This window comes from Fundulus heteroclitus, chromosome 15 (assembly GCF_011125445.2).
Source record: "Fundulus heteroclitus isolate FHET01 chromosome 15, MU-UCD_Fhet_4.1, whole genome shotgun sequence".
NCBI lineage: Eukaryota > Metazoa > Chordata > Actinopteri > Cyprinodontiformes > Fundulidae > Fundulus > Fundulus heteroclitus.
Genome location: NC_046375.1, coordinates 24,728,018 through 24,870,513, shown reverse-complemented (window position 1 = coordinate 24,870,513; position 142,496 = coordinate 24,728,018). Strand labels below are relative to the sequence as shown.

The window sequence follows — 142,496 nt, the reverse complement described above, 5'->3', positions numbered from 1 at the left end:
ACCAGAATATAGTTTGACAGAGGGAATGCCCACAAAGGTCAGGGTGTCTGGATCAATGCACTCCTGCACAGACATTGTATAACAGAGTTATTTGGACACCAGCGAAAAGGACGTGTTTGGAATAAACCATATACAGCAGCATTCAAGGAGCAGAAGCACACGCCACCTATGAAGCACAGAGGTAGAAGTGTCCCGGTATGTATGGGCATGCTTTGCTGCAGCAACACCCGACCTGCTGAGTGTCATTGAAACAACCACGAATCACAATGTGCAGCAGAGGGTGCCTTGATATCTTCAGACAATGAAGTCAAACAGGGTCCAGTTGTGGTGTTTACCTGTTAATTTAACGCCTTCTTCTCCACAGGTAAATGAAAAGATTAGACATCAAACATGTTTTGAAAGAGCTGATGGAGAGCCTAGTGTTTTTTTTTTACTTGACTGTATCCTACTAAACCTACTAAAATGAGCAAAGGTCGTGTAATTTCCTGGCATTCTGTTTATCTTTGCATTTGAAACATTTTTCAACCTTACCATCAGCAGATTTGAAAAATTCCAGCTCCTGCTCGCTCTTCATGGACCCAGCTCCTGTGCTTGCCATGTCTCCCTGCACAGTTGACATGTTTCCATAGTAACGTTGTGTGGACTCTTGGTGCATGGACTTGGCTGCAACAGCCTGCCACACACCAGGAGGGAGTGCTGCAATGCAAGATGCAAAGCACAGTGGAATGTGTGCAGCGGTTCTAACAATGACAGAGGTAGGGGCAAAAGGCCAAAAAAAAAAACATGCAATCTCTGTAGACCATCAGCCTCTGAAACACTTTTTCTACCTGACACGTGGTACAGATGACAAATAGGAAAGTACAATTGTTGGTGTTTTTTCTTTTCAACGTGGCCTCTGTATAAAACTACATTTGTGTCTTGGAGCCTGTGCTGCAACAAAAGGTTAGACTTGAGGGAAGAGAGCTTGAGCGTAACATCCCGATGGGGGACGCGCAGCGTGGACAGAAGCTGCTGAGGAGAGGGGGGTGACGTCAAGTGACGCTTGTGTACATAGCGCAAGACCGGAAGTAGTATGAAGAGGCGTTCTGAAAAATAAAACAACAGTAAAACTTGAACTCGTTATTCTCTTTTATTAATTATTATTATTAATTATTAATTATTATTATTATTATTATTATTATTATTATTATTATTATTATTATTATTATTATTACATAAAGTAACCTATAGTAGAAACAGTTTGACATAAGTAGAGGATAACTAAACAGCCTTTTTAAAGCCATGGACCTCAGATGTGAGCTGAGGCTACTGTTATATCAGGACACGGCAAAGTTTTCCAACGCTCTGAGAGAAACGGGCTGGAGAAGTTCTGTTTTCAGAGCTGAACCTACCAACAACAATGACCTGCTTTCACCGTGGCCAACAGTGACATCTGCTGGCCGCCGTCTGCCACAACCTCTTACTCCATCTTCTTTGGAAGGTGTGCATCCTTAGCCTTTGAAATGATTTGAGACTTCGTGGCTTGAAAACATCCACCAGTGTGACTGCAGGAAACTCACCGGTAGCTATTGCAAACACTTCATGGAGGATAATATAATATAATATAATATAATATAATATAATATAATATAATATAATATAATATAATATAATATAATATAATATAATATAATATAGGCTGGGGGTCTTTCCACATGGAGTTTGGCGTGCGTTCTCTCTTGGTACTCCGACTTCTTCCCACAGTCCGAAAACATGATTGTTCTGTTTATTGTTTGCATCTTCAGGAACCTGACAACCTGGAGCGACTGAAGTCATGTTTATTTTAAACGTGACTGTTACGCATCTCTAAATGTAGGGAGGTGACGTGTGTATTTAGTCCTGCGTTGCCCTGTGACGGACAGGCGACCTGACCAAGATGGACCCCGCCTCTCTTACTCAATGGCCCCTGGAGATGGGCACCAACACCCCCGTGACCCACTCTGCTCCGGCATGAATGGGTAATAATGTGACATATAATATATCTTTTTGTGTCTCGTGTGGACTATCGGGGCTTTTATGAGAGACTGTTTTTCTTTTAATTTGGTAGGTTTTGAGCGGAAGCCATCTTGAGTGTCTCGTGGGCTTGACGCAGGGAGGTACGCGTGCGTGAAGGAGGAGGAGGAGGAGAGGTGAGGGAGGCTGGAGGAGGAGGAGGTTGGCTCATTGTTAGAGAGTGGACGAGCTGCTGAGACCACCGTTGCTGCACGTGAACCTCCCGGGAGGACCTTCCGGTAAAGTTTATATCTTTTCCCCCGTTAATTTATTTCCTCCGTACATTTCTGGGTGTGGGGTGTTCCTCCGGAGCGACCCGTCCTCCCGGCCGCCGCCTCCGCCCCGCCGGCCGCTCTCAGCGGTGAACGATAACGCCGGTGAGCGGAGCCCCGTCCGCCTCCGCTCCGCTCACCATCAGCCAGGAGGACGGGAGCCCCCTCCGTCTCCTTTTGTTCGCTCCTCGCCGCTTCCCTCGGGTTGAATCCGCGTGTTGGGTGGGGAGAAGGGGAGCAACCCGCCTCCCGGTCCGGTCCGTCGGCTAATTCCCCATCAGAGAGGAGCTCTGAGGAGACACAGAGGAGCTGCTCCCGCTGATAACCAGATGGACAGACGCTACACTCATCTGCGTTAAATGACACACACGGACAAGGATGACCTGCTCCTTTGAAGTTTATTATTTGTGTTGAGTTGTAGCGGGTTGTGCACCGACGTGGTAATATGAGTTGTAATATAAAGGGGAAAAAATGGCGATATAAAATATCAGATCTGTTTCTGCAAAGACCTTAAAGCCACATATAATAAAAGCTGCTGGAGAATACACTCGAGCTGATCGTTATACAACAATATTAAAGGTTTAAATAACCAATTTTCCTTTTATTTGATTGTATGTGCTGTTCTGTTTGTTGCTGATTAATTACCATTAAAAAAATCAACCATGAAACCACCTACACATCATAATCTAAGCTATATTTCCTCATATTATAATCCAATTTGTAGTCCGGATTGACTATTTTTTATTTTAAATTCTGCACCTTTTACTAGTTTTGTGTTGATGTTTTTTCCTGTTTGCAGATCGGAGTCTGGTTTCCATCTGCCGCCACCTTTGGTTCTTCCTGTGTGAGTCTCCTCCTGAAGCGGCACGGCCTCCCTCAGGCTGGTGGGCACCCTGCCACCCACCGTGGAGGCTGACTGGACCCAAAGCAATGCCCCACGCTGCCGGCTTCAGCTGCGAGGATGCTGGTGGACCGTTTCTCTGTGATCTGAGTCGGTCAACTCGAGCCTCCTCACTCCTCTGACCTGGTGGATGAGCCCTACGGTAGCAGAGCGCAGCCCCTCATCCTAACCGGCCGTCTCCTGGGTGTCTTCCTCCCCCCTCGGCCCCGTGCAGACCGGGCGATGGATCTCCTGTGGGTGCTCTCCGTGTCGATGCTGGCCGCCTGCGTGGCCATCCCCATGGACGCGGCGGCGGGGAGCCACAGCCTGTTCACCTGCGAGCCCATCACCCTGCGCATGTGTCAGGGGCTGCCGTATAACTCCACCTTCATGCCCAACATCCTGAACCACTACGACCAGCAGACGGCCGCCCTCGCCATGGAGGTACAGTTGGAGAGCTTTCCCCCCCCCGGCGCCGCTTCGTTTGTGTGCGGGTGAAGGGTTTTAGTGTGCTTCATAACGGGAATGCAGGTTTTCCTTCAAAGAAATTCAGGAGAAAAATAGGTTTTAAGCACAAATAAAATGTGGGTTTTGCGGTGGCTGAAGGAATTCTAGAAATTGTACAAAAACAAAAATCCTCTGAAAATTGTTCTAGATGATCATTTGATTTACTTTTCTTGCAACGTCTGATTTAAACACAGGAGCGTCTGGCAATGATAAAATACGGAGGTGAATTTTCTACGCTGTAGGTTTTATACAGGAAAAAGAAACGACTCAGAAATAACGTTTTTCCAGTTGTTCTTCCAATATTTGAAAGATATTTGAAAAAAAGGTGTGATGGTTAATATTTCTCTTCCTGATGCACTTTGAGACGAGCTTCATTTCTGCCATTTAAGGCAGAAATGCATCGAATAAATGGACTTTTGTGTCTAAAAGTATTATTCATGCTCACTTTGACAAAGATGAAGTTAGCTAGGACAATCCATTTAATAGTTGATGGCTAAAAAAAAAAAAAAAGAATTAACAGTAAGCCGTTAATTTTTCTGTAATAAAAATGTCCCGTTTTAAATCTTTAACTATAAATTAGCTGATGCTTCAGTCGGTTGGCTAGGGATTGAAATTGGCTGATTTTCCCTTGATTGATGGATGGATCAAATATCGGTGAGAAAGAACCAGAAAAATAATTCTGCTCTATGAACTCTTAATTTTAGATGCAAGTCTTTCTTGTCTTGTAATTCCTACAGTTTCTGTTTGGCTCATAATTACTTTTATTTGAATTTTTTTAACCACAGAAACCCGCAGCACAATTTTCTCCTCAGAAGAAAAATTGACCCAGAACGTGAATCAGACCTCAAAGAAAAGAAGGAAACTGTTGCTGCTCAATAAGAGCCTGATCAGTGCATGTATTAATGCATCATATATGAAGATGTTGTGCATCTCAGTACGTGATAAACACCAATATTTGCTGCGTAAAACCAGAAAGATGGTAAAAGAGCGTTTTTTTAACAAGGTGCGACTAGCTAGCGTATGCAGGGACATTCCTACAGAGGGTTTCTACCATCTTTTAAACATGCGGCTATTTTATTTTATTTTTTTTCTCGGCACGGCGGTGACGCAGAGGTAGAACCGGCGACACCCACGCTCTCAATGCGGCCGTCCCGGGTTCGAGTCCCGGCCCGTGGACCGTTGCCGCATGCCTTCCCCTTCCTTCTCCACCCCACTTCCTGTCAGCCTGCCGTCAAATAACGGCCACAAAAATAAAGAAACTGTGGCTTTTTAAAGCGACGCGACATTTTTCTCCCCTTTCAGTCGTGTGACCATCTCTCTCTCTCTGCCTCCCAGACCTTCTGTGAAGCACGGTTTTGTTTCAGCTCAGCTTTCGGGCTTTTGCAGAGTGCTGAGCCCTCGTCAGACGGCAGCAGACTGCCCGTTCCTATCCGTGCAGGCGGCGTATTCCAGGTTAGATTAGGAGTACATAATCTAACTACCGCTGGTTATGTAAGGGCCTCAGCGTGTCTGCCGGGAGCGCGGCGGGGCGCGGATGTCTGAGGACGGCTCACCGCGGTTTCAGACGTGGTTTCAGACGCGTTCATTGACAGATTACATCTTCGGGTTGTCCTCGGTGACCCGAGCCGCTGTGCTGGCTGACGGGCTGCACATTTGGGATGTTTACAGATGTGCAGCGCTGGTTTACCCCAACATGGGGGGATTTTTTTCACATCAGCACCTGCTCACCAAATCTATTTTACATAACAGGCTTTAGAGGAACGACCCAGCTGCACCAGTAAAGCAGGGAGCAGAACATACTGTGTTTTGGTCCCAGCGATGGATTATAGTTTACATTTCTGTGTTTAGTGGATCCGTTGACATCTGCAGATCACGGCTCACTCATCCTCTTTAAAACACGCATTTTAAAGTCAGGAGACAAAAGCATCCACTTGTCAGATGGGTCGGTCCTCTAGGCTGTCGACCCATGGAGAAATTTGTCCAGATTTGAGGAAAAGGCTGCAGTTGGCCCTGCGTCCCATCCAGCCGTCGGCCCCACCCTGCTAACATGGCGATGGTGAGGCTGTGGGACACCCTGCTATCCATCTGTCCACTTAGCTGCACTCAGCAGGGGCTGCTGGGAGAAGCAGCATGGCGCTCAGAAGCCGGGGTTACGTAACCTCTGAACACGGCCCGCCCGCCAGGCCGGGTCAATGTGCAACCACATGTTCTCCATCACAGCCGGCGGGTCCACAGAGGTGGCTGTCTCTTGATGGTTGAGGTCCTCTCACGTTAAATCCTGGGACAATACATAGAAGTGTGTGGCTAACGCAGAAAAAAAAGTAAAGCGATTCAAGCGGTGTGAACGCTGTAAAAACTGTGTGAACGCGTTCTGGATGAAAGCCGAATCAACCAGAAAGACGCACTCCTGGTTCTGACAGCGGTCACTTTGATCGGTCACGGATCCACAGTTAGGTCTCTCTTAGCGCCCCGGGGTGCTCGTCAGCCAGAAACCCGACGGTTTCCACATCATGGACACGGCTCCTCTGTTGGGCTCTTGTCCTGCTGATAACTCGGCCCCTGGCTGAATTCACAGCTTAGAAGGCGCCATAGCAGCCAAGAGAGAGCCGACAGCGGGTTCTTAAAGGGGAATTAGGCCCGCTTAATAGCCCCGATCATAATGATGAATGCCCTGCACCGTGGAGAAGCCGGGAGTTGGACGGGAACCAACGCCTGCCGGTTCTGCTCTTTCTCTTCAACCCCGCCTGAAGTGCTGTCTCTTGAAGTTGTTGTTTTTCTCAAGCCCTCTTTTCATAGATCTTCCCCGGTTTTAGTTTTATGGGAAAGTAGGGCAGTTTGTCACGGTGCCGTCAGCGACAAAGCCACACAAACGTGTAGAACCAGTCCTTAACGGCGTTTATATTAATCCTTTTGTCGCAGGCTGGAGCAGAGAGAAAAATGTTCATTTCTGAACGAATCAAAGCTGAAACGTTTATGTTCCCGTCCGTCATCGCTGACCGCCGAATGACCTCGCCGCTCTAATGGGACAGGGGCCTCGAGGGTTTGGGAATCTTTTTTTTTTTGCTACAGCGATATTGTGCCACACTCTCATAAGTAAGAGCGTGGCAGATTTTAATGGCATCGCTGAAAGAAAAAAAAAAACCCTGAAATGGATTCAAATCCCCTTATTTAGACATGGATGCTCTGCGCAGCTCCCAAAGCAGCCTGGATTCATGGCAGGAACTCGGTTAAGCCGCTAGAAACCCTCTGCTCGCCGCTAACCTACACTTAGAGCAATACGCCGCCGCTGATCATTTCCTCCATTTGTGGCTTCAATAGAAACGCCAGAGTCCGCGTGTTTTAGGCGCAGTGGAGGACAGCGGTAGGTGCTGTTTGCCGTGTTAGAATCACCAACGTCTTATTTGGCTTTTACGTGAGGGACGCAGAAGAAGAACGACCCGTACCGTCAGGAGTAGAGTCCTCCTGCGTGGTCGGTCCCGGTCAAGGAACGCAGCAGGACGGGTCAGGGAGGAGGTAGGGGGAGAAATGTTGAAGCAAGGCTAGGTTATGAAAGGAAAACCAGAGCTTTGAACGTTTCCTCTGACAATAGCAAGGGAGTGGCACAGCCGCGAACCCGCTAAGACATGGCCGTCGACCTGAAGGGCTGGGAAAGAAGTATTAATGAGAGCTTTAGCCCAGAGGAGCAGGACAAGTCCGGCCTTTAAGCTCCAGCCACAAGAAAGAAGTCATCACTGAAGGAAAGATGTGCCACAGACCAGTGGACGAAGGTGCCGAAGGCTAAGGAGACCCGAAACCGAACGTTCTGGCATCCATACCAAACCCATGGGTGAACCAAAACTGCACATGACCATGAACACACCACGGTGGTGGCAGCATCACGCTGCGGGGATTGCTGTTTTCTGAGCAGGGACAGGGAAGCTGAGGGGAAGACAAATGGAGCTGACAGAGTCTCAGCTCGCAGCGCGACAGCGGCACTAATCGTTCAGCCAGAGCTACAGTGAGTGGCCTAGTCAAAGTCCAGCACCAAATCCAGTGAGAATATGCTGAAGGACCTGAAGCTGCTGCTAGCAGGCGTTTTTACGGGGCAGAGGTGTCCAAAAGACTCGCTGCTGCAGCGGTATTGGGGGGGGGGGGGGGGGGCGCTTCCCCCAACGATGGACAGAACGTTAGAAACTGGATTCAGATCTTCTTTTGGTGAGCGATTTTAAAAGCAGTGGCTGTACAAAATGCTAATGAGGGTCGGGGCCAACTGAAAATGCTAATCACGTCAGAGTGATAACTGGGCGGAGGCCGGGCCTCGCTGACGGGTCTCTGTAACGATGAATGGATAAAGAACGACAGCCACCGTGGCGAGAGCCGGCCCAGGACGCCGAGTGTTTCCATCAGATCAGCTTTGACGTGTATCCAGCGCTGGGTGTAAATAAAAGCCTCAGAAACAAGGACTAATGGGCAGTCCCGCTCTAATCTGGCTCTAATCTGGCCCGTCCCTGTTCTGCCCCCTTTTCCTTTCAGTCGGTTCAGCCGGCCTCCCGTCTCAGGTTGGCGGCCCGTCCAGATAAACGGCGTCAGGTTTCAGCCGCTGTGTGGCCTAACCCACATACTCCACCCTGCCAGCGTGTGAGCGCGTTTACAGAAGGAGCCGCAAGGCTTCAGCTCCGTCTCTGGTGAGACGGCGCGGAAAAAAGGTTCCCCGGAGAAGCGCGCCTGCTGTGGCTGTAGTGAAGACGTACCCGAGCGAGGCAGATACACACAACACGGAGACACAACGAGGCCTGATAAATCCTACCCAGCGTGACCCGCACTATAAAAGAGCCTCTTGTTTTATCTAATGTCCAACACCGTGTTTATTGGCAGCGCAGTGAATACGGAGCACATCCAGAGAGTGAGACGCCGGTGTGTGTGTGTGTGTGTGTGTGTGTGTGTGTGTGTGTGTGTGTGTGTGTGTGTGTGTGTGTGTGTGTGTGTGTGTGTGGATATCACACAGTGTCAAACACAAACACTCTCTTAGCAGCGAATGACACGGCTGCTTGGTCGACCCATCACTCCTCCCTCCCTCGCTTCGACCCCCCTCAGTCCTGCGCCTCCTTTGTCCTCCCCCCACCTCCCCCATTGGCAGGACTCTACCGTTGCCCAGGAAACAGTCTCAATTGTGCCGTTAACAAAGGAGGCAGGGGCTTCCCCCCCCCACCCCACCCCCCCGGCCTGCCAGGAGGTGGTCCCCTCCGCCCTGCACCCCTGACCTCCTCCAACCCTCCTCCTCCCAGTGGATGCATCTCTCGTCGCCATGGCAGCGGGCTTGGAAATGTGGAGCGCTGGAATGGCGGTAGAGGAGCAGTGGGAATACAGGGGAGGGAGGTACGGAGGGAGGAGACTGACGGGGAAAAAGAACATCACCGCAGACCAGTCGGCCACGTTGGGCTCTATTGTCGGCGGCTCACCGAGTCTCAGCAGCCGACTCTGAGCCTTCATTAGAAACCAATCACTGCAGCGTTGGTAACGCACACAGCCACCGATGGCTGCTCTTAATTAGACTTGGTTGAATTAACGATGAAAATCACAGTAAATGTCGCCGCGCTTCAGAGCAGGCTGCCTGCATCAGAAGTGTGCGGGGTGAAACCGAGGTCAGGAATGTTTTTATTTTTTATTTTCCCTTCACGTCTAGAAGATCTGAGGGTTTTACCACGCAGCGTTCAGAAGAAACGTGCAGCAGGAGGAAGGGGAAGAAATGATGCTAATTCCCTCTGCTCTGTGTGGTAATTTAAGAGGCGCATTAATTTTCACAGCTACGCTGATGACACAGCTTAATGTCGCCACCAGCAGCTGATTGGTTAACCGTATTTTAGGGTAGTAGGTCCACGAATAGAAGACCGTTTTCCCAGCTCATCAGGACTGAGTTTTTATGGGAAATAAATTCAGGGAGAGAAAAATACTTTAAAACTGTGAACGCGATTCTAGTTCTGGTCCTGGTTAGCGTATGAGTTACTTTGTGTTTTTGGTTTTCCAATGCCTTCTGTTTTTAGCTGACTTAAAGCAAAAAAAACAAAACCAGCTAAACACAATGAATAAAGACCGATTGTATAACCATTTATATTTATAAATAATATTCCTCGTCCCTTTCCTGACCTCAGTATGTAATATAACAGAGGCAACTTAAACCATTTGTTTTAGATGACCTCCACCAGTTTCATAAATTAGTCACACGAGTCCCAGGAAAACAAACCAGGCAGATGTCCAGCCTGAGGTTCAGGCGGAGTCCATTCAGCAAACATGGCGGCGTAACTTCTGCGGATAGATCACAGCGTCGGTCTGTGGCGATCAATAGAATAATGAACAATATGAGGGCAACATATTAACACTGGTGAATATTAGCTGATGGCTAATAACCCACTGGATCTTTTCCGTCATCACAATTACGGATGCACGATATTTATCGCCATTAACAGCGACATCGGCCAATATTAGTCCTTTTTAACATATTGGTATCGGTCTGATAAGCAAAACAGGGCATGTGTCCACGCGCTTCAGGATCTCCGTCACTGAAATCTAGAGCCAGCGTGTCCGTAAAGGAGAGTGAAAGTCCATGTGGCCAGATGTGAGAGCTGGACCTTTACTGGACCTTTAGTTGGTATTGTGGTGAGGAATAATTTTGCAAACCTGAAAAGGTGGCTGAGCGGCGGCGGTGGTTAGCTTCACTCGTCCCACCGATGGTCCGGTGAGATGCAAGTACTGAGCGAGCTTCTCATCACGAGGTTGACTGGGACTATTTTGTGTTGTTTAGCGGCAGCAAGTGTAACTGGGGAAGGTTAATAACTTTGTTTTTCTTCCGACACTGGATACATTTCATATTTAGAGCAATTTGTTTTTGTGAAAGAGTCCCACCCGGTGATACATTTATAGCAAAAGCTGTTATTTTTCATCTGAATGCATAAAACACAGTGATGATATGAAGCCTACGTCGCCTGTCCCTACAAACGATTCTATTGGTGAGCGGAGCGTGAATGTTTGGCCGAGCTCGGCAAGCAATGGTCCTTCTCTATTGCACACATTGATACTGTGTTATGTGCAGCATAGTGAAAACTGTAATGAGTTCTTGTTGCAGATGTGAACAGATGACTCTGATGGGTAGAGTCCAGCATTAAATGTTGTCCATCCCTCTGCAAACATGGACACATCACCTGTCACACTGTCCTGTATTGTCTGGCTGTGAAACGCATGCAGTATCTGCACATGAGGCTTATTTTTCTGCCCGTCCTGCAGACTCTGGATAAAATAGGGCTCAACATCTCAGAGACCTTGTGGCTTTTGTTTTTGTAGCCACTGCTTCAAGATTCCCGTGAGGTGTGCTAACTAACAGCGGTCTGACGGCGCCTTTCGTTAGCGCCGTCCTGCAGAGCGAAGTCCTTCAACACCGCCTCAGGTTGTGTTCATCGTGTTCGATTAAGATAAAAACTATTTCTCTAGCTATGATAATGCTACGTATAACAATAGTTTTTTGTTGTTGTGATCGTATGGATTGAATGAAATAAAGCTCCATTTAGTAGCAGTTTTTGCTTATTGTGCAGAATGTTATCTCTGTTGGCTCTTCTTCTCTTTAAAGAGAAGTTTTATTTTTATGGCAAGCTGTCAGATCAGGAAGCCAGCGTGCCTTTGGCTGCTTAACAGGCATGAAGCATAGCTTACCAATTATGGTTTCAAAACAGCGTTACAGAGACCATATGAGCACTTAATGACTGTGGCAGTGGGGTATATGCAGAAAACATCAGCTACCATAGGACAGAAAGGGGTATTCCCTTTTGGCCGAGGCTGAAGTGAAAATCTGCCTAAGAAGCTTTGAGCCGTTCACCGAGCCAGCGGCTGAAGCAGTTGTTTTCAAAGTGTGGGCCTCTTCTTTCGAAATGTCGGGCTGCTAGATCAGTTCTGTCCGCTTAAACCGCCTCCTAAAGATGGCTTGACTGCCGGATAAAAGCCTGTCGTTGATAGCGAAGAAATGCGGGAGGGTAAACAGGCCGAGGTATAAAAATAGCCTGAGCACAATGAATAGGAGCTGATCTGCAGTGAATCATGGCTCCCAGTAGCCTACATATTTACTGAACCGTCTCTGCTACCGCGTCTCTGTGCGGCACAGTGCAGGGCGGTGCATTGTTCTGAGTCCTGCATGGAAGTAGCCGCAGGATGCAAAACTACAGCGCAGAAATGGAGACGTTAGATCGGGTTTGAGCAGTCAGGCTGCGCCGTCTTGGCATCACTGCTAGAGGAATAGATGTCACAGGACTAAAGTAGAGACTAATCACACTTTTGGTCGTCTGAAATGAAATGCACCGTTTCTCTGCACCTATTTCTCCATAAAACCATAGTGGTTTTCTACTGTTTTACTCTACAGCCTAGAGAAATCTGGAATGGGATTATTGCCAGGTCTAGTATTGCCAGGTCTAGATAGATAAAATAGTTTGATTTCCAAACACAAGTGCCTCGCCTAATGAAGACACAGAGAAGGTGCGGCTGACTTCACCCAAATGTGAGGAGCAGAGTTCTGCTCCTCTCTATGACGTTAGTTTTTTTTTTTCAGATCAGCCAGTCAACTGGCTATCTTCCTCGAGTTTTCTGATCTTAAACTGATCATTGGTGGAAGAAGGCATTGTGGGTGGGAGGGCAGTCTTTAAAATGTTTTTATACTGTTTAATTTAAAGGTGCACAGTGCAAGTTATGAAGTTAAATGTTATTTCTTTTCTTTCCTGTACATGGCCTTGCACTTGCCTGGCGTGTAAAATTAGTTATCCTCTATTTACCGCAGTTGCCTCTATTAGTCAGTTGTCGAGTAATTCGGGTCGAATCCTCTGAGTGCGCGCGTCACAAGGACGTATACTCGTTCCCCTTTTTTCTCAGAAGACATCACTTCTCTAAACAAAAGACCCCATGCAGTCGCAGCGGCAGAAGCTTTTCCTCTTCTCCCATGTATGTGCACAACACTGATGTCATTTCAGTTTATCGCCAGAGGGGGCAGACTTCTGGGAAAATCCTGGAACTTGCACTACGCTCCTTTAACTAAGATTTGAGTGAAGGGATGAGGACAAACAGCTTGCTGAACTTTTGATATGAAGCCAAAGGAGGAGCTTTGCTGGTTATGTTAAGGATCATTGAAGTAAAGCCACTTTAATTTTAGTTTATTTGTTTCTAACTAGACAGCCAATAACAAAAAGCACAACGTAAGCTCATAGATTAGTCTGCATCGCGGCCTTCTAAAGTCGAAAAACCAACATTGTCCAATAAAGGCTGTTGGTGGCGACAGGTGGTTTGTTTCTTGAGCACACTTCGGACTTGATGGTTTGAAAAACAATATATGTTGTTCATTTCCAGCCAACTTATGGACAAAACAATACCTAAAACTATCTTACAACTCTGATAAAAACGGAAGTTAACATAATCAGATGTTACATGTTCAGAAAATTTATCAAAAGTTGGTAAAAAAAAATACATTTTACAACCTGCCGTCGTCACACCGGATATTTGGCAAACAAAAGCCAACTCCACCACGCCTTCCGGTGTGCTCTTAATCTTTAAGTTCATGGGAGGGACTAAAAATTACCAAAGTAAACCTAAACAATTCTAAATATAAAAATTACAGATTTTGGTTCCAAACTAACTTAAGTATATTCTGTCTAGAGAAAAAAACTAAATAAATAAAACTTGTGATTTGGCAACATTGGACATAAATGACCACAACAGTCTGTCTGACTGATGTTCGTACTGTGCAGAAATATTTTAAGTGTTAAACTTATTTTTGCTCGACGCTCTCACACAGAGTCTAGCAGCCACGTGTGATTGGCTGGAGGGGAGGCAGACATCTGGGGGTCTGTTCAGGTCCGATGTTGTCGTTGTAGAAAAGGGGATAAAAGTTGTAAAATCCTACATCATCGCATCTAAATTCTTTTATTCTTGGGTTGTGAGCTAGAAGATGAGAACAGAAAAGATGCTGCAGAGGTTGTTTTCCGGTCACAATCAAGATACCGAGGCGGTCTGAGGGCCACTTGTACTCGTTATTATTGGCTGTTCTTTTAAGCACGGCCCACATCTGGTCAGTAGGATTAAGAACCATCAAGAAGCTCAGTGTCAGCCTTGTTCATCCATGCCTAGCTCTGTTTGGATCACTGTCCTGTCGGGACACCAAACCGAGTCCAGGTTTCCACCGTCCAGCTGCTGATGTGAGAGGAAGTCAGTCCGCCTGCTTGCACCGTTTCCACTGGCAGCAGAGCCGCCCCGCAGCATGATGCTGCCACATGATGCTGTGGCTTATGATTTAAAAACCTCACAAACCACTTCTCCAAACTTGTCACTGTCTCCAAACGGACCGATCCTGGTCTCGGTCGGCCGTCCCACCTTTCCCCAGAGGGGGGTTAGGCCCGTCCGTGTGAGCAGCTGTGCCGTCCAGAGGGTTGAGATCACGCCTCGGCAACGCGTGTCGATGTCGAACCTGAATCGATGTGAGCAGTGACGCTGTCCTGCTGGTTCAGTTTCCTTTCCTCTGAGACGGGTTGACCCAAACCACCACCGCCTCACTGCCATGTCCACATGATGATGAGCGTTTATGGTGAGATCGTTGTGTAGTGGTCAAAAATGTTAGTTGTAATTTATGCCGGCACCACAATTCTCCATAATAGTATTGCAATCACATATTTGGTTGATATTGTGGAGCCAGAACAAGCTTCTTGATGGAAGAGAGACGTTGTTCCGCCCTGGCTGGAAAACATGATGGACGATTAGATGTGAAACACGAGCGCGGGGCTCATAGCGATGAGGGGTGGATGGAAACGCCAGACGGCGGGGACATTTTCTCACACCGTGGTCTGGGTGAATGCTCGATTCTGATTGGCTGCTGGGTGTCCGTTACAAAGTGTCATAGGACACCTGTAGAAAAGTCCAGGTTGTGCTAAATTATCTCAAACGTTAGACAGTAATGGTGAGATAATTGACGCTGGTTACCTCGGCAACACGTCACAACGAGACATTAAGTCGTTCTCTCAGCCGCTTCTTGTGGAAAAACGTACGTTTTTAACGGTGAAAAAAACCATTACAGTATTAATTGATTTAATATTTCGTTCTTTCGTAAGTGACCATGGTGTAAGCGGGATAATACCCAACAAGGTGTCCTTTATCGTAAATGAATGGACTCTGCGTCATCCATTAATTCCTGATAGTGGACACGTCGAGGGGCATCATCCCTTACTTAATCCCCGTCCTTCTAACGAGCCATTTACTGTCCCCATCCCCCCGTCTCTGGGCCCGTACAGCCCTTCCGTCTTTACATTTCGGGGGGAGGGTCCACGCTGTGCTCCTGTGATCGACTGGGCGTGGTCGGGGGGCCTTGATGCAACACAAACCCTTGTAGGTGGGGATGCAGATGATGGGAGTGTCTGCGTGTCTCGCCCTCATCCCGGTCCCCAGATGCCGACTGCTCTCCCTCCGCCTCCTGGCACATTTTGTCAGTGTGCGAGGGAAGCGAGGCGCTGCCCCGTGGGGCGGGCAGCCTGTAAATAATACACTTCCGCCGGCAGTCCTTGTTGTCAGCAAGTGTATGCATGTTGTCAGTGAGTGTCAGTCAGCCACAGCGTGGTCCTCTCTGCAACACAAAGGGCCTGTCTGCCGCAGCGCAGGGAGCCGTGGAGGTTAGAGGGAAGGAGGAGCAGGGGGAGAGATGGGGGGGATTATCAGGAAAGAGGCCAGAGTTGTTTTGATGGACTCATCTCCAGAAAACATCACTGTTCATGCTCCGCTGACCCCCTTGTTTGCTCCAAATCCTGGGCTTCGTCTTTTTAAAATGAGCTCCTTCCTGTCAAATGCCCTGACTTCTGCTTTTCTCCGTCTCGCCGCCCAGCCGTTCCATCCCATGGTGAACCTGCAGTGCTCTCCAGACCTCAGGATGTTCCTGTGCGCCGTCTACGCCCCGGTGTGCACCGAGTACGGTCGGATGACCTCGCCCTGCCGCCGCCTCTGCCTGCAGGCCAAGAGCGACTGCTACAAGCTGATGGACATGTTCGGCGTCAGCTGGCCCGAGGAGATGGACTGCAGCAGGTGGGAGCAGGACTGGGGCTCCTTCCCTGGACGTGTGTGGGAGGAGTAGAGTAGTCCCAGTGTAGAGCTGCTTGGCTGTAACAAAAGTCTTCCTACTCCTTAAACTTCTCCAGGTCCCCTTGGGATTTTAAGTGGTAGACGAACTAATTGAAGGGAAAACATGCATGATATTCAAAATTTTCAACAAGTAAATCTCTAGTCTTGCATTCATTTGTATTAAGCACCCCCCAAAGTACTATCAGATGCTTTGCAGAACCTTTTGGACCGTCTCTCCACCATCTTTACACATCTAAACACCAAAACCTTTTCCCCCTTCTTCTTTTTTATACTTTATTTTTACAAACGATTACAAAAACATAGAAACTGCAACAAAAAAGAAAAGAAATATAAAAAGTCCGCAATTTGCCTGGGGTCAAGCCTGCTGGGCCACACAGGTATATGTGCACAGAAGCAGATGGGCCTCTATTCCCTTTTCCTCTTTCCAAATGAACCCAGGCTCCGTTTAGACGGAGAGCTTCTGTGGTCAGTCGGTTTTCATGTCTGTCCATGTCTGGACTTTGACTGGACCGTTCAGGACGGACTTGATCTAAGCCCCCCCTCTCCTCCCTCTGTGGAACAGCCTCTATTCCAGGGCTTTCCTGTATTTATCTTCATCCTTCTTCTAGGACAACTGCTCTATGTTGTGCAGGTATTGGGAAAAATTTATTTTATGGTGATAAAAATGTTGATTTATGGTGATGGCGACAAACCTCAGAAAACTAAAAGTATTGTTATGGATTTTTACTTTCCCCATTGGTTCCGTGACAGCAGAACAAAATATAAATATCTTTAGAAATATAATTGAATGCTTAGCAATAAAATGTCCCTACCTAAAGCTGCGTGACTGCGGCCAATGGCTCTTGAAGTGCTTTTTGTCAAACAGTGATAGAGTATTGTGATAAATGTTTAAGTCCCAATAACAGACGTAGAAGTTGGGTTTTAATGTGAGAAAGACGAGGAAAGGTTGTAGGGGTGTGAATACTTTGGAAGTCATGTTGGCCGTGTGTGAACAGCTCAGCCGCGTTTTGTTTCCTCCCCAGGTTCCCGGACTGCGACGAGCCCTACCCCCGAGCCGTGGACCTCCTGTCCGGCTCAGACGCCACCGAGTCGCCCGCCTCCGTCCACAGGGACTACGGCTTCTGGTGTCCCCGCGAGCTGAAAATCGAGCCCGAGCTGGGGTACTCCTTCATGGGCGTCCGGGACTGCTCCCCTCCGTGCCCCAACATGTATTTCACCCGCGAGGAGCTGACGTTCGCCCGCTACTTCATCGGGGTGGTGTCCATCGTGTGCCTGTCCGCCACGCTCTTCACCTTCCTGACCTTCCTCATCGACGTGTCCCGCTTCCGCTACCCGGAGCGGCCCATCATCTTCTACGCCGTCTGCTACATGATGGTGTCCTTGGTCTTCTTCCTGGGCTTCCTGCTGGAGGACAGAGTTTCCTGTAACGCAGCCACGCCCGGCAGGTTCAGGGCCTCCACCGTGACTCAAGGCTCCCACAACAAGGTCAGATCTGGACGTCGTGCTCTGCCTTGCTCCCCCCCAACACGCTGATAAAAAAACAAACACCTGCTCTGTTTTTCTCAGGCCTGCACTCTTCTCTTCATGGTGCTGTACTTCTTCACCATGGCCGGCAGCGTGTGGTGGGTCATCCTGACCATCACCTGGTTCCTGGCAGCGGTTCCTAAGTGGGGCAGCGAGGCCATAGAGAAGAAGGCGCTTCTCTTCCACGCCTGCGCCTGGGGCGTCCCGGGCGTCCTGACCGTCTCGCTGCTCGCCATGAACAAGATCGAGGGAGACAGCGTGAGCGGCGTGTGCTTTGTGGGCCTTTACAACCTGACCGCTCTGCGCTGGTTCCTGCTGGCACCGCTGGGACTGGATGTGGTGGTGAGGAGGACGCTTTAGACCAGGGTTCCCACGGGTCCTTGAAAGTTTGTGAATCTGAAAAAATTAATTCAAGGCCCTTGAAAGTTCTTGAAAATTGCCAAAAAAACATCTTGTCCTTGAAAGTCCTTGAATTATTTTGTGGGGTTGAAAGTTCACACGGATGACGACTCGTGTCATTATTTTACTACCACACGATCTTTTAAAATTATGTTTATTCTGCAGACTTTTAATTTGCAAAAGTACGTTCGCTCTTCTTCGTTAGTTGGTAGGCTACGGTTTAGGCCTACGTGCGTCCAATAGGTTACATTCACACAGTGTTGCCAACTCAGCGACCTTGGCGCTATATTTAGCAACTTTTCAGGGTCAAAGTCAAAAACTAGCTTAATCAAAGATGAAAGTAAAACAAATTGATATAATTCTGAACATCTCAATGCTGCACTTTTTTCCATAAAATTCCATGAAACGGTAGGCTAATGTACATCTTATATGTAATGTAGTATGGCATAGCCATGTACTGTGGATATAAATGTAGGCTATGAATTTGATCAATATCAATGTAGGCTATAAATCCATAAGTCCACTTTCTTGCATTGCTTCTGACCCAACAACTTCTATGCCGTTTAGTCTTTTATTGAATTTGCATTGTATTAAAATATGATAACCTATTCAGCGGTCACAGTAGGTAAATGCCGCCACGTGTGGTCCTTGAATTTGAGGAAATTGGTCCTGGAAAGTTCTTGAAAGGCCCTTGAATTTGATGTTCACCAAGGTGTGGGAACCCTGTTAGACACACCTCTTTGTTTATGTGCTGTATTTTTTTGGACTGTAAGGTGCACTTAAAATCCTTAAATTTTCTCAAAAATTTAAGGTGCGCCTTATAATCCAGTACGCATTATATATGGTTACCATTGTGCTTACTGACTGATTTTATCTGGTACAATGCGCTCAAAATCTGTTAAAATGTGGATGTACGACTTTGGTTATCAATGAAGCCGCTCTGCTCAATGGATATTCGGAGCATTACGGTACACTGTGTCACTACCTGATTGGACCACTGAACTGTCTACAAGACTGCCTGACTGTAATGTCTAAACTAGAAGTCCAGTCATGTAAAGGCCCCAGGTACTCAGGCATAGTTCACTCTGAGGAGGTCCACACGTACAGCTTAATTTTTACAGCTTGTCTGCTGCATGAAGTCTTTACATCAAACTGTTTTATATGTGACACTGAGCTGCTCTATCACAGTTCATCTTTGTTCTCACCAACAGGTGGGAGCCTGCTAGAAAAGAAACGGCTCTAGGTGCTCAGCTAGCTAATCTCACATTTTACCATCCGTTCCACCGCTTTGTCCCACTGGCAGAAAGTCTGGGAATTGTAGGAATTTACCACAAGAAATGTAGGCAACAGTACGCTGGACTATGAAGGGTAAAACGTCTGCACAGAGTCAGCGTGGAGTCCACACAGCTCATAGTATGCGTACAGTACAGCAGAGTATGTGGGAGTCTTTAGGCAGAGAGACTAGCCCAGAGTACGTGCTAGCAACAATAAACCTAGTAATTTAATTCAATATAAAAGTTATGTTGATTTTGGCTTTATGTTAGAAACAGGGCAGTGTAGTCCAACTACTCTGTCCTCCTGACAGAGACGGATAGAGCTGTGTACGCGGAGGGGCGGAGTGATATTACACACTTGGGAAGAATATTTAGAGCGCCTTATAATCACCTTATATGTGACAAAGACACAGACACATTAATTCATGGTGCGCTTTATAATCCAGTGCCCCTTATGGTCCAAAAAATACGGTAAGCTTCACAGGTAGCCACAAGTTCTACTAATACAGTGACTTTGGTTTGAAGTAGGCAGCCTTTGTAAAGGGACGCCATGTGTTTTATGTAGCAGACCAACACAGAGCAGACATGTTGTGGTGTTTCGCCCTCCTGAGGCAGTGCTAGCTTACAGCTGTAAAGCGGTACATGGTAGAAGGTTCGCCTGCTGTAAGGAGGATTTAAACATGGCCGCCTCCCCTCTCCCAGGTGGGCGTCGTCCTGTTGCTGGCCGGCATCGCTGCGCTTAACCGCGTCCGCATGGAGATCCCGCTGGAGAAGGAGAACCAGGAGAAGCTGGTGAAATTCATGATTCGTATCGGCGTGTTCTCCGTCCTCTACCTGGTTCCTCTGCTGACCGTCATCGCCTGCTACCTTTACGAGAGCAGCTACCGCACCATCTGGGAGACAACCTGGGTGCAGGAGAAGTGCAGAGACTACCACATCCCCTGCCCGTATAAGGTGAGCTCCGCTAGCTGGGTTAAAACCACCTCACTGTCACCTAATAACTCAGGAAGTTGTTTCCTTCTCGCTCTCTTTTACACAGCAGCCTCTTTCTGTCCTGTTTTAAGGCATCTGGTCTCTGGCGGTAGTGGCTCATAGCATCTGTTCCCGAAGCAACAGCAATGAGCCGCTACCGCCAGCCACGACTTTAGCTTTTACTGGAGGTGTGGCGTTAAAATAAGTCCCCGTGTCACTCAGAGTGAAACTTGTTCCTGTCATCGCATCTCTTGTTTTTGAAACACTGCAGAGTTGAATAGCGGAGGACAGGAGGAACTTCCTGATTCATGGGCCAAGTATATTTTTTACCAGCCAAAATATTAATTCTGCTAAATATCTCCACATAACCCTGCTACATAATTAGCCTGAGCTAAGCGCTAGTTGTTAGCAAGCAGACATGACGTCGCTGCTGTTGTTCTTGCGTCACATGTGCGAGTGTCTGTGTAGGTGTGTGTTTGTTGAAAGCAGAGGAGCGTAAAGAAGCATCCACGGAAATGATGACTGAAAAACACGGCTTACTTGGTCATTTTCTTTTACTTTTATTGTCTTTTTACATTTACTCGCCATGTGGCAGCTAGCCCTCGCCAAACAGAAAATTTACTCGCATTTGGCGTCTGGCGAGTGTTAATCTCAGACCCTGCGTGTGAGGCTGAAGAAATGTTTCTACCAACGTTTCCACACAGCTCAGAAATCAGCGTTAGTTTGGAAAGTCCCAGAGACGGTTCAGTGTGACAAAGAAACTAATGGAAAGAGTTGTTTAATAGTCACAGATGTGTGCTTTAAAGAAGCTAATCATAGGAAAGAGAAGATTTTGTCCATCTTTTTCAGTTCTCATGACTTTTTCTTCTCAGGTGAGGCGGTGGATCTCTTTTTTTTTCTTTTTTTTTTGCATCGTGCATAAAAGTCAACTTGAAACGCATTAAACTAGTTAAGAGTTTCATCAGTCAGAGATCTTCTCAGGCTGTTGAGCTGCTGATGTGGATCCTGTGAGGAACTAATTGACTGAACTTGGAAATCATGATGGTTATTTCTGTTAGGAGCTGTGTGAGAGGACTGGGTGTAAAACGGGGTTTTACTAACATTTTAAAGCACAGATGAAAGGATCTAGAGCTGACTATTTAAGCTGGTTCACTTTTCTTTTGCAGCTAGCATTACTGAGTGAACAGTGGTCTCCAGAGGTGTCCTCCAGAGAATGCAGACCCCTAGTAAACTTTGTGATTTGCCAAACGCTGCCAGCATTTCCAGATCTAGCATGTTGCTGGAGATCAAAAGGCCGAACTAATCAAACAGAGCAACTGCGCTATAATATTGTCAGCCTTCCCGGTATCTACGGCGGGTAGATAACGACCAAAACTGCTCCAAAACGCCAAAGAGCTCAGGTAAGGTGCATTCAATGGCCAGAACAAAAAAAAGGATCTTTGAGTGTCTAATAGAGCAGCAGCCAGGTCTTGATCCAGCGATCAGTGACAGACAGCCTCTGCAGGAGCATGACTTAAACTGCTAAATACTGGCAACAACAGCTTCACACAGGTTAACAAGCCATTTCTGACTTCATTTCACCACTCTCGTCTCGATAATAACCAGCCTGTCGCTGTGGGGGGCAGGTTGCACAGATGCCCTTGAACAAAATGAAAAGAAAAGTCTTACTGTGGTGTTGGAGAGGAGGCTGGCGTGCGAGGTGCCAGCTGGGTGGAAGCGTGTTAGCTAGCAGAGACGTTGGTCTCCGGGGAGCTGCTGCAGCCTCCAGCATCGGCGCACCGGAGATAATAAAGCTGTTAATAATTTAAACTCAGCCCTTTGTCTGTTTTCTGCTCGCTTCCTTTCAGCCAGTATCACCTAACAAGCCCTCCCTGAGTGCCTGTTGTTGGATGCTTGATATTACAAAGGCTTGGTGAGCTTTTTCAAAAGAAATAACCAAGCTTTAGTGTGGAAGGCTGCCGTGTGGAGAGCGGTGCTGTAATCCTCACTGGGTCACTGTGGTCAAGCTGCAACACGTCGTAAATCGTCCCATCAGTAGGATGGGATGATTTATATCTGATGTGGGTGCACCCATAGACATCATATATGTAGACTCGTCGTTGGGCGAGTTCTGCCTATGCTGCAGATGAGTCAGAGCATCCGCCATGTTGAATGTGGCAAATCTGCTGTTAGACTCAGACACTTAAACAGTATGAGAGGGACTTTAATCTCAGAATATACTTTATATTCGTAATGTTTTTATTTTTGTAATATTACAAGTTTATTTTTGTATCCCTTTGGCTTCATTCTCCTGACTTTATTCTTGTAAATAATAAAAATAATAATTAAAAAAATATAATCTGACCCTATTACTCCAGGACTAAAATATTTCTGCAAACTGTGACTATTCTGGAAATGTTCCCCCTTAATTTCTCGTAATATGACGTTTTTCTCATAATATTACCACTTTTGGCTTCTTTTTTTTTTACTTTATTCTCCTTTCACTTTTTTCTCATATTATTAATTTTATCTCTAATACTTCCCCAAAAGGTCTGTTGCTAATCTGTGACTATAGGTTCACATGTGACACGGCTTAATGAAATAATGAAGACCACAATGTTATATTCATGCTATATTCATAACACATACACACACTCTCTCTCTCTCTCTCTCTCTCTCTGAGAGAGAGAGAGAGAGAGAGAGTAAACACAGGGAACATAGACATTCACTACTCTCTGCCACATACAATATGGCGGTGACGTCGACGTGCAAACCTGCGCCCAATGAGGCGTCTACGTTTATATGTCTATGGCTGCACCCTGTGGTTCTGGCCACATTAACATTTATAAATCCATGAAAGCTTTTTCACTAGTCTGGTTTGGATGTGTGCTGAGCTTCAGCCTGGCCCCCCTCCTGCCTCCCCACTGATGACGTTCCTCCAACCCAGTTGGTGCCGAGGAGTCCCTCCTCCTGCCTCCGCCGTCACCAGCCTTGTGTTCGTCTGGTTTCAGGTGGAGAGCACCAGCCGGCCCGACCTGGCCCTCTTCCTCATCAAATACCTGATGATGCTGATCGTGGGGATCCCCTCGGTGTTCTGGGTGGGCAGCAAGAAGACCTGCTTCGAGTGGGCCAGCTTCTTCCACGGCAAGAGACGCAAAGAGTACGTACCCACTGCAGGGTTTCCCGGGCCGTAGACGGGGGTCCTTAAGGGTTGGTGTGATTAGGCAGGACACAGGTCACCAGCCAGGCGTCACACGGGTGGGTTGGTGGGGGGGGACCAGCCTGGTCTGGTTGGGGTTCTGCTGCGTGTAGACGTGCTCCTCAGTGAGGCTTGTTGGTGAACACAGGCCCTTCTCTGCACCCCCTCCCTCCCCACTCAGAGCATTAACCCCCTGTCCCACCGCCTGCTCCACCCACTCCTCCATCCTCTCCTACCACACCCACCTCCCTACCACCTTCCCCCTCTCCCTCCCCACCCTCCTGCGTCTCTCCCTCCCCATTCTCCCCTCCTCCTCCTCGTCTTCCTCACTGGCCTCCTCCCTCCCCCGCTGCAGGGGGATGGTCAACGACAGCCGCCACGTGCTCCAGGAGCCCGACTTCGCCCAGCTGCTGTACAGGGACCCCAACACGCCCATCGTCAGGAAGTCCAGGGGCACGTCCACCCAGGGGACCTCCACCCACGCCTCCTCCACCCACCTGGCTATGCTGGACGAGCCCCCCAGCGCCAGCACCAGCCGGGCGGGGTCGGTACGCAGCGGGCGCTCCAAGATGAGCAGCTACCATGGCAGCCTGCAGCGCTCCAGAGACGGCAGGTGAGCATCCCACCCCGCACCCTCGTCTGCACAGCCAGTCCCTCCTCGAGCTCATCTCTGCTCTCCCCGGCAGACACACAGCGGCCAGCCTGCAGGCGGCAGAGGAGCGGCCCTACGGCACCACGCCCCGCCTCAGCACCAACCGGCTGGACAGCCTGTCCAGGCACGACTCCACCCTACGACTGGACAGCCAGTCACGGTACAGCAGCATCAGAGACCTGAGCGGCGCCACGCAGGCGGCTCTCGGCGTCCCCGGGAACGGGATCCTCAGGATGCTGGGGGATGATGGAGCTGCGGCCTAAAGTGACCCGCAGCGTGCTGGAACCGAGCGACGCGGCGGTGAGAGCAGGAAGGCAGGCAAAGCTCGGGTTCTACAACGTAAAGAATGTACGAGGAGAACCAGACCCGTGGAGATCTGTCCGGGGTCGGATTGGGACCTCGCCACCAGACCCTCCATGCAGTCGGACCGTCTGGATGGTTGCCTTAATGTGTCTCAGCTCTATCTGCCAGCCCAGCTGATCCAAAAAGTAACCCTTCCAGCTGATTGTTGCCAGGTTTACTGACAAATGGAGACTAAAACTTTACATCTGGACCTAAACTTCTGAGCCTGACAAAAACAAAATGTGAATTTTTTTTTTTACTTTTATAATCTGTGACTTTAAAAAGGGTGAAACATACGAGAAAGCAGCTCTGTCCTCCAGTGTGGACTTCCTGCCGCTCAAGATATTAAAGCAGGATTTTCCCCTCCAGCTCAGAGATCTGTCTCTTTCTCAGGCGTCTCCTGAGCTTCACTCTGATCTGTAGTCCAGCACTTAGACACAACCGCGTCTGCCAGGAAGCAGGAAGCGTGTGGGGATATGATCAATAAATAAATGTAATGATGCACACCTGGTCCATCACTAGAAACTATCAGAATTGACATTTTCCAACCTATAATGTAACACATCCTGTACAATTCAACGGAGAAAACCTAGTTTTTGTAGAAGCACCATGTTTTACATCAAAAGCAGCTCTGTCATCTTTCATAGGTTGGGATCTGGACACTGACCAGACCTTTAAATTCACTGGGATGCTGAAAAATCAAATCCATCCGTAATGTACCAGAAGACCTGCAGGTCTGGGGTCCAAACGGACTTTTCCTGCTACCAATTCTAACTATCCACGTCGATTTAAAAGCACTAGCTCCATCTGAGGAGTTCAGAGCTGCTACCACCATCTTTCCCTCTGGGTCTGCTGGTCCGGTTATATTTAGTTATCTGCCTTTAATCTGATCAGATCATTACTGCGTCTCAGTTCTGGACTTTTCTTTTGGATCCTGTCTCCCAACTACTGATGGTGATCTGGGTGCGCAGTGAGATCCTCTCTGGGTGCAAATGCAGAAAGGTCCAATTGATCTAGCAGAACCTTTCAGGCTGATCCGGCATCATTGATGGAAGGTGGGAATTCAAGGCCGCTAAATGCTGCGCTTCCATAAAACTGTAGGGGTGCGTGCTGACATGTGTCAGAGGATTCATTTATTTATGTAGATGAAAAACATCATTGTCTCACATCCTAAAAAGGAGACTTTACCAGGGAGGTGTGTGTTTCTGAGACCTATAGGTTGCTCTGGGCTCGTAGGAGCGAGGCTCGCTGAGCGCGGGGCCCGTCAGACCAACCAGACCACCTTGATCCTGTAAAGTGAAATCCTCAGTCTGTTTAAATGTGCCCTTACTTCCAGCTACTGTAAATGTTAGATTGACGTTTCCTCTAAAATGTTCATAGATGTAAACACTTTGGCTTTTTCATTTGTAATAAAAGCTTTTTTTAATAAAAAACAGCATCTGTGTTTTGCAGAAGAAATGACCACACAGTAGCACTCCAGGTGTGTATTCGTAACAGCCCTCCGCTTTATTGAAATACATCGGAGTCAGGTTAATATGAGTTCTCCACATCAGTGGCAGCCAGTTCCATACATTATTTTTGACCTTACACCTTAAATATTTTTGTGCAAAAAGGAATCTACATCACCTGTAGTGGGTTATCCTCAGTAAGACGCCCAAACCGTCCAAAATAAAAAAAAGCAAGTAAAACAACAAACCAAAAACAAAATGATTACATCTAGAACATGCAAAACTGTACAAATTATTACAAAGCAATCCTAGAAAAAAATAAAAGTAGTGTAATATGATATGACAAGAGCAAACAATAATATAGAAGGTACTGTAGATAAGACCTCACTGAAATGTAAAGGCGTTTGATTTGTTTTAGACTTTCGGCCACGGGATCAGCCGCCACCCTCCACCACGCCTGCACTCCTTCCCTCGCGCACGCCAAAGAAGTCGCTGATTGGAACATTTCCTGAGATTTCCTTCCTCGCTCCAGGACTTGTGGGATCAGTCGTTTTCAACAATATTGGCCAATGTTTAAGCCCCACCCAACGGGTCTGCTGCCTCGCCCTACAGGCGAGCCCCGGGGAGAACGGAGGAGAGCTTTAAAGGTGCAGGGGGTCTAAAACGGAGCTTTGAGCTTCAAATCACCACAGAAAATAAAATAAAAAACACAAACAACGCTTGGAATCGGGTACGGCGGGCGAATCTGCTGCGTCCGAACAGGAATGACCACTGAAGTACATAATGCTTGTTTCCCTTATATGGAGCGGATCCTGATGGGCTTTAACCTGGACTGTATGGCCACAGCGAGAGAGCAGAACCTGCAGATAAAACCTCCTGTCACCTCCACACTAGGCGCGAGCCGGCATCACAGAAACAAATAAAATGTTTCAAAATAGCTAAAACCTTCCACCGCACTGTCGGGTGTGTTGGCATTGAAAGTGGCAACACTCCACCAGCTGCTACACACTGCTGCTCAGCTGGCTGAAAGGAGGCAGCCATGCTCGTCTCTCGCTTCCAAGGAAGACAAGTTTGTCTGATTAGAAAAAAAACTAAAAAAAGAAACTAAAGGAACACCAGGGTGTTCCTTTAGTCATTTTACTGTAAGGCAAGCTACGACTGCAGACAGCCTGACTAACCAGGGAGGTTCGGCTCCAGTTACTCTACAAAGAGCAGAACGGCAGAAAAGAGCATTGGTGTTCCCGCTAGGGACGTTGGTGGATTATTTTATATTAGTTTAAGATTATTCATCCCAAAGAAAGCAGCTGCTGCAGTCAGAACAATGGCCGTTTCTCTGCAAATAAAAACAGTAAACCGTGGTAGACGGCGCCTTTCTACGGTTCTGTCAGATTCTGCTCCATGACTTGTTCCTCGTGAAAAACGTGGCTCTACGGGTAAAGACAGAGAAGACGGGAAGAACTGCTAACAGTTCCCAAATGAAGAGGAAAAAAAAAGCCGACCGGGGGAGCGAGCTCCGGCCCGGTGGGTTCTACAGACGGCGGGCAGCACTCGGCTCATTCATAAACAATCAGAGCCCCCACAGCCGGCCGGCCACTCTCATACATTCTCTTCTTGAGTGGGCTCTTGTCCATCGAGAGCTTTTAATGAACATGTTTAACAGGCAAAGGTCGCGACACAAAAAAAAAAAAAAAACGCGTCCCTCTTTTGTCCATTTTTGGTTAAACGGAGCTTATCCGTGTGCGGAGGGACCGGCCTTTTCCATCCTGGTACCACGGCCGATCAGACGGCCAGAGGAGGGGCGGGAACAAGGCGTCTGCTGCGTAAAAGCCCCGCCTCGGCGTGCGAGGGGGGCGTCGGCGCACGTGTCGGTAGCAGGGCGGTGAGAAATGCACATTTCCACTAGACGGTAGCGGCAGTCCGTGAAGAGCCGCTCCACTGCACGCAAACCAAGGGGGAAACACAAATGAAGCATCACAACACGTGTCATATAAAACAAACTCATAAAACTAACCGATTAAAAAAAAAAAGAAAGCAACAAAGTGGTTTAAAAATGGCTTTTTGTGAGAATACAAACTGAAATCACTCAAAACAAAGAGAAGAAAAATAATCAGGATTTCTTTGCCCGTGTAGTTCTCTATAGTATTTTCCTTATCATATATTACTCTCTACTTTGAACCTATGTACATCATGGCGATGGGAGTCAGTGAGCTGGTCAGTTTGGTTGTACAGCAAAGTGGAACGTCGGCGCTACGGCGGAGGGCGCCGTCCCGGCTGCCGCAGGAACCGAGGAGGGCGGGGGGGGTGGGAGGTGGGGGGGGGGTGACGAGAGCCGCCGCTCTCGGCTCTTTAGCTAACGCTCAAAATAGCAGAATTAGAGCAGAAAATAAAGTCACTGCACTTAGTGTCAGGAGAAAACTAAAACTCATTCCTTTTCTTCCTCCCACCTTTTTTTTTCATATCAGATTTTTTTTTTTTTACATTTTTTCATTTTTTACATTTTTTGCTGCACCCAAAGAAAAAGCGACTGTGGGAAACGCTTCGCCTCACGTCACGCCGAAGCAAAGCCAACCTTCCCGGTCTAAGATCGATAAATAAATTAAAATTGTCCCCTGAAGCCCAGCTGGTCCTATGTACAAGTACAAATCCTTTCCTCTCATGAACAATCCGCCTCCTTTTCTGTTGCATCGTAAAGTTTAGCGTCTCTACATGAATCTCTAAAGGGGAGGGGGGTGGCTGGCGGGGGGGTCAGTGTCTACGGGGTTTCCCTACAGCCTACGCCCGTCGTGAAGAGTCACACCAGCTGAACGGAGCGTCCCACATGTCCTCCGCCAGCAGGAGGCCCAGATGTGTAGCCGTGGAGTCCAGGAAGGGACACCGGGACGCAGAGCGGGACGCGCGTTTGTCTGGAGGGAGCGGCGGGTGGGAGGTGCAGTTCTCTGGGCAGAGGAGGGGAGGCTGCAGGGGGGGAATGGAGGAGTCCTGTGCTGGATGGGAGGGGGAGACGAGTGGGGGGGGAGGAGGGGGCGTTGGGAGGACTCATGTGTCCCAGCCCGTCCTGTCTGTGCTCTCCAGGGACAGGGACTTGGTCTTGTGTGGGGAGGCCGGACTTGGGGGGCTGCTGAAGGTGGAGCTGTTGGAGGCCGTGGAGTGACGGGGGGAGTCCGAGTCCTGGAGGAGAAGGAGAAGGAGAGAGGGAGTCAAAAAAACACATAGAGGGGTGAAAAGAACCCGACAGGAGGAGGTTCCCTAAAACGAGACGTCCCGGTTTGACAAGCTCTTGTGGTTTATGAAAGCGGAGATGGTGCCTGTCACGTGTCTACAGCACAGTGCCTTGCCAGGTGTTCACACCCCCGACCAACATTCTGCCCCGCCCACAAGCCCCAACGCTCCCTGGGAGTTCATGTGACTGACCGACACTAAGCAGAGCATGGCAGGGACACGCTGCCCCCCCGTAGCCTAACGCCCTGAAATAAAATCACATTCAGCGAGCAGTCGAGACGAAAATCAAACCCGTTGCTATGTGACGGAGACCCAACGCTGCACATCGCCCCGATGGCACCGCCCACACCGGGAGACGTCATGCGGTGGGGGTGCTTTTCTCCCTTCCAGCAGGACGGCGACGTTACCCAGGCAACCGGAGCAACAGGACGCTGCGAGTCAAAGCGTGTTCACGTGTTAGCCTGGTCCAGTTACACGCCCCGTGACCCGAACCCTGTACAAAAAACCCGCCCCGTGACCCCAGAACGGACGCTGACACAAACTCTGAGCATGTTCCGCCTCGACAAGAGCAACGCTTTGCACCGTTTTCATGTCGCTTTGCAGGGATGCTCTGCTTTGTGTCGGTCTCTCCTATAGGTGCCAAGGCACCGTGATGGTGGTCCGTCACAATGACCCGTTGATCTGCTGGGAGGGGGGCGTTCAGGCGGGGGGAAGCTGCCGTCCTCCACCTCCCCAGCAGATCAGCAGCTCAGCTGACCAGAGGTGAGCAGCTGAGGAGAAACAAACATGCAGGCTGAGCCGATGGAGGAGGAGAGCAAGGCTTTAACTTCACTATGATCACACGGTTCCGACTCGCAGGGAGACCAACACCGACGCGGTCTCTGGCCCTGCGGCCGTGAAGCTGTGGGGCCAAACGGGACCGTCCAGCAGAGTCTGGCTGCGTCAGAGTGATTCTCTTCCCACTCCAGAGGCGTCCTCAGGTCAGCGTACGCCGCTCGTCGTTTCCAGGCCAGCGATGCGGCGCTCCTTCTGCTCGGAGTCGCACAGAAACAGAACCCAGTCACCGCCCGACCGTGGCTACGACGCGGCACACCGCGGAGCGCCAAACAATGGCAGCGTGGCGCTCTGGCCCGTCTGGAGGGGAAACACCGCAGCAGCCGGAGTGCCAGACGGCCTTTTTGCGCCGTAATGTACCAGGAAAACGTGCAGCAGGATTCACCTGGAGCATGCAACCTCACTTCCAACCAGTCTGCACTCACTTCCTGTGAACTGATGTCTGGTGCGGTCAGTGAACACCGGGGAGATCCTGATGCAAGCCCGAGCTTTTCATTTGATCCTGGTTAGAAAGACGAGGGGGCCCAGCAGGGGGCGGCATGGAGGCAGACATGCTCTGTGATGCAGCAATGAGAAGCAGCGTCGCACCATTCAACCAGCGACCAAAGATCACAATGAAAGCCAGGAGACTCACAGAGTGACTGATGGTGCAGCTGATGTTCCAGTAAAAGATGCAACGAACCATCAGCTGCTGCTGAGGTGACGAGTCTGAGATGGTGCAGAGAAAGAGAGGGAGGGGAGGCGGCATATTTCCAGTGATAACACGTGTGTGTGAGTGTGTGTGTGATCGGCATGTCCAGCAACACGGTGCTCTCTCACGTGTTGTGTGTTTGGTGCAGTCGTTGCAGCTGAGCACATTACCTTCATCTTACTAAGCAGGGTCCTTAAAGCCCTTTTCAGATCGGGGGTCTTCTCCGACGGCGACACAGCCTGCCACTGCAGAGGAGAGTTCACACTCAGCACCCAGACAACATGCTGGGGTGGCGGGGAGGGGACAGGCATGGGGAGCGCACTGTACAGCCGGGTCGGGGTAGGGGTCGGGCGACAAATGTGGCGAAATGGGTGTCGGAAGCTGGGATGGGAGCCTCTAGAAAGGTTTGCGACCTCCGTGTGGGTCCTACTCACAGCGCCGGCCTAAAGCGTTCACAGCTCCTGAGCTTCTTCACATCTGTCATGTTGCATCCACAGCCGTCGGCCCACCTCACTGGGATTTTATGTGACCGAGAGAGAAGTAGCAGGAGGGGAGGCGACGTCCGGGTTCAAACAATAAATGAAACCAGGAAATCGTGGTCTGAGCTCCACGTCTCTGTTTCTAAACATGGCGGCGTTAGCATCATGCTAACACTGAGTCTCTACAGGCTGGCAGAGACAGCAGCGCGTCTACAGGGCACTGCCTGATGGGGGCGCTAAAGACAACGCTACGCCCCGCTCACATGGGTCTCTGGTCACATAAAATCCAGACAGGACGCGCTGGGGCTGCTGGCCGTGACAGAACGTGAAGGAGGTCCGGACAGGACTGGCTGGAGAGCAAAGGCTGATCACGTCTACGCAGCGGCCCCCACAGAGGCGTCTGAAGGAGCTCGGCTTGGTTCGTTCTTCAGATCAGCTTAGTTTAAGCAAACTGCTCAGAAGCTTTAAGTCGGGTCTTAATGGAACCAAAGTTGAATGGATCGGATGTGGAGAACCAACCCGGCATGCGGCTGAACGCCGTCGCAGCGAGTTACTGACCTCTCTGTCGAACTGGGAGAGAGGGGCGTCAACGCAGTCCATCCCCCCCCCAGAGGACAGGGAGCTCTCTGAGGGGGAGGTCATGGCCTGCCGCTTGGATCCGTAGCTCCCTCCGGACAGCTCCCTGCGCAGCGCGCTGCCGTTCTGAGACAGCGGGCCTGGACCCAGAGGACAGAGGACATGAGCTCAGAACCACAGAACCACGACCGGGGAAGCAGGAGCTACTGATACTCACGTATGCCCAGCCCGCTGCTGGCACTCATGGAGCGGCCCGGCTCGGCCCGGTTCTTTGTGATGGAGGGGATGCTGACCGAACCGCTGAATCCTGCTCGGGCCTCCTGAACTCGGACGTTCTGCTTTATATGCGGACACAGAGGAGGGCGGGGGGGAGAGGAGTGAGGGGCACAGCTTCAAACAGGTGAAAAGGGAGATGATAGGAGGTGATGGTCCCTGTGTGTGTGTACCATAGGGAGGTCTTTCAGGATCTGAATCCCGTCTCCTGGCCCCATGTGGGCGACGTGGTTGAAGTTGGTGGGGTTAGAGATCAACTTGTTCCTCATCTCTGGATCTCGCAGCATCTCCCTGGAAGCAGAGCAGCAGAGCGATGAGCGGGGCCACCATGGGGTCCGCCGCAGCGCCGAGCCACCCGCCGGGCACCCTACCTCCTCTGCTGCAGGCGCTCCTCCTCCGGTACCCGGAAGGAGAAGCGCCTCTTGTTGTTGACGCTGCGCACCATCTGCTTCCTGCTGTTGTCCGACGTCTCCGGGACCACCAGCTCATCGCCCTCTGAAACAGTCAAGCAAGAGAGACCCCCGGCCTTACAACCCGACACAGACATGAACACATCTCACTCAGCTCCACCCGCTTTCAGCTTAGGCTACGCTAAAGTATTCACACCCCTTAAACGTTCTTCATCATTTAGCCGCGTAACAACCAGAACCCTCAGTGTGCTGCAGGGTCTTATGTACCACTTGGTGCTGGTCTGACTGGCAGGTGGCAGAGACTGGATTAGAAGCAGAGTTTTCGCCACCGATTCTCAGTTGTATTTAGGTCTGGACTTTAACTAGGCCGCTCCAAAACATGAATATGCTTTGATCTAAACCATTCCCCTGTAGCTCTGGGTGCATGTTTAGTGCTGTTAAGTCTCTTGAGACATCTAACAGGTTTTCTTCCAGACTGGTCCCATACTCAGCTCCACCCATCATCCTTTTCACCTCCGACCAGCTTCCCTTCCTCTGCTGCGTCCCCAAAGCATGATCCTGCCACCTCCTCCATGTTGTGATCCAAGACCGGATGAGAAAACCTCTGAGGCCCTCCCAGAAAAGAAGAAAAAGGACTCACCTTTTTGGAATATTATTACTGGTTGGGCAGGATATTATTTAGTAGCACCCACTGTCCCGCGTTTTAGGGGCCCTGGTTTAAAGGGGGTGAATAACTTTCCAGCTACTCTAAACATCTTGGTCCCAGACGTTGGTTTCAGGTTTCCTCTGAGCTTTCCTCTCGTTGCTAACAGATCTGAATGAAGCTGCAGGTTTCTTACCGGCCGTCTTGTTTCTGAAGTAGATGAGGCGCACCGTCTCCAGGCCCAGCAGGTTCAAGGATCCGTCAACATTCAGAGGTCGCACCTACAGGAGAAGAGGAGAACTCTGTCATCCCGACATATTGCACACCTGGGAGAAAAGACAAGGCCTCGGGACGCTTCAGCAGACCACAGACCTTCTTCAGAGGGATGGTCTGGATCCAGTCCATGGTGTTCACGTCAAACACGTCCACGGCGTTCTCGCTGTACACCGACAGGTAGGGGGCGTTGTAGCCTGCGCAGAAGGAAGACAGCGTGCCGTCAGCTTAGGGGAAACAGCGCGGTCCCTGAACGTGCGGCGGACCCGGTGAAGCTCCGGCGCTCACAGGCAGCGTTGGGAGGAGCCGGCCACATGAGCTCCTGCTGGCGGGACCTGCGGCCCTGAGAGTCCACGTACACCCCGATGGAGCTGAAGCACAGCAGCAGCTCTTTGCTGGAGATCTCCACGGCACACAGGGCGCTCAGGCCCTGCTGGGGGATGAAGGCCAGGGTGTGGTCCTCGTGGTGCAGCAGGCTGACCGGGGACACGTCCCCGTGGACGCTGTGGAGGGCGTAGAAGTCGGTTAGGCGTGCGGATTCAACTAAGCGTGCTGCATTGAACCCAGAGTTAAAGGGAGAACCTGTAGCGTATGAAGCCGGACTGGTAGCCCACGTAGAGACGCTCGCTGAGCAGGCCCATCCACTGGACGGGCCCCGGGGCCTGCAGCTCCCGCAGCACACGGTGACGGGATTTCCCCTTGGTCACCTGCAGGAGGGAAGAGAGCTTTTCCTTTCAGCGCCACACCACTTCAGGCTGACAGGAAGCGTGACCGGGTCCTGCTCACCTCGTAGCAGATGATCTTACTCTTCATGGCCACGCAGAGGCAGGTGAGGGCGCCGCTGCGCACCGGGCCCGACACGATGCTCTGGCAGTTCTTGGTCTCGGCCAGCTTGCTGGACTCGGTCTCGCGGCCGTCCAGCGCCTGCATGGGGATGAGGCGGACGTGGCGGTTGCGGCCGGAGATGACGGCCAGCAGCTGCTCCTGCAGGATCAGGTCGATCTGGTAGAGCTTCTTGTTGTCGCCCACGCGGATTATCTCTAGGGACGCAAGCGAGAGCGCCGTTTTAACCCAGCAGCTCAGAGGTCAAGGCACCAGAACGAAAAAAATAACAACAACAAAACAACAGGTCTTACCGTCTTTGGTGACGTGGATGACATACAGGCCTTCCTCGTTGCCAAGGGCGACACGCTCATGATCTGAGGGCACATTAAACGGAGGAAGACGGATGTTTTAGGGCCAGGAAGGAGAAAATCAGACTGGAGGCCTACTCGTCTTTAATTGGTTGAGAACAGAAATGTCTCTGGGACCACTGTTTAACCTTAAATCTAAAGAAAACTACATTTATAATATTCACAAATTGTCCTATCGATGTGCACACAAAGTTGAAAATAAATGACGGATATCAAAGGAGTAAGTGATGTAAAATGTCTTGGGGTAACAATACAAAATAAGTTAAGTTGGAAACCATATATCAGATCAAAGTTATCTAAAACATTGGCAGTGTTATATAAATTTAAAGGTCTTTTAAATAAAAAAACATTATATCTCTTGTACTGTTCATTAGTTTTGCCTTACCTGATGTACTGTATTGAAGTGTGGGGAAACACCTATAAAACTAATTTAAACCCTTTGTTCATAATTCAAAAGAATTGTAAATAAAGCAGATTATAGAGAGCATACAAACTAAATTTGAATGTTTTTAAATGTACAAAAAGTTGAAGATTTGGTTTACTTTAACACTGCTCAATTTATGTACAAAGTAAAAACTAATTTGCTGCCAGCACATATTCAGGGTCTGTTTTTGATCAGGGACAGTGCTTCTGATCTCAGAGGGTATAAAATGTTCAGAAAACCAAAAGCAAGAACAAATGTAAAACATTGGATTTCTTTTGTTGGGGTTGATGTATGGAACAAATTAGATCAGGAGCTAAAAGACTGTGCAACATTAACAAGGTTTAAAAACATGAGCAGTAAGATCTTGGGTGCGTTACCTTTTTTTTTTTTTTTTTTTAAATGTTATTATTGTAGAATAATAATTTTCCTAAAATCATACGTTGGTATGTATTATAAACAGTAGCCATCTTTTTATCTTTTTTTTTCTTTTGCTTTGTAGCCCAGTGTAAATTAGATTTGGAGGGTGGGCATTATAAGCTTATTGCTTCTGCCAATACACTCTTTTTCAGACTGTTTTAATTGATGTTATTTGGACATATACTGTCTTTATTATATACTTGTGTGTCTGAAATAAATAAATAAATAAACTGTGCTCACATAAACATGGATGGAAAGATTTATCTTTGAGATTAGGGGCTGGGTTTGGGATTTGGCTGGCAGTGATAGTAATAACCGTGCCCTTGTCGGGGAAGATGAACGCGGGGCGCCCACCTATGATGGCAGCGGACTGGGTGGTCTTGATGAGGGGCAGCTGGCAGTCGTAGGCCTCCTTGGGGACGTAGACGAAGCGCTCCTTCAGCTTGTTCTTCTTGAGGATGCGGTGCAGCTCGTTGAGCAGGCACACCCACTTGTTCCTCTCCTGGTCGCTGTCGGCCAGGATCAGGATGGACGCCTTGTGGCTGCTGGAGGGGGAGAGCTGGGAGGTCGTCACCTGGGAGGAGAGAGGGGAGGTCAGAGGTTAGAGGGGGAAATGAAAAGCCTTCAAAGTCATTTTAAGAAGGAAGCAGCAGAGGCCTCACCCTGAAGATGCAGGGTATGTCTTTGCGGCTGGCGTGGATTACGTCTGACTCCAGAACCGAGCTGACTGAAAACTCCTCGTCCCTGCGTGGTAGGAAGGTGAAACATTCAGGTCAACGCTCCTTTCATTTGTACTCACAGAGTCGGTATACGCTGGATGGAAGATCTCATTAGGCCAACATCTAATACCTGACCGTGTCCTGCAACAATTGCTTGATGTAAAAACCATGTTTAAAAAAAAATAGATCCAGGTTAACCAGGTCAGTGATAGCGTGCTGCGCTCTCCCTGTAGGTCCTGATGCTCATCTCTGATTTTTTGCTGAATCGGACGTTTTGCAAGGTCGTTGCTAATTAAGCGCCACTGTCATCAGACTCCTGTCTGAACGGTTCAGACCCCAAAGTGACCCACATGCTCAGATAACAAGACAGTAGTTGTCACACAGCAGCACAGTGTTTATGGACGTAATGGTGGATGTATTTGTTTCTAGAAGTGCTAAATAGAGCTTTGTAAAAACAAAAAATGGATGCCAGCATCCCTGTGTGGTACCGCTTTACAATAACATTCCCCTGCAGATGGAAAATAGTTTGAAGATATGTTATTAATTAACCTGTAAACACTTTATAACTCATTCATAAATGTTTATTATCCATTAATTAAGGGAGAGCAAGAGATAAAACTGACCGGTTTGCGCTTACACGGTACTAACTTAGTCTGAAATGTTAAATATAAGCAACTATAGATTAAATATGCAGTTGGAAAGATCAGGCTCATTAATTGGCAACGCACCAGTCAGTTGTGTCTCTTTCGTGCCCTTAATTAATCCATAATAAACACTTATGTATGAGTTATAAAGCGCTTACAGATTATTAACTATAGCTATAAACTATTCATTAGCTATCTATAGGGGAGCCTAGTTATAAAGTGGTACCCTCTGTGTTATTATGAGGTTGTTGAGTAATTGGAGCCGACAACATTCAGACCACATCATAACTAGAAGAACAAAGGTAAGAAACAAACAGGAGAGCATTTAGGAATGGCTGATTGTGGAGAGTCAGGATAGTGATGTTAAGGACGGATGAAATCTGACATCAGAAGCTCTGAAAAATATTCGATACGTATCCAATTTAGACCACATATGTGATACTAAAGTGACACAAATATTTTTATTTATTTATTTTTTTGTGAAAAGTTCAGAATTGGGCCGTTAACACCGCCCTTAAAAAAGGCTGAATACGTGTCACACACGGTCATAAAGGTCAGATTTGCCTGCGGTGTGAAGGCAGCCATGGATCTGTCTCTGCAGACAACAGCAGAATTGTCAAAATACTCTAATTCTTCACAATATAATCAAATATGCCAACCCCTGCATGAAGGGGGTCCATTTCTGGGTTCATCATGTTTCGAGTTTAGTCTAAAGTGGCTGTTTTGTTTGGCAGAGCCACAAACTGAGACATACTCACGTTGCTTTGTACTTGTTAGCTAGCTGTGGGTGCTGGTGTTCTTCCTTACCTCATATCTAACACCTGGCTGACCACCACACTCGGTTGGGTAGCTTTGCCTTCACCCAGCTCATAGAGGAACAGCTTGAAGTCGCACACCACAGCCATGGCTCTCTGCCAGCCCTTCTTCACCCCAGTAGGTTTGGGAACCTGCAAAGACAAGCGTCAGCAAAAAGCTGTGGAGGGTGAAACGCTCGGCTCCCGTCACAGATCCTTCACGCTGGCCTGGCCTCAGGTCACTCACCCTCACGAAGCCCTCGAACGCTGTACCAATCCCCCTCTGAGGATCGATGCCCAGCGGCCCCTTGGTCTGATCCTGGGGCACAGGACACACGGCCGGGGCTTTGTCCGCGCACGTTACGTGGCAGGAGAAATTACACACTGGACACACAACAACATGGAGGCAAGTTGACCACTCGGCTTTAAGGAAGATCTTAGGATTGTTATCGCAGGAGTCCCTGCTTTCCTTACCCTCACACGTGCAGCCCTGGCGAATAAGCCCCACCATCAGGGAGGTGCACTGGTTGCACTTTGTGGGCGTGTTGAAGGACTTGACAACAAACTGATGTGCTTTGGGCTGCGGGAGACGAACGCGACAAACCCTGATTATCAAAGCTTTGGCCGGGAGAGAGCCGTGAGATATTCCATGAAGCCAACAAAAAAAAACGCTCTGACCTTTGGCGAGGAGCGTCCGATGCTCCCGTACCCTCCTGAACGCATGGTGGGGGTCTGAACCATACGGCCTGGGTGGTCGATCAGCTGCAGAGCGGAGCACAAACCGCTTGAACATGGTGACACAGGGCCGACTAAATAACCTTCTTCTATTATTGACCAACAAAGTGATGGTTAGCTGTGCCGCAGCACTGAGAACGCTCCAAGGACATGACGGGTTTCTCCAGCTTTAAGCCCCGCTGTTGTGCTGCAGGATTCCTCTGCATAACTAGATTACCTGTAATTCACAGCGGGTGACGGCGCCGAGCTGCACACAGCGCCGTTTATGAGACTGACAAACGTTCGTTCATGCCGGACATTCCTGTCCGTTTCCTCACCTCTATCGGCTCCATGTCACTAGCCATGGAAGGGGACCGGGAGTGGGACTTGAGGTGAGACCGGGGGTCGTCTTCCCGAGACGGAGTGTTGGAGGGGGTGAAGTTGTCCATGGAGTCCACCTGAGGGGGGCAGAATGAAGGTAGAAGAACGGTTTGGGAGGATGAGAAACGGAGGAGCAGGTGACAAAAAGGAGGGGAAAGTACAAGGAACGGGCAGAGGAGAAAGACGACGGGCAAAAGAGGGAACAGGAAGATAGCCAACCAGCAGGGCTCGGTAGAACCATGCTAACAGAGAAAGACGGTGAGCGGGTCCATTTTAGGTCAAACCCTCTTAAGGAAGCAGACTCCACGTGTTCTGGAGACCAGCACAGAACAGACAGTCCACCACAAACCATGCAGGTCCATCCAACAAGCAACACCGAATGACAGGTAGCCCACCACAGCAATGCAGGCTCTGGCTAAAGTATTCACACCCCTTAAAGCGCTCCGCGTCATGTTAGCTCCCAACCACAAACCTGAGCGCGTGTCACTGGGATTTCAGGAGATGGGCCGACACAACGTAGTGCATAGATGTGATGGAAAAGGAAAATGAAACACGGCGGATTGGTTTTTTAACATAAGCTAAATGGTTCTTCAGTGTCACCTGGGATCATGTTTGCTGTGTGCAAAACCTCGACTGGGACTTCTCATGGTGTCCGGTCAACATCTGAGTTATGGATGCAGCTTTTATTTAGGGCTATTATTCAAAAAGGAGCTAGCCTTAGCGTTAGCTCCTTTCACTTTACGGCTACGAGCCGCTCTGGGCGGTTCCGACACGTAGGTTTGTGGTTGCAGTGTGCCAAAAATGGTCAAAAGTGAGAAGGACATGAATACGTTAGCCAGGTCCTGGGAAACAGGGAGACATGGAGACGAAGAGCTTTACTCTGCTGCCATGCAGACAGCTGAATGTGCACCCAGACGGGGGTCAGCAAACCAACGAGGAGCTGCAGAGCTGCAGTGACGGTGCTTACACGTCTGCCTTTAGCCGGGCCGACGGACGGCGAGCGCTTCAGTGGCAGGAAGAGAGGCAGAGAGGGACAGAGACACACGTGAGTGACTGTCACACCGGGTGTTAAACAGAGCTGAAAACACATTTAAAACAGGCCGAGGGAGAGACGTGACGATGGCACAGAGGGAACGTTCACTCACACTGGCCATGGCTCACCACAGCCGGCCTGTCTGAACACGTTTCTCCTGAAGCTGAAAGGCTTTCTACGACACGCTGAGCTGCCAGCGCTGAACCTCTGAGCTAATTCTGACCCTGTTCCTACGGCCACTTCGTTTATTAAACAGACCCTTTTCTTTTCAGCAGACATATTCAGTATTTCTGCAGAGGAGTCGGCCTGTGCAGCCGCTCTCTGACCACGGTTCGTATGTTTGTCAGTTTATGTCAATGACAGAAACTGACTAAGGTACTGATGGAAAAATGTACACGGGGTTACAGGGAAGATGGAGCCTGGGAAGGTCAACACGAGGTTCTGTAATAACTCGGGTTCTGGCTATAAATAAATGTATAAAAACCATCTCTCTCCTTGAACAAACAGGGCTGGGCTCGGTGAAGCTACTTCTACACGACTTACAACACACGGAGATCCATCTAGCCACCATTACACTTACGTCTTCCCAAAACTCAATTAAAGAAGACGAGGATGAGGAATAAGAGTCCTGATGTACCGGACGGATGCACAGAAAGCAACCAAAAAAAAAACAAAAACACAAATAAAGAAAGACAGAAAAACAAAACACATCAACAAGAATCCAGAAATGCTGGCCAACAAGTGGACGACATCAGTGGGGTGGTTAGCCGTGGAGCTGAACGCAGCTTCATTCAGACCTCCTGTGGGGGAAACACTCACGTCGAACTGGTCCAGGGCCGAGGTGGGGGCGTTGAGAAAAGCCAGGAAGGAATTCTGGGAATCCTGGTGCTTGACACCTGCGGACCCAGAACAAGTCACACAACTGTGGTTGGGGCTTTACGGCATCAAAGAGCGACTTAAACAAAAGGAGTCACAGGACGGCTGCCGAGGGCTTAGCGCAGGGTTCATATGAGCGCAGCAACAATACGTTTCTGTGTGGCCGGCACACCATTCCATTTCTCACATACATGTGCTGAAGCAAAGCCCTGTGATTGGAACCAAATCCTCTTTGACTGAGGTAATCTCTGAGGAACTGCAGCGTCTGCTAATACACACGGCGCTGTCATCCACGTCCTATAAGCACATTTTTAACTGGACCCGCAGTAGAAAAGCCTAAACATGCTAGCCTGCAGCGACGCGGCTACGTACCCCTTCGCAGCCGCAGCTCCTCCGTCTCCTTCTTCAGCCGCTCGATCTCGGCCAGCAGCTCCTGGTTCTTGGTCTCCACCTCCTGAAGTTTACTGGCGGAGGAGCAGCAGCGCGTCACACATTGTCAGTGGGAGCGGCTCATAGAGCGTTGGGCCGTTCTGGTCTTACCACTCGGTGGAGATGCTGTCAGCCTTGACCTTGTTCAGCTCGTCCTGAATACTCTGCTTGGCTTTGATCTCCGTGTCCAGCGCCGACTGCAGCTCCAGACGGGCCGACATGTCCAGCTTGGCGAAGCGGCGCATCTTCCACGGCATGTCCTGAAAGGCAGAGAGGAGACATCAGGGAGGCGCTGGACTGGGCTCGCTCTAAAGGAACTACTTCTTAGTCTGTCCCATTGAGCTAAAATCTGACTTTTAGTGTCCATGGTGGCCAAACCTGTATTACAGACCCTGCAGCCCGTTTTGTTGGTCTAACGAATCAGGATTTTCCCATAATAATCTGTTCTTGCCGCTTTACATAGCCTGACAGCAGCATTGGCTGCCATGTGGCCAGCGCTGCCCATCCTGTTAAAGGGCCAGCTGTGCGGCTGAAACACTAATCATGACATTCACACCACTTATATGTCAGGCAACAGCTAAACAGTAACCGCGATGAAAAATGTTAAGATTATCACCAGGTCACACCAAAGAGGGTAAAAACGCTAGCATTAGCCTAGCACTTCACCAAAAACGCTGCGGATGAAAACTCGACATGTTGGTGGGACATTTTAGTAGCTTTCTTTGCTGAATTGACCCGTTTAGGAGCAGCACGATGACCGTGTCCTGCAGAAACTCTGGTTGGGCTAAGACGTAGGAGAATATGTTGCAGACAGGAGAAACCAACAGACTGCAGCATCCCAGGCGTCACTTGGGAGTTAAGTACTAGTAATAGTAATATCATCTTTATTGTCATTAAAATATACATTACAACTAAATCTGTTTTCTGCTTTTAACCCATCACCCATGGGGAGTAGTGGGCTGCCACTGTGCGGCGCCCGGGGAGCGTTCTGGGGTTAAGGGTCTTGCTCAGGGACTCAGAGTGCCAGGACTGGGGATTGAACCGGGTACTTTCTTCCTTCTCTGAGTGCAAGCGCCCTGCTCTAACCACTAGGCCACCACCATTAATTATTACAAGTGTAATAATTAATGCCGTTGTCCGTCTTTGCTCGTTAAATGCAGCACCATGACTCGCCTGCTAAAATCCTGGCTGCCACTGTTGAGTTGATCAGACACGCGGATAGAAGCTCCTCCTATCTGATGACGTGGTGAAGCTGGTGTCACCGTTTGTGCGTGCCAAACGCAGAGAAACGCGTTGGCTGTGAACGCACCATTAGGCCCATCACTGCACTGCTCGTCTTACTCTCAATGAAGCAGCAAACTGGGACCCAGTCTGAGCAAAGGCCTAATCTAAAGGGAATAAGGTGGATATCACCATCATCCCTGCTTAAAGTACATGTAGTAAGTCAGAAATAAAAGTACCATGACGGTTTTATGAACCGTCGGCATATACTGTTAGACCATAATAATAGCATCTGACAGGGTGGCCTCTGAAAAAGTTTGTGTGCGTTGACGTGCATCTCTTTACCGTGGCCCTCGCTCCCAGGCTGGTGTTCCTCAGACCCTCCAGCTCCTCGGTCATCTTGGTGGCCAGAGCCTGCAGGTAGCCCCGAGCGTCTTTCTCATCGCTCACCCTGCAACACACACGCAGACCCGTTTTAAAATCGTTGTGGTAGTTTTTAACCAAACGGATACGAGACGCTCACTCAAAGCTAATTTCGGTTTAATTCAGTTCAATCAATCGTGTTTAGAGACACAAATAAGTCAATATATGCTCAAATATGTAGCATTTCAACGCAGCCCAATGTGATCCAAGCTGCAGTCAAGTTTCGTTTATTGTTCCGATTGGTCATTTTTCTTTTCCATCTAAGTAAGCCCAGCGGATTGCAGCGAGTTGGTGACTTTGCAGCAACCACTCCCCCTCAATGAGAACGTAGCACTAGTGGACAACAATGAGTTGGTAACGTTGCAGCAACCCCTCCTGCTAAGCATGCAGCGACAGTGGAGAGGAACACAGGAAGAAACCTGCAGCAGAGCCAGAACCAGGCTGAATGTGAGCCGCCATCTGCCACGACCGACCGGGGGGTTGAGACGAAGCAGTATACACAAAAACAGTGCGTTAAATAAGAAATATACAGCTAAAAGATCCCTTGGTGACTTCATCTAGGAAAAAAACACAGCTAATGTCCAAAACATTACATTAATAGCTGAAATTATTGGGCAGGAAATAAAAATAACTCCAGAAAACTGACTATAACAAATCATATTCTGAGGTAATTTTTGTAATTCCCCACAGAGACATAAATCTTAACTCCTGTACAGATCGCATGCTGACTGCTTTTAATAGCAGCTCTGTCTAAAATCCTCCTTGTTCCTCCCGTGCTGTGGCAAAACTCCACCACCAGAGGGCGACGCTGGCTTCCATATTCCCCTAAAAGTGTGTCCCAGCTTGGCGTTTGTATGTGCATGTTAGGAATGTGTTGTGGCTGTGAGGCTGAGAGCGTGTTCCCGTGGTTCCCTGCGTGGTTCCCTGCGTCTGCGAGGGCTATGCGTGCTATGCAGAGACTTCAGGCCCGTCCAACGGAGGGAGGCCGAGCAGCTGGCCCCGTGTCAGCTGTGATGGGCGAGGATGTGAGAGGCAGGCCGGGTCAAGCAGCTCCACCAACTCCGGAGGTATGCCAGACATGCCGCAGCTTTACAGTGAAGAGGAACCCAATACGCCGCTGGTGTGTGTGTGTGTGTGTGTGTGTGTGTGAAACCATCTCTGTTAGGGCCGTAGCATGAGTGGAAAAAGAAGAGGCCTCGGGGTTGTAGTTTGGGACACTTGAGAAGGCAGCTGTGTGTGTGTGTGTGTGTGTGTGTGCGTGTGTGTGTGTGTGCGTGTGTCTTACCACTGGATGATTTCAGTGATCTGGGCCTCCCAGTGGGCCACGCTCTCCTTTTTGTCGGCCAGCTCCCTCATCTCCTCCTCCAGCTGCTGGTTGGAGCTGCTCACCTTCTCGAACATGCCGCTCAACTGGGCGAGCGCAGGGGAAGAAAACCACGAGGCGTTATTAGAAAACGTGTCGAGCCAAAAGACATCTGATTGACGAAGCATCACTTGAAGAATAAAAGCAGGCGGCGTAAGGAGTGGGACAGAGCGGCTGTGAGGGGGCGCTGTGCCTTTAAGGGGCTGACCTGCTCTGTGTGACCACATGTGAACCCAGTTTGCTCACAGAGACCATGATGTGCCCGGACTGGAGCGTCTACGTTTACACACCAACACAGAGAGGAAATCAAAACAGCAGCCTTCTCTCACAGATGATGGGGGGGGATGTTTGCCTACATGTCACCATGGCGACGTCATTGCAGGTCTCAAAGCGCCTGACTGCTTGCTCAGAGCCCTTCACTCTGGACACGTCTCTGGTGTCTAGCGTCTCGTCAGCGCTGAGACGTGAGCAAACTAGTTTGGTGTTGTTTTGAGTTTTCTCTCCAAAAAACACGGTCCCGTCTAGCCTTCGTGGCTTTTTGATGACGCGCAGGAATGTCGCCGCTGTGAAAATACACAAAGTCTTGCTTTTTCGGAGCACCAGGGAAGCTTAAAAAAAAAAAAAAACACTAACACGTTACTTGGTGTGGTTAGTATAATTAAGAATCGTGATGTCACATTTAGACACGGTGAGGTAGTTATAATCGCTGCCTTTAGAAGCATTTTAAAGGTGCACCCATGTGACAAAATGACCCCCAAAAACTGCTGCTACAGCTAATTATATAGTGTGAAGCTCGCTAGCTTGACTGGATAGGAGAGATTTAGGGAGTGGAAAAACAGATTTTTGCTTCTAAATGTTATGTTTAACATCTCATAGTTAAGAGCTGCTCATCCTTTACCATTTCATTTAGTTGCTTTTTCAGTAGCCAACATATTTTATTAGTTTGGGTATGAAATGATGCCGTAAACGTATGTGTATAAAGTAAAAAAAAATATTTTTTACATTCTATTTGCAGACTATTACACTGGTATCTTCATAGGACTTAAATAAATAACATGTCAGCAGGAAATTGTTTGACGTTCTTTTGATTTAAATAAGTTGTCATATTTCAGATGAGTCAACCAGTTCAAGCAAGGGTCACAACCAAAATTATTTATGTAATACAAGGTTTTTGGATAATTCACGAGTGAATTAACAACTTCAGAGTTTATCTGCGTAAATAAATAACCCATTGACTTCACTCTTAGCTATGAAATGGTTTGTTCCCACGTGTGAAACGACTGACGGCGGCGCGGCATCGCGTTGCTGCCAAACGGGGCGAAGAATTGTTGAGCTGCGCGGTGCTGGGTGGAGTCAGAACATTTTACCAACACGTGCGCCGTAAACTGGCCGGCAAAACCTAGCCTGGTGGACTGTGATGTCAGCGCTAAGAACAAAACACTTAAAACAAAACACAGAAAGCTTTACTTTATAAAGAAACTGTGCCAAATTCCTTTTTGAGGCGATCCACTGCTGGATCCATATTTAATCCCAAGTCAGTTGCTGAACTGTGGGGGGGCTCAGAACAGAGAGTCTGTAAAGCTGGGGAAGTGAAGCCTTGTGGGGCTTTTTCCCCTACCCGGCTGTTTTTTAATCCCACTCAGGAGGTAGCACGGTGCTTATGGAGTGGACTAGAGCTCTTATGTGAGCCGACTGCTGGAAACAAACAGGAGCGAACACCTGAGCCGTCAGTGAATCCTGCTGTGCTTCCTTGGACTTAATGCACAAAGAGAAAATGTGGACAAATTAACCTGGGGTTGGATTAAAGTTTCACAGCATTCTTCTGTACAGCAGCGCCGCTGTTTAACCAATCAAAGGGAAACATCACTATGCGACGGCTCTATAATCTACAAGTGACTGAAGATCCCTTTGGTTTCAACACAGATTTATTTATAGGATGCTCAACCGGTCTGCGTGTCATTTTTGCAGTTTCTCGCTCCATCTGTAAAAACAACTATTTTTAAAGCTTTTAAAGAAATGCTTCATTTCTTTTTATTTTAGAATGGAAGTATTGCGAGCAAAACTGTGTGTCAGTAAAGGAGTTAAGTTAGTAATAAAAAGCATAAAAGCCGGCACCAGAAACACTTCTCATATAACCTCTGTAGAGAAAGTTCATGAAAGAAGAGCAAACAAGGTGTTCTATCAGAGTTATAGGTGTCAAGTGTTTAGCCTGTAGGCAGATCTAATCAGCCCAAAGGGCTAAACAAACTAAAACAGCGCATTAAAGAGCTATAACTCCAGTGGCATCCCTGTGATCCTCCTGGTGTGATTCTGACACTGTGCTTTATCGCTTACAGACTCTCAAAACACGCTCAGACCATATTTCATGTGTCAAAACGCCTCCCGCCTATTAGAGACCGTTTAAAGCCGGGGACCTGTTTGAACTTCCAGGAGCCCGTTCCAAAGTCAACACGGCGAGATCCAGCGTCATCCTATCCGGCTGGGCGGCGGGGCTGCGGCCCGTTTTCAGGGGGGATAGTGTGCAGTGATTTCTTTGGAATCGCTGGGAGAGAGGGGGTGGAGGGAGGAATGTGACGGGCTGTCCAAGAGGGGTTACCTGGGGTTACAGCGCTGGGTGGGGGGGGGCTGAGACTGACTGTGTTTTATGGATAAACAGATCCTGCAAAAAGCTGACAATGCACTAGAGAGAACTAAAAACAAACGCTGCTTTAGGCATTCACCACGACTTCTGAGAGACACATGAACACATACTGTACCTTGTCTAATTCACTGGACAGCTTCTTGTTCTCCTCAGTCAGGATGACTCTTTCACGCTCATATTTCTGCTTGTACTCCGTCTCAAACTCTTCACGCTCGCTTTGGCTGCAGGAACACACACACACACACACACACACACACACACACACACACACACACACACAGAGCGTTACAGTCTGGCAGTGCAGGAACGCAGCCACCACCTGTTAGTGAAATCCTGACCCCGGGGCCCAATCTGAAAATATTCCTCAAATGTGCTCGGTAAATATACAGCCGGGCGTTTCGGTTTCAGCTCAAAGCGTCGGTAAACTGGGACTTTCTTTGTTCCTCAGAGTCCCCGGCTTCACGTCTTTCCCCCGCAAGGAGCCGAACCCAAAGACTCTGGAGCTAAGACCCGGCCGCTTATTTTTAATTCCAACACATTAACGAGGCTCGGAGCTGATCCAGCGGCGTGTTTAAAAAGGAATTAGGCAGCGTTGAAAGTAATACGTCAGTAACACCAGGCAGGAAGGTAGAGCCACAGGCCCGTAAAACAAACCCCTGAAGCTTCCTGCACAAGAACTACATTTCACTGGAGCGCGATTCATGCACCGTCAGGTTCTCCTTCAAAAAACATTTGGTAACGGATAAAATTCACTGAGAAGAACGTTTTTGTGGCCCTTATTGTAACGGGCTCCGTCTTTACTTGTTAATGCATCGGAAACAGCTGTTAGCTAATCTGCAAGTTGGATGACTCTACCATGTAGGAAGGTGGGGGGGGGGGGGGGGAGAAAACACAGAGGCTACTACTAAAACACAACCAGAACATCTCTCTCCAGGGAAGATGTTTTGATGGGACTCTACAAGCAGGGCTGCACACTGCCGGTCAGCCGGCTGCGTCTTCCTACCATTTACAGTAAAATGCTGTGCTTCCAGGAGCAGAGAGGCTAAAACACACTAGCTTATCAGGGTGTTACCACTTTAAAGTTACTACTAAATGATAGCATTCACTCTATATCCACGCTCAGTGTGTGTCTAAATCAAATAAATGTTAGATAACTTCCTACTAAACCCCTATTTTGACGGAAAGGAGCGACTGTTGCCTTTCTGTTTTGAATGAAAGCAATTAAATTGTGTTTATGTCTAAACAGCCTGATAGTGTGGTAGTTTTACTCAAGGCTACCAGACTGTGAAGATCTCATCCCAGCCCATGCAAAGACGTGTGATAAGAAAAGCAGGTAGAGTCATGGGGGCCCCTGGCTCCTTTCTGGGGGCCCTAAGCAGCTGAGCGGCTTGCTGATGCCGTAGCAGGTAAAATGGCCGCGTTTATCCCACCTAACCAGCTGTTAACATCTGTTCATGAAGGGCAGCCATCTTTGTGACGACGAGCTCACTCGTCTGATTGCACGCGTTTGAAAATGGAAACATGTTAGACCCCCGAAGAAAAGCCAGTGAGCAGCAGAGGAAACGCTGGGAGAGCTAGAAGACACTCAGAAACTCAGCGGGACGTTAAAACAGACACATCACAGCTATCATGAACTTATTCTGCCGTTACCTCACAGTATCACCACTGCAAAAAAAAAGACAACAACAAAGAGAAACAGTCTTGATCAGATCGAAGTGATGATTAAAGCGAATGTTAACGAGCAGAAAAAGAAGAAAAACTCTTACCTCTCCCTGCGGAACTTGTCCAGCTTGTCTTTAAGCATCAGGATCTCTTTCTGCAGGTTGAGCTGCTGACTCTCGGCGTCTCTCAGCTCTTTGCGCAGGGCCTTCAGCTCGGTGCTGTGCTGCGCCTCCCTGCGTGCCAGCTCCTCCTCATACAGCAGCGTCTTCTTCTCCATCTCCGCGCGCAGCCGCCCCACTTCCTGGGTCTGGTCGGCCGAGGCCGGGGCGGCAGGAGAGCCCACCTGCTTCACCTGAGGAGACGGAAACGGTCGGAGAAAAGCGCAGGTGGGAAGGAAATAGCAGGAGGACGCTTCAGATCACCTTAAACCCTTCCAGTTCCTCCTCCAGCTGCCGGCTGTACTGCTCATTGCGCTCTCTCAGCTTCTTCTCCTTCTGAGCCTCACAGGCCTGCTCCTCAGCCTGGACCTCCATCTGAGGACAGACACAGACAAGCTTACAGCTTTCATCAGGTAGGGCCTTCTCAGATCCTCCGTCGCTCACTTTATTCTACTTCACTTCTATTAACTAAGGATGGCATGGGATCAGCCACAGCAGTACTGTATGTGATGGAGGGAAATAAAGGTGGAAGGCTGAGCAGAAGGGTGAATGGTTTACCAAGCAGCAGACGCAGACAGAACAGGGAGTGGCTACCAGTCACAGGGAGTCTACTCTACCTCCTTCTTGGCCCTCTCAGCCTTTCGCACCTCGAGGCGGAGAGCCTCCACCTTCTGGTTCTGGCTCTCCATCTCCTCCTCCTTGTCACGCAGCTGGCGAATGAGGCGCTGCTTGGCCGACCTGAGAGGACAGAATAAAGGGGAAGCAGAGGGAAGCCATGAGACAGGGCACTGCTCTGCATTAAAGCATCCCTGTGTCGAGACAGAACGACCAATCGAGCGGATATACAGACACGTGTGCAGGACTCTACCTGAACTCTGTCAGTTTCTCATTGAGCTCAGAAAACTCCTGCATGGCCAGCTTCCTCTGGCTGTGGGCCTCCTTCAGCTCTTTAGACTGAGACTTCAGCTTCTCAGTGGCCTCCACAAGGCCCTGGTCAGAGGAGAGAACCGACAATCCTTTCACCACAGCTTTGAAGGCCAGCCGCACGTTCATTTACAAAACAAAGGATTCCCGTGTTTCTGAATCACGGATAAGTTGAAGATGAAGAAATATTCTGGCACCAAATAAGCAATGCTAAATGAGAGGAAGGCCTTTACCTTGTGTAAGTCGTCCCTCTCCTGTGTGAGGCCTTTCAGCTGCTTCTCCATACTCCTGACGTGTTTGGACGAGTCCTCCAGGTCTCTGCGCGCCGACGTCGCGTCCTCCAGCTGCTTCTCCAGTTGGCCTGAGTCTGACACAAACATGCATTTCAGTAAAAACCTTACATGGAGTCTAAGTGGTGGACGTTTTTTTGTTTTTTTACACAGGCAATCTGTTGTAGACCAACTATTATATCCAAGCTAAAGTCCCTGACCAGCGATCTGCTTCTTGAGAATGTCGATCTCGCTCTTGAGGCTCCTGATCTCCACTTCCTTGTTGGAGCCGACTGGTCCCTCGCCGGCCGGGTGCTGCAGAGCCTGCACCGCCTGAGTGGACTCTGTAACGGGGAAAACATCCGTTTCTACCGGGACCCGTCGAGCTGGGACTCCCCCCACCACGACGCGGCCTGGCGCTGCGGCTCACCTTGCAGTTTGCGGCTCAGCTCCAGTTTCTCCTGCTCCAGGCGGCGTATCCTCCGCTCGTAGGCCTCGGTGGCCAGGCTGTCCTCCAGCCTGCGCTGAACATCCAGGTCCAGCTGCTCCTGCCCCGCTTTACCCGGCTCTACGGCCAGCTGTCGGAGGCAGCCCCGGTCTGATAGGGAACTACGAGGGAGGGAAGCACCATGAGAGCTCCATGTGAAAAAGTTAATCAAGTAAAAAGGCAAACAGCAGGAGGGGGGAACCCGCGATGAAGAAAAAAAATCAAAAGCACTAAATATTTAAGGGAGGGGAGAAAAATGCACCTTCAACTTTTTCAAGCCTCATCCAAAGCAACGCGGTTCACTGAGACGTGTTTGTTTAATGTTATTTTTTATGAGAGACACAGCACAACTCAGTGGATGGAAAAGAAAAGACATGGTTTGAAAAGTGTGGTGCACATTTGCATCATTCCCTCTGACTCGATACTTTATAATCAGCTTCCACCGTCTACCAGCTTTGTGAATATGCTTTAAGTCCTTCCATCGTAGCTCTGGTTGTCTAGTGATGTCCTACTTTTTCCCCCACGTCGCTGCTGAGTCTCATGAGCAGCTTGTGGAAAGCTGCAACGAGACGTCTTACGGCTGCATTTTTACCAAATTCTCCCACCTGAGCTGTGGCTCTTTAAAGCTCCCCCAAAGCTACCAAGGGCCTTTCCCCTTCTTTCACTGCTGCTCGCCTAGCCTAGCCTGCTAGCTCAGGTTAGCTGGCCATGTCTTGGTAGGTTTGCTGCTGTGCCACACTCATACTCCCTCTGGCGATCGATGTTGAAGGCAGCCGGTTGCTCTGGATTTTATTTTCCGGATGAGAGGAAATGAATAACGCTTGCCGTTAAACTGTACACTGCAAAAACGAAACTAAAAATAAGTCAAATTTTCTTGAGATGAGTGTATTTGTCCTTGGTTTGAGCACGTAAAGAAGATGGTTTGCCAGTGGAATGAAATTTTTGCACTTAAAATAGGAACAAGTCATGTCTAGCATCTTATTTCAGGTGCAGTATATCTAATTATCTTATTTTAGGGGTCAAAATACTCATTCCATTGGCAGATCAGTCTTATTTACCTGCTCAAATCAAGGACAAATGCACTAATTTCAAGAAATCTTGACTTATTTTTTAGTTCCGTTTTTGCATTGTAAAGGCAGAAGAGAGAGAAGGAGAGTAAAAAGGAAAGGAACGTCCTGGACATGAAAACCAGGAAACGGTGACAGACGAAGGTAATGAAGTTGAGAGATGAGAACATGGATGAGGAGAAGAAAGAAAGGAGGGAGAGAGACTGGAAAGAAAAACACTGATTTCAGAGCGTGGGGAAGATAAGGAAGTCACCGGCTGGAGGGTTGAATTCTTTGGTGTGAGGAGATACAGCTCAATATGAGCATCAGAGAGGTCATTCATTACACCGGCAAACCTTTAGGCAGAGTGACAAAAATCACACAGAGTCCGCTCAACAGGAAACGCTTCCCTTGTTCCCTGTCCCTCAGTCTTCTTCTACACCTTTAGCTTTTATTTGATCTAATCTCATCCTACCCTATCAGAGTCAGACAAACGACATCAGGAACATCTCCCAATAATACACATCATCAGCGCCTGAATCCCAGTCAGGGAGGGGAGTGGACTTACCATTTACTGGTGTAGGTGAAACCCACAAACGGCAGGTGGTGGCCAGAGAAGGCCGTGTGACAGGGAGGAGGCATAGTCTCCTGCAAGTCATGCAACCACCAGAGAAATACCGTGAGATTTTACAGCAAATGACACAAATCCTGCATGTGCAACGTGACACGTTTTAGAAAAAGGCCCACACCGAGTTCTTTAGACAGTCATCGTCTACGTCGAAGTTGGAGGTGTCTGTGGGACTGCTGACTTCTGGGATGTAGGGGGCCCCACAGGTCCGGATGTTGTCCCAGTCGATGCCTGAAAGTTGGACGAGCTCAGGTTGGTCCAAAAAAAGAATGCAATCAACAGCACATATCTGATCTCTGACTGAAATGCTGATCGTCAGCCTCATGAAACGTTCTAATGTCAGCCATGTGTTTATGAAACCAGAGGAGTACCAGTGAAGAACGGGTGCTGCTTGAAGTCCTCGATGCCGTTCTGACCCAGCCTGTGCTCCCGGCTGCAGATGAGCCGGCGAATCAGATCTTTGGCTTCCTCCGACACGTCTGTCATCTGCTGCGGGAACTGGAATCGCTCCTGTTAAAAAGGAAGGGCCATCAGACATTTGAGAGCGTGAAAACAGAGCGAACGGGTCGGCTGGTTGGCGCTGACGCTGGTGGCGGGCTCACCTTGTGGTTCATGATTTTCCCGTAGGTTTCCACCAGGGATTCTGCATAGAAGGGAGTCTCCCCGTACAGCATCTCATACATGCAGACGCCCAGGGACCACCAGTCGCACTCGGGTCCGTACTTGCCTTTCCCGTCTTCCATCGCCTGGAGGATCTCTGGAGAAATGTAATCGGGGGTCCCCACCGCCACCGAGGACTGGACCTGGTGGTGGAACACAAGGCGGCACTCAGGATTCAACAAACCCACAAAACGTCACGCATCAGAGGGCGAGTCAACGCAGCTACACTGCAGGAACGGGGCACCCAACGCTGTCAGGCACTCCTCAGACCGTCTACATCAGGCATGTCCAAAGTGCGGCCCGGGGGCCATTTGTGGCCCCTGTACTGATTCTGTGTGGCCCCTCAACTGCATTTCAAGTGGCTGATGAAGATGGAAGATTTTAGTTTTTAATTAGGGCAAAATTATTGCAGAAAAGTTCAAATTCTACAATTGAAAATGTTAAGTATAACACAAAGTATTCATCTTTTAATAAACACACATTTGACATTCTCTTTAATTTCATAGTAACATCTATCCAATGATATTTAATTATTCAAATTTACACTTTGGTGCATTAAAATCTGCTTGGAATTAAATTATTAAAATTGGCTAATAACAGCAAATGTTTGCAAAGAACAACTGACCAAAATACTGTTCTTATATTACTAGACCAAAAAGAGTTCAGTTTATTATTGTTAAATAGTCAAATTAAATTATTCAAAATAATTTCCAAACTGGATGAATACAACAAATGAGCAAAACCCTTTTTAAATTTTGGACCTACAATAATTTACATATTCATTTACTACAAAAGACTGACTCATTTATTTATTTAAAATGAGCATATTTTGTAGAGCAGGTAATAAATTAATTTAAAAAAAAACGTGTTCATTTTTTGGCCCTCAAGTTCCTTTGAATTGAGAATTTTGGCCCATGTACCGAAAAGTTTAGACACCCCTGGTCTACATGAACTCTTTGAGACGCGATAAGCAGCCAAGCTCTACAGCAGCATCGACAGCAGAGTCACTGGATTCCACTGCACAGCTTTCTTCCTTCTACCTGTCAGACTGCTGGTAAAATAGGTGGAAAGATATAAAACTTCAGGAACACTAGATTGTGTTCAAATTCATTGTGCGTTTCAGTATTTTCATGGTTTAGGTAAAATGTGTTAAAAATATGCTAATGGTACCCAGAGTTACCAATAGCCCAGAGTGACGCGTGTTAGCTTAAGGCTCTTATTGTGAAGGTTGCCTCTCAGTTCATCTTCTGTATTGATGCTCATCAAACTTGTGTCTTATAAGCGGACCCTGGGCTAATGTAACGATGCTTTTTAGGGTTCTGGGGGCCTGAACAGGCAAACCGGACCACTCTGACAGCCAAAAACACACAAGTTACTTAACTCAGCGGTATCGGCTAGAAAGCTAGTGGCTGCTGATAACTGTTCCATCCTAAACTGAGGAGCTCGTGCATTTTACGTTATTGATCCTATTTTATGTTTCATCTATTTTCATGTCTTATTGGTCAGACCGTGACTACTTTCTGTCATTTGCCAATTATAAATGTGAGCAAACAAAGCTCACAACGTGGGGTTCCTCAAGGCCTCTTTCTTGTCCCACTTTCATTAAATCTCTACATGCCCCCCCCCCCCCCACCCCACCACATTCAAGTTTATTGATCCCTAGAACATATCATATCCTACGTTTGCTGAGGAGACAACTTCATTATTCTTTGTCACCCCATGAACACAGTTTAATAGAGTAATTGTCCCATTATGTCTGTAATAATAAAATCACAATGTTTCACAACTCAATGCAGAAAAAAAATCTGTCATAATTTTGTTTGCAAGGTTAAAAATTCAGACTCTTCTCACTGAGGCTAAATACCACAGATTAAATCCGTCTCAAGCCATCTTAAAATCATGCACCAGTTTTTCTTTGTGCAGTTTAGACTGGATCCCTTTTTGTTCTGTGTGCTCCTCTTCAGCAGGTTAGATCACTGTAGTGCTATCTTTACCGGTCTCAGTAAAAAAAAGAAAAGAAAATCAATCAATCAGTTTGGACATTGCTGATATTACATCACTGCATTGGCTTCCTGGTTGAAAAAGGATACGTTTAAATACTTTATTAGTTTATAAGGCACTGATTAGCCTTGGGGTTCAGTACATTTAGTGTTGCTTGTGAGGTAAGACGCCGGCTCACTCAGTTTTCCCAGGACCAGAGCTGACCAATGGGAGGCAGTATTTATTATATAAGCGCCTCAGCTCTGCAGAAACTGTTGCTTCCTTTAAATCAGGACTGAAAGCATTACTGTTTACACTGGCTTTCCAGTAAAGGTCAAAGCTACAGTAACTAACAGTTTGCCTTATTTATTTGTTGTAAGTTAGCATTTTAACATTTCTTTTTATGTGATGCATAAAACACACCATTATCTTTTTTTTTTAACATAAACATGTCTCTCTTTGATCTATGCCATGTGGGAAAGAACAACATTTAACTAAATTGATCTGCTTGACTTTGCAGAAACTAGATTGTCCATTAAATTATGGAATCTTATTTTTGCACCAATTGAATCCTACTTTTATGCTTAGAGCATATTACCATTCCCCCGTCTGATCTTTCTTCTCATCCCGCAATTTTTCTTCCTGTAACATTAGAACTGTCTGAATCGTAACCTGCGAGCTAGGCCAAGCGGCAGAACCGCACACTCCTCATGGGAAACCCCCGGGGGTGGGCAGAGAGGTTAGTAAAACTCTGGTATTGTTTGCTTTGGGCCAGGAGGAACAGCAGCAGCAGCAGCAGCAGCAGCAGCAGCAGTGTGGTCAAAACGTACGGTCCCGTCCTCCATGAGCTTGAGGCAGGAGCCAAAGTCAGCCAGGCGGATGTGGCCGTTCATATCCAGCAGAATGTTGTCAGGCTTAATGTCCCTGAAAAGACAGAGGGGGGGGGGGGGGGGGGAAGAAAGGGGAAAAGTCAAAGTGAGTGAGCGGTTCCTGAAAACGATGAAGAAAAGCAGACACCTTCCAATCAAAACACCTTTCGGGACATCCAAAAAACACACACTCCTCAGCTCATATTCCTGGGAGCTCTGATCGCTTCTCATCAAATCGGGTTTCACAAAGTCAGCAATTGGAGCAGTCTTGACGTGCCTGTAAATTCTGCGGACAATAACTCAGCAACGTTTGTCATTTCCTTCAGCCCATTGGACAGCAGCGGGACGAGTTTGAATTGACCACGAGAAAGAATAAACAGAGGGAAAAACACAGAGGAGTGTGTGATTTGGGAATGAGCGTTATGCACGGTGAGAGCAGGACACAGATGCACCGTAGGAGGAAAATATGCAGCCTCCTCTCTGCAGACCCACTCCCTTACTCCTTTCCCCTGCTGTAGTTTTGCCGACCGAGAAGACGAAGAGTGGGCGGGGGGTGTTCCTGACAACACTTTCTCTAAGTTTTCCTCTGCTCCTGCATCTGTTCTGCATTATTACTGCTGATGGCGTGTTTAGATTTCACATACATGCTGCAGTTTGACTCCAGTCAGCAGAAAAAAAAGAAATCTACCCTAGGATGCTAGCTTTTCCCCCCTCTACCACCTAAACTGGCAGAGCTGCTTTTTTTTTTTTTAATTCATTCAATCGGCAGCTTTCACCCCTAACCCAGTGTTTTAGTTTCACACCTGAACCCATCATGACACCAACATCTATTTTACTTTGATACAAGAGTCATTTCATTAATTGTCCGAGTCAGCAGAATTTCCTCTCGTTTCCTAGATAAGATATCCAGCCCTGGAAAATCTGCAGGTTCTCTACGCAGAAGGTATTTCAGCACGATAAACTCTTGAAACAATGCGAACCCTTAATCTTCAGCTGTTTCAAAAGCTGCTGCTCACTTCTTCAGCAAGCCACGCTTTTATGAACACTTGTAGTAAAGATGCATATAATAAAAAGGCTTCAAATAAATGAGGCTTTTATAGCACTATCATAATTGTACACTGCTGTTCCCAAGCAGTGATCTTTGGGGAATTTGTTGTTTCCTAATTGAGAATGGGGGGCAGATAAGTTTGGGTCCTCGTTCAGAGCTCGTCACGGTTTGTTTTAAACGTTTTAATTGTTGCTCTGCCCACAGACTTTTAGCCAAGCAGTTATTTTCTTGAACCTGACATAATGTGATTCATGCATGTTTCTGGCTAGAACTGCTAGATTTTCTAGTCTTTCCCATTTTGAAGAGCAGATAAACAAAATTGGCCTCTGTATCGACTTATATTTATCCCCCAGGAAAACAAAGTAGTGGAGTACTGGTTAAAGCTCCTCCACCTCGTACCGCTGTCACCAAAAACTCTCTACATAGGAGGAACACGGTGGATGCGATATTACCCCACAGCACAAAGCTTAACTCACATGTCCCCAGTTAGCCAACACCCGCCCATTTGCTCTCATAATGGGTGTGTGTGTTTCTGTCCAGTGATTCAGACATGGCCCTGCTTAAGATGACAATCCTAGGGCTTAAAACAAGAACACACTCAGCCATCCCTGCTCCCCACTCACGTGCAAACAGCTTAATAATGATGACTCTAATAGGAAGGAGACTTCCATGATAGTATGGGGATCTACCACAGAATGCTAAACACAGTTCATCCCCACCTTAGAGGAGTTTAGACGTGCTGTGACGACATCTGATTTCCTATAATCCAACCAGTCCACTAAGGAAAGGTGATGTGGATCTGGTAAATAGTGTCTGCTAACAGGAGGCCTTTTGTGTCTTGTCCTCCTTGTGCGAGGTGTCAATGGTCGTCTTTTGGACAACTGTCCAGTCAGCAGTTTTCCCTGTGATTGTGTCGCCTACAGAACTAGACTGAGACAGTTTAGAAAGACATTTGCAGGTCTTCTGAGTTAATTAGCTGATTAGTTTGGCACCATGTGTCTATGGAACCATTTCACTATATTTAAATTTTCTTACACATTGAATTTGGGGTTTTCATTAGTCGTCAGTTATAATCATCAAAGTAAAAAAAAAAGAAAACAATTAAAATATATCAGTCTGTATGTAATGAACAAATATAATCTAAAAGTTGAACTTTTTTTATGAAATTACTGAAAAAGAACAATTGGCTGTTTCCCAGTAACAAGACGGGGTACAAAGCAGTGAAGGTACAAGCTGACCCAGAGTCGTTAAACACACAAAAACACTGAAACTACTAATCAGCAGCGCTCATCTCTGATGAGTATTTGCAGCAAAAAAAAAAAAAAAGGTTCTGAATGGTTCCAATAAAAACAAGATAACCCTGTCTTTTCTACTTGTTTTATGACAACAGTCAACAGTGTATTTATTTTAGATGCTTCTCAAAAAAGCTGCGTCGAATAAAAGCTAAAGTCCCACTTGCTCTAACCCAGTGGTGCATTGTGCAATGAGTGAATGTAGTTTTCTGAATCTTGTTCTCAGCTCCCAAACATCAGCCGCTAAAGCTCACATTTGTTTTGATTCCCTAACTGCGTCAGTGAGCTGAGAGGATTGCCCGCACCAGGGAGATTTTCCATCCTTTGACTATTAACAGACTGCTTTGATGCCTCAGTCTTCAACCAGAGGTCTCTTCAAAGCCACATGTGAAGCCCCTGTCATTTTCTAGCAGTGTTAATGGTCTCATTTAGTGGGTCTGGAGCAGCCGGATGAACTCGCCGTCTCTCCTCTCACTAGGCCGAGGCAACACTAAAGCCTCGACCTAGAAAACCACAGGTTAAAGTAGCCTGTGAGAGGATTACGTAAACCAACGCTTTTCAGTCAAGCCAGCCTTTGCATTACGAGCGCGACTCCGTCCCAGATCGGAAGTCCCTCTCCACAGCAGATATTTGATTTTAAATCAAACATTTTAAACCACAAGCCAGAGGCCCAAAAACCTGGCAGAGAGAGAAAGTTTTTTCTCAGTAAAAGGACACAGTTGAATCATGAAATTGCTCCACGACAGAGAAAACATACATATGGAGCTCTCTAAAAGACATTTTATCATCAATTCTTTACCGCTGCTTCACAACAGCGAACCAAATGCTTTAAACCAACATTTCTTTACAGCTCCTTTACTATTTAGTCCCTAATGCACATCCTTCTTCCGCCGCAGGAACTGTGCACCACCTTGACGGAAGCCCACGCCTCACAAATCATGACCTATGAGACTTGGGCCAGACGGAGAGCACGTGGACCTGCGGGGGAGTGTGAATGTGTGTGCATGGGGTCCGGTTGCTGGAGAGTCTTAATCCGCTGCTGAGACCTCTGCTCTGCCAAGGAGCAGACAGCACCAGGTGATCTCAACTCGCCGTACCTGTAGCGCAGGCAAAGGACGCAGGAATCTGCTGCTGATAAACCAATTAGTACTAAAGGAAGCCACTGTTAGCCCATGTTTCCCCGTCTTCTAACCAAAGCTACAGCTCTAGCATCCTCTGCTCAACTCATCTGCTTCTCGGCCCCAGATTTACCACCAACGGATGATGGACAAACGGATCTGGGCTAAAAGCGTGTCACCTGCCTAGCGTCCACCCTTCCACCTCTGAGCAAACAAATAATAGAGGCCGACGCCAGGCTAGGTGGGTTAGCACAGTAATTGGGCTAGTGTGTCACAGGGCTCCAGCAGTCTTAAGGAGCGCCGCAACAGACGGGAATAGAGGAAGGTAATCTCTTCTAAGACCGCAGCACCCATCTGTGGGGGCCATCTGGATGGCGCTGCACAATAAACACATGCCTTGTGCACGGCAGCGACTGGAGAGCCCTGCGGAGCCAGGACACGGGAACATGGCCGCTGCTAATTCATGATGAGAGAGGCTGGTGTCTGTGGGACGTCTGGCATCGCTGCGTGCACCCCAACGCCACGCCACACCAACAGAGAAGCTGTGACCTGCATCGTTACTGAGCTGTTTCTTCTAAAATTAGAAGATTTAAGAAAATGATAAAAGATTTTGATTCTTTATTCAAATCGTAGAAACAAAGTCGATCTCTTCTAAAACGGGAGATGGGTCAGTTTAAAGAATCAGAGCATTTGGAGGTTTCAAAAGTGCAAAAATATCCCATCAAGTGATCTCTGGGGTTGTTTTTTTTTAAAAGAGGTGCCAGAGTTTGGTTGGGAGCACTGGCCCTCCCCCACCTGTTGCTGTGCTGAACTTTTCTACTGGAAATCAAAACAGAAGAGGATCGTCACGTGGACATGTGCTCACCTCTGAATAAAAGAAGGAGAAAGCTCGGGCCGGACTAATGTCAACTTTTATTTTATGAATAATGCCTCTGCATCGAGAAGTGCAATATCGCTGCCGTCTCAGCACAAATACCTCAAAATGAATAAAACATTTTCATAACTCTTCACAATATGTGTTCAGTCAGACTGAGTAGAGGCTCAAACCCAGCTGCTTGCACAGACATAATGTAGAGGGACTTCATCAGATGTGTGCGATTGGGTATTTAAATAGAAATGCATCCATCGGAGCGTTGTGGCCCATTTCCAACCTCTGGTTTTTGTACAGCTCTGGCCTACCGACGTGGGCATAAATGTTCGTATAGGTCAGGTATGAAACAAGCAAAACACTTTTACATCGCGTTACATCTCAGTGATTCCTCTGACTTCATTTTTAAACGTCATCCTGTGTCGTCTTCTTTCAGTAGCGATTTCCACACTGAAGAGAGTGGCTAGCGCAACCTGCTTCCAATCATGTGTGAAGCGTAAATTAAGCCTTTTCTCCAGCCAAAGGCCAGTAGCTGGTGGATTAAAGCTGAGATGAATATAGCGATTTCTGAATGGTGCAGGAGAGGTTAGTGAAATGATGCAGGTTTATGCAGAGTAATACATCCCCAGAGGCGGCGGCAGCCATGTTTCTGCCCCTTGGGAATTACTTTCAGAGTTAGAGGAATACGGGGGGCTCTATACAAACGCAAACTAACGCGACAGAGACCCTTTCACAACTAATGATCAAGTACGATCAGCAGCTTCTCAGGAAACACATGGCTCTGATCAATAGGAAAAGACACAAAGGCTGGGATCAATAGGGCACCCATGAGCAAACGCATCAACAACCACACAGTTCTGTACAACATAAATCTGTTAACGTGGCATTTTTATATGCCAGAGAGTCTACTGACATTTAGAGCCAAACTGTGTTTAGTTTCTTGGTCATTGCGACGGATCTATGCAGCTTTGCACCTACTCTGCTGGCCCTCGGCCCCATCCCCCGCCTCTCCAATCCCAGCGTCGGAGCAGACAGATGTGGTGCTTGGCAGCACAAAGCCATGCTGACACGGTCCATTGAAACATTTGTCAGGGTCCTCTGGGAGGCCACGCAGACCACTGACCACTGAAATAATGAAGGCGGCCCCTACATCTGACGTTGTGCACATTCTGACTCTCATGGGATTGGACCGAGGGCGACAGGAGATCGACCTCCAGGCTCTTTGCTCCTCGTGTCTTTCATCTGGTCTCCTCTTAACTTCAGGGCAGAAATCATTTATATGCATTTGGGCCAGCATTTAGGTAAGCTAAGAAAGATAAGACACAAGTAAGACAGAGCACTTAGGGGGAGTAAATATATCCCAATTTAGACACAATATTCTATTGTCTTTTATATAGTAATAATAAAAATAATACAAAAGTTAAAAAATAGTGCAGGATCATTCCGTTATTCACAATTGGCTCACTTGATACTGACTGAGAGACTTGTGTTGTCCCCAAATAATTTGTTGTATGTAAAGTCCTTAAGAGTCCGGCTTTTCATGCATAATTACACCATCATAACAAATCCTATAGTAGTCCCAATTGTGGAAGCAATAAAGAGTATAACGTATTTTCCTGACAGCTAACATACGTGAAACAGGTAACTTTTAAAATTCTGTCAGTGAATAAAAAGTCTGCAACAAGAAGCCGTATTATTTCCTCCAATAGTCATTCTCCTTTTCTGGATAAGCTGAGAAATCAGCCAATTATAGTCGCCCATTAAGCCAGTGGTGTGTGTCTTAACAGTGCCAGTTATGTAGGGGTTAAATGCCCTGCAGCATGTCAAAACTAACATGCGTGTGTTTCTAAGGTCCAGTCTGGTCGGGCTGATCACTGGTCCCAAGGTTTACGAAGGTTTCAGGAAGCGACGGCTTTGAAACCACCCACATTGTTCGCCGCGCCGCTCCAGTTTAAAATGCTATTAATACGATGTGGGAACTCACAGATATAATTTTCAGGGCATGTGGAGCATAGAATAGCACAGCCTTGCCCCGTCCCTACCTGTTGCTGTGCACTGCTGGTCAGCTGGCTGAAAGAAGATTTCTTCTGCTACTTTTTCCTCGCTTCCAAGAAAGACAAACTCAACTGAATGGGGAAAAATGTACTATGTGATATTTTGTGCAGTAAGATCTTAATAACCATTAATCTTTAGAAGGTATTTAATTCATATTTTCACTCAAGTGTAAGTATGAAAGTTAAAATAACTATGAATAATACAGACATTCTTATTCTGACGTGCTATGCTTTTTGTGTCTGAAGAAGAATTTGGATCATGATAGGTATTTTTTATTTTTAGGTGTTTTAATTATCATTGCTGAATAATGCAATATCTATTGTGATAAACCCTCCTTTTCCTCCCTCCACGACATCCCCCACACTACGAGGGAGTTTTAGCATCTGTCACCAAACTTTGTGTCTGGTGTGAAAATTATTAACGATCAGGCTTTTACTGGCACAAACCAATTTCCATATTTCTTTTAAAAAATATGGAAATTATTAAATTAAAACTGTTTCAAAAGCTACGTTGCACAACAGAAATAAATACGAGCTGCAGGTTCTTCATAGCAGGTCAGAGTTTGAACCCAACAGGAAATGATGGACAGACAAGACTAGCATCCTTCTGAATCAAAGCAGAGGCCCTTAATGTTAATTAGCCCAAACTAAATATCAGCATGCAGTGTGCATGCCGGGCACCTGAAACCTAAATGATGCTCCTAAGCGGCCCGTTGCCACCGCGATGTTGGACACAGTCACAACGCGGTGACAACCACGATTCAGTACATCGTGCTGTCACCATGAAACCTCCGCATTTTTACTCCAGATGCTCCTTCCTGAAGAATATCCTTCTTGTCCCCGTCCATTTGTGGTTCCAGTCATTTAAAAAACAAAAACGCTCTCAGAAGGGCCCAACAATGTCATTAAGGGGGGTATTGATGTAGTCAGCTGCATTTCAAATACTACAAAGCAGCATCTGTGCCTCAAGCCGAGCAGTGGCAACGCTTCAAACTCACTGGATTGTTCTTCAGCTTCAAAGCTTGGTGTAAAAACGCACCTAATGTATGGAGCGTTTACCATTTATCCCAGTACTTTTTTACTTTTACTAACAACCACTTTTATATCTTTGATTATCAACCGATAAAACGTTTAAATGTTTAGCGAGTAACTGCCCTGTAAGTTACGCATAGCAGCGGTAAGGCAGCAGTGAGATAAACACACATCCTGATGCACGGGCTCAGGAGCCAGCGGGACACGCCCTCCTCGGGGGACCTGCCCGGCCGTCCCCACCCTCTCCAAAGCCAGCGCGAGAGTCTCCCATGAGAGCGTGCGATAAGTGAGAGCAGAGAAACGGGGTGGGGGTGGGGGGCGGCAGCAGCGCCACACCTCCACCCACACACCTCTAAAACCGGTCATTAGCGTCCCAAAGTGTCCACACAGAGCAGAGAGCAAGCGAGAAACGCCGCTGTCCCCTCCTCCCCGTCCCTCCTGCGTTCCATGCGCCAACCCCAACCCGCAGCCCCCGCTGACACCATGCAATTAGTGGCTCTCACTCTCCTCCGCTCGCTGCCTTTCTTTCCATACATTTCTATTTACATGTGTCTTTGACGCCGTCATTGTCACACAGCGTGTGTGTGTGTATACGTCTGACTGAGAGGCGGTGTGTTAAAAAAACTGCAGACACACCCAGAAAACACTAAGCAGCCCGGCTTTATCGCTGCCTCTTTCTGACCCTCCCTTCTTCCCCAGTTATCTCCCATTATTTCCTGCGTCTATCCATCATTCTCTCACTCGTTGTGCTGTGACGGGCCCCCGGCGAAAGTAGTGCTGTAATTATGCTAACGTGCCCATGTGACTACTTCCTGTCTGGAAGAGCCTTATATCCTGTTCCCGAGGGCGTCTTTAGTTGGCTGGAAAAAAAAAAAAACTCTTGCCGTCGACGTCAACGGGGAAAACTGCTTCCCATGCTGCGGCGTGTCAACAGGGAGCTTTGAGGAATCTTGTTTGTTGAGTGAGAAATAACTCCACCTCTCCACAAGGAGACAGGACAAGGAGCTGAAAGAGCAGCGAGCAAAGGAGACAAGGCAACAACTGTGTCGGCTCAGCAGAACAAGAACGGTCTTGATTCTAGAGAGCTGGAGGGACGTGTCTGAGTTTAGGTGGAAATGCTTTATTAATGCATGAAAAACTACATCAGACCTTCACTAAATGTCACGGCGTCATTTTTATCCACGTTACTGTTTTACCTGGAATAAAAAAACAAGACAGCTTCCTGTTGCCACAGAAGGTGAGGAGGAGTATGATACACAAAGTATCCATTGCTCCCTAATTTTTACATTCTGACATTACATCTGCTAACTTCACTGTACTTTCATGTACTTTAGTATCATATTGTACAGTGCGGTGGATCTCTGCAGCTCCTCCAGAGTGACTCGGGGCCGGCGGGCCGCCGCTCTGATTCCTGCTCTGCTATGCCATCCTAAAAGGCAGCTGCTTCCTCTGGATCTTATTTAAGGGTATCAGAGTAAAGAAGGCTAAATCATTTGTGAATGTTCTTGGAAACAAAGACGAAAAAATATGCACAATTTCTCTTACAGTTATGCACTACTCTGCGTTCATCTAAGCGAATAGGAGTTTGAGAGGTATGAATGCTTTTGAAAGGCATTTTAAATATGCGCCTTCAGTCATTGCTCGGGTATTCTGGACCATTTGTACTCCTGTTGCACCATTTTACCAATGAAGCTTTTCTTTAAGCTCTTTTGTAAACAGATTGCAACCATGTTCCAGATCCCTGACATCCTGCCTCTCCAGAGGCTGGATTATTTCCCCATCTGCAGGACCGGTGTAAATACACCAAGCATCCACCGACAGGAGTTACTGCTCAGTCAGCTTCTTGTAAAAAATAAAAATATATAAAAACCACTGCATACGCTGCATTCAGACAGGAAGCCACGCGCACCGCCCCGCTGCCTCACCTGTGGACGTAGTGGAGCTGATGAACGGAGTCGATGGCCAGCACCATCTCGGCCAGGTAGAACTTGGCCATGTCTTCAGGCAGCCGGTCCTCAAACTTGCTCAGCAGAGTCAGCAGGTCGCCGCCCACGTAGTAGTCCATGACCAGGTACTGGAGAGGCACAGTGGCAGAAAACAGATTAATGACACAGGAAAATTATGATGCCAACAAAAAACAAAAAAAAAAGGAAAACAAAAATACGCCACTTTTCCATGTCTTCATCCAAACTTTACGCAGAAGCTGCGCCTAAATAGTTTCACATTTGCGGGTTTACCTAAAAATAAATGGCTGGATAGACTGCGGTGTGTATTTTTAGAGCCTTAGGGAGTTGTCCAGCATTTGTTGTGAGAATGTGGGAAATGGAATGACAAGCAGTTCTGGCATTTGAACTCAAGGTCATGCAGAGAGGACAGACTGTCAGGCTGCAGGGAGAACCAATGCCTGCAGCTACCAATTAAAGTCAGACACGCTTTGTGCCGTGTCCACCGTTTCTTTTGTCTCATACACAGACATATGCACATAATCAGGCTGGTTTTAATCCTGACAGAATCGACGGGCTGATGGGCATCTAGCCTGCGTCCTGGAGAGGTGCTGCTGAGCTCTGAAGCTCACCTCGGGGGTGAAACAGCAAACGTTACTGACATTGTTACTATGGCCACATAACGCACACAAACAGAGCCGTTGCAGGATGACTCTGCGTGTGAAGACTAGTCACAATGCAGGACGTGCAACATCAGGAAGGTCAAATCATCATTTATACAAGCGTCTCCCACATTGACAGCGCTCCTGAGGAAGTGAGCCATCATGATGCTCACTTAGAAACCTCATTCTTTCTGCTGTTTATCGCATCTCGATAAATTTGATACGTGAGCCGCATTCCAGATTCTCCTTCCTGTTGCGTTTTGACTCAGTGAAGGCCGACGCGCTTGCAGAGTTACTTTGCAATTACTTCTCTGCGATAAACGAGTTTGTTCTAACCGACATGCTGCAGAGGAAGGGGACTTGCTCGTTACCAGATTATTGTCGTCCTGGAAGGCATAGTGCAGGGTGGTGATCCACTGGCTGTCTCCGTTCACCAAGACGTCCCGCTCCTCTCGAAAGCACGCCGTCTGAGGAGAGATTGAAGACATGTCATGCTGAACGGCACAATCAACGGACAAAGGTCTGCCGCGTTCCTGCAGAGCGCGCCTGTAAATCCTGAGCTGGTGACTTCCTGTAAACTAGGAGGAGAAACGCTGATATAAAGGTTTCCCCAAGTCACGTTGGACAATCGGCTGGTTTTCAGGTCGAGAAAAAAAATTACGTTTATATTATGGGGTTAAATTTGAGAACTGGCCCACTAATATCACTAACTTCTTTTTAGGCCTTTCCTGTTTTTAGTCACACAATATATGCATGTATATCTCAATCAATTGAGATATCACACAGTGATCCATTTCAAGCATTTATTTCTCTACATTATGATGAATCTGATAATGAAAGGGGAACTGTAATGTTCCTTAAGACCAACCAAAGGGGTTTTAACAGAGAAATGTCGTGTCCAGCTTATGGTCCACACCATCATGGGGAAGCCTGCTTATTTTGTCCAGCTGTCAGTCACTGACACCATCCACAAGGCGGGTCAACCTCAAAAGGTAATTGCCCAGTAAGCTGCTTGTTCGCTGGTTATGCAAGGATGATAAATGAAGGTTGATTGGAAGTGAAAAGTTTGGTAGATAAGAGTCCATCAGGAGCAGCGGTAACCACAGCCCTGAAAGCATTGTGAAACAAAGTTCATTCAAGATTTCTTACAAGATCGACAATGTGCGGAGGGGCGCTGTGTTTTAATTAAGTTAGCAGATTAAACTTCAGGTGTGGAAAAATTTAAATAATTTCTTAATTTTTATCTGTTTGATGTATTTTGTCATGTAGGACATTGTTTTTAAGTTCCAAAAAATGTGAATAAATGTTTTTCAACATTGTACGATCACTGTGATCAGTTCTTATGCATAATGCACAAGTAAATGTTTAATTGAGTAAAAGTATTGTTGAAATTGCACATACATATTCATAATATATTGTGTAAAAGTGAAATTAATTTAATATAAAAATCAACAACAAGTCCACATTTATTAGTTCTATTTAATCTTGCAATGAGTTAACTTGTGTGGCCCTCTTGAGATCAGATTAAGCTGTATGCGGCCCCTAAACCAAAATGAGTTTGACGCCCCTGCTCTGGAGTATTGTCCAGAGCAAGATGATGAACCTTAGCAGAGCCACAGGCCGATCGCCTCCACGCCACGCCGCATTAATACAGTAACTCATGCAAAAGTGGCCCTGAGATTACATACTGCACAATACATGAATCCTCTTCATAAGGTCCACATTTCTCTGTCAAAAATCATTTTAATTGCTCTAATTATGATCATTTGAATTTCTGATCAAGTGAATGTTGGGTTTTCATAAGCACTGAGAAATAATCATCAAAACGAACAGCGTATCACTGCGTGTTATATGGAGATCCGTTGTTCTGCAGAGTTTCCCGTGCCGGACACATTTGCACGCACATGCAGACATTATGGACCCGCTTCGCCTTGTGACGTATGAGCTATTATAATCAGAGAGGGAGAGGAGCAGCAGGAATGTGAGAGTGTCAGGGAGAAGCTGATGAGAAAAACATGCAGCGGCAGCTCAGGCCGCGACTTGCTCCGCCATCCATCGACAAACGTTGGCCTGAAAGGCAAGTCAGCGGAGGATGTGGTTTCTGCTGACAGGGGGCCCTTTTTCTTCTCCTTTTAATCCATCGCTATTTCCCTTGAAAAAATGCCCACGATCACTGCAACAGGCGGCGCGTCCTGAAGAGGGAGTTGAGAGGCTGTGAGGCGCTACTAACCTCCGCTCGCTTCAGCATTTCCCACTTGTTGAGAATCTTCATAGCGAAGACCTTATCCGTGTTCCTCACTTTGACCACCGCGACCTGCAAAAAGAGGAAGAGATTCGTTTCAGATGACCTTTGTGAGAGACGGGTCAGAGAGATGGCCAAACCTCTTAAAACACGTCGTCTGTGTGCGTTACGTTTGATCCCGGAGGACAGTCTTTCTGTGATCGCGGGTAAAATGTTTAAAGACACAAACGGCCTCCCTATGAAGGACATTTGTGTGTGAACTTAGCAAAAAGTCTGGTTCAGCATTATTTAATAAGAGATCAATTTTGAGTAAATCGTGTGGGAAAAGAAAGTAGAGATAGAGAGAAAGATAAGACTTAAATTATCATTTCAGCTCCGGATTTAGAGCCAGCAGTATGAAAAAGAAACCCTGGGAAGAACGCAGCGCAGGAGGAGTGGACGAGTTTAAAAGCTGCTAACAGCCTTCTTTTCAGTAAATGATAGAGTTTAAGCATAGAAAACCGCACCGTTGTACGTGTTTTACATGAACACATTTAGATTAGAGACACATTAAGCTCAAATTGACCGGTGAGCTTTATCTCCAGATTCTGCTGAGATGCAGCCAGGATGAAAGTTAGCTCCACAGAGTGGGAGAACTGCTCCCTCCTGTCGAGTCGGCCGAGTCGTCTTCCCTCCGGAGGTTTCCACGGGCTCGTCACACGGGGGGAGGAGACACCGGGCCGTCCCAGACCCCGCTGGAGGGGCAATTTATCCCTTCATCCCAGGGAACACCTCAGGGCAGAGGTGTCCAAACATGGCGGCTCGTGGGCCGAAATTGTCAAGTAAAAAGCACTCAAGGGCCAAAAAACTGGGACATTTTTTTACCTGCTCTACAAAATATGATCATTTTAAATAAACAAATTAGACTATCTGTATTTAGCCAATTTTAATAAATGCATTCCAATCAGATTTAAGGCACCAAAGTCTGCATTTGAGTTAAAGTCGCTCATAGATGTAGTCCTATTTAAAATTTAAAGAGAATGTGTGGTTAATAAAAGACAAATGTTTTTGTGTTGTACCCAACATTTAACAGTAAGATTTTAACTTGTCTGTAATAATTATAATTAATAAGTGTTGGTTGACAAAATCTTTCTTGAAATGCAATTGAGGGGCCGCAAACGTCCCCTGTGCCGCACTTAGGACACGCCTGCCTTAGGGTCACCCAGTGATCTGGAGAGGGAGGCCTGGGTTTGTTGTCGTTTCTTGTCTTGATCTGCATCGTTGTCTGGGTTTCTTCTTGCTGTGCTTCTAGCTGGACCAAACCCATCCACTCAGACCTTCATGGGTTCTTATTGTGACAGGAAAGTACCGACTAAGAGGAGCTAAAAGCCAAGTATGAAACGGTTACATTAAAGGTGAACACCCAGTCTTCCAGCAGCGTGAAAACCAAACACCACAGCACCTGCCCTAAAAGGATAACAACAGTGGAAAGGCGCCTGTGGTCGCAATGTCCCTAATTATAAGGCACAATACCTACAGCCGTTACCTAATACTGCTACGTCTTTGAATTTAAGCACAACGCAAACTACAATAATCTGGTAACAGCCTATGGTGGAGTGTCTGGAAACAGCAACGGCAGCTCGGCTTTGAACGACACTAATAAAACCTCCGCTGTAAAGTTTACACCCGCGCTTTCAGGCCGTGTAAAAGCAGCTCAGCTCTCTAGCTCAGCTTGTTTAAGAGGTGTCCACCTTTTGCTTCGGGTTCCCTCTTTGCAGCGAGACCTACTGGTGTGGATGCAACCGGTCTGTGAACCTGGCCCTGCGGATATCACACCCTGCTCGCTCCATGACCGGTGTGCATGTCATGGCGTACAAAAAGGCTTAGCCTGAGTAAATTACATGAGCCAAATTGGCTGCATTTATTAGCAACCATTAACGTTGTTGCAGCGGCCATCAGCAATGGAGGAGGAGGGGGGAAAATGAGATAAATTAAGAGGAAAAGCAAAGGTGCTGCTGCCTGGGTGTTGGACAGAGACCTAGGGGAAGACCTGTCTTAACACAAACCACCTCGAGTTTTTAGCTAGAGAAGTTGGCGTCTGCTCTGTTCTTTTCTCTGACCTGTTTAAGCAAATATACCAGCAGCTGTGAGGAAAAAAAAATGCCACGCTTAAAAAAAAAAAACCTTAAATAATGGATGAGGCCAGTCAAAAAAAAACAAACAAAAAAAAACACTGTCTGCAGATCCAGAAAAGCGTATTAAAAACTATGGACCAGATCCCTGTTTGTGCCGTAAAAATATGTTTTGTATGTGCCAGATCCATGTTTGCTTTGAACACACATTTCGGTCCAGAGTTCTTTTTTTTTTTGTACCCGAGTAGTAAAATGTATTTTTATTGTCAGGCAAATGGAAGCACACATTGGCATGCCAAAGATAAGCAATTATAATAAAATAAAATAATTCCTGGACTGATAAAAAGGTGCATAGATACATAGAAGATATTAACTCCTTTATTATTAGTGTTATTTCATCAGCTGTTTAGTCAAACAGGGAAGTCACACTTAAATTACATACATCTCTCTTAAAAAGAGCTTAGGTTGTGCCCTATAAGTTAAAGTTAAGTAGTACATTAAGTGTGCCTTCACAAACTGTTGCTGTGGCACCAAAAATTATCCATTTTTTTTTTTTTTTTATTGGTATCGAGTCTGAATCATTCGTATTGTGACAACATATCTGTGAGAATCCTGTAATAAAGGACACACATTCGATTTGCCATGAGAAGAATAAAAAAACAAGTTTGGTGAACGTGGAGAACGCTTTGTGAACCCAGACTCTGGAGAAGCGGAGAGCGCGCTGAAGATCTTAGCAACCGACGTTTCCTTTTATAGCTGCTGTTTGTCACTGATGGCTAAAGATCACGCTGTCGTAACAGCCCACCGCGCCGTCTCACCAACACTAACAACTGCCAGCTTTCCCTGACTGCTAATTGCTAAACATAGCCCTGGAAAAAAAAAAAAAACTTCTTCAGCTCCAGCTTTTACAGTTTGCCAAAAAAGGAGCTGCACAAGCTGCGGCGACAAACCGCTGTGAGCGGACGGCCGGAGCAGCCGCTCACTCAACCTCGTCCTTCTGATACCATTCTGATTCCTCTCAACACAAAACAAAGCCGCTCTCTGAAAAACACTCCGTCATCCTTTAAAAAAAAAAAACGGGATGAAATAGAGTTCGACACGGACCTGAAAAAAAAAAAGCTTAAAAATGCAAAAACAGAGAGAAGTAGAAAGAGGGGCTGTGAAAGCGAGGGGTCTGCATCCTATTAAATTAAGCAGGGGAATGCTGCTAATGCAACACAATGATAACATTCCTGCAGTGTTTGGATTTCCCCCCAGTGATCTCTCACCAGAGGGGAGGAATGAGGGAGGAGGACACAAGGAAAGGGGGAGTGCAATGATCTTGGCAATGCCTCTCTGTTTTTGTTCTTTCCTCGACCTCTCTCTCTTTTTTCTTTTTTTTCCATCTATCCTGGTCTGATCTTCATCTCTGTTAAAAACAAAAATCTAGTCTAAATAAACCAAATGGAGGTATTCAGAAAGGGGCTTACTAGCTGTGCGCAGTTTCAAATCGTAAACGGCTGAACTATTTTTCCTGCTCCTCAGCGTGTTGATGGAGTCCAAACAGAACGGCTCTCACGGTCGGCGGGTCGGGACCCACGGCTTCATCAGGCGTGGCCCACCGCGCCGCTCACCTGGCCCCGTCTCTCTCCCTGCTGCTGGTGAGCCAAGGACCGCATCACAGCGCCCTGAGCGCCGCTCACGCTCTGACCTTCTACGTGCTCGTCCTCGGCTTTGTTTTTCAAACTTTCTCTGTCGCTATCGCAGCTGGCCTCCATCTTTCCATCCCTGCTAGGGGATAGATCCACACAACATTTGTTGCTGAGAAATCAAAATGCAAACTATGGGATCGCCCACAGCCGCACAGAACCCCTGCAAAACACCTCTCACACGTAAAGCTGATGTTAGCGCCACAGTGATCGGCTCATACGTAATACATGGAAACTTTAGTCAGTATTTGACTGTCAAATGAAGGACCTTAAGCTGCTCTTACATTGTTTCCTATGCTGTCATGTATGCTGGCTCATTAGAAGCAGAGTAATAAATGGAGCTATACGTTAGAAATGAAGATGAGTTTGTAGAACGAGTCATACCGCATCACTTAAATGAGGATGCTGCTTCTCGCGTGCTCCCATTAAGAATAGTGCGCCTGTAGTGGGATCAGGGGTGTGGAGTTCAATGTCCAGACCCCCCCCCAGATTTAAGACAATCTAAAAATCTCAGTTCAATGCACCAGCAGCCCCCCACCCACACAGTGGTTTGCTAATGTTTTGCCAAACTATAAGAGTATGTCTAAGCTAAACGTGCTAACTGCTAATAAAAGATGCTAAAAGGAGTTTCATTATTCTCGATCATTATTTTAAATGATTGAGGCAGGTAATCAGAGTCCTGTTTAACTGCAGAGCTGTTTGATAGGGACTGCTCTCCCACACAGAGGGTGGGGATGCCTCCGCTCCAAGTATAAATAAAGATCACTCATACAAAGTCATAGTTACAATGAAAACTGAATTTAATCTAGCTCTTTCTTTTATGAACCATCTGCACCATCATTTATTCATCATTTATTGTTCGCCCTGCTGCTGCATATATTTGCACTACTCATATTGTCTCACACATAACCATTCTGTGCATATAAAATGTCTTTTTTGTTTGCTGCTACATTCCTGACAAATGACAATTACATTTATTATGTTTCTCCCTTGTCTTCTGTTTTAAATCGGAGCCTCGCAACACACTGTCCCTTCAAGGTATATTGTGAATGTCCAATTGAATGGCAATAAAGTCTAAGTAATACTTTGTGTTGGTTCTGCTGCGACGTGGTGGTGGTGCCCGTATGCTTATCAGGAGTTTAACAAGGAATTTGCTCTGTTCTGTACAAGAATTGATTAACCATAGCACAAACTGAACATAAAGCGCTCCAATAATGATTTCAAACAACTCTGGTAAAAAACCCTGACCTGACAAGGTCATGTTTTAGCGGGGCGCTGATTTATGCAAGACTCCTGGGCTAAGGACTCCGATACCTGTCCCCTCAGTATTCCTCCTCTTTGACATCATAAGCTGAAACCCAACGACGTGCATTTCTGATTCAGTGTTCACAGATTGGCGGCAGCCTAGGATTCTGAGAGCTGCGTTTGAGAAGCAAGTAGCATCATGCTCACAGCAACACTTCACACTGCTGGTGGAATGCGGCAGGAAGTAATTCACTGGCAAATGCAAAAGCGGTGGGATTTTTGTCGCTCAGGTGGCAATAAGCGATAAGGGTATGAGCAGAATCTCTGCCAGACGCGTGCTGAAAATATCACCGCCGTCAACCCCAGACTCTGTGACGTCCTCTGTCACCTAAAACAAGCACCTGGGACATTCTGAACATTTGCAGACTGTTCGCTTGACGGAAACTGATCGCAACATCTGCCTCTACAGGAGGGAAGACGAGTCATGTCACTGTGGTGTTTGCCTGAGAAATAATACACGAAGATTGTTTCCATTCCACAAATACTCAAGTCTTTAAAATATCACAATCAAGCCCATTGTAATATTTCTGCAATAAAGGTCTTTGCTCAGTTTTCTTCCATTTTTTGCTTCCAATTTTCTCAAGTCTAGCCCCAAAAAAGGACAACAAATGACAACAGTGAGACTTCTGTACTGATTCAGTTTAAGTGAAGCAGGCCACACACAAAGGAAACCCTACAGCTTCTACTCAGATCATTTATAACTTTTTTTTTTTACATTCTTGCAAAAACTAGCCGTCTGGGATTGCAGTGGCGTAAGAATATGAGAAGAAAGCAAACGTAGTCCGTTACCTCTCCGAACGCTCCTCTTCCTATGACCTTCAGGATCTCGAAGTCTTCCTTGTGCAGACGCATCTGCTTCACTTTGGAAGTGAATGGTTTGGCTGGGGAAACAAAAACGGGAAACAAGTTAATGTCTTCACCAGAAAATAGAACAGACAACCTTTTTTTGCCCGTGAGACGTCCGAATTACAAGAAACCGGCAAGAAAACTCAGGTCAGAGCACGCTTTAAAAATAAATAAACAGTAAAACCTTTAATGCAACCCTTTAGGTGTGCAGAGAGCTGGTTAGCTGTGTTAGGCTAACATGTACCACCGTACCGTTCTGCGGTTTACATCACTGTTAATGAGATGCTGAAGGATTGACCAGCGTTTCCTTTGGCTGCATAGAGGACAGAGTGGTGCAACGCGGCCCCTGCCCCACATATTGCTATACATTGCCAAAAAGCTAGTTGAAAGAATCCTGTCTCTTTCCCAGATTACAATATAGACAAATTTGACAGCTTTTAAATATTTTCTGGACATGGAGTGAAAATGGAGGTGCCATCACGGTGCGAGCTTTAAAACTACAGCTGGAGGTACTAGGAGCACGTCTGTCAAGCAGCAGACTGTAGACTAGCTATCTGAGCTCTAGAAAAACCTGAACAGCAAAAAAGATACAATAGTCTTTCTGGAAAAGCCCTCGAAAATTACTACCAAATTTAGCAGGCTTCTGTTTTCTCTGAACTCTATACATCAGATTCCAAATTAAAGGGGTTGTCCATTTAAGTGTTATACCTATAACAATCATGTTTTAGTATACAGCAATTGCACATAATTATTGCCCGTTTTAAATTAAACTTAATAGAAGTTGAAGTTGGGATAATCATAATAATGGGGAAACTCAGGTTGTCAAAAGTATCGGTACCCAAACGCTGTATCCGGATACAATACTAATTTGACATGGTATTGCTACTAAATATTTAAGCAACACTGAGGCAAACAAGGAGGGGAAACTTCTTGACAAGCCTGTGTGCAAACTGTGCCTTCAAGTGGTGGCAACTAAGTTGAGCAGCACAACAAACTTGGCCAAACATGTGTTATATTTGGCTTATTCATTTAGCATTTATTTGCACACTTATTTAACTAGCACCTGTGATTCATAGAAACATGTTCCATGCTTAAAAAGGCAAGTTTTTTCATGTTAATAAAATGTTTTTATGCCTGTAATTATTTGGCATTTTTTTATCCCGTGGCATCAAAAATGGTATTGAGCATCGACTAATTTCCTGGGTATCCATAACGAGTTTGAAATTTTAGTGTCGTGACGACCCTATTAGAAACTCATATTGGCCTATAAGTGAGCAGTTTGCTTTATTTGATCACAAATATGAAGGTAAAACGTGAAAACAGGCAACATTCTGAAATAAAAACACTAAAAAGTGAAACCAAAGAAAAGTCAAAACATTGTTTATTACAAAACTTCACTTATAAAAACAGCCTCAGGTCTGGGGTTTGGCATGATAAGTGGGACAAAACAAAGAACAAGCACAAGGTAATGACTGATCAGTTTGACAGCTAGTTCGTAAAGAAGCTAGCCAAGAAATTAGCTTAATGCATCTACGGCCTGATTGTGTCTGGAAGTGAAAGGAAATCATCTATTTCAGCATATAAACATATATGGAAATAATCAGTGAGTTATCCTTTTGAAAAGTCTGATCAATATACTTAGTAGCTGCAGATTTAGTCTGACTCCTTGATAACGGTGGTTCGATTACCTGCTTAAATATAAATAATACAATAAAAATTCTTTAAACAGATGTGATCGTGTGTGAAATTTAGCACGGGGTCTGCTGGTCTCAATTATTGACTGAATCACATCTGCAGAACCCTGTGTTGGGTGAGGAAAGACATGGGCAGGCTACATCATTGCATCATTTCCATGCAAGGCCCAAAATATCCAGTTTATGGAACAATCTAAACGACAGCCCTCCCGTATCTCGGGCTCCACGTCCTTTTAATGGATTTTATCACAGCGTTGGCGACCACCTGGTCCTCTTTACACTAAATGACACCGGACACACAGAGGCTGGATGATAAAGTTTGCTATTGTTGTGCCCTCGGTTATGGTTCCTGGTGGAAAAAAAAGGGATTAGGGAGGGATCTGCGGTGGCTGCCAGCGTTCTCTTACAAAAGTGCGACAGATTTGATCTCTGTTGACAGAGTCAGCATTTCCCTCATTTGTGGAAAACTATTCAGGCCGCTTCCTGGTTTACATGCTCCCAGCATGCCAAGGACAACCTGGATTGGCTGCAAGTTCACCAAGGTCAGCGTCATAGATAATGTGATACCGCTCAGGAGGAAGGGGGCCAGGGAGGGTTATATTAAAAAATAAAAATAATAATCAAACTTAGAATAACCAACCATAAAATATACCGCTTGTTTGTATGTCCAAGCAAAAACTTTCTGTGGCTAACATAGGCGTCGCAGTAAGAGAGCGTGGTGTCACCAGCCGAGCGAACACTCTGGCCACGCCCAAACATCGTGCTATGCTCCTCTGGCTGCCCCGACTTCACACAGCCTCTAGAGTTGAACAAGAGGATGTTCTCCCACTGTGAAACAGGGAAATGCCTGCTGAAATAAAACAAACGGCTCGCTCTCTGCTCGACAATCTCTCCCTCTCAGTTTTTCCTCGCCGTCACTGCAGAGTCCACCGACAGCTGGACCGACCTGCAGAGACGGCAGGGCAGAGGGACGGCAGCTACTGCGGAGCAGAGAGTTCCCAGCAAACAACTCTGCCATGTTGGCCAACCGCTACAGAGCAGCACAAAAGGCTTCCTATGCAAATATCCATACTTTTCTAGAATAATTTCCAGATTTTTCAGTCTCTTTTAGCCTTGGCTTATACAATTTATGGCAGATCTACTGGGGCACAGGTAAAAAATAAACAGGAAGGAATGAAGGAGAGGATGAAACAATAGAGACGGACAGATGAAAAAAAATACCCAGAGAGATAAATACTGTACTAGACTGATGGAGAGACGGATGGTTGGATGGAAGGATGAAAAGGCAAATAGATGGACGGATGGCTGCATGGGTGGAAGGGTGGACAAATGAATGGATAGGCAGATGATTTTAGAGAACAGTCTAGAAATATAAGTTTTTCTATACTTTATTTTATTTTCTTGTACAAGATCCAAAATCAATTCCTAGACATTCCCCGTCTTCGTGGGGCTCGGCTGAACTTGTCACAAAGGATGCACCAGTGTTGTCTGTTCAAGGCTCCCATCTCTAAAATCTACCTTCTTGTTGCACCAACATCATTATATCTTTGTTTTAAGCGCCCTTGTAGCCAGTTCAGTACACATGCCTGGAGTTAGGCCTGTTCTTTACACATTAACCAATAAGTCGATGTTGTGAAGCAAATAAAAACGGCTTTCTTCTTAAAACTGCGCATTTCAAAAGGAAATCTCTGACAGCGCACTGGAAGGCCCCAAGAACTTTTAATTCAGGACCAGTTTGGATCCCTTTCTTCTGACCTAACTCAGAAATGAGGGTGCGAGTTAAAGCATCACGGTGCTGCGTGGAAAACCAGTCAGTGCAGAATAACTGCTAGCTTACAGACACTGCAGCGTGCAACGGCAGCAAAACAGAGGTACATCCGATATTTTATAGAGATGGAAATAAACTGGAGCCGCTGGTTTTGTAAGGTGTCTTTGAGATGCTAGAGGGGATAGAGGATTGACTATAGAAGCTGCGGGTGTTTCTGAAAACTAATGCATAGGTTTTAACATCTGGATTCTCTCCAAATATATCCCTTTCCCGGTAATGTCAGCTCTAAAAGGTAAAACTGTTTAATTTGAACACTTCACAATATGATAACTTTTTCTAGAAACTGATTCTTCTGTAAACAGACGCTACAACAGCGATTCGGTCCATAACACTGACTGCCACTGATTAAACCGTTGGATTTCTATATGCAGGACATAGAAAATCATGTAACCAAATGAGCTTTTACCACATCATGAGAAAAAAATCGTGACAACTGGGGATTTTCAGCTGCGAGCCCAGGCCCCATCCTCTTACTGGTTTGGCTCTACAAGCTTCTCCAGCCTTTGACACAGAGGTTTGAACGTTTCCTTGGATACCGAACAATTTCCATCTATCTTTTTTGGCATTTCCATTTAAAAGCTGGCTCTGTCAAACACACTGAGTAAGCCACACCCCCCACCCCACTGTTGTTGCACAAAGACCCACTGGTACCACTGGCCCCGACACCAAGGTCACACAATGCACTGCTGGTATATCGCATTCTATAGCCGGCAGGACTGGGAAGTCTTCACCACGGTTATTTTACCTACATTTTATCCAAAATGTGAAAGTAATAAATTATTACAAGTACATTGAGGAAGTGTTCACCCCCCTTGAAGGTTTCTGCGTTTCGGAATGTTAAAACCATGAACGTCAACATCTCGGGTGACAGACCAACCCAACGGAGTATAGAAAACGAGGGATTATTCACAACCAAAAATCTTAAAAGTGTGGTGTGCATTCGTCTTCGGCTGTCTGAAGTCAATACTTTGTTGAACCAGCTTCTGCTACAATTGTAACCTCATGTGTTTGGGAATTGTCCCCATCAGCTTTGCAAACTTATAAAAAAAATTAAAAAACAGCTCTCGCCCCCGTCATTCTTTACACAACAGCTCAAGCTCCATCCATCGTCCCACCGGACCCTGTCTCAGCTGAGGAGAAGCCTCCCACTACAAGAAGCGGTCACCACCATGCTTCTTTGGCAAGGGGATCGTGTGTTTAGGGTGACGTGTAGTGTCACAAAGTGAAGTTTATTCATAGAACAAATTTTACAAGTAAAACTAAGTGCTATAACAAAGATGAAAACTAAATTGAATAAAACTATTTCTTGGCACTAATAGTTGTCCAGTTAAAGAACAACTAACCCCTAAATCAACCTTTTTTAAAAACTGTAGACATGCATGTCTTATAGCTCTATCTATATGTCCTGGTCAGTATTTTTGACAATTAACTGCAAAATTTGTTGAAAACCTGCTTTTGTGTCTAAAACCGCCTATGTGGAGCCCTCCTCAGGTTTAAGTAGTGTACTGCATTTGAAGTTTGAATCTGCAGGGTTTCCCGCAGCGCTATCTTGGCGAGGCGGCCGCCTCGCCAAACTCAGGCTACCGCCTCGCCAACATTCCAAAAAAAAAAAAAAAAAAAACGAACTCATGCTTGCATGTTAATGTGACGTTAACACGGGTTTTTTGTTGTTGCTTTTGCGCGCGTGAGGGAAAAAACACATGGATACCCCCCCCCGCGCGCAAAACTTGTCGCCTCTTCCCCCCCGCTCCGCGGGTCGGTCAGCACAAAACGTGTCGTCCCCCCCTTAACTCACCGCCTCGCCTAATCAAATTCCTGCGGGAAACACTGATCTGTATTAGTATTGGTTCAAAAGATGAGATGTCACCCAGAAAAAAAATTTAAATAACGTCAGTCCTGCTCCCATTGAATCCGTTTGGGGAAAATAGGGAATTTCAGCTGAATTCTCTGAGCTGATTGGGCGAAGCGACACCTATTGCCTACCTACCAAAGGTTAGTTTAAGCCAATCAGGGTATCAAATTAAATTGTAAGTAGCAGGCTTTATGAGAAACCACAACAAGGTAAGCTAGTCAAGCACTTGTTGCTGTTCTACTATAAAAGAAGAAATTGTTGATTCTTACAAAACAGATGTGATAGCAGCAGCTGTGGTACGTCCCGCCTTAAACCTCAATAATGCAAAGTGATAGGACCGAACAGTTTTTGGTTCGGACACAAACGGTTAAAGCCGGAGCACATTTCCTGATCTGGGCATGGACGATGTAGGAAAAAAGTAGAATAAAATAGAAAATCCTATTGATCAATGCCGATAATTACCAGAAAATGTGAAACATATATTTAAGTGCAGCCCTGGCCATTTTATGCTGTTGCTTAATGGCCTATTTTTAAAGAATACAAACACTGAATTCAAACGCAACCCTTTATTCAACCAACTTTTTACCCAACTGCAAGTTAAAAAGAAGAAAAAAAAAAACTATGCTCTCTGAACTCTTTGAAGGGGGCGGAGCCTGGAAGCCTTCCTGGGTCTGCGTTTGTGATTGGTTGGTACGATGTAATGACTGTAATATTAACCTACATGATAGGCTAGAATGCAAAAGGAAGGAAAACAATAACAACACTATATATTGTTATTGAATTATGGTCTGGCTCTATGGCCATCGGCTCCTTTTTGCACGTTTTTGCAAATATTAGATGTGGTACGGGGGGTTAGACTGTCTTTAAGGGATTCTCTCACCTGAGCTGCAGCCATCTGGCGCTCCTCCAGAGTTACCAGGAGGTCTCTCAGCTGATTGGCTGAATAAAGCCCTTTTTGCCCAGCCTGTCAGTCTCAGTAGATGGTCAGATATTGGGGTAGTTCACCGTTTTCCAAACTTACTTTCCAGACGACTTCTGAAGGAAGTTGACTGCGTAGCATTTTATTTAGGGGCATCAGAGAAAACCATGTATCCTTTGCTTTCCCCCTCACCAGTGATGTACCACTTTGTGTTGGTTCAACACATAAAATCCCAATAAAACAAATTAAAGTTTGTGGTTTGCAACATGCCAAAATGTGGAAAAGTTCAAGGCGTATAAATGTTTTCAAGGCGCTTTAATTGTTAGTTGCACAAGCTGAACAGAGAGGTAGGCCATAGGAGGGGGGTGGGGGGGTGGGGGTTGTGGCTGCACGCTGACTAAGGAGCTACACTTAAAGCAGCCACATGAGAAATGCCTTTCATCTCAGAGCCAGGAGCCCACAGGCCCCTTTCCACAACAAAGTTCATGTACAAACACGGCTGCATACAAATATGTGCACCCACAGAGCCGTCTAGGTGCCTACACCTGACAACTAACTGCTGACTAGCTTCTCCTCATTCTCTGGTAGATACACTCAAACTTAACAATAGCTTGCTGTCAAATCCATCCCAGCTTTACTTTAGGATCAGCGTGTGTTTGCGCCTTTACTTTAATTTGAATGACACGCCGCGTCCCGTTCCACAGCAGATAAAATGAAAAATACCACACGGCTTGGTCATACATCTTAGTTCATTAGCAAAATATACAGGCTCACCTAAACACGGCAACCGTTGCTATGACAAGGTGCAGTAGGAAGCCGCGGTTCGCTGGGGAAGCTGGCGATCCAGACGTTAGCATGACTGCTAGTCTTTGTTTTCAGGGTTTTGCAATGTGAGCCAATCTGGGGAAAAAGCTGGCGTGTCATTCCAGAGGAACTACATGCACCGTGGGGAAGGCATTGACCAGCGCACAAACGGCGTAAAAAACACAGCCACGCTGGAAGGTTGCCACACGGCGGGTACGACGCTGAGGCATGTGTTCAGCGGTGACAGTTCGGATGCAGGGAAACTGGAAAAACACGAGAGACGCCACCTAATCCACACGGCCAGACTGGTTTAGCCCCAAACCACTGAGTGCAGCTTATCGGACCCATCTCGCTCCGTACCCGCGAGGGGAGTGGGAGACGTTTAGTGTGAAACCGAGGAACCGCGGGCGAGCGTGTTCGCTCACCGGAACAGGCCTGGGCTGGGGCGTGTTCATGTCAAGTATGTGGGCTCATGTCTGTGTGTTAGTCAAACAGCTATTACATATCGTACACAGCCATGGCTGGTGGATCTGACTCAGTGCTGGGTGGAGCAAGAAAAAAAAAAAAAAAAAAAGGTCAGCGTAACTTTAAAAACACCCATGAAAATAAATCACTTGTTCTGAAGTAATCGTTGCCACATGGATGGGTGCAGAAATAAATTAGTGTCGCATGCTTGTTTTAAAAGGGACTCTTTGTGTGGGGTTAAGTGCAGATGGTTCAATGGACAGTTATGGAGACTGCAAAGAGGACTGAGACAGAAAAGCTACAGAGAAAGAGTGACCAGCAAGGTGGATGGAAACAAACCGAGCCAACGCTCCTGCCTTTCATGGAGTTTCTAAAAATAGATTACTGTGTGCACCAAGTCCAAGTTCAAAACGAGTTTCAGTTTTTTTTTTTTTTTTCAGATTTCATAACTGAGTGTGGTAACTAAATGGCAAGTTTAGAAAATAATGCATTTTCTGACATACAGTAGGTGGTGCTGTCAGTAACATTAGCTAGTTGGCTATAACGGTACATTAGACAGCACATTATTTTCATGAATTCCTATTTCTTTTTTCCCCCTCAAACCTTTAAACCAAAGTTAGAAGTGTTTTACTCTAAATAGCTCTGTGACGTGTGTGTGTGTGTGTGTGTGTGTGTGTGTGTGTGTGTGTGTGTGTGTGTGTGTGTGTGTGTGTGTGTGTGTGTGTGTGTGCTGCAGTCATTGGTGGGAAAATAGTGAATGATTCACTGCAAAAGGAGCCGGGTTGTAAATGTTTTCCAAGTTTTTCAAAGCCCAAATTGGTCGGAAAAACTTTGACTGATGTCTGCCTTTCATGTCAGTTGAGTAGAAAGACGACGATGATGAAGATGATGATGATGATGGCGGCCACCACCGTAATCCATCTGAGTCGGTAAATCGAGAGGATATATTTGTGTTATTATATTATGCTGTTGTCATATTTGCTGAAGGTCTCCAGATGACAATATTACGGTTAATCACAATTTTTAGAAACATTTATTGTCCAGCAAAATGTGTTATCGTGACAGGCCTAAAAGCTAGTTGGTGCTTTATTATGACAAAATTAAAGGTATAATAAGACCATGATGTCCAACACATGCACCATTTAAAGCAGTAGTACATCAAAAGCGAAGCACATACTTTAAAACCGTGACAGAGCTTGGTGTTCTATAAAATTCTATTTATCATCTCGTACTTAATTTCACAACGCATTTTTCTAATACTGCCAAATACAACGTGCGATGTGTGATGAGCATTTTTTAAGATTACAAAACGACTGTCCAACATTATTTCTTTATTGTACAACGCGCCCTAAAGTTAGATGTCCACAACGTTTTGCCCCTGAATGAGGGCGCATGGAAAGATTTAGCCACACCTTCCCTGTGTGTGTTACTGTGTAGATGTTGTGTAAGGGACCAAATTAAACTCCCCTCATCCTGTCGCAAACACATTTAGATGTGCAGATAAATTTAATGTCAACGGGAGTCAAAGTAAAACAAAACAAACACATATAGTGGTGTGAAAGTGATTGCTCCTCCTGTTGAAACATAACTATGGTTTATCACACCTGAGTTGGCCTTCTCCGGCCACACCCAGGCCTGAGTACTGCCACATCTGTCCTTAACCAAGAAATCACTTAAACAGGACCTGCCTGGCAAAGTGAAGTCCACCAAAAGCTAGACGTCATCTGGAAATCAGAAGAAATTCAGGAACAAATGAGAAGGAAAGTAATTGAGATCCATCAGCCTGCAAAGGGTTACAAAGCCATTTCTAAAGCCTTAGGACTCCAGGGAACCACAGTAAAAGCAGTGATCTACAGTAAAAGCAGTGATCTGCAAATGGTGAAAACATGGAACAGTGGTGAACCTTCCCAGGAGCGACGTGCCAACCAAAATTACCCCAAGAGCGCAGAGACAACTCATCCAAGACCTGGCAAAAGATCTCACAACAATGTCCAAAGAACTGCAGGCCTCACCTGCCTCGGTTAAGGTCAGAGGTCATGCCTCCACCATCTACCACCAAGAAACTGGGCTAAAATGGTACAAGTCCAAGATGAAAACCACTGCTGAGAAAAAACAACATTTAGGCTCGTCTCCATTTTTCCACAACACACCTCGGCTATCGCCAAGACTTCTGGGAAAATATTCTGTGGACTGACGAGACAAACGTTGGACTTTTTGGGAGCTGTCTGTCCCGTTACATCTGGCGTAAAAGTAATGATGTTCCGAAACACTTGAGTGACAAACATGCACAAACGCAAGAAATTAGGAAGGGGCCAAACACGTTTTCACACCGTAGGTAAGAAATAAGAAATTTCTTATTACATTTCAAATAAGAAACTGATGCATGACTGAGCTGAAGCCTGGTTTTATCTATTTCCATATTGGACAGTCTGAATATTAAACCCTTTTCATTACACGAGGAATGGGGGCTTTGCTTTATTTTTGAGGCACTTTACTAATACATACTGAATAGTTTAAGGTGCTTATCTTTGTTCATGTTTTATTTGATGTCTTTTGCACTTCAGGGCCACCGTACTTACAATAGCTGAAAGTTTATTGGGAGAAAAACTAAACTAAATAGCTTTTTGGAGGATGATTGTTTGAAAAAGATGATAGGATGATTTAAAAAGTCCCTGTTCCAGCCCTTGAACCACTCATTTACAAAAAAAAAAGATAACTAAAGAAAAGAAAAGGGCCAGTCGGCAGCCGACCAAGTTGCAGTGCGTGTCTGAGGATTACACCCGCATCGCTCTCTAACCCCATCCCTGACTGGGACTGAGGGACATCTGGAAGCCATAATGGGTGAGGTAATGACATAAAAATGCTGCTCACAAGAAAGACAAGTGAGATGGAGAGAGGATAGATAGGCTTTCCAAGATCTGACATGAAGAGGGAAGACAGCAGACAGGAGGGGGAAAAAGACCCAGCGATGGTTATGACCGAGGCCAGCCTGCTGCTGGTAGGAGCCGGCAGCCAGAAAATCTAACAAGTGTGCCCCGTAACGTAAGAAAACAAACAGTTAAGTCTCTATTTATACTTTCAAAGATAATACGTCTAATATCTGACATCTCTCATCATTTCCTGTTTTACCTCTAAAGGCTAATGTCTGGTTTTAAATGCCAGCTGAGAAGAATATCAAGCTGAAACTAGTGTCGTTCATGTGTTAGTACACGACTTCTTCCCCTCCGTCCCATTCCGTTACGCATAAAGATAAGGTTTTCATCTCCTATAATACCAGCTGTTTTACACCCCAGCTATTTCTAAGTTAAATAAAAGGACAAGTAACTACAGTTAACAGTGGGCTGAATAAACAGTCTGACTTCATCAAAAGGCAGCAGGGCAGCGGTGTGATTTCCACGGCCTCGTCCTAAAAAGGGAAAGCGTCTCGGCGCTGGAGGCACTCGAACCTGCCTGGGCGAGGATTCATCTTTGACATTTAGCCACCTTACAGGAACACATTTAGACGTATCCCACCGGGATTTCTGTGACGGACCTGCATAATGTAGCGGTAGAAGGTTTTATTAAACTTAGAAGTGTTTCAGGGTGTGTCTCTAGCAGCTCAGCACATCCACAGACAGACACATTTGCCCCTCCATGTTTGTCAGGCTGGCATCCCTGACCATAGACGTCCAGGTCATGCCACAGATTTATTTGTTTAGGTCCGGACTTTGACTAGGCCGTTCTAACGCGTGACATATGCCTTGATCTAAGCCATCCCACAGCGTAGAGGAGGCTGAATCAAATGCAGGCCACACATTTCAGATTTTTTAAAAACCTTATAGTATTCCCTTTCACTTGCCAATGTTTGTCCCCCCAATTTGTTGGTCCGTCACATAAAAACCCAGATATACCGTACACACCGTCTAACGCTTCTAGAGCCAAGGGACAGAATCCGGACTTGTCTCATCAGGAATCTCTCATATCAAGCATTGCCATCGTTAAGGCACCATAAATCCGTCAGAGGCGAACGATGGAATCAGTCCTATTGTAAGTAAACAGGCTTCAGAGCGTTACATTGCATTAAACGGCAGACTGCACACCAGCGACACCAGCATTCCCAGCGGTGTCTGTCTGCAGAGACCCTTTGGGCCCCCGCCGCTGCGCCACAGCTAACCACTAACTCCACTCGACGCGGCGCTCCTCTCTGCATCGCCCCGTGCTGGTGCCGTTTCTTCCCTCTCCTCCTCGCAGCTCACTTCGTCTCCCCTTCTTGTGTCGCTCCTGCTCTGTGGCGCTAATGAGAGGCCCGGGATGGTTGGAGGTTTCGAACCCGAAACAATCCGTGCCTCGCGGCATTAAACACACAAACAGGATGTTCCCAAAATATTAAGAAGCCACGAACACCAAAGAAAAAAAGAGGGAGGGGGCCCGGCTTCGGAAAGAAAAACAAACAAACCCAAAAACAATAGCCGGGATCCGGCGTGAAACAGTTTGAACTAGCCTGCTGGGGCGTGTGTGCCCCCCCCCCCACCCCACGGGGGCCACGGTGTGCGCGGGGCGGCCTCGGATAGGACGGGCTCCCAGCAGTTTCTGTAAAGGACGTTTTCCCTCCTCCACTTCAAAGGGTTCTCCTAGATGTGTTCAAGCCACACAGCAAACAAGCCGATTTACACGACTCTGTCAACACGGCGCGCTGATACCATCTGCAGATAAAAGGCTATCGCGGCCTGACGGGCTCCTTTCATACTCACTTAGCTTGACTGGCTGTGCTCCTCTGCTGGAGGTGTAGCACCGCGGGGAGCGGCAGAACGACGGCCCTGATACCAGACGGCAGTCTAGATCGGCCCAGCGTTGCACAACTAAACCGTACGCATCCCATCTGGAGAAATCCAGAGGAACGGCAACAACTGAAGCAAATCAGTCTGTGCAACACATCTATGGTAATCTGGTAGCAACGTTTGCTGTGGGGAACCACGACGGCCAGAGTTTCTGGGACTTGCACAGTGAAGTATAGAACAGCAGATCTGAACTATTCACACCCCTTGAACATAAACTTTACTGTGTTTTATTGAGCGTTGGACCAACATGAAGCGGTGCATAATTGGGAGGTGGAAGGACAAGAATTTATGATCTTTTTTCACTATTTTCTAAGACATAAAAATCTGAAAAGTGTGGTGTGCAGCTTCCTTTACTCTGACACCATTGGATTAGATTTAAGAGCCTCTGATACGCAAAAAGAGACGTGTCTGTCAACTAATCTCGGTATCAATCCAGCCGTTCTGTGAAGGCTTCACAGGTCTGCTGGAGAACTTTAGAGGACCGACAGCACCAGAAAGAACCAGGAACACAGCAGACAGGTCAGGGAGGAACTTTAAACTAACGGTGAACCGACCAATCCAGCCTTCAATGCAGGAAGGAGTAGGGCGTGTCACTAGGGCGGGGCAATATGGCTTGGAAATAAAATCTCTGATTTTATTATACCAAATCCAATTAATCGATCCCACCTCCTTTTCCTTTCACAAAAAGCAATTAAAAAACAGATTTTAAAACTTGCTTTTATGTCAAGCATTTCGTCTGGGAGGTGGTCTGAGTTCAAAGTGCAACTAAATACAAGCTGTGAAACGTGCCGTTAAAACAAGATGGCGGCCACGCCGTAGTAAACAATGAAAATATAGCTGGAAGTTTACTGCCTGTGGTATTATACAATAAACGGGCTTCCCTTCACTTGTGTACCTTCACACTACCTTAAAAAAAAAAAAGTAAATGAGTAAATGTAAAATGCCTCGTGTTATGGTAAATATGTATTTTCCAAAACATTTATTTAGCATTGTATGATGTTCTCATCAAAGAAGCCCAATGACTGCAATGGCAAAAAAAATCTCCCAATTTACCAAAAAATATTGTAAATTTAAATGAATTGATTAAATCGATTTATCGCCCAGCCCTACTTGTCGGGACGCAGCACACATGTGGATGAAAGTTAAACATTTTGGACTACCTGCAAAAGGCTTTGTGTGGCAGGAAAGGTAACGTGCACATCATGTGCTGGGGATATCTTTCTAGTGTAGAGACAGGAATGCTCCACAAAGTTGGTGGGAAAATGGAGCGAGGTAAATACGGTGTGATCCTGCAAGAAGACTCAAGATGAGGTTCACCTTCCACCCCAAATACAGCCAGAGCGACGATGGAAATGACTAAAGAGGGTGAAAAAGTGGGAATACCATAGTACCATAGTCCATGGCAGTGTACGCCAGCACTGAATAGTTAGTGGGCTTCAGTAGAAACAAGCATGTCCTGCGATTTTACTCAGAGCATAATTTCATCGTGTGCAAACAGCTGGACCGTCTTCCCTGAACTCTCTTCTGGACAGAGACGAAATGCTCTGCTCGCCCTGCATCCAACTCCACATTAGACAGAGATGCTTGCTCTGGAGGAGGCTGCCAGGGAGGAAGACGCTGACAGCTGGATGAATCTTCATCCTTTACTGCCAGCAGGAACACTTGCTGCTCAGTCCTGGGAAAAAAACGCTGTATATAGGGGCCTTCATGAGGACAGAGCCTCTACATCAGCCTGAAAGACGGGTAGAAGGTGGGGGGGGGGGGGGGGGGGGGGTACTCTGTGGCTACTAGCGCATAGTTTGGAGCTGCAACCCGTCCGATATTTTCTTGTTTTAGGAGCGTAAAAACTCCGACTGGCACAGCGAACACGGAGGAACGCCGCCATGTTTCCGAACCTTTTGAACTTCCAGCAGCACTTCATAAATGTTGCCCAAACCCAAAGTAAGGCTCCGCTGCTAGAGGATCCCAACACCATCATATCACAGCGCAAGTTTCCTATTGCCTTTTCTGGGCTCATCTTCGCTTGGATACCCCCCCCCCCCTCGCCTCCCGTCAGCAGATCGTGGAAAATGAGGGGGGCTGCTTCTGTGCTCGCAGCCCTCTGTGGCTGGACTGATACAGCTCGGCACCGACGCTGCACCATTTAAGGATTTGATTCCCATGGGCCACCCGTACTATAAATGGATCCAGACAATTGCATAAAAGCTGCGACTCGCTGTCCGTTTGGGAGGCCTCTGAAGCAGACGCTGAAGCTGGTGGAGATTTTATTGGGTTGACGTGGGACAGGATGGGTGGCCGTGTTTAATGTGTAATAAAGATCCTGGCAGATTAAAATGTGAGAGAGAGAAAGGACAGACCAGGCAGGAAAAAACATCACTATCTGGTCATTCACGCAACCGATCAGTCCCAATGTAGGACCCGGGTATCTCCTATTCAGCAAGAGCATATGTCCCTGCGGCAAAATGTGTCATGACAGCGGTAACCCAAGATCACCTTCATTCACCAGAACCCTACCCAGCTAGCTGTGCTCCAACGTGGGGGCGACAGGAAGGACCTGAGGGTCTATGATGAGCGCACAGATGACGACACAAGAGCAACCAGCACACACACGTTCTAGAACAGGGGTGTCCAACTCTAGTCCTCGAGAGCCGGTGTCCTGCAACCTTTAGATGTGTCCCTGGTCTGACACGCCTGAGTCACAGCCCCCCTTCTAGAAGAAAGCCAACGTGAGCCCTTGGTGAGCAGTCACAACTACGCAAAGATGAATGAAGGAACCATTAACCAGGTCCAACTGGACCAAAACTCTCTTAAAGACACACACGCCTACAAAAAGGTGTTGTTTTTGAAAGTAAGAGGTTCAACAATGAGTAAAGTGTTTTGATATTAAAAGTTTTACAGCCCCTGTGGGACACACTGAGAAAGCACAGTGACAGTGGGTTGATTTTCACCTTGGTCGGGTCCGACAGAGGACCGGTTGGACCAATGATCGAAAATCTGTTCTTTTCTTCTGTTCAGTGAACGACCCAAAACCAGCGCTCCTAGGTCCTGTGGACCACGTCACTCATCAGTGTGCAAGCAGATTTAGTGAACTGTGGACATGTTATTAAATTATATACACTCTTTATTAATTCTAACTTGACACTTGTTCAGCCTTAGACTGTTTAGTAACAGTGCATATCTTGGTGATTTGAAGTGTCTAACAGATACAAGGCATTATTGAACCCTTTCTAGACTTTCGACCCATTTTCCTGCTTGTTCATTTCCCCCATTTACCATTTTAGTACGTCATTAGCCGTGTTTCCATCAGGGTTTTTATGCACATGCTGAAGTATGGCATTAGAAAAGGTTGACAGAATACAAACGGCGAAATGAGGAATAACTTCCTCAATTTCGCAAAAAAAAGGTTTCTACTCTCACTTTGAGGAGGTATTTGAAAAAAAAAAAAAGGCAATGCAGAAGACAAGAGATGGAAACCGATTTGTCGAATAAGTTCTGACGTAGCAAACATTTACCTCACATGACCGATCAGCTGTTTCCGCTGCCGGGGTTCTCAAGGATATTCCCATAACACGCAGAACTGCATTTCTTTCTCTACATCTCCGGACATCATGTAACATCGCCAATACTTGTTGACATCTGAGAAAAGTGGTCAGGAATGTGTTACCTTCTCTCATGTGTGGTCTATGCTGGTTTACCACCTCTACTTCCTGTTTATTACACCCGTCCGTAACGTCAACTTATCACGAAATTACGTTTGGCCTAGCCTGGTTATTTCACTTTAAACCGGTGAACGGAAACACTTCAAATGCCGTACTTTTTTTTTGCGACATTTGAAAAGTCCACATGACAATTAGATGGAAACGTAGCTACGCACATGTGTGTTTTATGTTAATGCCAGTTTGAAAACTTAAGACGATTATATAAATACAGACAAGCTCGCGTCAGCAGGTAACAGGAAGGCTGAATATATAAGAGCACAGATGCTTTGCTTTATCTTTTTAAAGCTTCAGCCCCTGCAGCTTAAAGAAAACTATGCATTTAAAAAGTCTTTGGAGCTGAGGTAAATGGACAAACCATTCATACCGCTTGCAGATCTAGGTCAAAAATAATCGTTACAAAGATTTACTATTAATATCAGGGAGAGACCCAGGTAGAGTTGTGCTGACCTAAGATGCTACAGACAGCTTAAAAAGCTCAGCAACCTTGTTACCTTTATCTTTAGCTAACGCTAAAAGCCTGACTTGGAGTAACTGCTTTCTCACACACACTGCTTATAATACTCATCATTCAGCAAGGCTGGGAAAAATTATGAACACAGTTTAATTACAGGCCTAAATTTGGTATCCGCGGATAAATGGAGATGGGAGCTCTACCACAGATCTCAGATCGGTGCATCTCTTCTTTTGTGACGACTTTCCATGCAAACGAGAACAGGACAACTTATTATGCCTGTAGATTCAATAAATCAGTAAACTAGCTAGCTAACTGGAGAGCTTTTAGAAACAGCTAATAAAACCCCCTGTTCTCCATCTTTCACCATGTCTACAACAGTTTTGCATCAAAATAATTAGATGCAAAGGAAACCAGCTCCATCCCCAATGAGGCGGTTCAGTCAGAACTGCTGGGGATTCACCTGGCGGAGGGGAGATATGCTTTCAAGGGTCAAACTGCAACCTTTAGGGTTGTAACGCTGGAAAGCCCAACCGGAGAGAAGCCATGACTGCTTCTCTTCCAGGTTGGACCCAAAGACAGAGGAAAACATTTGGGCTAGACAATTAATTGCATTTGCAATATAATCGCAAATTTAGAAAAAACAGAATTTCTAAATCGCAGTTGTCTGCAGTTTTCATCTACGTAACAATTAATGGATGAGGCGCGTCACTTAGGTGTCTGTAATTTATTTAAAGTGGGTTTGCCTCCACACGGAAGGGACGAGAGTTGCAGCAGTGAGATAATGTCATTTTATTATTTGTTTTAGAGTTTATACCAGAAACTTTCAGGAATGTCAGCATCGCATTAAGCACCGGTCAAACTCTTTAATACATAGACTTGTTTGTTGGTTGCACGTTATTTTCAACAAGGATTGATGTCCAACAAGCTATTGTCTTGAATAAGAAAATTGTGATGAATAAAAACAGTTAGATCTTTTCACTTAAAATAGTCGTTTACAAGCATCTTCATCTACAAGAAACTTTAAAATAAAATCGTAATTTTGGTTGAAATAAATCGCAATTCAGATTTTTGGCAAAAATCGCACAGCCCTAGAAAAAACAACAACGCTTCAACAGGAGGAGCGCACGGCTAAAAGCAAAAAGTACACTACTGATTCTGCATCAGCAGCTTCCTATTGTTAAAGCCCCCACTGATGATTCCCAGCTTGGCAAAGGATCGCTGCTTTATCCACTCTCAGGGAGCACAGCTCAGCTGCTAAAAAAAACAAAACAAAGAAAACAGACATCTAGAAAAGAAACAGCTTTGGCAGCTTTCACGACCCTGAGACGAACAGAAACACAGGTTCCCGCTAACAGCAGGACGATAGTGGATCCTTTTGCTCCAGAAAGCCATCATAAAGTTGACGCTCACTCAAATCTGGAGAAAACCGCCAGATTACAACTTTCTGCCTTCAAAAATAATTGGAGGGCAGCGAAGCGCCATGTTATATATACACTCCCCCCTCCGCTGTAGCCGTACATAACAGAGACTCTCTAGGCCACAACTGGTCCCCGTCACAGGGAGAAAGACTGGCTCGGCTACTAATTATGACCCCCACAATAAAAAGGTGTCACTGCTGGAGCTCGCCAGCAAAAGCGTCCTGAAAATATCCATCTGGGAACAGGCGGGCGGGTCAGGATGCGCCGCCGTACGTAGCCGCCTCAGAGCTATCCCATCTGAACAGGGCCGGGTCAGCGACACGCAGCGGTGCTGTCCCATCCTACGCTGCCCTGCTCGCTTTTAGAAAAGCGCCGCTGGGTGACGTCTAGCAGCCATATCCGTTTAGAAACCCACGGGGACGCGAACGCCCACGTGTTTTCAGTGAGCTGCTTTAAGCCTCCACCTCGGAGCCACCCATGCAGGGAGGCTCAAGCCTCATCCTTTTAGGCCTTATCCAGGAGCCGGGGGCCCGACGCTGTAAGCTGTGAGAACCGACAGCGGCCGAGCGACGGCAGCCAGACACCTAGATAACGCTTGGGAGGCTAATCACCTCAGCGATAAGCAGATCGAGGCAGCGTGGGAGGATACGGGGACAGAGGGCGGCTTCTATGCCCTGACCAGGGTGAGGGACGCGAGGGACACCCGGCTTCTGATGGGGGGGGGTAGCGGCAGACGGCGGAGGCCAGCAGGATGCCAGGGCACTGGTCTGCGCTCAGGTGACATGGGTCATAAAAAGGCAACAAATGTGCGACTCTGGGACTGGAAACCACAAACCTGACTGAAAAGCCGTCTGTCTGGTGAAAAGTGACGACTATAGGGAGCCAAGAGGTGGGGGGATATCCCTAATATATAATATATAAATGCTAGTGAGGGTAAACAAGAAGGGATCAGATGTGGACACGCTAAGAGCCGTCCAGCAGGACCAGTTTGTCTTGAAGTAAAGGAACCCAATATTTTTTTATTTCCATTGTGGCGTTTCTTATAAGGGATCCATTTATAATCCTAATTGCTAAAGACGCATCAGTCCAGGGAGTCGTAGGTCTACGCTGCCGCTGTTCTTCAACAAGCGGGGCTCAAGCGTTTCGCCACGAGAGTCAAAATGACGTTTAAAGCGCATCAAGGCCACGCATTGACAATTTTAAAACTCTAAATGCTCATTTTATGGTGATTTTCTTTAACTGTTCAACAGTGAACTGAACTAAAAAAATTGTTGTGAAATGAAGCGATTAGCAGACTTTTGTAGAAAGGGGATCTACTTAACTAAGCAGTAGAAAAGCATAAAATCACTGGATTTCTTAGGTCAATGGATTTCAGGATCTAAAAAAAAATAATTTTACGGACCGGAACAGCATCTTTGTTCAAAAAAGGCTTGTTGTGTTTCAGCCAAGGCGAGTGAATGTGTGCGCGCAGCGTCTTCCTCTGATAAAACTCGTTGGATGTTCGTGGTTCTGTTTCAAAACATTGACGTAAAAAGCACGGCTTGATAAGAGCAACATGGTTTGTGTTGTGCTTAATGCTTGATACCATAGGAATAATTTCATTTGTCGGTGAACACCGGTCCACCTGCACATAGTGGGACGAACTTGTGCTTTAACTGCGGCCTGGAGCCGAACAAATCACACACTGATGATGTTTTAACGCCTTTATTTCTGATGCTTTTTCTTCCACCTCCAGCTGATGAAAACACAGCATCAGACCAATAAAAACCCAAATTTTTCATGCAGAAATTGAAGATTAAGAAAAATATGTTCGATGCCGGCTTAAAGGTTGCTTTTTTCCCCCAAAAAACTACTTTTAACCTGACAAGCCAGCCTCTTGTGTACTCTAATTTATCGAAAAGGACTGTATGATATCGTGCCTGTGATCATATCAGACAAAAATCATTCAGAAAATGTGAAAAAAAGTCTAAAGGAAAACTGAAAACTGATCATGAAATAACGACTGGTCATACATGATTACTTTTCAAAACAAATTACATTCCTGATTCCTAGAAATGACTAACTTCTATTTAATGAACCTCTAATTTCTCAAGAATTAGCTGTGCCAAAGAAACAGACAGGAAGTAAATAACTAAATGAAGCAACCTCCACACTTATTAGTCCAATTTGAAATGCCTAAAGGGGAGAAAATTGAATTTGTGGGGTTGACAGATTTCCCGCTCCTCCTCAGCAGCAGCGTGTCAGATCATGGGGTCAGAACCGTGACCTTCAGCTGAGAGCAGCGGTGTGATGCAGCCCTACCCCAACGGAGGTGAAAATAAAAATAGAGCAAACAATGGCGATCCACACAGTCACAGGATTTCCTCCAGAGATCCCTCAGGAGAGAGAGAGGGGACAGGGACGGACGAGGAGGACGCAGGAAGTCAAACTTCGTAAAAGGATCATCGGAGATAAATAAATGGAGCAGTCTTTAATCCACAGCCCACAAAACCTCGTTTAGAATCAAACGACAGGAAGCTGACAGTCCCAGTCTGAATGTAACACAGCTCAGAGCGAGTGTGGAACTGGACCCTGAGGTTCTGCCCTGATTGAAATGGCTGAGAATCCATCCAGACGTCAGCTGAGGCCGCAATTAGATGAGTGGCACGTGAGACCCGGCGCCGTGAATGGCCGCCATTCAGGTGGAGAACGGATGAATGGTGCTGACCAACCACTTGGCCGGGCTAACGTGATTCGAGTCACGCTTTCCGGCCAGAAAAACAGACAGACAAGAGACGGGGGGTTAGGGTTAGGCGTGAAGCGACAGAGGTATATAGAGCCAGGACCTAAATATAGAGCGGGCTGCTGTCAGAATCCCAATCACTAAAGAAGCCAAGGTCAGGGCTGCATCAGCTTTAGAGAGCAGCTCACAGCCACAGACACCATGACCTCAGAGAGCTGCTGTCTTCCTCAGCACATCCAAGCCAAGCCCACAGCCTCACTAAATCCATTCCAACTATTTCCAGCTGTCCTCCTCTTCTCCTCCGATACTCGCCAATTGGTCCCGTTAGCCCTCCGCTCTTCGGCGGCCACTGAATTAGCTCCCCACAGAACGCGGCGCCGAACCCCCGGCGTCTCTGCAGCGGGACGGACGCCGTGAAGGAAACGCCTCGACCCAGAAGCACACGAGCAGTCCTCGCCCCACGCCACGCCTGTGAGTGAGCACGGCCATGTTTTTCTGATAGTTGGGAGACAAACGTTCACCTGGAGACACCAGTTTGTCCTCATTCGAGGGACAGACAGCAGAGCGTAGAAGCATAAATACTAGTTTTCACGTTTCAGCGACCGACCACCACGCGTTTCATTTGGACTTCTGAGGTAGATCAGCGACCAACCACTGCTCTGTGTTAAAAATGACGGTTTTCACAGGAGGTCAAAATATTCAATGCTGGAAGCTGGAGCGCCACACTCCAGCTTCTGACCTGGATTTCACTGAGGTGACCAAAACCAGAAGCAGGCCCCACTTTTCAGATTATCCCCAAACCATTTTTGAACGCTATCGTCTTCCTTCCACTTGACAGCGTGCTCCCCACCGACTTAGCTCCCCCCACCTGGGGCATCTCCCGCTGTAGGTAAATGCGGCATCGGTAGCCGATTCTTTGCGTGATTTCCGTCGTGTAAACCATGCGGGGGATCTGTGAGGAAACCACCTCCCCACCCACAACAAGACAGTCTATTGATCAGTCAGTCTGAAGGTCAGATCTCTCTAAGTCACAGACCCTGTAAATCCAGGGCAACACCACATAGCAGGTGAAAGTGGGTGCATGTGAGAGATGTGCCCGGTTAGCTATGCACCTAAGCTCTGCGCAACCCGGACTACCCCCCCCCCCAGACAAGCGGACGCGTATATCTTATTTGTCCGACACAGAGGAACTGAAGCACAGGCCAGCCAAGCATCCTCCGTCGCTGGGCAAAGCCGAATGCAGCAGTGTGAGAGACGGAGAGGGAGGGGGTAGAGGAGCTGTGAAGGGCAGGAAGGGGCGGGGCGGGGGGGGGGGGGTGACAGGGAGCAAACAGACTATAATAATGGCAGAGGACAGAAGAGCAGAGAGGGAATGAGAGAATCATTTAGCTTAGCAGAGATCTGGCGCGCTAGGAGCATTAGAGACTGAGCCGTCATGGATGGAGTGGCGGCAGGCAGTGAGACCCACGAGGAAGACAGAGCAGACGCACGGAGAACAGGAAGCATGACACCCAAGGACAAAGAGGCCCGCCCCAGCCTCACAGCCGCTGTTCCTCCTACGTTTCACCTCAGCTCCAGATTCCACAGGCTGAGGCCTGAGTCAGCACTCCCCCCCCCCTCCGCACCCCCAAACGGAGCCGAGCCCACCGCTCAAAGCAACCAAGGGGCGCACACAGGCTACGGCAAGCGCAGAGGGACAAACGGCGGCGGAGAGCTCCTCCTGGCTTCTACTTAACCAGTCAGGAGACTGATACGATTCAGGGATGAAGTCCACTTCAGCACCCGGCAGCTTTGGGTCTGCGGCGTTCTCTCAGAACAGCAACACAACGGGGGTCACAGCAAGTTTAATGAAGTGGCAGAAGCCAAAGGCAGCAGAGAGAGAGGGAGACGCATCGAAGGGAAAGGTGATCATGGCCCCATGACGGAGGCCCTGCTGGCGCAGAAAGCAACGAACAAAATCCCCCTTAAATAAAACATTTCAGGGGACCCGGCCTCAGTCCGCTCACTGAATATCCAAGACCAAGCGCTCGCTCTGTGCTGCGCCAACGTCCCGTTTTATTCAGAGGCAACAAAAACAAAGCAGAACGTAATCTGTGTCAAAACGCCAGGCTGGAGTTCACCTGCTAAAGTGAAAGAGGATCAGATTTCCTAATACTTCCACACACACACACCAAACCCTCCCCCAGAACATCAGAGACACTGAAACGCAGACATGGATGTGGCGAGGACTACACCACAGGACTTCAGAGGATCTAATACTGCAGCTGCTTTCATAATAGTTGACTATTTGGTGGGGAGGACTCAAACTTAGCCCTCCTCGGGGACAGGGAAGTGTTTAAAATAAAGTCATGTTTAGCAGAAGAAGCCAGAAGAAGCTGGTAGGAACAGACAACTGTAACAATGTTGTTTGAAAGCAGTAAAACCTTTACAGCCACTGCTCAACCACACACAGTGTGACATCAGCCATGCACCTAATACAACTACTATCTGTTAAGGGTGCCATGACATCACTGTATAAACCATTTCATATAGTTGATATTGCCGCATATGTAACTTCTCCAAAGAATTTCATAAAAAAAAAAAATATATATATAATAATAATAATAATAATAATAATAATGTCATGTAATTTTGTCAGGCTAAATGTCCCTCCTCAGTAAAATGGTTGGTTGCTATAATGATATGCAGCTCTACCCAGGTGACTTTACTCTGATTGGCTACGACCATATTTGGAAAACTGGTTGGTGGGAGGGCTGCTTGATTGATGGTGTGCTCTGATTGTAGGATATGAAATATATAGAAAGATAAAGAGTTTTATGATCTGACCGTCTTTGGTATTCACTTTTGACATTCACACGGCCTCATCAGTGAACGACGGATTATATTATACCCACAAAACCTCAGAAACAGGAAATGTGTTGCCATGGCCCCTTTAAGAGTAACTGGAATCGGCTAAAAACGTAATGGGCAGGTCCAAGCTTTACAAGCAGCAGAGATCAGAAACGTCAACTAAATGCTTTAATGAGGGGTCAATATCCAAAGATTTGGTCTCCACCATGACAGAAACAGGCCTATGCTTGCACTTTAATATCGAATTACATCCTATTTTAGCTCCTTGGGAAAATAAAAGACCATTGGACTGTTTTTGAAAAAGCATTTAGCTGGATTTTGGTAAACCATCTAGAACAAAGTGTATAAAATCCAAGTGTTGTAGATCAGCGATAGATTAATGAGGGTCCCTAATTGTAAGGCAAAAAAAAAAAAAAAAGACATTTTGTGTTACTATGAAGGAAAAAGCCTTTAGCAGAACAGAAATTATGTGAACAGAGCCATTCAGAAAGTCTGTGACACAACAGCCTCGCTGATCAACGCGATAATGTTTCACAAGAACGTCCCGGAGCACCCTCGAGCTTTGTGAATGAAGAAAGCAAGGAAGGTTTGTGTTATACATTTTCTGGTGTCACTAAATAATGGCCCTCGCAGCGTGAAGCCGGTACACTCCTCATCGCTGACGCACAGCCCAGTTCCGGGACTATGGACGGAGACAAAACTATGCGAGCAAAAGGAGTTTGCCAGCTGGCCGCTGGACCATTTCAGCTCAGCGGCTCAAAGTGTTCGGCATCTCCAAATTCATCCGTGGACAACAGGAAAACAAAAACCGTGTGGAAACAATGTGCGTCTGTCTCCGTGTGGCGTTGATGAATGCGTCTCTGATGCAGAACCGGTGGCCAGAATGAGACGTTTCTAATTGCTTCACCGAGACCAAGAATCCCAGCAGAGCCAGCAGACTCATTTTCTACCAGGGTACGACTCAACTGAGGCTGCAGTAACCCGTATAAAGATTTTAGGGAAAATTCTTTTCCATTAGGGCTGGGCGACATGGACCAAAAATAATATAACTCAACATTTTAAGGCTGAATGCCAATATGATATTTATATTGATTACTTTTTCTTTTTATAAAATATTTATAAAAAGGTGTCCCTGTTCAAAGCTTTATCCCAAATGTCTCACAGGAACATTTTACCCACAAAGTGTGAAAAATGTCTAAAAAAATAACCTACTGGAATTAGGGCCAGAGGATAATTCAATAAACCATATATAATCGATCAATAGATGTGTAGTGCGATAGAAAAAAGGGTCAGTAAAAAGTTCAATAGAGGAACAGTTTTCCTTGCTTTTGCATTCTGGCCTATCACGTAGGTTAATACTACAGTCACTACATCCTTGCAACCAATCAGAAACGCAGACCCGGGAACGCTCTGCCCCCAGACTCCACCCCCCTCAAAGGGTTCAACGAGCATGCATTCTTTATCTTTAAAAACAACAAACTTTTTACAGTTTGGAAATTTCTTTTTTGCCACTCTGGCCAAATCTCGTCACTTTTAGAACTGCACCGATAAACCAGCAGCTGGTCCGAATCAAATCATTTAGGCTTGACAAACTGGTTAGAAATGAAAAATACGCCATCCCATGCCACTGGCAGGCTGCACTGACAACACTCTTCGGTATGGAAGGTGTGACTGAGTGAAGACGTTCAGGCTAAGTTACCTATTGACATCAACAATGAGATTTCCCACAGTAAAAGCGCTAGAAGTAGATGTTTTTTTAAAAAGGAAATATTTCTCCATGTGGAGCATACGTTGACTCTAGCCTGTGACAGCAAAGAGTCAGACATCAGGAAATAAATGGAAGGAGAATGGGTCCCCTTACGCTACAGCGAGTCAGTCAACACACACAGGGACTGCTGTCAGCACAGCTAACCGCGCTAACTGCTAAGATAAAAGGCTGAATGCAGCTTACCATCACAATCTGTATGTGTCATGGTAAACTGCAGACAGGAAAACGGAGCGACTGCTTACTGTAACTCTGTAGTTATTTCTTGGTTCTTGGTAGTGAAAATCCTAGGGTTAATAACCACAGAGCTGAGTAACGCTGACTGCTCCCTCTCTTTCTTTCTTCCCCATGCGCTCAGGCCCTAATAAACAATTAGAGATGCCCCAAGGGAAACATTTCAGTTTCAGATTAAAAAAAACTAAACAGTGAGCTGTAACCTGTTTTGTTAAACAAACCAGATGAGCTGCAATCGTTTTCAGTCAACTGCAGTCATCCCGCAGGTTCATAACCTGGAGAGTCTGGCTGTATCTGTAGCTCTCCGGCGATGTAAAGAACAACTCTGTACGTTTGGGCTGGTTAAAGAGTTCATTTCTCCAGTGTTTTGGTACATACAGTTCTCATAGACGGATATTTGTGGGTCAGAGCGTTGCAAAAAACAAACCCAAATCAGTGCATTTGTCGTTACTTTGGTACCGCGCAGTCAGCTCAGTGTAACAAGCCCTGCGGGGGAACAGCCGACTAGACGAGAGAACGGATGAGAAGTAAAGGTAAAAACCAGAGTAAGAGGCGACATCTCAGGAGTCCTGAGAGGCTGGCTAATGACCTGTGCTACAGCGTGTCCTCTGGGAGACGGAGGAAGGAAGCCGACCCCGCCCCCCGCCACATTCTGATGACGCACCACAATTGGCGGCGGCCATTTATGTGCCCACACCAGACGGATCGGCTGAGGGGTCAGCCGTGAACATCCAGAGGCTGAAACGCCAATACAGCTTCTAGCATGGACTCCAGCAGGGAGACGCGTTGTCGCATCGTGTTTACCCAAACAAATTACAACATGACCGGCGAAAGCCTAAAACCGCCGCGCCGTAAACTAGTCGTAAAAAGACGTCACGAACCAACAGAGCGTAGAGACATCACTGCGCCGTCCTCAGACGGGATTCGTTGGCAGTACAGGAAATAAGCTAAGGTCTCTTACAGCTCGTTCTGTGCGCATTTAAAATGACACTGGGACAATTAGCCAATGAGAAGGAGAGCATAAGATGCTCCAAGTGGTTGCTGGTGTTGGACTCGCCCCTTTAAACGTTCACGTAGCAGCAGCCACATCAGCGGAGAGGATGGTCAGACCCCTCTGCTGTCTGGCTGTGATTCATCACAGGACACTGGAAAACTCTGTGTGTGTGTGTCAGTGTGTGAGAGACAGACAGACAGACAGACAGACAGACAGACAGACGTCTGTGTGCTGGTGTGACCTGGGAATCCACCAGCGAGGAGACAAACAGCTCGGCGGCCTTGCACAGTCTCAGCAACGCTCCAGACGCTGGACGTGAGGCGAGGCCCAGAGCTCACAATGACACAATGCCACCCAGCTGTCCCCGCTTCCTCCGCTGACATCATGCGCCGCTTTCGTCCCCGTCGGTTCCTTCCTGTCGTCCGCGCCCGCCGCAGGAAACGGCCCGAGAGGAGAGCGAGGATGTCCTGGCCAGGGGCGTAGGGTTCGAGTGTCCATAACACACACTAGGCTTGGTGGTCCTTCTGCTGACTAGACGCAGAGGATCCCAGCAGGCCTCTACCTCCAGCTCACACAACAACATTCTGATCTATCCTGAAACACAGCAGAGCCGGTCGTCCTTTACTACAACTCGTCTGAGGCGCAGCAGTTTCACCGCGAGATGCGCCGATCCATCATCTCCTGGCCGGCACAGATTTCCTGTTTTCCCTGATTTTTTTTAAAGGATTTTAAAAAGGAAGCAGGAAGAGGAAGGGGGAAAAAAGCCTGCTTTGTAGCTGCCCCTCCCCCACCTGTTGCTGCACAGTCACTACACTGCAAGGCGACCTGCCCATGCCTGAGAAGCAGAGCCGGTCCCCACCAGCTCCAGCGTGTTGGTCACTAGAGCCGGCGTGGCCTGCTGGGAAAAGGAACAGTCCTTCAAATCAACGCAGATGTTTTAAACCCATCCAAAATGATGAAATTACAGGACCGTCTCTCTTTTGTTGCCCTAAGCCTTTTGAGTTTTACCGAACTAAAAGCAAAGCCAACGACGCGCTGCTGATTGGTTCAGTGAAGACTTCTAAGCGTTGATTAATTGAATCAACACGAACAATGAAGCTTTGCTCCAGTATCTGATGGCTGACCAGAGCCCAATCAAGGCAGGAACGACTCCTTTAACCGAGCCGCTCTCACAAGGAAGACCGCTTTGGTTATTTAGGGACAACAAACATAACGTTATCCCAACTGCATGGAGAGACTGTGTTGTTTTGCCATTTTGGTTGTGCATAAAAGGCAATCGGTGTTGCTAGTGGTGAAAAGCTAATACCAGCCTCTTCATCCCGGAGGATGCTGGGTATTGCGAACACGTGTTTATTCCCCCGCTCCTGCCTGCAGCTGATGGGGGAAACGAGCCTCCGGGCAGAATTGGAAACCACGTGACGCAGAAATCCTTTCTTGAAGCAGCCACAATCAAGCTTTTTTTTTTTTTTTTTTTTCCCCTCCTTCCCTGATGCGGAGGCGGCTCTTCTGGTCTGTTTAGTAACGGGAATAACAGGGAGGAACTCCAGCCAGTTCTCCATGAGACAGCCTAGTAAGGCAAAACCACAATAATGTGTGTGTGTGTGTGTGTGTGTGTGTGTGTGCGGCGCGCTGCCATTGAAAGCCTTGCAGGGTGGAGCACACATCAGCGTCAGCTCAACAGCGGGCCGCTGTGGACGGGGAGCAGGTCAGGCGGCCCCGGCCGGGTCGCCCGCTGGGGGCCTGGCCCCGCCCCTCAGCCTCCGGCCTCCAAAGATGGCGGGGCGCAGCGAGGTTTAACGGAAAGCGGTGTTTCGGATGCATCGCCTGCCCTTTGAGTTTTTGAGCTTTCCTGGGTGCAGCTTTTCCAGAAGCAGCCCACGTGAAGGCAGGTGAAAATGAAAGCGCCATTATTTGTCAGCCTGTTCTCTGGAAACAGGACTTGATCCGTGCAAAAAAGGACAGAAGCTCAGTTTCTGGGCCCAGTCTGCACAGAACCAATCCAGTCTCTTTTTTTTTAACACAGAATTTCTCAGAGCAGCAAACAGACAGCAGTGATCCAGCTCCTCCACCTGCTTGAGGGGGGCATGGATGATAGACAAGCTGTGGTTGCCTAGCGCTGGGGAGACTGGGAGGCGCAGGAGAAGCGGGGGTTTTAGTGAGGATACGCCATGCTTTCCTCCGTGTTCATCCCCCCCGTTTCAACTGAAACAAGGTCAATACGAAACAAGGACACGCATTTCTGTCTTCTCTGGCTTTTAAAGATCCAGGAGAAAGGGAGAAGGGGGGGGGGGGGCGTAAAGGACATGCAACTTTGTCACATCTGTCCAGTTGTAAAAACCCATGCAGGCGCAGCTAGCAGAGGACCTCCTTGTGGCCTAGACCAGGGGTCTGCAACCTTTACAGCCTGAAGAGCCATTTTTCCTACAGTCCACTTGAATTAAACTCGTTCAGAGCCGTAAATGTTGCCTGGCCTTTTAAAGAAAGACAAGTGACAATTTTTGATAAAGATCGTTAAAGAAATGCCCTTTTATGTCTATTCTGAGGTTTAAAAAAAAAAAAAAAGCGGATGGATATTATGGATATTTGTGGATAATGATGTAAAAAAAATAAAATAAAAAATCATAGTTTCCAACATGATGAAAAAAATATAGATTTTAAATTAAATATTATTGCCACTTTTAGCATCATTCTGTTGTGAAAATTAAAAGCAATTATTCCAAGACAAAACTGCTAAAACCTGCATTTATTATCATCATTACATTTCAACAAAAATATTATTTGTAGCCAAAGTTATAAAGAGCCACTGTGGAAGCTCCAAAGAGCCACAGGCTGCAGCCCCCTGGTCTAGGGTTTCTAAGCCCCCCGTCGTCGTGAAGCATTTCTCTCTGGTATTACAGCGGGCTTTGGTACCGTGTGTCTGCTCCGGTCTGAGTCCGCTGGGCTACCAGTGGTTCTGACTGACTACAGCGCACAGATAGCCGTCCTGTCCTGTCCTGGAGAGCAGGCAGGAAGGTCCAGACAGCTCGCAGCGTGCCACACAGGCAACAGGTGTGCATTCTTCCCTTTGACCCCGTGGCTGCATGTTCTTCCAGAGAACAAAAGGAAAAATGGGAGCGCCGGCACTCTCAAACTTTTCTTTTTTTTTTTATATGAGGACAAGACAGGACTCGACCCCAACTCCAGCCTGGCAGTGACACGAAGGTGCGTTCAGGGAGGGCGCGGGGGATCAGGCTGACGGAAAGCTTCCTCTGTCGCCTTAAAGCTAAACGCTTTGCTGCTGGTTCAGCACTGAAATAAAAAATTAAAAATAAAGCAGATAATGGGTGTGCTCTCAGGGCGGGACGACGCGGTCGGCTCACCAGACGAGACGCGGTTAACGGGAAGACGAGTGATTTAAGACGGTGTTTTCAGGAAAACGGTCAAACTGAATCTATTGTGATCAGAAATAAACAGAAGCAGAAGTTACAAAGCAGACGGCTCAACGGCTGGAGGACGGGAACCGCTCCATGGAGCTGATGTTACCGAGCCACAGAAGAATCATTGATTCATCTCATCCCAGCTTTGATGACAGTAATGTGTTTCATTGTGAAACTACCAGAGAGGCAGTCATACCTGGTCATAAAGGAAGAACATCCCACACCAACCCCCCACTCTGTCACATCTGTCACAGGGAAGTCACCCCCACACTCAAACTGTTGCTAGTTTTAGGATTTTCTGTCTCATCACTGAGGACAAATCAGCTCAATGATGCCTCATCCCTCCCAGCTCGGCGTTGATTGGTGTATTAAGCTAAAAATAAAATAGGGACACACAACGTTAGTGTCGGTATCGGCCCAATTAGTAAAACTGGGCTGATATTACCAACCTCTGATTATTTCCACCTAGTTGTGCCTGTGTTGAGAGGGGGAGGGGTTGGTCACGTGGTTTTTGTCCAGTCACGAGGCCGAGACCTCATGGCAGCCAGGATTGTGGGTTTTTAAATGAAGCAGAGTATTTAAAAAAAAAAGCAATGTGTTAGTCTAGACTATAAACCATGTTCAGAAATGCGGTTAGCGCGGCCCAAACGCTCATGTCTGTGCATCCTGACTAGAGGACAGAGAAGGTCTTTCTCATCCCGGCTCTTCCTCGGTTCACAAATCAAGGCGCTGTGAGGTTGGAGGCCATCTCCTGATAGGCCACGGTTAAAGTCATTAGACGGCAACCTGTGCAACAGGCTTTCATTTCTAACGGCACAATCGCTGGCAGCCTGTAAGGAGCAGACATCAATGGGCTAATTAGTGATAGCTGGGAAACGTGTTCGCCACAAGGCTTTAAAGCCAGCGAGGACATATCAGCATTCAGCCTGGACCAACCAGCCACTGGCTCCTGATCCAGAGGGATCTGAACTCTCCTGGGGGGGGAGGGGTTACCTGACCTGAACAATCACTTAAGTTTGTTGAAGCGAAAACACAAATTAGCCTCGCACCCTTCATTAGACACACATCACGTCTCTGGAAAGGTTCCTGGAGACTCGTTAATCGTCCCTGGAGAGCAGAACCCGACAGGCTGCGGCGGCTCGGACGCACCTGGGCGCCGCGTGTTGCGTCTGCCTGAGCCCCGGTCACATGTTTCTGGTGCCAACACGGGGAAATGAGGCCGCCGCTCGGCACCGCGCCGCTGCTTAAAGGCCAGGGCCACGCAGGCATGGATGACAGGCCGGATAGATGCTGCCCATCAGCTGGGAAGCAGCGACCAGGAGCCAAAACCAAGAGTCCTGGGGGGACAGGTGGAGCTGCACTGCAAAAACGGAGCTAAAAATAAGTCAAATGTTCGTAAAGTTAGCGTATTTGTCTTTGATTTGAGAGGGTATATAAGATTATCTGCCAATGGAATGAGTATTTTGACCCCTAAAATAAGATAATTAGACATCCTGACCTTGAAATGAGATGATGGAGATGAGTTGTTCCCATTTTAAGAGCACAAATCTTATTTACCTGCTCACATCAAGGACAGATACACTCATTTTAAGAACATTTGACTTGTTTTTAGTTCCGTTTTTGCAGCGTGCAGTGAAAGCACGCGGGCAGACGAGGCCTTTAAGCTGCTCACTAACAGGAAGACGCTTCCCTGTGCGCATTTCAGCCGCCTCCACGCCGCGTCCCGGTTGGGCAGACCGGGCCGTACGGCCGCCCTGCCGCTGCGTCTTCGTGCCGGAGCCTGTTCCTGCCCGTCTAAGCCCACGGTTCAGAGCCGCTCCTGCACTGCAGTCCTTCAAAGCCGCGCCGGCAGGAGACGGCGGAGCAACCTGTTGCCTTCCGTCCCGCGTGTGTTTCCCAACGCCTCCTGTATTATTAATCTGTCCCGATTCGTGTTTCTGCCTGCGAAGGGAACAATCTGCTCCTTTGCACCGCCGCGCTTCTTTTTAGAGCATCAACAAAAAAAAAAAAACAGAGAGAGAGAGAGAGAGGGAGAAAGCCAGGCATGCTCCGGCAGCGAGCTGGGCCTCTGCGCTAGATAAAAAAAAGAAAAAAGGTGAGTTGTTCACATTCCTGCTTCATGCACAAACCAAACCCCAATGTCTCACACACAGAGTGCTGCTGGCAAGGCAAAGGGATCGCAGTGTGTGTGTGTGTGTGTGTGTGGGGGGGGGGGGGGGGGGGCCTTCTGCCTCCTGTGCTCCACTTCTGGTCTAAGTTGGGTTCAGCCGTGGAGGGAGACGCGTCCACGGCTGAAAACACGATCAGGTGTGTGCGCCTCAAAGGACCGAGGACGTTCTGGTCCCTCAGACTCACGTCGCTGTGATCGGCTACGCTCCTTCTCTCCCCTCCCGTGAGAGCAGAGCGGTCCAAAAACGGGCATCAGAACCAGCAGAGGCACGGAGGCGCCCACCGCATGATAGCCTCGACTAAATACAACCAGCGATTCATGGAACTGCCACCGTAATTTTTGAACCGAAACATAGAACACGATTTAAAGGAGGGGAGAAATGCAGCCATTCAGCCAGCTGACTGGCAGTGCACAGCAACAGGGCTGGAGGGAGAGACGGCACTGCACCTAATTCAAAAAGGACTTTAAAGTAGAATTTTTGTTTTTAAACCTTTCAGTCTATGATCATTGATCTTCCTTTTTCATTAAAATACTGAAACTGAGCCACCCTGGCTATGTAGATTGTTTTTGTGCCACTGGGAAATGGAAGGGGGGGGGGGGGACTAATTGGCAAGGCCATAAATTGGTCTGGACCCTGATCTAAACGGAGCAGGTCAGAGATCAGAACCAGCCGCTTGTCCACCTGATCACCTGTGCTGTGTGATCTGCAGGTTTTCTATTACTATTAATAATAATTTAAGGTCTAAAAAACGGAGATTTTCCAACATGTTAGAACACCAAATCAACCAACTGCGGGCGCTTTGACGCATTTCTAGAACTGATCCACGGTCAGGTGTACTTTATAGACCCGGGGGGTCGTTTTCCTGCGCGCTTCCGGCCCAATCGGTGCGTCTCGGCGCGGCACACGGGCCAACTTCCACCGGCCCGGTCCACTCCGGCGCAAAGACAACTTACCAAACCCCTATTAAAAAACTCTCGGTTGCACAAGAGCGCAGAGGCCTTGCGCGGAGAGGTCGAGAGAAGAGAGTGTGACGGAGGAAGGGAGGGAGGGCCGCTGCGCCACACCGACCCGGTTCCGATCGGCCCAAAGAGCCGGGGGAAGGCGCAAGGCCCGACAAACACACACACACACACACACGACTCACCCCAGTCCAGAAACTCCAGGATGTTCTTCTCCCTCCGGATCGGGGAGTTGTTGCACTCGTCGTAGAGGCACACCAGGATATCCAGCAGCGCCTCCACGCTCAGGCACTGGCCATTGGACTGAGCCGGCCCGTCCAGCAGCAGCTTCTCCAGCTTCTTCAAGCGCACCTCTCCCGACATGTTCGTGCGGCCCGGTTAGCTTTCCGTAGGGCGATCGGAGGACGGATAAAACAGCAGCTAAAGCTCAAAAGGTGGAAGGGGGGTGGGAAGCCCACCTCCCGGCTCTGTTTAGTTGGCGCAGCGGGGCCTGGAGAGAAGTTCTCTCGCCTTGAGGACGTCTTGGAAAACGATCAAACTTTGTGCTGAGGGCGCACCGGAGCTCTCTCTGCGTTCATGATCTCCCCGTGCAGCTCCAGTATCCACACGGTGGGGGAGATGTGCACCATTCCCCCATGTTTTCTCTTTTTCCCCCCACCCTAAAACCCCTACCTCCCCTCTGGGCGCACAGGGAAACAAATAGGCCAGTCCGAGGCTGCCCCAGGCCGGTGGATCCCTGCGGCTCTCCGCTCCTCTCCTTCTGGGAAGCACAGTGTAAAAAAACAATTTCGGCTCGCTGCCTTTTTCTTTTTCTTTTCTTTTTTTCGGGTTCAGCAGTCTTCCCTGAGCTGGTGCCGAGGCAGACGTGACGCTTTCTCCATTCTTCCAGGGAGCCCTAAAAGGCGACGGCAGATCCGCAGTGCCACGGCGCCCCTCCTCTGCTCCAGGAATGAAAGGGCGAGCCTGGCTAAGCGAGCAGCCCGCTGCTAGCTTAGCTCCGCGGCTAGCCGGGGAAGCGGCGCTGGCGCTACTGCTCTTCGCCTCCGAATGCCATCTTTCCCCGCGTCGCTTCTTCCACCGCAGGACACGCTTCCAGTGTTCCTCCAGCCGAGGAGGGTGGTGGTAATGATGGTGGTGGTGGGGGGGACGTCTCGCTGGGTTTTCCTCTCAAGCTCGCTGCTGGCAGATATGTTCTTTAAATCCCATTATTCGTCCAAGAAACCAAATGTCTCTTTAGTTTGTCTGCAGTTGCTTCGGGAGTATCCAGTCCTGTCGGTTAAAAAAAATATATAAAGAGTTACAAATAAACCCGTTTCACTTTAAAAAAAAAAAAAAAGAGCAAAAAAGAAAAGACAAACTGTGTTCTGGTCGTACTCATTCCAAATACGGGACACTGCCTGAATGTTTCCCCCCCCCCTCCTGTCTTTTCCTTTCCTTTGCACCGCCCGGTCGGTCGGTCTTTGCAAAGTCAGGGGCTGTCAGAGACTGTCGGCAGGAGGAGACAGCCCAGAGGACCGCTCCTTCTCTAACGCCGCGATGCATTATGGGAACATGGCGCTGTCTCTCGATGAAAGGAGCGATTAGGGCTCGACGCTGATGCCATTTTATGCGGTGGAAAACTTAAATTCGGCTTTCACTGATACCATATAATAGAATTTTATTTCTAGAGCAATTTAAAAGCAACTTATAAGATGGCAAAGCGTTGCACAAAACACACAAGTAAGCAGTAAGAGGAGAGGGGGGGGGGTCCTTTCCCTGGTCCATTAATCAATTTAAAACATGTTATTCATCATTAAGTAGATTAAAAAACTGCTGAACTCTAACGTAATCTAACTCCAGGTCTATAAAACCTTTGTGTTTCTAAGATTTTCATTATATGGCTTTGTTCCCCTGTTCTGTATTTATATTTATCACGCATTTCTTTATTTTATTTTACATTACATTCATTATTTTACACTCCATGTCAGTTAGTACTAGAATTACATGAATGTTCTGTATTAAATCTTAACAATAAAAACTGATCGCCATATATCAGGCGTCTAAAAGTTTACAATAACAGCAGAATTTGCCAGATTTGTCTCTTGTTGCTTTTAAAGATGGGGTTTGCGGCTCTCTAAAGGGAGCCAACTCTCAGTTCTCTTTAAACCATCCGGCTAGTTTACTTTTATCTTTAATCTTTTATCTTAAGAAAGGCAGCCTCTAGTTAAACTTTTTTCCAACATACACACACACACACACACACATATATACATATACATACATATATACATATATATACATATAAAAATGTCAAGGTTTATTCTGTTGCAGCCCTCCCCTTGTGCCTGTTCTCTTTCTCACTCAGTGGAGCATCGACAGCTTGCAGTTGCATCTGTGGTATACACTACAAAAAGTAAATTACTACAAAAACTACATTTTAAGTTTGTTCATAAAGTTTATGAATTTTTCAAAGTGAGTCTCTTCAGGGGTCTGAAAACGCTTCGACAAAGCAACAAAGTTGCCAAGTTAAAAACATGGGAACCGGAGCTCTATGCTCCATCCGATACCTCTCGGAAGGGCTCGGTTCTAGCAATGACATTTCATCCTATTTCTGGTTTCCAATAGGCTAAAACCCATCCATCCATCCATCCATCCATTTTCTGACCTGCTTAATCCCTCATGGGATCGCGAGGGTTGCCGGTGCCTATCTCCAGCGCCCACTGGGCGTGAGGTGGGCGACCCTGGACAGGTCGCCAGTCTGTCGCAGGGCAACACATAGACAGACAGGACAAACAACCATTCACGGACACACTCACACCTAAGGACAATTTGGAGAAGCCAATTAACCTAACAGTCATGTTTTTGGACTGTGGGAGGAGGCTAAAACCAGTGTGATTCAATTAGTAAGGTGGTGCTAAGTACTATTAGTAATACCAGCCAAACACGATAGGTGCGCATGCGCAGCCAGCAAGCGGAAACTAGGAAGAACCGAGCACACACACACTGGCGTTATGTGAGCGTGTCAAAAATGGGACAACCAATAGATAAGACGATTCCCACTGAACATGAGGGACAGAGGAGGGTGAGTATGTAATGGGTGAAAGCAGGAACAGAACAAATCACTTTCCTTCATACCGAATGGCAGAGATTGCATGGTTATAGTTTTTACAGGCTTGCAGCTCCCACAGAGAATGATTTTTTTTTAAAACCTCCTCTTTGTGAATACATAATGTATTGACTACTTTCAGGATGGAAGGACGATTGTACCCAGTCTAAATGTGTTTCTGAACAGAATTACCAACTATAGCTTTAATGAGATGCAAATAAAACGCTAATAAATAGGATACACCTGGAACATCCATTATGTTTCAACACTCAGAAGCTATTTTGTTTGCTCACAATCCATAATGTGTCCAATATTACATTCTAGTAGGTCAACATCATGATAATGGAGAAGTCACATGTAAAATGCATAAAGATTTGATCACGGGATGATATAAATTGGGTCCCGTTAAACTGAAGTGTTGAGAAGGCCTCAAATCAAACAGTTTTTAGAGGGCTTCCACACTATTTAGACCGGTTCTTCTTACTCTCGCGATACTCACGGCGCTAACGCGACAAATCCGCCATGATTGCTTGAGTTGCGCCCCTGTGTGCCTCCAAAGATGTCTTGTCGTCTATCGGCTCATCTTCCCGCGTTGCACGATCTCTGGTTCCTGCTGCAAGCAAAATCCCAGCTAATCATCATCACCATCATCATGGCGCCCCGTCACAGCATCTGCTGTGTGGAGGGGGGTGACTGGTGCGGGTTGTCAATATTGTGAATGGAAAGTGCGGGTTGTCTGTGTGCTGCCGCTGGTGGTGGTGGTGGTGCAGCTAAAACCCGTTTTTCCCGCAGACTGACTCTGCGCTGCAGCTTCCATGGGCTGGAAGTTATGGAGATACCTTCACACCTGGCCCTCAATGGAAGCCCAAAAAGGACAAGATATATTAATTCTACAAATAGATTATTCATTCATTTCATTAAGTTATATCTACATATAGATATTTGATAAAACGAAAACACTGCAATAATAATAATAATTATTATTGTTATTATTATTATTATTATTATTATTATATGTTTGCCTACATTGAAAAAAACACTTTAAAATAAATTTTATATATATATATATATATATATATATATAACACTCAACAACACCAAATAAATCTATTTGACTTACAAAACCTATTTCACAAACCGTTTGCTGAACTGCAATGATCAGCTGTATGGAAGCCCCAAAGTGCCATGAGACTCATATTAATTAAAGTTAAGTAATTAAAAGATAACTTCACTCGGTCAATACTTAATTAAAATTTTAAAAAAAAAATCATGACTATTTTTAACAAACATAAATACGTAACACTTTAAAGATCATGTTTATTTACTGAAATTTTTACTCTGTTTGCAATTGAAGCATCAAACCATATTGAACTGCGCATTGGAGGCCACAAAGTGCCAGAATTGATTTTAAAAAAATTAAATAATTCAATTTAATAGGCACTTTACAAAGTCAAATTCAATCAAATCATACAACAGAATGGTTAATTCAGTAGGTGAATAAAAATGTAAACAAACAAATGATTATTAAATATACCATCAGATATTGCAGTCCACCCCCTGCAAAATTAATAAATTGAATGCTGAAATAATGAAATATATTTTAAGTATGTGATGTCATGCATGACATTTGTAAATATTACATCGTTCATGTTGTAATTATAAATTATGGTGGAAATAGAGAAAATAGTGACAATATGCACATTGTTTCATTTCATCTGAACTGAAATGTCTACAAGAATGAATTGAGGAGCGAGTGAGACGGATATATGGGGACAGATGTGACTCAATAACATTGGATGCATACATTTGACTGTGGGGTGTAAATAAAACATATACTACAAGGATCTAGGATTAAATGAGAATAACGTCTGGCTCTGTGAGCTACTTCCACATTTTTATCCGGCCTTTTGGTGAGCAAAGCAACCGATCGACAACGAGCCTGCTCTTGGGCCCAACAGGGATGTTGTACACTGATACGGCCACATAATGTCCCCTTGTGTCAGTCTTACTGGATGAAACGGTCCACCTTTAGGCTACCAAAAAGTTTTTTTGCACTCACTATATTTGGCGACAAACTCTAATGTGTTGGATTGGCATTTAATGTGATCGACCAACACAAAAAGCACACATCTCCGTGGTGGGTGGTTGAATATGTGGCGTTCAAGGTTGGCATGCTGAAACCTGTAAGTACTCCCCCCGCCCCCCCTTCACTTCACTCTGACACCCAGAAATAAATTCCAGGGCAATTAACTGCTAGCCTCTTTTTGTGTGGACGTGTACACCGTGAAGCATGCCTCTCCTCAGCGTTCATGGCACATCTTAACTTCGGCCGTTTAACAGAGCCTTTGACAGCGGCTACATTTCTGAGGATGGACGTACGGCTGCGTTTGTGTGCTTCTGCGTCTCACTCTGCAGCAGAAAACTGTATTTTGGTCCTGAGATGTAATTTCAAGGCAAGGCAAGGCAAGGCAAGGCAAATTTATTTCTATAGCACAATTCAGTACAAGACAATACAAAGTGCTTTACATGATTAAGATATAGCAAAATAATAAAATGTAGATAGAAAATAGAATAAAAGCAAGTAGGGATAGAATGTAGTAACAAAAAAGAACATTAAAAACAGTAAAACTGTTTAACTAGAACAGTCAAAGGCAATTTTAAACAGATGTGTTTTTAATCTTGATTTAAAAGAACTCAGGCTTTCCGCACTTTTACAGTTTTCTGGAAGTTTGTTCCAGATAAGTGGAGCATAGGAACTAAATGCTGCTTCAGGCATAAACATGACTGTTCATTAGAAAATAGCTCAAAAATCACAGAATGCCTTCTGCAACAACTAACCACGGCGTAAAGAGGGACTGTGGCAGAGTGCAAAGATTCGTAAATCCAGATCTATCGCGTTTTGATCCTCAGATTGTTTTTATCGATGCATAGATGGTAGTTGTTAAAGAACAGTTCTGTTCTTTAATGTTCATGTCTGAAAGGGTGCATGATAACGCTTTAAAATGTATGCTTTCTTGCATCCCGTTGTGTTGCAGATATGCAAATTAGCCATTTCCACCCCGTTAATGTGGATTTATACATGCAGAAGACTGGAGAATCCCCCACCACCAGTCCTATGAAGGCCAGTCTTTGTCTGTAACAGTGCTCAGTGCTCCCTCACAGATTTCTTCTCGTTTGCTTTCTTTCGTCACTCTTAAATGTTTCAGATCATCAGTCACGTCTAACTTTTGGGTAAAGATGACCAAAGTAAATACAAAATACGTTTTTTTTTTTTAAATCATGATTTCAGCTATTTAGGAAAAATAAGTAATCCAAACAAGACTGACTTGATGTAAACATGTAACCCCCCTCATGAACTAAAAAAAGAAAAGAGGAGTTCCTATAGAATCAAGAAATCATTTAAACACAACCTGTTTTAACATACCAGAAGGTATGTTAAGAGATCTCAAAAAGGCAACACATCATCCCCCAGTCTAAAAAAAGAAGTCTAGAACAGGCAAGAAACAAAGTCACTGACATCTATCCGTGTGCAAGTGGGTTTACAAAGGGATTTAAGGTTTTTACGCTCATCCAGGAGGTGAACAAAAAACCCAGAACAGCATCTAAAGCTCTGCAGGCCTCTCTTGCCGATGTTAAGGTCAGTGATTCAACAACATGAAAGAGATCCAAGGGAGGTTTCCCAGGTGGAACCCGCCGCTGACCAAAAACAGCGCAAAGGTCCGTCTCACATTTACACAAAAACATCTTAATGTTACAACTTAACAGTTGTAACTTTGGGAAGATTTCCTGTGGACTGACCAGACAGACGTGGGGGGTTTCTGGAAGCATTAAACTAACTCAGCATTTAAACCAAAGAGCATCATCCTGACAGAGAAACATTGTGGCAGTATGATGCTTGAGAGCTTCTCTCCCGCTTTAGGACTTCGCTGAGTCACAATAATCTGTTGGACCATGAATTCTGCTTTCTGTCAGAGCATCATTATGGAGAAGATCATTAATACACACCCTTACACTCACACTCATTTGGCTTATGTAGCAGAGCAGTGATCCAAAGCACACAAGCAAGACCACAACTAAAGGCCTAAAAAAAACAAAAAAAAAACAGAAGCAAAATAAAGGTTTTGGAAAGGCGTAGTCAAAGTCCAAATGAGATGGTGGCCTTACTACACCTTTTTATGCTCAGAAACCCACCACAGGGCAGAATTAGAACAGTCCTGTTAAAAAGAGATGGTCAACATATCTCCACATTTATGTAAGACATTTGGTGTCAAGGGTTGCACAAGCAGTCATTAGGGTTAGGGGGCAATTACTTTTTCACATAGGAGCAGGTTTGTTCAGATAGTGTTTTCCCCTTTATGAATTATTCTTTGAAAACTAGTTTTGATACTTACCCCATTTAGCTTTGTCTGATATTAAAATTACTTTGATGGTCTGCCACATTTACTGTAAGTATGGCAAAAAACACAAGAAAACAGAGCTATTTGTAAGGGGATGAATACTTTTTACCAGCACTTACATATTCAGGTCTCAAGCTATATACTTTCTTTCCAAAGCGTTTTTCTTTTTCCTGGGAATGTGTGTCTTTATGCACATTGAAATTGTATTTTTATGTAACTTTTGTAATTTTACACACTTCGAGTATTTATTAGTTCTGGCTCATTTCATTAAATGTAATGAAAAATTATTTTTCATTGAGAAATAAAAACACTTGTTTTCAGCTTTCCATATAAATGAAAATGTGAGTGAATGAACGTCAACAAGATGAAAATGTCTCCGGTCTCTGTTAGAGAAATGCAGCAGCGCCCTCTGGTGTAACATGGGTTGCACTACAACCCCAGACTCTACGGCATGAGTTTTTAGCACTGGCTCCAAGAATTTTAACTTTTTTTCTTACAAATATCGATGCTATACTGAAGAATAACTTCAAAACCTTTTGTTTTGCTTATTACTGACATATTTGTCACATTTGCAACAAATCAGAACTTTACACAACTCACCCTGCCGTGGAGGATCTCGCCTTCTGACCATTGTTGTTTTATTATTAATTAGATTTGCTTGCAGAGTTGGTCAAAGGCTTTTGCCAGGTGCATGCAGATGCACTCACACACACTTGTTGCTGATGTGCAGCAAGCTCTGCACCGGTGGCAGCACATTTGTGTAGAGCCTCTCTTTCAGTATTCTAAGCAGCAGTTTCCTGCTTGTGAGGGGATGCTGATACAAAGTGAGCATTGCTAACATGAGAGCACAAGGGCTTTAATCGATTCGCCGTTCTGAATGGTTCATAGCATTCAGTCTGCAAATTAGATTGATTTGAGCTGGAATCAAACCTGTTAAGCCGGTGCAAATCACACATTGAATGAACACTCTTCTAATCAATCTACACACAAACCTAACAACAACGTGTGGGGTTACAAAACACGATATTTGAGTCACTTAAAAAAGCCTGCTGGCTATGGCTGTCGATTAGGACTGGACATGAGCTAAAGTCAGGGTTTCTCACATCCCTGCGATCCTTTCTTAATTCTCCCCTCGTTGTCAAACATGCTGTCAGTACATAAGTTTAAAAAAAAAAAACCAGCATCAGGAAGATCAAGGAACACAGTAGGCAGGCTGGGGATGAAGCTGGGGAGAGGTTTCACACATTTTCTTAAATGAAACAGACCATGTCTTAGGAAAATGATGAATGAAAACATGTATTTTTGCCACCTAGTGATAAAGAAATGGTGAAACAAAAAAGATACTTTGTAACATTGGTAACATTCTGTAATGCTGAAATAATATAGCAGAAACTAACCCCACAGATAACCCATTAACGTCTGCCTTTTTCATAACTTTATATTTTTAAAAAATTCTTGGTTCAAATTCGCTTTGTGGTTAGGAGGTGCTTCCCTGGAGGGACTTAAGGTTCCAGAGCCGTGATTAAAGCTGCAAGGCTGGGCAAGGAGAGCATTATTCAGAGGAGTCACCAGGCCCATGTAACTCTGGAGGAGCTGCAGATATCCACGGCTTAGGTGGAACAATCTGTCCTAAGGACAACGACCAGTCCTTCTAGACCAAGCCACCAATCTGGTCCATAGAACTGGTCCGTTAAGCATAAAGTGTAACATTTTTGGCCTTTTCTGTCTAGGAATATACCACTGAACCTCACCCTGGACAGCGTGGGCCAGTTTAGGTCTTCCTTCCAACAGGGAAGCTGGTTAAAAGTTGAGAGGCCCGGGCAAATGGCCCAGTCAAAAATGGCCCAGTCAAAGTCCAGACCTAAATCAAATTGAGAATCTGAAATACTTGGTTTCAGATGCGTCTGAAGCAGCTGTAACCACAGAGCCAGAAGCTGCACGGTTTCTGCATGACGGAGGTATCCAGAGTGTTGATTATTGATCAGACGCTGATTTAAGGCTGTTAAGTTTTCCTTATTAATCACGTCTGATCCTATTGGGTTAAGTCTACAGAGGGATTAGGTCCGTGGCGCGGTGTCCCTGCCCCTCATTATAAGCGTGAAACGCAATTAGACCGTCCAGAGCAATAAGTGCAGGGCTTTTGTCCTGGCACAGGTCTGGCGCCCCCCCCCCCCCCCCCTTCCCTGCTCGCAGACGGATCGATGATTATTGGCAGGCCGGCTCGATGGATCGGACCCAGACCCAGACAGGCCTCCGCAGCTGCGGGGAACCTGCACAGAAATAAAGACGCGTTTTGGGGGCCATTAAGGTGCAAAGCGAGCGGTGCGTTTCCTCAAATATTTGACGTTCAGATAATGCGAGCGGCGAGCGGGTCAGGAAGTGGGCCACAATGGCGATGAATGGGGATTTTGCGGCGGCCACCAACGCCAGTTCAATATTGACCTTTTTTGCAGCTGGTTTCCCCGGGAGACGCAGAGAGACGCCGCAGCGGAGAGCGCAAACGCGGTCCCGTTCATCCGCAACAGGCGCAGCCGCCCTGCAAACAGGGAGGGGGGGGGGGGGGCTTCATGACTCACAAATGGAAGGGGACGAGCTATAAATTGGACCGCTTTTCAATGCAAATGCGTGGATGTTAATTAACACTCGCCTTGTTGATTGCGGGAGCTGGTTTGGGCCTTTGATTGAAAAGAAATGGCACCTCGGAGCATCAGATGGAGCTTTGAACTGTCTTCGATCGGCAACGTTGGAAGGAAGGAAGACTGAGAAATATCACACAAAAGACAGCTTAATTTCCCGAATTAGGGGTTGTAATGTGAGGGGCCGTTTTTTTTTTTTTTGTTTTGTTTCTTCTTCATAGGGCCTGTGTGTTTTGGCCCGCAGAGCGCAGGGCACTTAGACTGGCTTTTGGCTGCACTGTAAAACAGATCTGCGCTGAATTTACATGTCTGCTCCCGTGATGCTGACAGCAGACGACTCAGAGCGGCATGTATTCAAGTCAAATCAAATTATTGCCATTTTACACTGTCAATAATCAGATCTACAAAAAAAAAAAACACACCCACCCAGAATGACTAACCACACAATAAAAATATTTAGTAGGCTGTTTAATACTAACAGTCACATCGATGCAACAGCATTTTATTTCTTTGTAGGATATATGGCTCACCTCCCAGGGCATCCGCTCCATCAGGGAGCGGCACAATCACTCAAAACGAGATGAGAAAATGCTCCCAGTTGTGCCTTGAACTAGTTTTCAACGGCTTACTTGTTTGACTAGTCAACAGGAAGTGTGGTTACAGCATAAGCTCTATAAAAAAGAAATGCTGATACAACGTTGAAGGTTGAAGCCTCCGTCTGGTTTATGGATTATCTTTTGGCCCAGTGCCTTGAAACCACTGACAGGATTTAAAAAACATCTCCTTTGACAAGCAGGGAGCCCGTGCAGTGATTTAAGGATCGGTAGGGTACGATAAAAGATGACGACAGTGGGCCGAGGAGGGAGCCAGGAGGAACCCCGTCCCTGGATCTATAGCTGCCAAATAACAAAAGCGGTCCTGGTGTGGCTAGGGAGATCTGTGGCACAGAAGCAGAAAATGCCACCTACATGTCCAGTCAGTCCATCAATCAGCATATAGCAGTCTGCTGCAACAACGTCGCACGCGTTTTAGCCACAAATCAGAACCTAACATTTGAATTTGAGTTTCACTTCAGACGCTGGACGACTCCACCGTCACCTTCATACTTCTTGTGGACGGCGGAGTCCCCAGCAGGAAAGGGCCGTCGAATAATGAATACATTTTTTATCGACCTAAAAAGAAACATAAGAAAGTTTTGAAGTTGGAGTAAGTAAGTTTGGGTCCAGTAGTAGCTAGTTAAGCAGAACTGCTAGTCCCGATGTCTAACCCTATCCTTGCAGGCCTGCAGCGGTTATTGCAGATGAACACGGCGTATATTACGCGGTTCTAATAATACTCTCCTGGATACCGTGAATAGCACGCTGTCTATTTCCCCTGCATTGTTTACATTGTTTACATTGTTATACATAGTTTACATTTCAATTGTTTACACAAATCGCTGCTGCATCTTTTTCCTTTACCTTTATCCTGAAATTTAGTGCAATTTACTTTTTAAGCTGTATGCAAACAAAATTTCGTTCTGTGCGCACTTTGTGCATGCAAAATGACAAATAAAGCTGTCTCTAAAGTGCTGACTGTGGCGACCGGGGAGGCCCTCCTCTGAAGCTGTAACGCCTGATTGTGTGCGACTGTGACCCGGTTTCTTTACGGATCAGAGCCTGTAGATTAGTAACATATATATTTTTTTATGGAAGATGATTCTGGACTGAGAAATGATGCTCTCTTTATAATAATTATACTTCAGTGGGTTTGTGGAGGGTAATGTTCCTGCAGTAGCTCTGAAAATGGGTCCAGGAATGAAGGTATAGATGCTCCTATGATCTCAGCTCCCCTCACTATCCTCTGCAGGGGCCCCTCTTATCCGCCATATTGCAGCCAGAGGACCACGATGAGGGGTTGTACATCAACGCACTCTCAATCACAGTTTTTTTTTTTTTATTATTATTATTTTGTAGATGCAGGGAGTAAACCTTGCTTTATTTTTTATTTTTTCTCCGGGAAGTGCTTTCTCTATGTGTTCTTCCCATGCATGCATGGGTTCCCTGGCTTCCTCTCTTAGTCCAGAAACATGAGCGCTAGGTCATCTGGTTACGCTAAGATCACCCTTTGGTTTGAGCGTTGCATGTGCGTGGTTGTTGGTGCTGTGTGTCTCCGCGTTGCCCTGTGGGGAACATGTTACCTGCACCCCACCTATGACTGCTGGAGATAGGCACCAGATGGTGACCACTGATGATCTTAGAGTGATACACCCATTCAAAAAAGAAAGAAAGAAAGAAAAGAAATGACAGGATTTCAGGAGTTTTATTGTGTTGTTTTAATAGAGACACACTCAAACGTTGGAGACAATAAAAAAAATACAGGTATTGACAAATAAGAGACTCTTTGGAGGGGAAACTAATTCGTAAAGGGTTGTAACAATCCCCTCTGCCAAACCGTCCTATATGTGTGAGATTTAATGAATTTAAATTCATAACAGGAGAGACTGAGCTCCCACTAGTTGCAACATGGATCTGTTCTCCCAAAAGACATCCTGAGAAATCCCCGTGACTCATTTCAAAGGTTCTGTGTCGCGTCTGATCGGAGACAGCGTACCTGTCGAGTAATCTTATTGGCCGATGCCGGCTTGTTTGTTTGCCTTGCCGGTCTTAAAGGATGCCTAATTAATGAGCGTTTCCACCTTTAGGAAAAGTGATAGAATCAACCAAAAAGTCCTTCTGGAGGACTTTATTTCCTGGGTACATAGAGGTGAAACCACATGGACTCACCAGGTGGGCCTTCTATCTGTGCACGGTTAGCAAAAAAAAAAAAAAAGATTAAACGCACATCACTTGGGGAGGGAAATCTCATCTGTACCTGTATTATTTGTACCCTTGAGGTGTACAAAAGAAGCAAGCAGGGCGCATAAAGATTTGCAAATGAGCCAGCCCTCGTCACTTTTTTGGGGCCGCTGCATGGTCCACGTTCTTCTCTTGAAGCCGTCCAGCTTTGCTTGCGTTTGCGTCCCGTCGTGTTGCTGGCGGTTCCCCCGCGCCGCTAATTAATAATTTGTCTTGTCGGAAAAAGCTGCTGGCCGGCGAGAGCAGGTCTGGCAGTCATCTGTCATTTGCTCTTCCTGTGTGCCCCTTCAGTCTGTCTGACATCTCTGAGCAAACGCGGCCCAATACACAACCGGGGGGCCGGGGGGGGGGCCCTTCTGGGCAGCCAGCGAGAGCACACCGCTTCTATCTAATGTTTGTGTGACAAAAAAGGCAAGGCAAATCCTCGCAATGGAATCAGATAATCACCCGCCTGTGAAGAGCCTGCCCCAATCCACATCCGCGGCAGGTTGGAGAGGGGGGGTGCGGGGAGGGGTCCTGGATTAACTGTCTGTTTTGCTAATAATTTTAATCTACTGGACTGCTTCAGGAGTTGGCCAGCAGAGCATGGAATAAACATCTAATCCTTTGCTTTTTTCTCTCTCTCTCTCTCTTTGCAGAGAACCCGCCATCTCCCCGATCCCACACCCCGCTCCTGTCTGTTGCACGTTCATCATAACGCCTGACGCTCTGCTACCTCTGCCGGACAGAGCTGCCACCCCAGACAGGAGCGAGGGGCCCGTGTGTGGACAAGGGGTGCTGCTGAGGAGCAGAGGGCACGTCGGGTTCACAGGGTCAAGAGATGTCTGTCTGGGGGCACATGTGGAGCAGCAGGGAACACACAGCCCGGAGGAGAGTGGGCTCGTTCTGACGGGATTCAAGTCGCCAAGATTAAAAAAAAAAGGGTCATTTATGTTCAGAAATCTTGAGATATTTGCCCCAACGTTTGAATTCAGCCCCTTTTACTCATTTACCCGTGAATAAAAAAAGTATTGTTTCTATCTACTCTGCAGTGTCTTACCTACATTATGTTCAAATGTTGTCCAGTTGGGTCAACTTCCGCTATCACGTTCAGACATGATCATAGAGAGAAGACTGAAGATGTATAAATGAACATCTAGCTGGTCATGGGGCGCTTTTTGCAGTCATCGGCTTTAATCAGACACCCCTAAATAAAAGCCCGAGCAACAAAATCCCCCCAGAAGATTAGTTAAATAGCCAGATAAATGTCTGTGTGAGACTTTAAAGATTAATTCTGACTGTCAATTCTAGGCGTGGGAGCTGTGGTGATTGAAATCAGCTGCAAGTTCCCCAAATCATTTTCTTTTGAGGGGCTGCCTTGGGAGAGCCTCCGCTCATACCAAGAGCACCTTAGTTTTCTTTTATTTCAAAAAGGCTATTTTTGTTTCTAAGAGGCCACAAAAAAATGGCTATACAAGATATATAAGTTATTTAACTTCAGCAATAGAACAAAATGCACCAAAAACATACAGGTGGGTGTTTTGTTTCCAGGAATAGGTTAGATATAGTCAAATGGAGGTTAAACCGAGATCAAACATATATTTTAGTGCAGCTCTGGCGATTAAACGCCTCTACAATGCAGATGGCACTGGAGTCTGCCTAATGGCTGCTGTTTGAAGTATGGCCACTTATATCCTGTTTCAGATGGGGCTGTATGGTCGCACCTTTGTTCTGATGAGGGGTCCCTGCCCCCATTGACAAAGTGCGAACGACCGGGGGGGCCGCGGCGATATAAGGGGCCGGTGAAGTGTCACGGACACGCTGTGCTTACTCTAGTGACTTGTGCTTCTGCCCTGCTGTCTAAAGCCTCACCGATTCTCCTCATGGATTTCCTCCGCGCCTACTGCGTCCTGTCCGCTTTCCTCGTCCTCACCGGGGCTTTTACGCACGAGGACATGAAGGACGCGCTGCTGCAAAAACTCGGATTGGATGAAGTTCCCAGGATCCAAAAGAGGGACCTGGAGAACCTGGTGGTTCCGGCGCACATCAAGAACAAGTACCTGTCCATGGCGAAGATGCACCACAGCCGGAGGCGCAGATCTTTGCCCAGCCTGGCGGGCATCCTGAGGGGGATCCCCGGCAATGCAGGTAACACGATAAAACGGAGTTTGTCTGATAATATTTTTGAGTCATTGAGTGAAACACATTAACTGCGACTCCTGTGCGTAACCGTGGCGCCTGGCGCGTAACGACTCGCCTTTACGCGCCTACAAATACGACCAGAACCCGACTAAAACGCACACATTGTTTGGCGCTTCAGATATCTCCGGGGAGTATGTGTACTCCGACACCACCCGGCACCGCATGGTGTTCGACATGGAGGCGAGGATCCCCGATAACAGCGAGGTGACCATGGCGGAGCTGAAGCTTTACCAGCGGGCCTCGCAGCACAAACGGAACACCGGGGAGAGAAGGAGCCACCGGCCCGTCAACAACGCCCGGGTCAGCATCTACTGGGTGGAGGCGCTGTCCAACGGCTCCAACAGGACCTCGCTTGTGGATTCGAGGTAGGGACGCGCTCCTTTGCGCCAAATAGCACAGCAAAGAGCGGCGAGACGCTCCTTTCGGAAGCGTCGGCCGCGCATTATTTCTAATTGATGGTCCTTATCGTGTTCACAGGTTGATCCCAATTCACGAGACCGGCTGGAAGAGCTTTGATGTCACCCAGGCGGTGCACTATTGGTCCAAGACGCAGCAGAAGACACCCATGCACCTGGAGGTGTGGATCGAGGGCGAGAGACCTGGCAGCTACGCGGCAGAGATGGCCAAGAGTGTGCGCTTTACCACCCAGGAGCAGACGGATAACACCTTGGGGAGGCCTGAGCTCATCCTCTACACGCTCAACCTCGAGGAGTACGGGTGAGTGTCAGAGATCTTGATATCCGGGATCTGCTTCTGTCCTTGTGAAAATGAAGCCAGATGGAAGCTCTAGTTTGGAGAACGTGGCGCATGAAATGCATTTAAGAAAGACACGAACAGAATTCCAAGAGTTGTAATTTCTATATTTTGATTTATTTGTTGTAATCTAAACTTGAGGTAATATGATCATAATTACTGTATTGCCAGCAGGGTTGTAATTGTGTAATTCAGGGCCTTGGGTTTTTTACAATGTAGCCCCCCTCCTTAACAAAGTCAACATTTTTAAATTTAAAGTTGTTATTTCGGCATAGTGACAGAAGTGATTGAAAAAGCCTAACTTAAGTTGTAGAAAAGGATGACATGCTGTATGGGGGGGGGGGGGGGGGGGGGGGGTGTTGACAAGATGTTTGTGGCAAGGAATCGTTTGCAGAAACTCAACACAAAGTTGATTAATTTTCCATTTTTCAGAATTATTTGCTTGAGAAACTCTAAAAGGTTCCTTTAAGGTTCCTCTAAGGCTGCAGATTGTGTCTTTGCATCACAAAAAAAAGCCAAACACAAACCACTGGAGAGAAGAAGACATAGTGTAAGAGCAGCAACGCTTGCAATGATCTTATGTTTAGCATCCGATGACTGTTAATGTTAATCCGAGTCGACAACATAATCCATAATTATTCTGCTGGGAGCAGGGCTGTGGCTAAAAAAAAAGTAGGCCCCTGAGTCATTTGCAAGATAACCCTCACCCCATAACCCCAGCTAACTTTTCCTCATCGTTTTTTTTTCCTCCAGCTCTGCCGGTGACTGCGACACGAACCAGAACAAAGACGCCTGCTGCAGAGAGCAGTACTTCATCGACTTCCGCGCGCTCACCTGGACGCAGTACTGGATCATCGAGCCGGCGGGTTACCAGGCCTTCAGGTGCACCGGAGGCTGCAAGCAGCCCAAACGCAACTACGGCTACGGAGAGAGGCGGTGCGCGGTGTCGGAGAGCTCCCCGCTGCCCATCATGTATCTGGTGAAGAAGGGGGACTACACGGAAATAGAGGTGGCCGAGTTCCCCAACATGATCGTAGAGAGGTGTGCGTGCGTGCCGGACAACATCTCGGTGGTATGAAGGCCGTAGCAGTCTTAGAGTTGAAGACTGTTGGGAAATATTATAGGGAAATTATAGTGTTTTTTTTGTTGTTGTTAAGGGTTGCCGTATTTAATGTTTTTAACCGACTCGTTAAGTACTTTCTATTTAAATGGACATTCGGCGGGAGAGCTTCACGCCACAAACCCTCGTCTCCCTCCACAAGCACTTTTATAGATTTTTGTATATATTGATATTGTTCCTTTTAAATACGAATTTGAATGAGTTGAGCTAAATCTTGTGCAATCATTCAGACTCGGTGTGATGCATCCCTTTTTTTTTTTTTTTTTTAAATAAAGCTGTACATATAATATGAATGCCTTTATGTTTGTAAAATAAAATATTTGTTTCTCACTATGCTCTTGGTGTCCATCTGTCATTGGGAGCCCGTCTGCCTCAATTCACATTCATGATTGGATTGGTATGCGGTCAGGCTGCTGCGGCTGCCCGCGTCTTTCACCTTCTGATTTGCACTTGCAGGAAGCGGCGAGGCGGAGCAAACAATCTCCCTAATGATGCCGAGCACTTGTCCCCCCCCCCCCCCCCCCCCCCCGAAGCCTCACAGTCGTGGCTTGTAATGCTTTATTTGCGGTGGGAAGGAGGCCCGCCAGCGCATACAGGCGAAAGCGAAGGTCGATTGACGCGACGCCGGGCTCCTTATGCGCCTCAGGCCGGGCCAAACGTTGGTCATCAGAGCCAAGCCCTACTGTACTGTTTGCTCTCAGAGTGGGGGGTCTTGTCATTCGCTAATCCGCCGCTGATGAGGGTCAACATGCAGCCCCTGCGAAGACAATCAGCTGTCTGGGAGGGCCATGACCTCCTGACATGCTTGTCAACATCTCCGTCAGCATTCAGCCCCAAACTGCGTCAACGTGTTCCGGAATAACCTTTCGCCGCAATTACATCTGCGAAAGGCCTTCAGAGTGTCTTTGCCTCAGACGTCCTGAGACGGACATGTCGCCTTGGATGGAGAACGTCTGTGAGCTGCAATGTTTTAAGTCTTTGCAAAGGTGGTCTGTGGGATTTTGGTCTGGACTTTGACTAGGCCATTCCTACACAGGGAAGCGGTTTGTATGCATCATGGCTCTGGCTGTTATGTTCAGGGCTGGAAGCTGAACCTGCACTCTAGTTTTAACTCTTTCACAGCCTCTAACAGGTCTTCTTTCTAAGTTTTCCATTCATTTTCCCACCAGCTCTCATTAAAGTGCGCTCCATTTGTCCTCTGTAGTTGGAGTTTCTGACCTCCGAGTCGGAAGTTTTAACTGGAACAGCTCCAAAAGTTGGAATTGTGAACCGTAAAATGGGTGCAAAAGGGTCACATCCGTCGAAAAGAACGGAATAAAACTTCATACTTCATACCGGTTCTGTCTCATTTATGCAACATTTAGTCAGTCGTATCCAAATTACTTTTCAGTGTTCATGAGGCGGGATGTTTCAGCGCTGTTTATATGCACAAAAACACCACGTGGAACAACATTATTATTGCATCAACAACGTTAGCCTTAGTGGCTAAACACTGAAGACTCGCCACCCATTGTTTAACGTTTTTAAGCACGGCTTAAAAGAAGACAAAGATTTTGCAATAAAACATGACTTTAAGATGCATCCTGAGACCTGGTTGGCTGTTTTTGTACGTTTCACGCTAGCTTTTGTGCGAGGGTCCATGTTTTTTCCTACTGTCCGACGAGAGGGACACCGGTACGCAAAAAGGCAGAGATGAAGTAATCGGCGACTTTCGATTGAACGCAGCATCAGCTTCCCTGTAGAAGAAATTAATTTCCACAGCATGATGCCGCCACTACCATGTTTCATTGTAGGGATGGGGGATTCTGGGGGATTCTGGGGGAGGTGCAGTTAGTTTTCTCTCACCCAGTCATGCTTGCTGTGTCCCCTGCAAGGTTTTATTCTTTAAACAATGACTCTTCCCAATTGTCCTCTTGACGGATTCTCCCACCTGAGCTTTTTTTAGTTTAGTTTATTAGTTTACATAACATTAAGAGCAAAGCTAAAAGAATACAATGTTAAAAGCATAAATGTAACAAATGAATGTGATAGCATGGTAGAAACAAGCATTGGTTTATATGATCCCTGTAAATAAAAAATAAAAAGATACAGTATATTAACAATACATGAATATCATGCATGGATACATTTCATACAATCAAGCACCAAATTGACAAAAAAAGACTATATAAAAGTGTTAAAATTATTTTGACAGTGAATTTGTTTTGTAATTTTTTTCAATACTGGCAATGAGACAGAGGCTTTCATAAGATGGAAAAACTGGTTCTAAAGAACAACTCCACGATAAAACATTTTATACGATGGTAGATGGAGATTCTTAGCCTGTAATGGAGTAACCATGAAACGAAGACTCACCTTCAAAATAATTAGCTAAACCGTAAATCCACTATCAAATATTTCACCTCGTGGGCAAAAGTGCAAGTCTGCTAAATATTATTTTAAAACATATCAAGAACTAATTTCAGCCTGGAATATAAAGGAGTACTTGGTGCTTCTGTTACAGAATAAGTTGCTATGAGCAGCAGGATTTTACTCAGATCAGGTAATGCACTCGCTCAAACAACGTTACAATATGTTAAATAAGGATAAATGAGACTGTAATGCAAGGACTGGGAAGTAGAGTTTTGTACAACGCCACTTAATTTTCTAAGAATACTAAAAAAACAAGTTGATGAAACTTTCTCCAGTTTATCATTGTCAATATATTCTCATTACACTGTTCCCTGTTATATTTTTTATTACCAGTAAACAACATAAAGTTTGTTTGCTTTTAACATTTCATGATAGCTTATTTGTTTGGAACCATCTGGAATGAATGCATAAACCGTGATTTAATTTATTTAATTAATTCAGCCAAAACTCTGTTGGAAACAAAAAGGTGGTTGTCGTCTGCATATAGCAGTGAAAAAGCAGGGCTGGATTTTTTTTTAATAGAAATAAGAAATAAAGGGATGGATCCTTGAGGGACACCATTTAGTGTATTCTATTGTTGTGTGACTGAGAGCCATTCCAACAAACATATTGCTCTCGGTTTAAACAATCATCTCCATAAAACCCATATTTATACAATTTGGAAAGCAAAATATCATGACTAACTGTACCAAATGGGTTTTTAAAGATGGGAAAATATGCCAGCAGCAAGTTCATCTTTATCTAGAGCTTCGTGGATTCTAGTGGTGAGCTCCAGTAATACCTTTTATGTTGATGCTTTTCCAGACACCAAACCGACCACTAAGAAGAATATTGTATGTCAGTCAGGATCTCAAAATGTTTAAGAAGCTAGATGGATAGTTTGTAAGGATCTTCTGATTTAAAACGTGGAACATTAGCAAGAGTTTGGTCAGAAGGTAGTTTAGCAGTTTCTATTGAGGAAGCCAGAGGCCTGATGATTAAAGCCATGATTTCTTTGAGTAAGGGGAGACCAGTTTCCTCATGACCACAAATCTGAAATATCACTCACCTCCCTGGAGTCAGGCAAGTTAAACCTTCTAAAAGGAAAACAGCCTTTGATTTAGCTATTATTTGCTACAGCTATCTTATTAGCATTGGAATCTCAAACGTTTGAGAAAAAAAAAAATAAACCTGGAAACCATAAAGTAATTTCCATTTGTAGAAGTAAATTTGTTGGGTGCAGAGTGACTGCCTCAAAAACATAATTTCTATTCAGGCCTCTTTCCTTAGTTTTTTTAACTGGTTCTGTTGAACCACAATTCAATGACAAGGTCTTGAATTTCATTGGTTATTTTCCAGTATTTTCTTTTTTTATATTACTTTTGTCAGTTTCAAGCCATTTCAGTGCCCACTGTGGGATTTTCTTAGATTGACAGAGGCGTGCCAACAATCTTACACCAGTACACCAGTTTATTTATAAAAATCATAACCATGTATGTTGCACAACAGACCATTATAGTTAGTTTGATGCATTTAATAAATTGCCAGTAAATATCTGTACAGCTGACCTGCCATCCCTTTAGTGGGATCTTTCCGGCAAGGCGCCACATCGTGTGTGTGTGGATCTCCATGTGCAGCATTGGTCAAATAGGCCAGAAATACATTCCTGGGCTAAACTTTATTGGACTATTAACATTAATTGAAACATCGGTCAGGAGGTGGGAATGAAAAGATTTTTAAAAGTTGTATTCCAACAGCCTTGGGAGCAGGAAAGCTCCTCACCAGCACGGCACTGAACCAAGTCCCTTTAATCTGGGGTGTTTTTTCTATAATGGGATAAAAACAATAAAACAAAGACATAATCGTCACGATCAGCTGATCACAACCTTAAAGGGCCACATCATCTCAAAAGGTCAGTGTTGGTTTAACGGTAAAAAGGCTTGAATTAAAATTAGCAATCAAATAACTCAAAACTCTCCTCCATGCATGACACCAGTAGTCACCAGGCATTTACACTCATTCGTTGGACAATCTTTAATCTTGTTACAGAGTTAACATTCATGCACGACTAAAACAGCGGCAGAAAACGACAAACAGCTGGAAACCCCTGCATCAGTCAGTACTTCCACTCTGAGTGGATGTGATGGGGGGGGGGAAGATACGGCGGGCGCCAGGGCACGACGAGAGCCGCTACTCCTTTAGAAGCTCGACTAGGCGCCCGTGAGCCGCTGTAGCCCTTTAGATCTGCTGGTGAATCGGGTTGATGGCGTCAAATGATAAAAATAACTAAAAATTGGGGCGATCACTTGTGCTTCAGTGCTCGCCGTGTGTCAGAGGACCGCTGCAGCGATGGAACAGCTGATAGAAGCGGAAACTGAAGACCCTGAGAGTGAAGGAGTTAGTGCACAGAATACTTTAAAAAGACAAAACGCAGGAGGAGAAAACGGCTTTGCTTTACGCTGAAAAAGCACCCAGCATAACTACATCATCATTCAGGGACTTATCCGATATGTGACATGCCCGCCTAGAGGGATTAATGAAGCGACATCTTTCGCTTTTCAAAGGCCAGTTAACACACCTTTGAATGAAATGAGAGCCATAAGTCAGGATGAATGTAAAAAAAGCAAACAAGTTGTTTATTGTAGGTCTGTGATCTTACAAGTTTTGATGATGGGGACAAAAACAAAGAAAACAAAAATCACTTATCTGCCGTCTCTTTTTTTTCTCTTAACTGTTTAACATTAGAGCGTTGACATTTAGTCTACCCATATAATCTGTCCTGCTTTCAGATCTATTTAAATCACATTTTTTAAATGTCTGACAAAAACTACACAAAGAAAAACAAAATATTTACAATTTGTAATAAAAAAAAAAAGCAAATCAAAAGAAAAAAATAAAATCACAGCACGGATAAAACGCACAACCCTGAACAAAAGAAAAAACAAAACCCAAAAAAATTCCTAAACTGACCCACTTATCCGTCTCTGTTCCTGATTTAACAATTTTAAAATCATGTCATTTAAAAAGTGGTTGGGGAGGGGACAAAAAAATAAAATAAAAAAAAATGTACAACAAAAAGGAAACCCACAAACAGTGTGTAGGAGACTGAGCCCACGGTCCTGGGTGTAAATAGACGGAGCCCACGGCGCTCTGACCACAGCCGGGCTTCCTGCTCTCCTCTGGTGGAATGTTCTCGCTCCAGGTGAATCCCGTCCGTCTGGCTCGCCGGTCAGCGGGGCGCTCGTCGATTAAAAGTGGGCTCTAAAGAAGCAAAACTCAAACAGCAGGGCGGAGGGAGGTTCCGTGGCTAGTGGTGGGTTCTCAGTGTCAGCCACCAGTCCATAAGAACAAGTGTTTTAGTAATATCCCGGCTGGTACTGCTGGCTCCACGGCTTCTGGTTCCAGAACTGCAAACACAAAAAGGAGCTCAGAGTTAAAAGTGGAGCGAGCCGCACGCACCTGTCAGCACACAGCTTCATATTAATTGATTTAAAGACTGGAGAGCACCCTGCGTGGACGTCCTCCTCCACATTTTATCACATTAAAAACACAAACCAACATATTCTATGTGACGGATCAGCCCTGACTGTGAAGAGGAAGCAAGACGATGGAGACCATTCTCATTCAGCCTTTACTCTGATATCCCTAATTAGAATACACGCCTTCAGGAGGCCCTGATTATTAAATAAAGTCCCCACTGTGCACAATGTCACCTCAGTACAAACCCAGTAGTTGTGTAAAGGCGACAGAGGAGCACTGGAGGACCAGCATGGCAGTGGCAGCGTTATCCTGTGGGAATGGTGGTCCACTAAAGACCAGAGTGGGGAGAAGACTGACCGACCCCAGACATGAGCTGCTGAGGACCGCTTTGGATCACAGTAACATCTTAGAACGGCCTAGTCAAAGTCAACACCTACATCCATCTCAAGTGCTGCTCAGTATCCATCCATCCATTGGAGGCATTACAGGAAGAACCATGGACCAAAAACTAAAGCAGAGCTAGTAGAGCTGTGCAGCATAGATGCTGATGTTCCCAGACTCCATCTGACCATCGACCTTTGAACTTTGGGGTTTTAAGGTCCCAAGAAGTACTTTTACAGGCCGGGGACACAACGAGCTCCACAAGCCTTCGAAACGCCTCATTTTAGCACCTGCTGACAGGAGAGAAGTGAGAGAAGTACTGACCCCTTGCTGCCAGCTCTGGTTGAAGGCCTGAGCCTTGTCCATGCCGTTCCTGCTGCCAAAGCTGCCGCTGTTCCTGTTGTTGCCGTAGTTACTGTTTTTCTGACCGAAGTTGCCACGGCCCCCTCCTCTCTGCTGGAACTGCGGAGAGGAAGACGAGAGTCAGACGAGGATCTGGTTGCGGCCTCACCGGGGGGACGCGTCAGAGGACACCTACGTGGGCGGGGGGTCCCCTGTTCACGTTGCGGTTCATGTTGCCTCCGCCTCCTCCTCCTCCTCGGCTCATCTGACCGCCTCGGTTCATCTGGCCTCCTCGGTTCATGGGCCCGCCCCGGTGTCCCATGCTGCCCCTCATGGGCCCGCCTCTGGGGGACGCGCCCAGGCTGGGGATGGGGCCACCGCCCCTGCCGAAGTTCCCGGGCCGGACGAACCCTCCCCTGAAGGCCGGCGGAGGAAGGAAGCCGCGGGGAGGACGGCTGAAGCCGCCGCCGCCGCGAGGGACGGGACCTGCGGAGAGCGGGAAGACCACCGTGAGCCACGGTCCAACGCGTGACGCTACATGCCGGCACCCCTTACACCCAGCGCCCCCCTACCTCCTCTGAAGTTGCCTCTGTTCTGGAAGCCTCCGCGGCCGCCGCCCCTCTGCCCCTGTCCGCTGCGTCCAAACTGGTTCTTGCCTCCCCGGCCGCCGCCGCGGGGACCTCCGCCCCGGGAGCCCCCGCTGCGGGGCGTGCCCCCGCTGCCGGATCGCTTGGGGGTGGAGCTCCCCTGGTTGGGCTTCTTCTCGGCGGGCAGGGCGGTCTTGCTCTCCTCTTTGTACTGCTCCAGCAGCTTGGCGGCGTCCTCCTTAGGCAGCTCGGCGTACGTGACCTCGCTGAAGCTCTCCCCTTCCTCTGGGAGGGCGTAGAAGCCTGCGGGGGCCACACACACCAGGACACGGTTAGCAACGGAAGAGCAGAAGGCAAAAAACAAACAACCGGCAGCGCGTCACGAGGCTTTACCCTTCATCTTGAGCAGCGCGTGCTCGGGCACTTCCTTGCCATCACTCTCCACCTTCTTCTGGACTCTCTTCTTGTACTCCTCGTCTGAGGGGAAGACCACCACCGCCTTGCGCTGGAAGCCTGCAAACAGACACATCTTCCTCTTCTGGCCGGGCGCAGACAGGTTGGTCTGGAGGAAGGGAGAAGGAATCCTCGTTTAGACCGTCGGTTCAGGAACTTCCTCATGCGGCGGCGTCTGTTAAACGGGGACGGCTTACGTGATCCAGGATGTAGTTCCTCTTCTTGCGAGCGGCGATCTCGATGAACTTGCCCAGGAAGAGCGGAGCTCTTTGGGAGATGGCGCTGAGCTTGGTGATGTCCTTGGACTGGCGTTTCAAACTGTTGATCTGCGTTCAAACGCGACAAACGGAGATTAAAAACACCAGACAGACAGACAGAGTCGACCGTAGAGCCGAGCGGTACTGACCATCATCTTGTCCACGATGGTGTCGCTGCTCAGGATGTAGTACTTCCCGGGGTTCTGCTCCACTTGGTTCTTGACCCACGTGGTTTTCCCCGAGCCGGGCAAGCCGACCATCACGATGATCTGCGGGGGACACGGCGGCGGTTTTAGTCGACGGAGGAGCAGGACAAGTAAAACAAAGAGATGCGACAGAAGCACACGGACCTCGCAGTCGGCCTTGGTCTGGGGCCCCTTCAGCCCCCGCACCCGCTCGCTGACGGGGATCTGCTGCAGGAAGGTGTAGCCTTCAGGCTGAGGGAAGTAGGGCGTCTCCATCTGGCCGAAGTTGAACTCCACGGCACAGTTGCGACAGATGACGTGTGGGAAGAGGGCCTGGTCGCCCAGGCTGTCCTTGGGGACCCTGAAGGCGACGGCCGCTTCGCCGCCGTTCTTGGAGAAGGACAGCACAACCTCCTCCTCCTCGAAGTCCTACAAACAGAAACCAGGCCGCTTGTCTCACGCTATGAAAGAACACACAACAGGCCTAATCCTCTGAAAATTAAAGCACTAACATGTAAACATTCATTTTATATCACATAAATCTGAAGTTTACCAAACAGATCTCTGAAAGGTCAGAGAGGCAGACGGACAAATCTGCCGGGGTTTCAGCTACCGTATTTTTTGGACTATAAGTCGCACTTTTTTCCCCATCATTTGGGCGACCCCGCTCTGAAACATCTGTGTCATCTTAGCTTAGCATGTAGCGCTGCTATGCTCACAGTTTACTTTCAATGCTCAGCTGAAATGTGCGTTGGTAGCCTGTTATGTTAATTTACCCCGTTTCATCCACCCAGGTGTGTTCCATAATATTCAACCCATTGTGGATGCAGCTGTGTAATTGATGATTAAAAAGTTGGTTTACCAGATTAAATCTTGGACTGTGTGAAATAAATTTCTAAATAAATGCGACTTATAGTCTGAAGAATACGGTGTATCTGCCCTGAATGGTGACCAACCATTTCCCCATGACGGTGCACGGCTGCGGTAACAACCCTCTTCAGTGTGAAAGTTGCTACTAAGCGAAGACGCCCTGAGAAAGCCGTTTTAGTGCCAGACCTTCAGCAGGTAAAGGCTGGGCACATGCCACCAGAGCTGCAGTGATTATCTGGAGCTTTCAAGCTGTTAGGGGTCACCTGCTGGACGAATTAAAGCAAAGACCCTCCAGGGAGCTAAAACGTCTAAAAGCTTTAAAATGAAAACTCAGGTTGGGACGTGGCCTTTTAATCTAAAAAGTAAAACTATTTTTGCATCACTTTCTTGTGTTGCAGTTCTTAAAATTAAAGGGAATAAAAATCCTCATGAGTAGGTCAAAGCTTCGCAGAGGATCAACAATAGAAATGGGTGACATAGTTCTGTTTAGAATATCTCTATAGAAAAGCACCAAATGAGCCTAATTTTAGTGAAAGATTTTAATGAAACATTCTTGTAAATTATATATCTTACGATCAGGCAGCAGATGACGTCGTTCTCCTCATAGGTTTCCCCAAAGTCCTCGGTCACACAGTTGGTGGTCTTCCTGCCTTTGCAGGAGTATCCATAGGAAAACTCCTCCTCTCCTGGAGAAAGTAGGAGAAAATCTATTCAATAAGTGCTGCTTAAAGCCCACCAGGGGGCAGCGTTCACCACCAACTAAAACCTGCAGTCTTCTGCCTCCCTTTTACAGTAAGTATGGCAACCCTAGAGACACATCAGTGAAGTCACATAAACACTTAAAGAAATCGAACCAGGACTGACCCAGCAGCAGCGTGCCCGTGGACAACGACCATCCGACCTGCACGTCGTGAATTTCTAAGTTCTTGCTGGAAATGTGCTTCACTGAAATCTTCTCGGTGAGCTGTAAACACGCAGCAAAGACACACGGTAACCAGGTTAGCAAACAAACATACAGCGTAGAATCAAACAATGCTAAAAAAAGAAAGAAAGCTAACATTCTGACCTTCATCTCAAAGCAGGCTTTGCCGCTGTTTACGCCGTAGGTCCCCTTTCCTCCAGACCACAGATAGGCAAAGCTCTCCATAATGAGGGAGGAGGCGCTGTAGCGGTCACGCGACACCTTAAAGTGCAGGTCACAGTTGTCTGGAATGGAGAAAAACACAGAAAACCTCTATGAAGGTGTGCGTCTCTCTAACAAACGGTGTTTAATGCGTCGGTGCTGAGGCAGAGTCGGCGCGGAGGACCTACAGGTATCCAGGCAGACTTTCGTGTCGTCACACTCTTCGTCCTCTTCCTCCAACGGGGGAACGGGGGACTTAAAAGAGGCGCTGGAAAATAAGAGAGCAGCGGGTCAGCTGGGAGACTGGCACTGGAGCGCGGCTGCAGTTCATTTCGTGGTGACGTTGTCGGGACGTCTTGCTGAGACAGTGGGAGGAAGAGGGTGGACAGCCAGAGAGAGCATGAGTCAGCACAGTGAGCCTTTAATGTCTTTGAACCGTGGCAGGCACTTACCTTGCAGCGTCCAGCGACTTCTAAAAAATGTGAAAGAGACAAGAGAAAGAAAAGCACGGCACCTGGCCCCCCCCCGTTCTGAGGCTCCAGGACAGAAACGGCTCCTTCCTTTCTGATCAAAGGGTTCATGTCCTCGGGACGGCTTCTGACTAGAGTGGCGTGGAGGAAGAGCCACGCTTGTTTCTGCACGGCGTGCATTTAAACCACTGACTGCACTGTTTCTGAGAGCACCTCTATGAGAGCACAATATCCTCCTCCATTTCTCAGCAGCTTCTGGATGCTTCCAGTTAGTTATATAGTAATAAGTAATAGTAATTACTAAATAGTAACAGATAAAGCAGGTTCCTACAGCGGCCTTTACCGGCACTACTGGTAAAGATGTTAAAAAACTACGTTTTTATGAAAAATAAAGACTATCTTAAGTGAATTTACACAAAAAGAAGGCGATCCATGGCCGTTGGGCTGGTTTTAGTTGCCAAAACCCAGAGAACCTTGTTGAAGCGCATAGAATCACCAGAATGGGCCATTATTGAGGTTTTGAAAACTGGAAGGCCAGATCGACAGACGTTTCTCCTAAAAGCTATTGGTCCCTGAGCGGGACCCTTAACCCCGGGTGGCGGCGCTGCCCACTGCTCCCTAAGGGTTAAATGCATTTTGTTCTCTTCTTTAGCCAAAGCAGGCGATACAAAGTTATTTACCTGCCGGGGGACCAATCGTTATTAGACATGATTGAGCATTTTGTTACTAGTCACCATCTTCTGATGCCCTCTGACCAAATGCACTGAAATTAAACGTTAGGATTTTTCAGAAATGTTGCATTAGATTATTCTGCTGCAGTAAAACTTCTCTAACCTCTTAAACCAGAGGGTCTATTTTCTTAAAAAAAAAAAATGCATACTCATACTTTATAAAAAGGCATTTCTCATCTTGTTAACTTCTAATCTTGTTATAAACTAACACAAAGGTCCTGGAGGATGAGGTGGATGGGAAGATTTGAGAGTAAACTATTCTGGGCCTGAGTAAATGAGATTAAATGCCACCCCAGATTGTTTACATATCACACTACGTTTGCTGAAAACAGGGAAATAATAAATTGTAGCTACAACATCTTGGATGCATCTGTGGCAAGGTTGGTGTCCACACAACAAGCAATTTAGAAGTTATACACGTCTAGTTTGAAAGAAATTCAGACGGACCCCTATTTATGAGCCATTTTGGAAGGATCTTTGAAACTCTGAACTTTTTCTTGAAACAGAAAATGCGGGATGCTATTATATATTTGGTAAATGCTTTTGTAGACGAGTCTCAGATGAAGATCTGGACATATAAGTGTGAGTCAGCCTCAGTTAGTTGTTGCTATAGAGGCTTAAATTTTAACATCTTTACCAGGAGCGCCAACAAAGCGTCCAGGTCTGCAGAAGGGAGAGCGCGCTCTTCCTGGAGCCGTTTATGTAGCGCTGCTGAGGGGAGACTGACGGCAGCAGCAGCTTCTACAGTCGCATTGTGAGACGAGGATGTGAAACATGAATCAAAGCTCCGCCATATTGTCCAGAGGGGACAACAACGTTAAACCGTGTCAAAATCTAAATAAAATAACAGTAAAAACAGCAAAGATGTTGCAGGAAGTAGCAGCAAATCTGAATGATTTCCTGAGGCCCGCCCTCTTAAACCTCACGTCCAACAAAAACATCCACATGAAGAGAAGCTGAGAGGATTTCCACGTCCTGCCCGTTGATCCTCAGTGCATCAGCAGCGCCATGAAAACAAAACACTGACCAGGAAGTAGGAGCGCGAACACACACTCTCACACACCCGTACATGCAGGCCATGCATGACGTCACTTCTGACAGGAGGAGGAGGGAGGGAGGGGGACGGGTCTTACAAATGCACACATTCACACATGAGGACTGACACAGGATATGATACAGAAATAGCATTTGAACATCATACAGTCAGTGAAACAAAACCAAAAAAAAAAGAAAAACCAAAAAAAAAAAAAAGAAGACTACTGCGAGGCAAAACGATGGACGACCACTAGCGAGCTCCTCTGTGGGGCGTTCCAGAACTGGGACCTTAGCTACATCCCTGTGACCTACCCCCCCACCCCTCCCCTACCAGCCCCCGCCTCTCAGCTAAAACCCCAACCCTGAATTTGAGGGAAAACAATAGATAGATAAAGTGTACATGTGCTACTTTCACTGGGATCTATGAAAGCAGCCTCCTACCACATTGAGGACACGAGACGGGCTTTCCAGAAAACATAAGTGGCATGAGGAACAGATGTGGAAAATTCATAGAAGTCAGATAGATGCACTTCTGCTACAGAATGCAGTCCAAAAAAGACACACTGTGAGTGGGCACTGGAGAAAGAGTAAATGGTAAGGCTCTTAATATAGATATAGCTAGGCAGGGATGACCCTCAAATACATGAGTGACAAAGTTGTGTAGTTAAATATGATCAAAGAAATACGTCAAAAGCGGGGATTTTCTCCCCTCTTGCTAGCGAAGTGCATTGGCAGTTAAAGCCAATACAGGTCAACAAAGCTATGCATGGCGCTTCAGGAATGCCGAAGGCCATATTTGCTCTGTCCCATCCTTACCAGCTGTATTTGTTCTCTTCAATAAATTCAAAGTAGCCCCTTCCATGTTCCTCCCGGCGTCTCTTAACACCCTTCTTATTCTTCTGATCAGCATTCGTGTCTTTGTCCGCATCCCCTTTGAAAATAGAACAAAGATATAGAATGAGGTGCTCCTTTTTGAGACAGAGAGAGAGGTCGGACCGGCAGTGGGGGTTGTTGGCCCACAAAGCCCGTTCGTTAGTTACACTGTGTCCACCATAATCATCATTGCTATTAATATTTATTAAAAAAAAGAGGCAACGCCTCATAGTTACACTTAAACAACACAATGATAGTAACAGTTCTTAAGACCAGGTAGTATTTAGAACATAAACTGGCCCAAATGTACAGTAGGAGAAATGTTTGCTGGGACTGGAAATGCAAAAGGAAATTAAAAAAAATAGATAAAAAAAAGGTGCGTGGCTATAACCCTGCAACATAGGGAGTAAAATTACACTGTGGCCTTTAAGAGGGTCTACAGTTGGCAGGGAGAGATGCATCATGCAAGAAACCCACCTAGGTCTGACTTTACCTTACCTCCCCGGGGTCTTAAACTATTTCAGCTGGCCGACTTTCTGAGACGCACGTTTTTAAGAACACAAAAACTAAAAACCGTCCGGCGAGACTGTGCACAGCTTCAGGCGAGCAACTTCAGAGGTTCCCAGTCCTGTTTGGTTCAAATGTGCCCATGGTGCTGGGTAAGCTACCATTTGATCAGAAGATGGTTTCAGGGTTCCAACTAATTCTCTATTTCACCCCCGCTTCAATTTCCAGGCTAATCTTGTGTTTTCTTGCAGATTTTCCTACGATGTTGTGGACATCTGAGAAGAAACATCGTTTGCATTCAGATATTTTGCTGTATCTTTGGCATCTTGACAAACTTTGATCGGTTAAATGCCCTCACATCCAACACGATCAGTGATGGATTACTCTGTATCATGAATTTAACAAATCATGGTGTGTGATTGGTTATGTCCCCCTGTTTCACAAAATCCCAGGAATATTGGATTTTGAATGATTAGATACCAAATCTTTATTTTATTTTATTTTTTAAAAAAGGACCAGGAGGAAAAATAAAAAGTTAAAATCGATCCTTTCATCTTATTTGAATGTTTAATGGTTCAAAAATCAAAAATGATCAAAGGGTTTTCACAAAAACCACGTAGTGTGGCAAATCATTCCATTATCAATCAGAATAAAAAGTTAATTATTCATTGAAGTTGTTGATCATGTGTTTATCTTTCAGAAATCTTAAAAAACAAAAGAGTCTGGAAACCCATACTTCTCTTTAATTTTCATCTCCACTCATCTTTTCTTTTTCAGATAAATCAAACTCCACCTTCAAAACTGCGTAGGGTCCCTGTGTGTGTGGTGATTAAACAGTTTTTTCAGATAATCTGGGCAGGGTGAGAAATGGAGAAAAGAGGAAAACTGACCCCCCTCTTAATGGGCAGTAGCTGCTAACCCAGCAGGAATAAGAACATTCGTTTTTCCGCTGTAAAGCAAGCTAAACCCACATAAGCAAATTATCTGCATCTGTTTTACTGCAAACCTCGCGCATTTGTGGCCAAACATCGCGGCTGGGAACCTCTGAGATGGCTAACAAGCTTAGCTTCCTGTAGACAAAGACGCCGACTAGCAGGCTAACCCCCCCAGAACGAAACGAAACAAAAAGCCCGCTCGGTTACCACGTTCCCGAAACTCGTAATTTATACATAAAAGCGTTCCTAAACGGTGCCAAGGAGTAAAAAAAAAATACCCCCCAACAAACGCGAGGGAAGCCCACGGAAGGTTAGCCGCACGAAGAAAAGGCGCGCCATAAAATAAGCTAACCGAAGGTGCTAGCTTGCTACGCGTGAGCGTCACCGCGGCCTAGCGTGGATCACGCTGCGAGTCAACATGGACGCCGAGCAGCGGGTTTGAAATCTAGCCGCCCCCATCCCTTCACCGAGCGGAAAACAACCAAAAAAAAAAAAAAAAAAAACCCGGCATCCAGCCACGGCCCATCCAACCAGTCATTTTCATAAGCAACTCCTCCGACTCACCCTCTGCAGATTGATCTCCGGGCTCACCGTCCTCAATTTTTTCCATGTCGTCTACATCCGCCTTGAGCATGGGATCCATTTCGTCGTCCTCGTCCCCTCCGTCTTCCCCCTCACCCATCTCTTCGTCCTCGGCGACGCCGTTGCCGTCGTCCTCGTTCTCCGCTTCTTCCTCGTTGGCCTCCATGCTCTCCTCTACCGGAGCGTCGCCCTCCTCTTCTTCTCCCATGCCCTCCTGGTCGGCCGTCTGCTCGAGCCCGTCGTCCCCGGAGCCTTCCTGGGCCGCCGAGGAGTCTCCGGCGAGGGCCTCCTCGTCTATGGCGGCCTGCAGGCGGTCCATCAGCTCGGCCTTCAGCCCCTTGTCGGAAAGATTCCGCTTTTTCAGCTCGTCCTTCAGCTCGTTCACTTTGAGCTTCTTCACGTTAATGGTGCTCATTTTGACGGATGAACGGCAGGAAAAAAATGTTAAAAGTCGACAATAAATAAATACGCGGTCGCCCTTTGTTAACAAATGTAGCTCGAAACCACGCCAAATGTCGCCGGCTACGCAAACCAGTACCTCAACAGCGGAGAGAGAGCTGTGGAGGGAGGGAGGGAGGGAGGGAGGCGGGGATTACCGTAACTACAGAGAGGGCAGCGCAGCTTGATGTGAAGCCCGCCAATCAGCTGTCGCCGTCTTTATAATGGGACAGCCCGTTCATCTATGCGGGGGAAAAGTGGGTCAACAAGTGGTCTTCACAAAGGGGAAAAGTCTTGTTTTTTTTTTAGACCGTTGATGTTGTCAGACAGGTTCTTTTAAAGTAATTTCTTTGATTAAAAACCCAGGCCGGGCGGCGATCAAGCCTTGGTGTGGCAAACGAAACTGAACCAGAAAATGTGATTAATCACAACTAACTTATCAAGGCGGGTAATCGTACATTAACAGGGTCAGGATAGTTCGGGTACTTTTAGAGTGAAACAATTAATAAACAGGATTTTTGTATTTACTCTGCTTGTCTTTGTTTGCAGGGGCGGTTCTAGACAGGGGCCAGGACTGTTCCTAAAGACCAGGACTGTTCCTAAACACATGATATAAAATTTCTTAGGATGATAAATGCTGACAAAGATACTGTGACTGACTGGTCATTTGGATCAGTTGTATTATTTACGTTTATGGTTTAACCCAATAATGAAATAAAATAATAATAATAAAAAAAAAAAAAAAAAAATAATTAAAAAACAATTAGCTGTTTCACATTAAGCTCCCATCGTATTGAGAAAAGATCAGGGGTCTGCAACCTGCAGTTCCAGAGCCACAATTGGCTCTTTGGCTTACTTAATATATTAAACGAAATGTTGAAATGTTGACCTGTTTAGGCTTTTCTTTCCCAATCTTTTGTTCTGTGCTCCTGTGTAAAAACACTGGCCCCACCTTGGCCTCCCTGCTAAATTTGGTCTAGAACCACCACTGTTTGTTTGACATTTAACCTTTCTTGATAATCTGAAACATATATCATGGAACGACTGAAGGATTTGATTTCTTTCAGTATGTTTTAAAAAAAAAAGTTTAATTATTACTTGTTTAGAACAAAACAACAGAAAAAGTAATTGGCTGAAGCTGGACCTTAGCAGCACATAAGCTTCACTGATCCATGAGTCACAAAAAATTGATGAACAGTAGAATAAGAGAAACAAATCATCTACAGATATTTGCAGTCACAGACTGATGTTTTCAAGCTTTTTTCCTATTAAATATTATGATTTTCTGCTTACAGCTGCTGAAAGCACAAAATATAATATTAGAATATTACGTTGGTCCAGTTGTAATGTATTTTGTAATGTAATTTTTTGCCGCTATCTTGGCCAGGACTCCCTTGAAAAAAAGATTGTTAATCTCAATGGGACTTTCCTGGTTAAATAAAGGAATAATAATAATAATAATTAAAAAAAACATATATAGAACTGTGGGCTTAACAAACATGTTTCATACCTGCTTCAAGGTTATTTATCAGGAGATACTTCAGTATGACAAACGAGCCTTATCAAAACACATACTCTGATTTATTGAATAAGGCTGTTACACTTATATATAAGAGTCCGAGTGTGCTACTAACAGCCATAACAAAGCCACAACACCGTACGGCGCCATCTTTGTTATTTGTAGAGAGACGAGCTTGCGGATCACAGAGAGAGGCGAAGCTACGACGTCATCGTTTGAGAAAAGATGACGCTCGTTTTAGAATATCTCTACTCTGGTACCTCATTTCAGAAACAATCCAAAATCCATCCAAATTAAGTTGGCATCCATGCACAACCAAACGTCCTGATACACATGATCTCGTCTCCGTGGGGACGGGATCTTGGATGCAGCACAGTACAGGGAAGTCTTGGAAGCTGCATAAGATCTTAGAAGTGAGCAGAAGATCAAGTTCAAGCAGGATAGAGATCCTAAACATACAACCATAGGCTACAGTGGAATAGTTTGGATTACAGTTAATGCTTAGAAGAAATCAGTGCATGGATGTCCCAAAATTTTCTTCATTTGAATAAAAAAAAACTGAAGTCATAATATTTGGACCAATAGACGCCCAATCAAAAGTTAGTGCACAGTTGTTTCAGCTAGAAACCACTGATCAGGCCCAAAATCTGGGAGTAGTGATGGACTCAGACCTGAACCTCCAAAAGCATCTAAAGACAGTTACAAGGTCGGCTTTCTATCACCTGCTGCAAATTTCCAGGATTAAAGGACTAATGACTCAACAGGATCTGGAAAAACTAATCCATGATTTTATCTTTAGTAGAATTGATTACTGCAACTGTGTTTTCACAGGTCTGCCTAAAAAGTGGATCAGACAGCTGCAGCTAATCCAGAACGCTGCTGCCCGCGTCCTCACTAAGACTAAGAAAGTAGAGAACATCACCCCAGTTCTAAAGTCCTTACACTGGCTCCCTGTATCTCAGAGAATAGACTTTAAAATACTTCTGTTAGTACCCCGCCTCTCACCCAGTGAACGTTGGAGATAGGCACCAGCAACCCCCGCGACCCCATGAGGGATAAAGCGGTTTGGAAAATGGATGGATGGATGGATACTTCTGTTAGTCTATAAATCCCTGAATGGCTTAGCATCTAAATACATCACAGACTTGTTATCAGTGTATCAACCATCCGGACCACTAAGGTCGTCTGGCCTCAGCCTTCTCTGCATACCTAGAACCAGAACTAAACATGGAGAAGCAGCATTTAGTTCCTATGCTCCACTTATCTGGAACAAACTTCCAGAAAACTGTAAAAGTGCTGAAAGCCTGAGTTCCTTTAAATCAAGATTAAAAACACATTTGTTTAGGATTACCTTTAAAGGTTAATGTTGAAGTTTGTAGTCCAACTTGTCTTATACCTTAATGTTTCCATTCCAATGCAGTGTGATTTCCTCTGTAATGTTTTCCCGATGTCTCGGTAAAGCCATACAGAGAGAGAGAGAGAGGTGGGTAGTACTAGTTACATTTGCTTGAGTAACTTTTTGAGCAAAATGTACTTTTATGAGTAGTTTAACTGCGCTGTACTTTTTACTTTTTCTCAAGTAATATTATTACTCAGGTATCGCTACTCTTACTTGAGTAAAATTTCTGACTACTCTACCTACTTTGAGTACTTCATGAATAAAGAACCTACTGGTTTTAACCAAAAATGCATCAGAGAAACAAAAATCTAGAGTTTATGTTAAAGTGAGACTTCTTGTTTGGACACAAGCTTTGTTATTTTCATGTTATTTTCTATCTGAGCTCATTGAGCTATTTGGAGGTCAGATGAACGTACAGTAAGCAGTAGATATTGTCATTGGAAGTACTTTGCACTGTTCTAACATCCAGTCTCTGTAATCTCATAATCTCTGACAGTACATTAACTGGTGTAGTTTAATGTAAAAAAAAAAAAAGATTTAGAAAAGTGTTACTTTTGTCTTCAGTGTATCTTTGTGTCTTCAAAATACCAGAATTTACACACAACCTTATATTTTTGTCTGAAAGATTAAATCACCAGTAGTTATGATTAGATGTTCAGTACTTGAGTACCCTTCTTACTGAAT

The 142,496-nt window shown here is 46.5% G+C and overlaps 4 protein-coding genes and 1 long non-coding RNA gene across 12 annotated transcripts; 3 read left to right on the top strand and 2 right to left on the bottom strand.

The window, feature by feature from the left end:
• Positions 1–2,142: 2,142 nt before the first annotated feature.
• Positions 2,143–24,522, top strand: fzd3a (frizzled class receptor 3a). Of its 2 annotated transcripts, none has more exons than XM_036147067.1 (9): positions 2,143–2,270; positions 3,103–3,627; positions 15,560–15,756; positions 16,836–17,298; positions 17,380–17,679; positions 19,713–19,964; positions 22,973–23,121; positions 23,342–23,773; positions 23,847–24,522. In XM_036147067.1, exons 2-9 carry the CDS (start codon positions 3,427–3,429, stop codon positions 24,073–24,075), a joined length of 2,223 nt encoding a protein of 740 aa, XP_036002960.1. In that variant the 5' UTR covers positions 2,143–2,270; positions 3,103–3,426; the 3' UTR covers positions 24,076–24,522. The 2 variants fall into 2 exon arrangements, with proteins under 2 accessions (XP_036002960.1, XP_012733533.2); XM_012878079.3 differs by having other exon boundaries at positions 23,516–23,773; positions 23,847–24,075.
• Positions 24,523–27,397: 2,875 nt separating this feature from the next.
• Positions 27,398–107,657, bottom strand: cdc42bpab (CDC42 binding protein kinase alpha (DMPK-like) b). Of its 7 annotated transcripts, XR_004932732.1 has the most exons (46): positions 106,431–107,657; positions 73,108–73,199; positions 67,203–67,286; positions 65,344–65,439; positions 64,293–64,441; positions 54,917–55,010; positions 52,049–52,249; positions 51,818–51,956; positions 51,568–51,677; positions 51,387–51,466; positions 49,716–49,894; positions 49,507–49,629; positions 49,250–49,383; positions 48,961–49,082; positions 48,710–48,830; positions 48,357–48,467; positions 48,039–48,286; positions 47,923–47,937; positions 46,388–46,493; positions 43,554–43,678; positions 42,191–42,296; positions 40,736–40,884; positions 40,568–40,659; positions 40,139–40,215; positions 39,900–39,947; positions 39,254–39,289; positions 38,244–38,363; positions 37,870–37,953; positions 37,666–37,771; positions 37,439–37,575; positions 37,205–37,344; positions 35,697–35,778; positions 35,389–35,608; positions 34,137–34,199; positions 33,787–34,040; positions 33,583–33,707; positions 33,289–33,503; positions 33,100–33,197; positions 32,924–33,008; positions 32,046–32,169; positions 31,848–31,965; positions 31,619–31,739; positions 31,384–31,541; positions 30,517–30,591; positions 30,290–30,363; positions 28,684–28,770 (listed from the first exon to the last, which is right to left on the bottom strand). XR_004932732.1 is itself a non-coding variant. In XM_036147061.1 (45 exons), exons 1-45 carry the CDS (start codon positions 106,606–106,608, stop codon positions 28,639–28,641), a joined length of 5,472 nt encoding a protein of 1,823 aa, XP_036002954.1. In that variant the 5' UTR covers positions 106,609–107,657; the 3' UTR covers positions 27,398–28,638. The 7 variants fall into 7 exon arrangements, 6 of the variants coding, with proteins under 6 accessions (XP_036002954.1, XP_036002955.1, XP_036002958.1 ...); XM_036147061.1 differs by lacking the exon at positions 30,290–30,363 and having other exon boundaries at positions 27,398–28,770; XM_036147062.1 differs by lacking the exon at positions 30,290–30,363 and having other exon boundaries at positions 27,398–28,770; positions 31,619–31,736.
• A 1,499-nt stretch (positions 107,658–109,156) lies between these two features.
• Positions 109,157–120,199, top strand: LOC118566041. Its single transcript, XR_004932733.1, has 2 exons — positions 109,157–109,306; positions 119,839–120,199. It is a non-coding gene; the product is annotated as an uncharacterized LOC118566041 (long non-coding RNA).
• Positions 120,200–121,062: 863 nt separating this feature from the next.
• Positions 121,063–123,515, top strand: lft1 (lefty1). Its single transcript, XM_012878092.3, has 4 exons — positions 121,063–121,327; positions 121,500–121,746; positions 121,859–122,098; positions 122,888–123,515. Exons 1-4 carry the CDS (start codon positions 121,063–121,065, stop codon positions 123,210–123,212), a joined length of 1,077 nt encoding a protein of 358 aa, XP_012733546.2. The 3' UTR covers positions 123,213–123,515.
• A 4,739-nt stretch (positions 123,516–128,254) lies between these two features.
• Positions 128,255–139,025, bottom strand: hnrnpub (heterogeneous nuclear ribonucleoprotein Ub). The gene is made up of 14 exons (XM_012878091.3): positions 138,439–139,025; positions 136,376–136,490; positions 133,512–133,591; positions 133,267–133,406; positions 133,065–133,164; positions 132,774–132,886; positions 131,496–131,759; positions 131,295–131,414; positions 131,086–131,214; positions 130,829–130,997; positions 130,421–130,738; positions 130,045–130,334; positions 129,831–129,968; positions 128,255–129,052 (listed from the first exon to the last, which is right to left on the bottom strand). Exons 1-14 carry the CDS (start codon positions 138,869–138,871, stop codon positions 129,002–129,004), a joined length of 2,460 nt encoding a protein of 819 aa, XP_012733545.2. The 5' UTR covers positions 138,872–139,025; the 3' UTR covers positions 128,255–129,001.
• Between the last annotated feature and the right edge of the window lie 3,471 nt (positions 139,026–142,496).

Bases quoted from the DNA above. Each gene is read 5' to 3' on its own strand.
- fzd3a (XM_036147067.1), top strand. From the start codon at position 3,427: ATGGATCTCCTGTGGGTGCTCTCCGTGTCGATGCTGGCCGCCTGCGTG. The intron at 17,680-19,712 runs GTGAGGAGGACG...CCCCTCTCCCAG, and splicing joins CGCTGGGACTGGATGTGGTG to GTGGGCGTCGTCCTGTTGCT. The intron at 23,122-23,341 runs GTACGTACCCAC...CTCCCCACTCAG, and splicing joins CACGGCAAGAGACGCAAAGA to AGCATTAACCCCCTGTCCCA.
- cdc42bpab (XM_036147061.1), bottom strand. From the start codon at position 106,608: ATGTCGGGAGAGGTGCGCTTGAAGAAGCTGGAGAAGCTGCTGCTGGAC. The intron at 51,957-52,048 runs GTGAGCCCGCCA...CCTTTTTAACAG, and splicing joins GGAAAATCATGAACCACAAG to GAGCGATTCCAGTTCCCGCA. The intron at 33,504-33,582 runs GTTCTCCCTTTA...CGCCCTCCACAG, and splicing joins TCCGGCTTCATACGCTACAG to CGTCCACGGGGACGTGTCCC.
- lft1 (XM_012878092.3), top strand. From the start codon at position 121,063: ATGGATTTCCTCCGCGCCTACTGCGTCCTGTCCGCTTTCCTCGTCCTC. The intron at 121,747-121,858 runs GTAGGGACGCGC...TCGTGTTCACAG, and splicing joins ACCTCGCTTGTGGATTCGAG to GTTGATCCCAATTCACGAGA. The intron at 122,099-122,887 runs GTGAGTGTCAGA...TTTTTCCTCCAG, and splicing joins CTCAACCTCGAGGAGTACGG to CTCTGCCGGTGACTGCGACA.
- hnrnpub (XM_012878091.3), bottom strand. From the start codon at position 138,871: ATGAGCACCATTAACGTGAAGAAGCTCAAAGTGAACGAGCTGAAGGAC. The intron at 132,887-133,064 runs GTCAGTCCTGGT...TACTTTCTCCAG, and splicing joins CACGGGCACGCTGCTGCTGG to GAGAGGAGGAGTTTTCCTAT. The intron at 131,215-131,294 runs GTCAGTACCGCT...GTTTGAACGCAG, and splicing joins CCATCGTGGACAAGATGATG to ATCAACAGTTTGAAACGCCA.